At 44.0% G+C, this 144,179-nt stretch overlaps 2 protein-coding genes across 2 annotated transcripts; both read right to left on the reverse strand.

Moving 5' to 3' along the window:
- Positions 1-32,071: 32,071 nt before the first annotated feature.
- Positions 32,072-73,062, reverse strand: LOC138770457 (embryonic protein UVS.2-like; the record flags this gene model as incomplete). The annotated part of the gene is made up of 9 exons (XM_069949559.1): positions 72,978-73,062; positions 64,885-65,002; positions 51,004-51,182; positions 47,065-47,146; positions 44,502-44,629; positions 41,043-41,158; positions 38,525-38,750; positions 33,879-34,000; positions 32,072-32,131 (listed from the first exon to the last, which is right to left on the reverse strand). Coding segments are annotated over exons 1-9 (1,116 nt in total), but the record flags the coding sequence as incomplete, so codon positions are not given.
- Positions 73,063-106,337: 33,275 nt separating this feature from the next.
- LOC138770458 (embryonic protein UVS.2-like) lies at positions 106,338-131,626 on the reverse strand. Its single transcript, XM_069949560.1, has 12 exons — positions 131,473-131,626; positions 125,622-125,687; positions 123,824-123,958; positions 123,600-123,717; positions 122,558-122,736; positions 122,111-122,192; positions 121,886-122,013; positions 119,156-119,271; positions 116,209-116,434; positions 108,634-108,749; positions 106,596-106,806; positions 106,338-106,423 (listed from the first exon to the last, which is right to left on the reverse strand). The coding sequence occupies exons 1-12, from the start codon at positions 131,624-131,626 to the stop codon at positions 106,338-106,340; spliced, it is 1,617 nt and encodes a 538-aa protein (XP_069805661.1).
- Between the last annotated feature and the right edge of the window lie 12,553 nt (positions 131,627-144,179).

Consider the following 144,179-nt stretch of genomic DNA (forward strand, 5'->3'; position numbering starts at 1 on the left):
TTTTTCTTACTTCCCCTGTAACATCCTGTCGTCTGGCTTTAGGGATTCTATAAGGGCGTACATTCACTCTAACATGGGGATCTGTCCGAATCTCATGTTTTATCACATCTGTCCTTCCTGGTATTTCTGTAAAGAAATCCCTGTTTCTCTGGAGGAACTCTTTTACCTCTTGTTGTTGGGGTGGGGACAGAGTTTCAGACACCTTTACTTTATTTATCTCACTAGGACCTTCTTTTCTAGTGACTACCTCTGCAGGCAATGACTCCCTCTCTTTCCAAGGTTTGATGAGATTTACATGGTAAATCTGGTATTGTTTTCGTTTACTTGGCTGAAACACTTTATAGTTTACTGGACCCACTTTCTCCACAACTTCAAAGGGTCCCTGCCATTTAGCCAATAACTTGCTCTCTACCGTTGGTATGAGCACCAGGCCCCTTTTACCAGGGTTAAACTCTCTGACCTTGGCTGGTTGGTTGTATACCCTACACTGGGCTTCCTGTGCCTGCAGCAGGTGTTGTTTGACCACTGGCATTATAGCCTGCATTCTTTCCTGCATCTGGCTCACATGTTCCACCACACTTTTGTAAGGACTAACCTCTTGTTCCCAAGCTTCCTTGACTATATCAAGCAGTCCACGGGGATGACGACCGTAAACCAATTCAAACGGTGAAAGGCTGTGGGACTTCACGAATGGCAAAACGTAAATAAGGTAACAGCATATCCCAATCACAGCCATCCTTACAACCTTTTTCAGCATGTTTTTAGGGTCTTGTTAAACCTTTCAACAAGGCCATCTGACATATAGGGCAGGAGTTACAAAATTCTCTTACTTCCTTATATACACCGGCCCAATAAAATCGCTGCAATATGCGCTCCAGTGTTTTTTCAACCCCTAAGTGACCTCCTAACAGATGCGTGTGAGCCAGTTCAAGGACCTTGCGCCTATATTGTTGAGGCACGACTAACTGCTCAATAACCTCATCATTTGACTCACTCTATACAGTAGGTCATTAATCAACACAAAATATGGGTAACACAAATTTGCCTCAGGATCCTGGGGCACATGATTAAAAAAAATTATATTTTCAAATACCTTTTTTAGGCTAGGGTCTCTCAACTGAGCAGTCCCAAAATTAGTCCTTGGAATTCCCAAGTCATGAACATCCTGCTCAGATAAAGAGTCTTCAGGCTCATCACCCGCTAGGACACAAAATGGAAAAGGAATATTTTTACCATCATCAGATTTATCATCATTACTGTGAACAGATAAATCTTCCTTACATGAAGCCTGGACTGTGTCTACAGACCTCAATGTTTTTTCCCAGAGTTGCCAGAACAGGGGAAAGTCCCAGAATCAGGTCATGTACAAGCCCAGAAACAACCCCCACTTGGCAGGTCACAGTTCCCATGGACGTTTCCACTGTAACCTGAGCACAAGGGTATTCCTTGGTGTCCCCCTGCACACACTGCACTGACATTTTACTCTCAGCGTGCACCAATGTATATGGGAACTTGGCCTGTAGTAGAGTGACCATGCTGCCTGTGTCCAAGAGGGCTAGTACTGGCTGGCCACCTATCCAGACGTCACAACTGTGCCGAGAGTCTTTCAACACGGCACTGGCAGAGTTTACAGTGTGCACTAACATAGACTGGCGCCTGATGACATTGCAGTCCATGGGCTCCTCAGGCTGTGGGCACTGAGCCACAATGTGACTAATCTCCAGCAATGAACTTTAGGGGGCTGGTTAGGTGATATGACCCTGGGCAGAGGATCAACAATGGATGGAAAAACCTGTGGAGCAGTAAACCTTGGACTTTTGCAGCTCTCCACAGCATCCCTTGGTCCCCAGTGTATCCGGGAATTTTTCTGAGGTGGTGGAACCCCAGAATTTTTTATAGTACGGTTTTCTGTTACAGAATGTCTTTCCAGAGCGCACATCATTTGCTCAGTATTCTGGGAATCACCTTGCATTACCCAGTGTTGCAAGTCTCTGGAGAGGGCACAAAACAGGCGTTCTGTGACCACGCGGTCAACCACATCCCGTGCAGAGAGTCTTTCTGGTTCAAGCCATTTATGAATCAAATTCATCAGGTCATGCACTTGAGACCTCGGGGGTTTTCTGACATCATACCGCCACTGATGTACTCGTTGAGCACGGACAGCCAAGGTGACCCCCAGCCGTGTAAGTATCTCCCTTTTAAGCAGAGCATAACTTTTTGCAGATTCTGTTGACAAATCACAATAAGCTTTTAGTGGTTCACCTGTTAAGAATGGAGCCAGAACCTCAGCCCATTGTGACTCAGGCAGACGTTCCCTTTCTGCAGTTCGCTCAAACAAAGCAAGGTAAGCCTCAACATCCTCTCCTTCCACCATCCGTTGCATTGCCCTTTGCACCAACTTTTTGGCGTTGTCCTTGGCAACAGTTAGAGGAGAGGTCTGAGGGACAGGTCCAGTCACTTTCAATGCTGCCAGTTGTTTCATGAGTAGGTTATTGGTTTGTTGCTGAGCCTGCATGGCCTCAGCATGAGCCTGCTGCTGCTGTAGGTTAGCTTGCACAAACTGCTGGACTAGCTGCACCATGTTTGTGGATTTCTCTGCCACCAGATTAACAGCTTACACCCAGGACAGACACTGCTTGCTGGACAGACACTGCTTGCTGGACAGACACTGCTTGCTGGACAGACACTGCTTGCTGGCTTTTAAAGCTGTGGTTCCTCTTAGCAGCTGAGAAGTAGCACAGATAATGCCCACAGCATACCTCCACCATATGTAACAGTTTGGGGTGTGAGCTCAGGTAAAGAGACACTCTAAACGCAGGTTTCTTGTCACCCAGACGTGTCAGACGCTTTATTTCCAAAGCATAGAAGCTCCACAAACAAAATACAGCTTTCTCCAGCAGAAATAAGTCTTTCAAACGGCATAAATGAAAGTTCACAGAAAATCATACAGTCCTGTACAGTATCCTGGAGCACAGTCACAGCAGATACAGGGTTATCTCTCACCCATCTGTAACTCAGCAGTTTCTCCTGGTATACAGCGCAAGTATTAGCAGCAGAACAGTATCCACACCATGCTGCTTTTAAGTCCAACTCCCCATCATACTAGCTAGGGTTTTAATCCACCTGCACCTGTGTGGAGATCAGCCTCTAGGTTAACCTCTTAGTAGCCGGTGAGGAATATACCTGCCTTGCCAAATTAACCCATTCAACCTGCTACACCAGTTTTACATTATCAGTGCTTGCACTCCACTCTAAGGTTATGTTCACACTACGTAAAAGTACGTATGGCCGTACTTAATGCAATGTGGAACATTACCTACATTTCTATGGGATCCCGTGCTGCGGCGCAACGGCCGGCCGGTCACGGAACGTCCGGTCTCTTACCCTGTGTGAACATAGCCTTACTGTGTTAGGCTATGTTCACACTACGTAAAAAACTTTATGTAATGTGGAACATTGCCTACATTTCTATGGGATCCCAGCCGGAGTGTATAGACATCGTATACGCTCCGGCCGGGATCCCGTGTGGCGCCGCAAATAACTGACAGGTCAGTTTTCTGTGGCCGCGATTCATTGAATTGCGGCTGTAGTAAACCCTGTCAGTTCACACAATGAAGCAAGCTGCTCCGGCCGCTTGCTTCATTGTGTGCTGTAGGAGGTTCTGATGTGGGAGCGCGCTGATGAGCCCGCATCAGAACACTGCGGCCGGAAAGATCACCCGGCCGGTACTTAAGTATCGGCCGGGATGATCCGGGCAGAGACTAGCCATTCTCTGACCCGGCCGGGGGCACGGAATGGCCGGTCTCTTACCCTGTGTGAACATAGCCTTACTGTTCACACACGCCGTAGTTGCGCAAGTTTGCGAAGCTCCCAAAACAAATTTCCACCTACTTCGCTCATTTCTAGCTCTGAGATTTTGACATAGAATATTCATGGTTTGCAAAATCAACTAAAGAGAGTTGCCATATTTGATTTTTGTAAGCTTAAATTCCCTGTTATATTATGTTTGCTGAAAATGCACCTTACACAACAAACAGTTAGTAGGTTACACAAAAAAGTATGAAAATATTGCTCTCATGCTACACAAACAGCATTTTCTTGGGGGGATTACTGCTTTAATTAGAGATGTGTGAACTGAACCCAAAGAACCTGGGTTCGTTTAGAACATCGCCAAAAGTTTGGTGCGTTAAAGGGGTTATCCAACGCTACAAAAACATGGCCACTTTTCCCCCTACTGTTGTCTCCAGTTCAGGTGCGGTTTGCAATTAAGCTCTATTTACTTCAATGGAACTGAGTTTCAAAACCCCACCCAAACTGGAGACAATAGTAGGGGGAAAGTAGCCATGTTTTTGTAGCGCTGGATAACCCCTTTAATGCATTGAACTTTTGGCAGAGTTCGATCAAACCTTTAACAAAATGGTGGTGTTAAACATTTTTTAGGTGTTTTAGGACAATGGCTTGAGTATGGGTTTATCCCTAATCCCTTTTGAAAGTTTACTTTATGCTCAAAGTCTCCCCCTATTGATGGCCACTCCCCTTCTATATAGTGTAGAAGGAAAAAAGAATTCATCATTTAGTTCCAACAGAAAAGCATCTGTGTAGAGTAGTGAGGGACAGAGAGAGAAAGGGACATTATAACTTCAGGCAGGGCAATTTGGAGTTTGTTTCTATGAGGCAGGACGGCATTAGATTAGGAGCTGTCAATCAGTGTGTCAGTTAACCCATTAAAGCATTTGCAGGTTACATCAGTTCCCTGTGTTTAGTGTGTGGCACTGTGCTAATTGTGTCACTGTTCTCAAAAAACATTTTGCTGGCCCGGCACCATCATAAGTGTCTTATTACCAATAAACTGCTTTCTGGCTATTTTGCGAAAAGTTAACAAACTGAAGCATCTGGCATATTATGTTTGTGTTCTGTCTAGGATATCACCCATAACAACATCATGTCCAAGCCAGTGGGCAGTGGCAGTCGAGGTGGGAGAAGTGGCAGAACAAGTGCTCGCGGTGGTGCTAATTGCAACAGGCGTGGCAACAGGACGCAGCTACCTATACAAGCCAGTGGTCAAGTTGTGACCAGCCATCTTGCAGTCATGAATTGGCTCCTCCAGTTCGAGCACCACACGAGGCAGTAGCCATACTTGGAGCCAACTATCGTCAGGATCATCAGACACCACTGTTACATGGCAAAGGCAGTCACTCTCCTCGGCCCTCTCTCCTGTTGTGACTATGCAAAAAACCTTTGCAGCACCATCAGCCCGCAAACTTCTGTCAAGCTTAGCATTACTCATGGAGTCTAAACCACTGTTTTCAGACGAGAAAGAGGAATGTCCAGATAGTCAGCGTTTGAAAGGCAATATTAAGATTTCAGCCATTGCAAGCCCTCAAGACAGTCAAGAGAGCCTGGGAGGGTTACCTTCAGGATCATACCATCAGACACTGGAGAATGACAGTATTGGAAAAGAAACATTTATCCCCGATTAAGAAGATGATGATGTTGGGCATCCGGGTCCACAGCAAGAATTCTTGTCATCTTTAGGGGACAACGGTATGGTTGTGCCAGCAAGCTAGCGACGAGGAAGAGGTGGTCCTCCATGAGGCAAAAGGGATAGGTGTACACCCTCAGCTAGTCAGGCCTCAGCCAGGCAACAGGTACCCCATGTAGTGGTATCAGTGAACAGCCAGTAGATGTTCAATCAAAATACTCATTTTCTATTGAGCATCCGATCGAAAAGGAATAAAAAATTGATGCTCCTCCCACCCTCCCTGGTGCCTTTTTGGACCAATAATTATACAGGGGGGGGGGGTATGAGAGGCCCTAGTAGCACGCTGGCATCGCGAGACCAGCGTCCACATTTTTGGCTGGCTTACTCGTGTGACCTCCAGAGTATAAAAACGTGGGACTTCCTGCTCATCGCCTTGCAGTAGCAAGGAGAGATAGGTTTTAACAGATTTCAGGCGGAAAAGACCACAAAAGCCCTTGTTAGGGCTACTAAAAGACACAGCCATACGTCCACTTTTCTATCTTTACTGCACACAGGCCAGTGTTTCTTTAGCTGCAGTTATTTAATTGTCGCAGTGCAGTTCATAGCGCTCTGTGAAAACAGAGGACTCACTGACATATCTGCATCCGTTCTACTTCCACTTTTCTACCTATACTTTATACAGGCCAGCGTTTCTTTAGCTGCTGTTAGCTTAAAATTGTCGCAGTGTAGTATAAAGCGCTCGGCGCAACTTAAAAAAAAAAAAACAGAGGACTGTTTGATGTATCTTCATCTGTTCTCTGTTTTTCTATTTTGAATCTACGCAGAATGCTATGTCCTGCACTGCGACAATTTTTAGCTAACAGATTAAAAAAAGAAAATAGAGGACTCAGTAACGTCATATGTCCACTTTTCTACCTGTATTGTATACGACAGTTCATAGCGCCCTGCGCAGATTAGAAAAGGAGTGCAGAGGACTCAGTGACCTATCTGTATCTATTATACAACCACTTTTCTACCTATACAGTATATGCCACTGCTTGTTTAGCTGCTGTTAGATGACAGTTTCACGCAGGACAGATATCCCTGTTCTTTAAAATACAAACTTTTGAAATGCGGAAGGCTAGCGCAGAGGAACGAGGGCGGGGAAATGATGGTGCAGGCACAAGTGGCGGTCAAGCGTGTGGAATAAGAATGCCTGGTGCTCGGGGCAGCCAGGATTGCACTCATGCAGCCTCCCTGGCTTCATTGGCCAGTTAAGAGGGGGTCGGGGTAGCAGGAGCAGGTTGTCCAATGGATAGCAGACCACGCTTTCAGTCATCTGTCCACCACCCAGTCATCCTCATAGTCCACTCTCATCTATGCAGATGTCGTAACCAGCTGGTTACCGGACCAAAGTAGAAGCCTTGTGCAACTTGGGTCAGCGCAGGAGTATTGTGGCATATATGTGGTGGTATAAGTCGGCTCCGTATACTTACTAACGGTATATACCAACCAAACTGGATATAATAGAACAATTACTTTTATTGCAACGCGTTTCGGCCTTCACAAATAAAATAAAGGTAGACAACATAAAAAGTAGACAACATGGGTACATTATATAGGCAGACCTTAATGGGATGGTTGGGAGGAACTACCACGTCAATGACCCGGGAGGGTTCGGTCATTAATCATCAGCAGATGTGTGTGGACAGCACATGGCTGGTATCACAACAATAACAGATGAATGAGAGTATAAATATAAAGTAAATGTGAGATAAATAGGTAGTTCCAAAGGAATCACAGATAGTCATAAAAAGGGTAATAGTGATAAAGAAAACACAAATTTTTTGAACAAATAAATAAATAAATAGATAATAGAATGTAGATAAAAATATATAGATATATAAATGCATAAGAGTATATACCCAGTATAAAAAAAAATATATATATAATTATAATTAATGAGAATAATAAATGAATAAATAAATACATGCGTAAAAAGTCTTTAGTAGCGCAAGTATGATGCAGAACTTCAGTAAATTAGTGAATGAAAACAAATAAATGCAAGAAAAAATGATTTAAAATAGGTCCGGAATTGTTTGGTTTAGTTTCACATAGATTATTAGCATAGATAGTTTCATCTTATTTAAAAAATAAAAGATAAAGGACTAGGGGTATATATTAGTATTCTAGTGCCATCTAGTGGTCATGACTTGAAAGTATTCCATATTGGTGTTTATTTAGACATTATCTAGTAATGAGGAGAAAAAAATTAGACGTGTTCTATACATTGGTTTAGTCCTTCTGGAATTAATGTATGAAGTTTATAGATCCAGAAGGATTCTTGACTACATAGATTGGACCATCGATCAGGACTTTCCAATGGAATTTGTTCGATTGGGAAAATAGTTATCACTTCAAAAGAGCAGTTATGGGTCTCTGTGAGGTGTTTAGATACACTTTGTTTAAGGAAGCCCCTTTTTGTGTTTGATCTGTGACCATTAATTCTTTTATGAAGTGCTTGTTTTGTCCTGCCAACATATTGTAGGCCACAAATGCATGTTAGTAAATAGATGACATATGTTGAGGAGCAGTCCATGTGTTGTTTGATTGGAAACATCAGTCCTGTACTATTGGATCTAAAAGTTTTTTCGCTGTGTGCAATGTTTTTGCAGCATAAGCAAGAGGATATCTTACATTTAAATATACCTCTCTTTTGTGATGGTCCGATCTCGATTATTGTTTTATTTTGGATTTTGCTTGGTGCGATGATTCCTCTAATGGTCTTTCCTCTTCAGTATGTCAATTTTGGTTTGTTTGGTATTAGTTTTCTTAAAAAAATCTGATTGTAAAATCGGCCAATGTTTTTCTATTTTTTTTTTTATTAATTGATTACTATCATTGAACCCAGTAATAAAATTAAACCTCATATCATATGTGTTGTCCGCGTTTTTCTTTTTTGGTATTAAAAAATCTTGTTGTTTTCGATGAGTATTTTTCTTTATTGCTTCTCTAATTAATCTTCCCGGGTACCCTTTTTCTAAAAATCTCTCTTCTAAGATTTTTGTTTGGTATATAAAATCCTCATCTCTTGTGCAGTTCTTCCTTATACGATAAAATTGACTAAAAGTGATATTTTGTACCCATTTTCTGTGATGTCTACTTAAATTTAAAAAACTATTAGAGTCCACCGATTTAAAATTAGTCTTAGTTAAATGTTAGTGGGTTCAATTGAGGCTGTAAAAACTAAACCCCAGTTGTTAAAATTCTAATGTGAGATAAAATTTTGGACAGATATGGTCACCCTTCCATATAAAACAATAAATCATCTATATATCTTCTATAGAGGATGATATGGTCCTTTGCCCAGGGGGACTCCTCGATGTAGAGGGACTCGAAGGACTAGAGGGACCTTCCTCCCACCTCGGTGGTGATGTCCCGGAACAGATGCGGAGTATAACCATTCATGCCTTCAATAGAGTTGTGCCTAACTTTGCACAAGGTGAGTGGCCCCTTGCAGTCATCTACCACTATACACCTGGCCTCCACCTACTACACAAGGAAGTGCCCCCCCTTTTTTCCTTTTTTTCACTCTCATCTATGACAGAGTCAGGACAACAGCAACCTCGATGTGCCCCTCCTTCCTCCCAACCTGCCCGATGTTACCAACAGAGTGATCCCACCCTTGCCCACTCCCAGGAACTATTCTCAGATCCACTTCCTGACATTGAGTGCTCTCAAGTACTGCTAGAATGGCAGGAGTTATAAGAGGATTTTTGTATACTGATGCCCAAACACTGGAGCATCCACCATCTCCTTGTGATGTAGGTGCCATGGGGTGGCAACTTTCATCTGAAATCATGAAGAATGATGACAAGACACAGTTGCCAGAAAGTGAGGCTGTTGGTATATTCAGTGGACAGGAGGAGGGGCAGAGTGACGAAGTGGAAGAGGAGGTGGCAGATGAAGAAGTGAGTGACCCAACCTGGCCAGGTGTCATGTCTAGCGGGGAAAGTGGTGCAGAGGTAGAACCATGTGCAGCTCCGCAAAAGCAGGAAGAGGCAGTGGGGTGGCCAGAGGCAGAGGAAGGTCCATTCAGCCAAGGCAAGCCAGAGCCAGAAGGGCCACAGCTCTTTCCCGTAGCAGACCCCCCCCCCCTAAGCTCCCCCATCAAGGGCTTGTTCCTCCTTGATGTGGAGATATTTTAACATCTGTGTGGATAATAAATTGAGTGCTGTCGGCCCACTGTGTCATTGTAAGCTAAGTAGGGGCTCTGAAAACAGCAACTTGACCACCAGCGGCATGCTGCGGTGCTTGGAAGCCAAGCATTGGTCCATTTCCCAGGCATTCTATTGCCTCCATAAGTACGCCTCAATTTACCCACATGTGCAATCTTTAAACTGCCACATCTCCAAACTGCTGGCTCTGGAGGTGTTGCCATTTAGTCCACAATGGCGCTTTTCCGTCCCTAGCCATCCCTACCTTTGCTGGTGTGCTGTCCCCGATGATTTGCACCGATGATTATGGTATTGCTTTGATCAGTACGTTGCTTGTGCACTGGGTTGGATGTCATTGGAGAATTGGCTCTAGTACAGGTCTAATGGGCACTGGCTTTGATTAGACTACTCTTACTTGACATTGGGACATATGCATGTGCCCCAGAAAGAAAAACTGTATTACACACACACATCAAGATAGATATTTAAATTATTTTTGATTGAAAACATTTTTTCCTCATTGGTTCAGTATCACAGTACACCAGGAAACTATTACTGGATGTTATTTTGTCTGTCTGTCTAGTTAACTTGCCATGATATTTATAAATGTAATATAGCAGGTTAATGTAGAACCTGATGTATATGCAAAATAGGGTAAAATGTTCTTTGCATTTGTTCATTTCTTGCAAATTCAAGCTGACAAGTTTATAAAAAATATTTCACATTAAAAAGATTTTTTTGTTAAATTAAGCAATCTCATTTGTGTAACAATAAATGATAGAGTTTATAAAACATCCAATCTTAAAAAATAGGAAACTTTGTAGTATACTGAAATTATTTTTCTTCTCAAAAACGGTGGTTGCTTCAATCAATATCGATGCCCAGGTTAACCAAAGCACACTGTTTGAAGACAAGAAAGCGGTACATATATAGGGGGACAGTTACTAGTATGAAGATCTTAACCCCATAACGACTGCGGGTATTTATTTTGCGGCCGCCTCGGGGAGTTCAGAGCGGGGCCGCGCGGCGACCCCGCTCTGAACCGCCGCGGTCCCGGGTGTGGCATGTAGCCCGGGGCCGCGGCTATTAGCGGGCACGGTCCGATCGCCTTGCCCTCTAATAGAGTAAATAGATGCAGCTGTCAAAGGTGACAGCTGCATCTAATTACTTACTTCTGCCCATCCATGGTGGTCTAGTGGCGGAGATCGCCCCCCCAGGACGTTGTCACGGAGGAGCGATCCCCGTGTCTTCACCCGGCTTGGGTCTGCGCCGTAATGGCGCTGATCCCGGCTTGGCACTCGAATGCTTTCGGCTGCAGCAGCCGAAAGCAATCGAGTGCCTATCTCATTGATCTATGGGGGGGCTTCAAGTATAACTGTAAAAAATTATTATTAATAAAAAGCCCCCTCCCCTAATAAAAGTTTGAATCACCCCCCTTTTCCCATGTTATAAATAAAAATAAACAAATAAACTTGTATGGTATCGCCGCGTGCGTAATCCCCCAAAATATTAATTTATCATATTCCTGTAAATGGCATAAGCGCAAAAAAATTCTAAAGTGCAAAATTGGGCATTTTTGGTCGCATCAAATCCAGAAAAATTGTAATTAAAAGCGATCAAAAGTTGCATATGTGCAATCAAGGTATCGATAGAAAGAACACATCATGGCACAAAAAAATGACACCTCACAGCCCCATAGACCAAAGGATAAAAGCGCTATAAGCCTGGGAATGGAGCCATTATAAGGAACATATATTTGTTAACAATGGTTTGAATTTTTACAAGCCATCACATAATATAAAAATGATACATGTTATATATCGTTTTAATCAAAACGACTTGAGGAACATATATAACAAGTCAGTTTTACCCCATGGCAAGAGGCGTAAAAACAAATCAAAACATTGTGTTTGTTTTTCTTTTTTTACTTTCAATTTCACCACACATTGAATTTTTTCCTGGTTTTGCAGTGTACTTTATGCAAAAATTCAGCCTGTCATTGCAAAGTACAATTAGTGGAGCAAAAAATAAGGGCTCATGTGGGTTTCTAGGTGAAAAAATGCAACTGCTATGGCCTTTTAAGCACAAGGAGGAAAAGAATTGAAATGCAAAAATCGAAAATCTGACCCCCCCTCCCTCCCCCCAAAACCACTTGTACCTTCGGATAGCTGCTTTTAATCCAAGATCTGTCCTGCGGTCCGTTTGGTAGGTGATGCAGGTATTGTCCAAAAAACAACTTTTAAACTTACAACCCCGTGCCCTACGGGAGTATCTGTGCCCTAACTTTGCACCACCCCTCCGTCCCTCCTCCCCACCCTCTTTATCATTAGGAATGCCACTGGAACATTCTCTCCATGCTGAACATTGCACAAGTGTCTATACGATCCAGCCCATGTGCTGGGCTGCCACAAGTGGGGAATAGGAGGCAATCTGCCTGGAGCATTCCTAATGATGAGGAGGGTGGGGAGGAGGGACAGAGAGGTTGTGCCAGCCTAATGCATACACAATCCAGGCCACTCCTGTAGGGCACGGGGCTGCCAGTTTAAAAGTAAATTTTTAGCACAATAACTGCATCACCTGCCAAACGGACTGCAGGACAGATCTTGGATTAAAAGCAGCTATCCGAAGGTACAAGTGGTTTGGGGGGGGGTCAGATTGTGGGTACAGAGTTGCTTTAAGGGGTTAAATAAAGTCACTGTTAAACACAATACGTGTTTTACAATGAACAATATCTTGGTATAATATAATATAAGTTATATATGCTACTGACCTCACCATAATAGCATAACACTATTTACTGTATAAAGAAATTGTAATACTGACATTATAATATCATATTCTATTCACTGTATACTAGGGAGACGTGTATAAGTTGGAAATAGATACTTAAGCAACACAGCAATATCTATATTGAGAAACATTACATAGAGAAGATGAGCTATATTTGTAGTGGTCTTAAAAGGGTATAAACAGACATGCACTTATACTAGACACACCCAAAGGGGGACGGTTACAGTGAGTCATGAACCCTATATAAAATGGTAGTCACCAAAATGGAGAGAGTTGGATCAGGGCTGTACAGAAGGTATGAGCCCTATGTCACAAGAAGGATCCAGGGCCTCCAAGGAGAAGGCTGTGTCGTATGATGGAATCCATGATGGAAGAGTGAAGGAAGGAATGTCATCCAGGATGCTTGAGTGAAGCAACAGCTGCTTTAAGCTCGTGACGATTTGTAAAACAGACCCTTCACTTCAGATGAACTGTCTACCACATGCACTAGGACTGTAAGACTTTTCTTTTTTATCAACTTTCTTTTTATTAAGTTTTTCAGTACAAACAAAAGTGCAGAAGACATATAATATGTGGCATACTGGTTCATGAACAATAGACAATGTTAAGATGGATGAACATTAGCCTGTAACATAAGAGGAGGTATAAGATCACAGTAAGTCTGCACATAAACAATATGGAAATGAACAATATAGAATATAGAATATAATATAGAAATATGTTTGGTCCTTGTATGAGAAGGAATTACATCTGAGCCAGCAGCGCTGTCAATGTTACAGCCATCGCTGGTTAAAAATAGGAGTATGGACCTATAGGAACAACATTATAAGGTCTTGAGAATAAACATTAACTTTTAACATGCCTGAGACTTTTCTTTCGGAAAGTTGAGAGAAGAGAATAGAGAGGGGAAAAGATGAGAGAAAGTAGGGGTGGGAGAATGGAGTCAAGGGGTGGGATAAGGTTGAGGGATGGGTGGGTGGGGGGGGGGGGTCGATCATCCCCTGAGAGAGGAGCTCAACCTGTCGAAGTGGAGGGATGAGAAAATAAAGGGCTTCTCGGAGGGGTGACGGGGGAGGCAGGTAACCATGCGGAAAAGTGCCGTGAGTCTATCCAGGGCTGCCAGACTTTGAGGAACATGTCATGTGTTCTATTCGCCCAGATGGATAGTTCTTCAAACCTGCAAATTTGCAAAAACTGTACCAAACCATTCCTCAATGGAAGGTGGTAGCGTTTGTTTCCACTTGAGTGGGATCAACGCTTTGGCAGCCGCCAACATGTGCGTCACCAAGTTCTTTTTGGACGGGAGATAATTAGGAGATGGTCTGACAAGAGCAATTTGGTCTAGTGACAGAGTCAAATCCACGTTAGTGAGATTGTGGATAATGGTTTCTACTTGTTTCCAAAAAGGAGATATAAGGGGGCAATCCCACCATATGTGGGAGTACGAACCTTTGTGTTGAAGACATCTCCAACAGCGATCAGAAGAGGAGAGTTTATATGCATACAACCATTCAGGCGTTTTGTACCACCTTGTCAGCAGTTTGTAGTGACTTTCTTGAAGCAGCACACAGCGGGAGTGTCCATGGGCATTTTGGAGGATCATGTCGACCTCTGCATTTGTAAGTTTGGTGTTTAATTCCTTCTCCCATGAGGAGATAAAAACTGGTCAGGAAGTATTCCCTCTATTAGAGAATTATATATGGTTGAAATAGATCTATGTTTAGGTTGTGTCTTGAGGCACAGCCTCTCAAACCACGTTAATTCCCTAGAGGCTTTGCCATCTTTAAGCAGGTTATTAAGTACCTGGCTGACGTGTTCTTTATGGAGGAAGGTCAGAGTGCATGGCTCCAGGAGTTCCCAGAGGCGTTTAGTATTGAGGTTGGAATTCCCCATTATCAGGTCTCTTAAAGGAACATCTCTGAGTCTTGCCCAAATGTTCCCGTAAGTGACCTGTGCTTCCCTGGAAAATTGTGGTGCTATAGACGCGGGTAGGATAGGTGAGGGGAAAGGGGCTAAATTAGGAGAGGATGATTTCCATACCGCACACATGCCTTCTAGGAGCGGGTGTCGGCGTGGAGTTCGTGTGGAGGATATCTGGGGAATCCAAAGAGTGACCAGCTCCATGGGTTCCAGAGATAAAGTATTGGGGTAGTGAGGGGAGGTTGAGTTAGAAGGGATAGGGAAGGTTAGGTTCATCCAGTTGTGTAGCTGCACAGCTTTGTAATACATGTGTACGTCAGGGAGCCCTAGACCACCCCTAGTTTTATGTTGTGATAATAGGGCATGGGCAATTCGCGGTCGTTTAGCTTTCCAGAGATACCTGGAGAATAGGTGACGGATGGTGTGAAATAAGGTGACTGGGAGCTTAATCGGTACCATTTGTATTATGTATAGCAGTTTGGGGAGTATATAAGTTTTAAGCAGGTTTTTCCTGCCCATCCAGGAAATCAAAGGGAGATCGTATTCCTTCAAGAGAGAGGAAATAGATGCAATTAGAGGAACATAGTTCAGTTGGTACAGGTCATCTAAAAGTGAGGAGACCTTGACCCCCAAGTATTTTATAGCATGCGAGGTCCATGTGAATGATGTGATTCCCTTTATGACTTCACCTTAAAATTAGAAACTGAGTGGAAATCAGTCAGCGTGCGTTCCACTTGGGGTAGGGAAGATAGTGGACTGGCTAGAAGAAAAAGGAGGTCATCTGCGAAAGCGAGGACTTTGATCTCAGAACTATGGATGCGGATCCCCGTAATGTGAGGGTTTTGCCTAATTTTCTGCAGGAGCATTTCTACTACCAACACAAATAGGGTAGCGGATAGGGGGCACCCTTATCTTGTGCCATTGGTGATGGCAAAGACAGGAGACAGTGTGCCATTTACTTTAAGTCTTGCGTGAGGTTGGTCATAAAGGCTGAAAATGGCACGAATAAAGACTGGGGGAAAACCAATTTTTTCTAGTGCAGCCCGCATGAAGGACCAATCTACTCTATCAAATGCCTTCTCGGCATCAATGCCGAGAAGGACTGATAGTTGTTTATGTGTGTGTGCTGAGTGTAGGGCGTGGAATAATTTGGCCGTATTGTGGCGGCCCTCCCTTCCAAACACAAAGCCCGCCTGGTCCTCTCTGACTAGGTTAGGAATAAAGGATTTCATGCGTTAGGAGAGAAGTTTGGCCCATATTTTTAGGTCCAGGTTGAGCAGTGATATTGGTCTGTAGCTCCCACGATTTGTTGGGTCCTTTCCCTCTTTCCAGATAAGGGTCACGTGGGCTTCCTGTGTTTGTTTTGGCCAGGGAGAGCCTTGGAGTAGGGCATTGCATGTAGCTGTTAGATGTGGTATTAGAGTATCTTGGAACTTCTTATAGTAAATAAGTGGTAGGCCATCAGGGCCGGGACTCTTACCTGGGGGGAAACTATTGATAACTTTCATGATTTCTGAGGCTGTGACCGGGGCTGTGAGCTGTTCTGTTTCTGAGGGAGCGAGTGTTGGGACATTTAAGTCCACCAGGAAGTTTTCAATGAGAGGCTTCCGGGTTTCTGGGGCTGAGTAGAAGCGTTGAAATGCTTCTGCAATTTTTGTTGTGGAGGTGTGTGATTGGCCTAAAGCATCTTTTATGGAATCAATGTGCATACTGTCCTTGGCTTTCTTTATCAGCGAGGTCATGAGGCGGCCTCCTTTGTTGCCATGAGCATACAAGAAGTGCTTAAAATGAAGAAATGCTTTAGCGGATTTGAGGTTGAGAAGATTTTTCAATTTTTCTCTTAGAGATCGCAATTCATCTAAAGCAGATCCAATCTTGGAGAGTTTATGAAGTCTCTCCAAGTTAGAGATCCGATGTAAGATTGCATCTGTCTCTTTTTGTCTGTCCTTGCTGATTTTGGAAGCCAAGGATATAAAGATCCCACGGATGTACGCTTTATGCGTCTCCCACAATGTGGGAGGTGGGATGTCTCCTGTATCATTGATCGCAAAGAACTCTCGTAGGTGTGTTGTCACTTTGTTTCTGAGATCAGGGGAGTCTAGTAGTGTTTCGTTTAGTCTCCATCTCAATTCTCTATCATGTAAAGAGGGGAAGGATAAGGAGAGTGTGACAGGGGTGTGGTCCGATATTGTGATTGTACCAATCATTGCTTTGGTGAGATGTGGGAGTAGGGAGTTGCTGGTGAAAATGTGGTCTAGTCTCTGGTATGAGTCGTGTACTCCTGAGTAAAATGAATAGTCTACAGTACTGGGATTAAATAGTCTCCAGGTATCTATTAGATCTAGTGACTGTAATTTAGAGTGGAGTTTTGCTAGTGCAGTGGATGAGATGGCTGAACGTTTAGAGGATGAGTCTAAGAAGGGGTTTAAAATGAGATTCAGATCAGTACCCAAAATGATTGGGCCTTGAGCAAATAGTTTCAGGTCATCTAGAGTTCTCAGAAGCCATGCAATCTGACCAACATTAGGGGAATAAATGTTTGCTAGTGTGTAGGTTTGAGATGCTATGCTCACCTTCAAGAAGAGAACCCTACCTTCCGCGTCTGTGTGCTGCTTCAAGACCTGATGTGGTAGGTCTTTATGGAGGGCAATTGATACTCCTTTAGATGCCGACAAGGGGTGACAGGAATGATACCAGCTGGAGAAATGTCTTTCTGGCAGCTTCGGGATTTTGCCTTGCTTAAAATGCGTTTCCTGGAGGAACAAAATAGAAGATTTAAGCTTACGTACTAAAGATATTATATGGTGACGTTTGTTGGGGCTGTTGAAGCCCTTAACATTGAAGGTGGTTACAACAATTTCCGGCATGGTGGGGGGGAGAAGGGTATGGGAAGTAGGGGGGGGGGGGGGGTTAGGAGCAAATAGACAAAAACACATGTATGTGAGTGAGCATGCCAGGTCCACATAGTGAAGGTGGCATGCTAAAATTAGTTTGTCAGAAACAGGGAGTATTACAGTAGGGATATTCAATGCAAGGTATACTATAGCGGATTACTGGGAACCTGTGGTCAATACAGTAATGTGTCTTTAAGTAAGTCAAATAAAGACAGAACAGTGTACAGTTTCTTGAGACCGCCGTACAATGTCCTCATAGTTTGGTCACCATCACGGGAGGAAGGCATCTGTGCTTGTCCCGGGACGAGGGAGGAAAATGTTCCTGGAGAAGACTACGATTAAGAGGAGTGCAATGCTGTCTTAGACGGCGTCTTCTTGGACTTATGTGGCTTCTGCCTGTTGGCGGTCTGCCAGGGCAAGACGGTTGGTAGCGTGGGTAGTTGTGTTTCATCATTAAATGGCAGCCACGAGGGTACAGTCACAGGAGGTATGCCCAGCGCTTCCCAAGCTGACTCTAGGTCACATGGAGTGTGTATGGCTATCCGTTTGCCATTCTTGAGAACCGCAAGACCAAAAGGATACAGCCACATATATTGCAGGTTATTAGCCTTTAAGGCTTCCAGTAAGGGTCTCATGGTGCGCCTCTTGGCCAGGGTGGATGGAGCTATATCCTGGTATATGGCTATATCAGAGTCCTCGTATAGCAGTGGGCGTTTGTCTCATGCTGCGGTTAAGATGGCCACCGTGTCGACAAATGAAAGGAGGCCGCATATGACATCGCGGGGGGGGGGGGGGGGGGGGGGGTTCTGTACGTCTCGGTTTAGGCCTGACCGCCCTGTGGATTCTCTCAAACACTATGCTGTTTGATCGTTCCTCCCCCAATAAATGTGTAAAAATGTCCCCTGCTACCTTTTGGAGTGTCTCTGGAGCGATACTTTCAGGGAGGCCTTTAATGCGCAGGTTCTTCCTCCTGCTTCTGTTTTCTTGATCTTCCAGGAGGGTAAATGCTTTGTTAAGCTGCTCGGAGTGAAGGTGGATGTTGTCCGCCATTGCTGCCGTGTGGGAGGTTATGTCCGAGACCACAGCTTCCAGGCCTTCCACCCTATTACCGATGGCTTGAACTTCCATCTTGATGTCCGTGAGTTCGGACAGTACTGGTTTAAGGGCCTGAGGGAGAGTTCTTTTAATAAAGGATTTCAGGAAAGAGGTGGTGAGGGGTTCACCCTGTTCACTGTCAGCGGTGCTTTCCCTATTCAAGTCCTCTGTAGGGTCTCGTTGTGAGGCAGTGTCAGGCGCCATCTTGAAGAGGGCCGCTGGTGAGAGCGAGCCTTTCTTCTTTAAGTAGCTCGTAAGGTTCTTCTGCTTGTTTTTAACCTTTCCGGGTGTGCAGTAGGGTTCCCTGAAGGAGTCCTTGCCATATCTGCTCATGCTGGAAGGTGAAAAGAGGTTCTAATCAGCAGTATTTGTTGGTGACAGACGGAGCTAAGCCAGCATGCGTCTGCTCTGGACCGCGGTCAGGCTCCGCCCCCCCGGACTGTAAGACTTTTCCAACTATTCATTTCTGTAACTTTTATTATTTTTAAAGAAGTAATAAATCTCCATTTTATAAAGAAACCCCTCTGATGTCATCCTACTGTGGCGAGCCATAAACTACAGGTTTACTCCCATTTTCTACAGTCACACCCCCTTTTTCTCGGCCAGAATTTCCAAGAGGCGCACGCTTCTTAGTAAACCCGGCGTCAGGCTTTGTGCAAAAAAATAACACCTGCTTCCAGTAGGTGTAGATTTGTCTCATGATTTACGCCTGCAAGTGTAAATCATGATTAGAGTCGATCAAATTTACAATAGAAACAAAAAGAAGTGCTTTGTTCCTATCTGCTTTCAAGTCTATTCTGCTTGGTGCTGCTCCTTCCGGTTCCAGGTGCTGGGAAAAGGTGGATCCAGTCCTGAGAAACTGGATGAAGTTTCCCAGGAGTGGATTCAGCTTTTCCCAGCACACAGGGAGGAGCATCACTGAGCAGAACAGACTTCAAAGCCCGCAGCCTGTTGAGCAGAATACAGATAGGAACGAAGCACTTCGCTTTGTCCCTACTGTAAATCTGTTCATCTCTTATCATGAAAAATGTGTGGGAGGAAAACACGCCTCCTTCACACCTTGCAGTACCCGCCCTTCCCCCCTTAGTGATAAAGGTATCCCATGTTAGGAAAGACCCAGTAGATTGGTCAAGTAAACCTGTGAAAGAGATAACATTACAATCGCTCCATTCCTTGAAAAAGGAATTTGACGAACCATGGAGAAATGTCGGTGAGCACCACAAAGGGCTATATTTGGAGACACAATATGGGAACCCATATAACTATAACATCCTACTGTGTCCATTACTATAAGATAATCTTTTCAAGGGGTAATCCCGCACTACATAAACATGGCCACTTTCTTCAAGAGACAACACCACTCTTGTCTCCAGTTCAGGTGTGGTTTCCAATTAAGCTCCATTCACTGCACTGAGTTACAAATCCCCAACCAAACTGGAAACAAGAGGGGTGCTGTCTCTGGAAGAAAGTGGCCATGTTTTTGTAGTGCTGGATAACCCCTTTAAGCCTTGTGGTAAGTCTTTGAATTTGGTGTGAAGAAGAGCAGGTAGCGCCTATGGTGGGACTAGCTATGATTCCAGGGCAAGATGAGAGGAGTGATTAGTGCCTAGAATCCAGTCTCTCACGTGTCGTAACATTGCTGCCCAATTGTAAGATCTAATACTGAAGAGTTGGGTCCCACCGTCATTTTTGGGAATACATATGGTCTCATATGCAATACATGACCGCTTGCCTTGCCATAGTTTGGTATAATCAGAGTGACGAATGAGGAGCGGTTTGGTCTTCATGGGAGATAATAATTTAGGAATAAAAATCAAGTTCATCTTGTTTAATAAGTGGGGGGTAGGTTAAATTATAAAGAGATAACGGTGATCTGCCAACTTTGATGCCTAGATATGGAATATGAGAGGAATTTGATAATACAGGCCAGGTAATCCCTTGAGTGTGAAAACTATGTGAACAGGGGAATAGTAGACAACAAAGCGGAAAGATGTTTATGTGGAGAGTCCAGAAAAATAGGCGTATTGTTCACAAAAGATGCTAACTTCCCTGGAGCCCACCCGGATGGCCCTATATACCTCAGAATGTATAAGATGAAATGCTAGAGGCTCAATGGCCAGGTTGAAAAGCCGGACTGAAAGGGGACATCCCTGTCTCGTGCCTTTTTGGCGCAGGAAAGCATATAGATTAATAAGCAGACTACACAGGGAGGCATATAATATTGGTAGACTACACAGAGAGCAATATATTAACTAGGGACTACACGGGAAGCCATATATTAATTAGGGATTACATTGGGGGCCATATATTAACTAGGGATTATACAGGGAACCATATATTAATTAGAGAAACAGATCGCTGATGTCAGGGAGACCACCCAAACGATAACACTGCCGGCTGCTAGTGAAAGCGCAAACATGAATATGCAAAAGAAGAGCCTGTGGAGCCTCATTGAAGAGTCTTTGAACACAGGACTAGCCAGATACAGGTGTCTCCTGTAAGGAAACCACCAAAACCACCATATTAAGTGGCCCTATAAGTCAGTGTAATGACAAGGGAAAAACCAAGGCCAGGTATCCATCCACAGACAGCCATTTCAGGGTGTTGCCCCTCATCAATGTGGAGCAGGATTCTGGCTAGGTGGGTCCTTCCCGCAGGGATATCTGGCTAGTCCTGTATTCCAAGATACTTCAATAAGGCTCCAAGGGCTCTTCTTTTGCATATATTAATTAGGGATTACACTGGGGGCCATATATTAATGGGGGACAACACAGGGGGCCATATATTAATGAGGAGACTACATGGGGCATATATTAACAGGGGACTACATAGGAAGCCATATATTAATGGAATACTACACAGGGGGGGAGGGCATATATTAATGGAGGACTACACTGGGGGGCCATATATTAACGATGGACTACACTGGGAGCCATATATTAATGAAGGACTACACAGGGACATATATTAATGGGGGATACATTGGGGGCCATATATTAATGAGTGACTACACTGGGAATCATATAATTATAAGAAAACTTCACTACAGTGGGGGCACTGAGCTTTTGCCTACACCGGGGGCATTATCTGAGCTATGGACTACAGTGGGGGCACTATCTAAACTGTTAGCTACTCTGGGGGTCATTGTCTAAACTAGTAAATATACAGGAAAAATATTGAGCTTGATATGTTCGTCTAGCAAGTGCTGTCGACAAAGGTCATGGCCAGGTGAGGTAATCAAAAAAGTCTGGGCCAAATGAAAAGAAAAGAAAAATTTCTACAATCAAATAAGACATCACCTGTCAGTCACTGGATGTAACAGCATTGTAATCACTTATATGTTTTGCAAAGCTTGTGTACAGCTAGTATCCACTAGTGTATGGTCACTATATAGGGTTAATTTTGGTCTATGTGCATTGTGTTCTCTTTAGAAACAGTGTGGTATTATAATTTAGTTACTATAAGGTAGAAAGGCGGTATTATTTATCAGATAGATAGATAGATAGATAGATAGATAGACAGACAGACAGACAGACAGACAGACAGACAGACAGACAGATAGATAGATAGATCGATAGATAGATAGGAGATAGATAGATAGATAGATAGATAGATAGATAGATAGATAGATAGATAGATATTATGGGTATTGCTGGTATGATATTCTAGTTTTCTTTAGTAACAGTATGATATTTGGTTACTGTGTGGTCGTGATGTGGTGACAGTATTATTTGTCACATGTATACTGGTATTATTGGTAATGTTGGTCTGAGTATATTGGATTTGATGAGTAATCTTATAATGGTAATATTGAGGTTATTAATATCTGTCCCTAATAATCTTGCTACTGTAAAGTGAGCTTGGTGTAAACTGGGTCTGTTTTTACTTTTTGTTTGACACACCTGCTTGCCTTTCAGCCTCCTGGCATTGCAGCAGTTAGGGTGGTATTACACGTGCCGATGGATTTAGCGCTCGTTCACTGGGCCTATTACACAGGCCGATAATCGTTTAACAAGGGCTGCAGGGACATTGTTATTGATGTCCTTGCAGCCTTTGTTTAAACTGTATACATACCTATCCAGGTTGCAGGGCTCCTCTTCCTCTGAGCTTCTCACCACATCCCGCACGCTCTGGCTTCACAGCGGCCTGTCAGCTGACAGGCCACTCAGCCAATTACTGGCCGCGGCGGTCCCGGCATGTGATTGGCCGAGCGGCCTGTCAGCTGAGACAGGCCGCTGTGAAGCTGGAGCGCGCGGGACCTGGTGAGAAGCTCAGAGAAGAGGAGCCATGCAACCTGGATAGGTATGTATTCCTCCTTGCATATCGTCAGCGTCCGCCGCACACCGCTATTACACGGAGCGATGCGCGGTTGGCGCCCAACGAATATAGGTCAGAACCTTTATCAACGATCAGCCGATGACAACGATCAGCTGATCGTTGTCTTTATTACACGGAAAGATAATTGGCCAGGAAGTGCCAATTCGGCCGATTATCATTCCATGTAATACTGTAGTACCATTACACTGCTCCCTGCTAGCCTTGATCGCTGCAGCTGAGCAGTGTTTTTTGATTGACATTGCCCGTTTGGTTCCGACTTGGCTTGTTGACTCTCCTTTGTTGTGTTTGTCTGTCTTTCTTATTCTGTGTTACACTTATACATTATACACTACGTCACAACTTCGTGCTTGTCCGCGGCTGCTTAGGGCCGAATAAGGCAAGTCGGTAGGGACAGTGGGTGAGTTCAGACTTAGGGCCCAATTTTTTTTTTTTATATTCAAGGAGGTTTAGCCAAAGGGAAATAGTTTAGTTACCAGCTAGAGTGTTTAGCAAGAACAGAAAGTCCATTAAATACCCCTTTATGGAGCCCCTCCCCCACTCATAGAGACTGCAATGTTTTTGTCAACTAATGCCATCTCGTACACGTTTTAAGAATCTAAATGATAAATCCTTTTTTTTTTTTTTTTTTTTTTGAGACTTTAATTGTAAGACAAAAAAAAAGTAGTGTATGTTCCTGTTTTTCCTTTCCTAGAGTGTAGTTTTGTCATACAACACAAGAACGGAGACAACTTGTAAAAGCCATCTCTCTACCATAAGTAGATAACTTTGTTTGAAGGACAAAGCCTTACATAACATTTCTTAAAGCATGAATATAGTAAGCATGGTAAGGTTTGAGGTATTTAGGGTTGTTGAAGAATCGTTAAATATACAAAGGGGTAATCCCCTCAACCCACTAACATGCCTTGAATTTTGTTGAGTATTACAACAGAATGTAGTTGCTCTATGAGAAGCTAATGTGCTATGTCACAAAAAAAGGAAAGAGTAGATAAAAGAGGAATAAGAGTGTGATGTCATGAAATTTGTTTTGAATTGTTTTGAGTTGTTTTGAGTTGCGTTGAGTTGTTTTGAGTTTTGACTTTGAGTTTGTTTTGAGTTGAGTTGGTTTTTGGTACACATTTTCCTTCTTGTCTTCGCCTTCTCTCCATTGGTTTGTATTACTTTTGCCCTAATTTATAAACACTGTTTGCGGAGAACATTTTATTAACTCATGTGGGTTGCTATGAAATGTGACCTATACTATTTCTTGATTGATTGAAAATCTTAAATATACTGTAATTGGTCTATTTCCACCACAGAACAATGTACGATCTTTGGGATCATAATGAAGTGTAAGTGTAAGCATTTGATAAGCAATATACAACATTTTATGTGGTTTCCATATTACTTATTTTCTTAACATTTTTTGAACGATGAGGAATGTTTTTTTTGGCCTGAGAAGCTTTGACCTCCTTCTTGGGGTTGTCTTTCATCATATTGTGAATCGCCTTTCATCCTATTGTGTCTTGATAATATTTTTTAGAGATGAGCGAATCACTCGGAAATTCAGTTCTTGAAGTTCACAAATATTTGCGTGAATTTGCGAATATTTGCGAATCACATACAAGCAAATTTTCATTAAAACAGGCAAACTATAATAGCTACAATAGTGGGACTATTACAGAGAAGCGTTTTTTTTTTTTTTTTTTTTCCGACATTTTTTTTTTAAATGTCAGTCAGCCCGTCTGTCATTCAATTTCCACCATGGACAGCAGTGGACATTGGTGGATCAGTGGCATAATATCAGTGGACATTGGTAAATGAGCACCCAGTGAGGTACTAACCAACACAATCCAAAGTTGCTTAACGGCACTGTGCGGCTCAATGGCTCAATTTAGGGTGCTCAGCCTCACGGTCCCAGACCCAGGTCCCAGCGGTGCTAGATAAATAGGAACAAGGCGGCACTTCAGAAGTCAGTGAATAAAAATGGTTTAGCTTATACACCCAACATGCAGCATGTTGGCTGAATAAACTAAACCACTTAACCCCTTTTATTCACTGTCTTCTTGAGTGCTGCCTTGTTCTTATTTTTCCAGTGAGGTATTAAGATGGACACTGTGTTCACTTTGACTTCCTATAATGCACACCCAGTACTCAGTGACTTCCTATAATGCACACCCAGTACTCAGTGACTTCCTATAATGCACACCCAGTACTCAGTGACTTCCTATAATGCACACCCAACGACTTGGTATATGTATGGACAATGGCTTCACTACTCTCACAGAAAACCACCCACAATCCACCCTCTTCTCCTCTCTGTACCTATCTCTCTGGTTTCTCTTCCTGCTCTAACTGCCTGCTGCAACCTACTCTCCTCTATACACAGCCGACTGGCCGCTTCCAGGAAGCCAATCACCTTTAATAGAGAGTGAGGGGGATTGCTGACATCACAGTGGGATTTGCAGCTGATTGAACAGATGCAAGGGATTATGAAAAATCCTTTGCTCCAGCCAAAAGACAGTTCAGTAAGCTAACATGTGCGGCCCCATGTTTTGCGAATTTGCATGAATCGCTACAAAGCAAATTTAATGCCTGATTCGCTGTGAATCGGAATTCGTCAGATTTGCTTTTCTCATCTCTAATATTTTTTTATCCTCTATGAAGAAGCCAAATTTTGTGGATTTATATCTTAACTCACAACACATAGACTCTTTTTGATTTATGCTTTTTTTTATTTATTTCAAGGTTCATTATAGATATATATATTGTTCATTATCATCATAATCATCATCTTCTAATATAATGATCACCTGGCAAGACTTTTTGGCATATGCATTCTTCTTCCTCCCTCTATTTGAGTCTCACTGTTTCTTCATTTACATTATGCCTCTGCAGATTATTGTACTACACCTATTTTATTATATTTGATTTATATATGGCTAGGCCACCAACTTCTATTACATATATCACTTTTATGTCCTATCATAAATCCACTAACCATCAATTCCTTGCTTTCCACATTTGGTAAGAACTGCTTGTAAGAATATTCCCTGATAGGAAGGGCTTTATTTTATTTTGGAGAATGCAAAGTTTTATTATTATTTTTTAAATAAAACCTTGTTCTATGACTGTGGGTTGGTATCAGAGTATATCTTACTGACAAGTAACACTGCAATATGGGGTCTACTAATACCACTATACAGTATCATCACAGAACATGCTTTTTCCTTGGATTAGGTGGTGGTTAAATTAAATTCATTACAATGTTATGTATTGTGGTTGGCTTTAACATAACTGTTATTCTTATAGCTTTTTATTTACCATACTCTAGTTTTATTACACATAGCATGCATGCCTTATTGGCAATGTTATACTGTATATAGGTGCATAGATCTCTTTTGTCAGTTCAAGGGATAATTCAAACTTGTGATCATATGCTTATATTCATATTTGGATTTTAGATGCTTCAACACCAAATCTATTATGTTGCATATTAGTCATTTATTTGCTGTTAAACGATGTCGAGAAATCAGGCCAGCTCTTTTTCTCATTTTCTTTGTCTAATATATATGTATCGATCATGTATGGTATGAACGTAATTTTCCTTTTTTTTTTGCTTATTGCAATTTTGCAATATCATTATAATTATCAGTTATATCTCTTATACTCTGTCATATCTAACCCTGTCCCAAGCATAAAATCAAAGAAAATTATGAGAAAATCATTCCACCCTGCAGAATTTTCTAAAAAGACGAGTCTTCTTCAATTATAAGTAACTGGAAGGTCTTTAAAGACTGTAAATAAAAAAAAAATTATAATAATAATCAGACTTTAATTCATAGCAGAATACAGTTACACTGCACTCTATTCTACCTGAGGAACAGTAGGTAAAGACTAAAGTGAATGCATAGGAAATAATGGATGTTTTATGGTCTGAAAATGGAGAAAAGAAATAAAGTTTAAAAAAAAATGTATGTTTTGAATGGTCAGAGCTTTAGGCTATGTTCCCACTAGGTATGTAAAGATGAGCGCAAACAACAGGTATTGCTGTAAAACCACGTCTGGAATATGATCATTAATTCTGACCGTAGTTTTACAACAACGGCCGTGGCTTAGCCTGAAAGAGAAGTAGACACCTCCTATGTAAAAATTAATAAATAAGTATTTTTCTTTAAACAGCTTTTGAAAAAATTACTATAATGGCCTCTCCAAAAGGTATTGTATAAGTGTAATGCTACGTTTACACGGAGCGATTATCGGGTGAATTTTCGCGATAACGATCGAATTCGAACGATAATCGTACGTGTAAACGCGGCGAACGATCGAAAAATCGTTCATTTTGATCTTTTAACATGTTCATAAATCGTCGTTCACCGATCGCAAAAAAAATTGCCGATCGTTCCGTGTAAACAGTCGTTCACTGATTTTACCTATGTGTGAGATAGGCTTAACCGATCGCAAAACAAATTTTCTGTACGATATATCGTACCATCTAAACGCTGATCCTTTTAAAAAAAAAATCGTTACTTCGAAATCGTTAATCGCACGATCGGGCGAATTATCGCTCCGTGTAAACTTAGCATTAGGGTCCTTTTACATGTAAAGATTATCTGACAGATTATCTGCCAAAGATTTGAAGCCAAAGCCAGGAATGGACTATAAACAGAGATCAGGCCATACAGGAAAGCCTGAGATTTCTCCTCTTTTCAAATCCAGTCCTGGTTTTGGCTTCAAATCTTTGGCAGATTATCTGTCAGATAATCTTTCTGTGTAAAAAGGCCCTTAGGGTCCATTTACACAGAAAGATTATCTGACAGATTATCTGTCAAAGATTTGAAGCCACAGCCAGGAATTGAGAAGAGGGGAAATCTCAGGCTTTCCTTTATGACCTGATCTCTGTTTATAGCCTGTTTCTGACTTTGGCTTCAAATCTTTGGCAGATAATCGGTCAGATAATCTTTCTGTTTAAATGGACCCTTATGGAGCGTTTACACAGACAGATTTATCTGACAGATCTTTGAAGCCCAAACCAGGAACAGACTATGAGGGATGAGGTCATAAAGGAAAGACTGGGATCGATCCTCTTTTCAAATCCATTCCTGGCTTTGGCTTCCAAAATCTGTCAGATAAATCTGTCTGTGTAAATGCAGCACTTAGGGTGCGTTTACACAGACAGATTTATCTGACAGATTTTGGAAGCCAAAGCCAGGAATGGATTTGAAAAGAGGATAGATCCCAGTCTGTGCATAATGACCTGATCCCCGTTTATAGTATGTTCCTGGTTTGGGCTTCAAAGATCTGTCAGATAGATCTGTCTGTGTAAACGCACCATTAGGTCCTGCAATTAAAGGGAAACTATCAGCTGCAATCCATGTTCCAAACTGCTGACACTGTTTGATAGCTAGTAGGTCAAGGAGACGCATGGTACTGTATCTTAACCCCTAGGCGACTATAGGGATGTTCAGAGCGGTGCTGCGCAGCGGCCCTGCTCTGAACCGCCACGGTCCTGGGTGCTGCTCGTAGCTCGGGACTGCGGCTATTAAAGGGCACGGTCCAATCGCCATATCTGCTAATTAAGTAATCGGATGCAGCTGTCAAAGTTGACAGCTGCATCCGATTACTTACTGCACCCCATCATAGGTGTCTAGTGGGGTGGATCACCCCCCCCCCCGGACGTTGTCCCGGAGGAGCGATCCACACATCAGGCTCGGACCGGGGTCTACGCTGTAATGGCGCTGATCCCGACTCGGCACTCGATTGCTTCCAGCTCCAGCAGCCGGAAGCAATCCAGTACCTATCTCATTGATCTATGCTGTATCATGCTATATGAGATCAGAGTGCTTATACTAGAAGTCCCCCAGGGGGAATAACCCTAACCCCAAGGGGGCTTCTAGTATAAGTGTAAAAGTAAAAAAAAAAAAAAAAAAAAAAAAAAAACTCCCCTAATAAAAGTTTGAATCACCCCCCTTTCCCCATGTTATAAATAAAAATAAATAATCATGTTTGTTATGGCCGCTTGCGTAATCGCCCGAACTATTAATTTATCTCATTCCTGATCTCGTCCGGTAAATGGTGTAAATGGCGCAAAAAAATCCCAAAGTGCAAAATTGTGCATTTTTGGTCGCATCAAATCCAGAAATAATGTATTAAAATGCGATCAAAAAGTTGCATATGCGCAAGGAAGGTACTGATAGAAAGTACATGTCATGGCGCAAAAAATGACACCTCACACAGCCCCATAGACCAAAGGATAAAAGCGCTATAAACCTGGGAATGGAGCGATTTTAAGGAACATATATTTGTTAACAATGGTTTATATTTTTTACCAGTCAGTTTTATGCCAGGGCGAGCGGCGTAAAAATGAAATCCCTCTAAATAAAAGATTTTTTTTTTTTCCAATTTCACCACACATTTATATTTTTTTTCTGGTTTTGCAGTGTAATTTATGAAAAAATTCAGCCCATCATTGCAAAGTACAATTAGTTGGGCAAAAAATAAGGGCTCATGTGGGTTTCTAGGTGAAAAAAAGGAAACTGCTATGGCCTTTTAAGCACAAGGAGGAAAAACGAAAATGCAAAAATTTAAATGGGCTTGGTCCTCTAAGGTTTAAGAGCGACTATCTTAAGAGTTGGGGTGAAGGGGCCTCCCAGCAAAAAAATCATAAGGGGTGTCTCTGCGACCACAACCAGGTGGTTCTTAGCAGGTTAGGCTATTGCTGTATCCCAGTTTTCCATGCGGTCCTCAAGGTTGTATCCACCCTCTCCACAGAGCAGACAGACAGCGGGAATCAGAAGCCAAGAGTTCAGGTTCATACAAACTCGAACCTCGGCCGGTTCGCTCATCTCTAGTATAAGGTGACCAGAGGGGACGGGGCTTATAGGTAAAAAAGGGGATAGGTAAGCCTGGTCAGACACAAAATGTTTCCAGTATACTGCGTATATCTGCCTTCATAATATACAATAATGATTTTATTCTCTGGTACAAACAGTCGAGGCTTTCCCAAGCACCTAAATTGCAGCAAGCTGGAATTCCTTCTCACTCCCCCTCCCATCCCTATTCATGCTTAGTTGACAGCTTGAGGCTGAATCCTAAGCCGGGATAGGAATGGGAGGGGAAGTGAGAGGGTGTTACAGTCCTCAGCAGTTTAGATACTTGGGAAAGGCTCTTTGACTAATTTCACTGAAGAATAAAAGGTTTCTTCTATGTTTTAGAAACACAGATGGATATTTCAACGGCACCTTTACTTAACAGCCATGTCACAATGTCAGCAGTTTGGAATCTGAACTGCAGCTGACAGATTCCCTTTAAAGAGCCACTGCTCCTTTGTTCTACCGAAATGGGACCATCAATCTTATTTAAATAAGAGATGTCTAAATTATTTTTCCTTTGGATCTAATGCACATCATCCCTCTCATCACTATTCCTGCAGTGTCATCTGTTTCATCCTAGCTCTGCAGCATCTATATATTTCATTATTGAATTTGGGTCATGTGACCTCTGATCAGCCACCATCTTGACTCTCAGATTCCAAAATGCATCCAGTTCCTTTCAAATCTTTTGAATTGATCCCATGATGCATCAGCTCAGCATCACATGGGACGCTAGAGCCATTACTATCTGTGCCTGCAGGGAAGACAGTGTAATAATCTCCATCATATAGGAAGTTCTGCTGGCTGAGATGGTGACCCCATGGAGAGGAAAAAAACACATGTAATCTCCAGGGGGCAATCATGAGGTCACATGATCCAACTGAAAGGATTAGCAAAGGTGTTAAACCTTTAACTCTCCAGCTGTTGTAAAATTACAATTCTTAAAGGGGTACTCCAGCGGTGGGGGGGGCACTTTTTCGCTGGGATCGGGGACGAGGTGGCGGAGGGAAAAGGCGTCCATCCACCTCACTGATTCCAGCGGCGGGTCCCACATCGGCCAGGCACCGGAGCCTCGTCCCTGATCCCAACTAAAAAGTGCCCCCCCCCCCCCCGCTGGAGTACCCCTTTAACAAGCCTGTGCAATCAAAAAGCAAAAGCATTTAGGCTCTATGGGGCAGATTTATCAAACTGGTATAAAATAGATTTGGCCCAGTTGCCCCTAACAACCAATCAGCTTCCACCTTTAATTTTCCGAGGAATCTGTGATGACTGAGAAGTGGAATCTGATTGGTTGCTAGGGGCAACTGAGCCAGCTCTGCTTTACACCATGTTGGATAAATCTCTCCCTTTGTCTAGACATAATGGGACTGGAAGTTTTGCAGCAGCAAGAAGGCCTCAGATTACTGTGTATTTGATTCTAAAAGAAAGAGGCAACTAAATAAGATTATAGTAGCAGAATTATATACAGTGGTACCTCAGTTCTCAAACTTAATTGGTTCCGAAAGGTAGTCTGAGAAGCAAGCAGTGTCTTCCCATAGGAAATAATGTAAATGTTGGTAATTGGTTAAAGCACCAACCAATAATGACCTACAATACTACAATACAATTACGTTGAAAAGTGCCCAGTTTATTCACTATAGTACACTACAGAACAGCACTATACTGTACAGTACATTATACACAAGAAACATTCAACAAAACCAGCAATTATAGTACAGTAGTCACCGAATCCTCACCACTTATTTACTGTATAGTCCTCCCCCGCCCCCACAAGCACTGTAAAGTATGGGAGATGGCGGTGCACTGACTGAACTACTACTGTACTGCATATGCACTCCAGCAGTCTTATACTGTACTGTACTGTATGTGAAGTCTCACCAGTGCTAAACTCATCAGGTACAACCCACCATCTACGCTCGCAAAAATGTTCAGATAACGAGAAAAATTTGAATTCTGAACGCTACTTCCAGGTAAATTCAAGACTGGGGGCCCGAAAAGTGTTTGAGAACCGAGCAAGAGTTTAACCAAATCAAACTTTCCTTTAAAATAAAGTTTGAGTTCCGAGCAATTTGAGAACCGAGGTACCACTGTTTATATATTGGCTGACAAAAAAAATAAAAAAATAAAACATTGGGGAATGCTTCTTTAGGCTATGTTCACACTATGTAAAAAGAACAGCGGTATTTCATAACAACGGCAGTTGTTGTGCAAGCAACAATCATTATTTTTTAAAACAATAGCAGTTGTTATGAAATACGGACGTTGTTTTAACATAGTTTGAACATAGCCTAATAAAGAGGCGTTAAATAATGACATTGTTTTTTCAAGTCACGTCTGAAAAGAAATAAATAAATTACTCGAGTATTCCAGCTTGAATCCACGTTTTTCGTTGCCTTTGTTGCTTTTGAAAATCAACTTCATTTCATTATTAACTGAAATGATGTTTAATGTGTCGGCGCCACAAGAAATCCACGTGGCTGTGTTGCTATCCACACCAGAAGTAGTAGTCAGACTATCAAAGACGCAGTTTATAGAGAAGTCTATATCATATTCACCGGTCAGTAAGATCTATGTAAACGAAAGGAAGAAAATGGTATAATATTAGAGATATTATAATAAAGAAAGGCAGGATTAGGCTGGCGTCACACACAGCAGTTTTTTGGAAAACGGCCACTGCAGTTTTGAGCCAAAGCAGGAAGTGGATCCAGCAGGAAGGAGAATAGGTCACCCCTTTATTTTTTCCATTCTATTTATAACTACTCCTGGCATTCACTAGATTTACCACTTTAGGGTATATCCACACTATGGAATCCTGACAGATCACCCGCCGCGGATTCCGCAGATCGCCCATGTTTGAGGCTGCGTACATCTCCGCTTGTTCTTATAGGCTTCATTCTATGGTTTGTCAGATTCCGCTGTCTATCCGAAGAATGAGTGGGTTCATTCTTGGGGCAGACGGCAGAATCTGCCATGGACAGTATAATCTCCCTTTTCTCCCAGGACAGCAGTGGGCATTGGTGGACCAGTGGTATTAAATCAGAGACTCTGCGGGAAGTGCTAGGGTCACCATGACCTCTCTTGCTGACGGCCCTGGCAAGCAGAATTGGGTCTGAGATGCCTCAGGAGACGGGGCAGAGAAACCATCCTGACCTTGCCATGAAATGGTGGTGACACTACTCCGGGATGACCCTTCTGATGACTGCTGTCTCTGGGATTGGCTACTGCCTGTCATGAAGCTTGAACCTTAAAGGATCCAGTCAACAATCCCGGCCTGGCTGGTGTTTACCTTCCCACTAAGTGTAACTGGGAGCTGAAATCTTCCTTCAGTACAGTTAGGATCACCATACCCTGAGAAGGGCCTGATTTAGTTTTTTTGTTTTTTACACGCTTGATTGTATTGCTTGTTTTCAGAATTTTAGAAGGAGCAAAATAAATTTTATTGGATGGTGGATAGTGCCACTGATTTTTAGAGAACCCACTCACTGACAATAAGAACTGTTTTCACAGCGCCCAGTAAGTTAAGGCGGACGCTGTCTTCACTGATCCCAGTGAATTGGTATAACACTGTGAGTTTACAGAGCTCACTAATACAGTGTCAATATTAGGACATAGTCAGAAGTCAAAGTCAAGAATCATTTTGACACAACTGTGACACTTGACTCTGATACTTTTACTTCTGAGAACTGACTTCTGATAACTTACTTCTGATTACTGACTTTTGCTTCTGATATCTTACTTCTGATAATTGACTTTGATTTCTAACTTCTAACTACTGACTTCTGACCATTGACACCTGACGCTCTTCTCTATCTGTGTTATTTAGATATATGAAATTAAAGCAACTCTGTACCCACAATCTGACCCCCCCCCCCCCCCCCCAAACCACTTGTACCTTCGGATAGCTGCTTTTAATCCAAGATCTGTCCTGCGCTCCGTTTGGCAGGTGATGCAGTTATTGTGCTAAAAAACAACTTTTAAACTGACAGCCCCATGCCCTACGGGATTGTGGCCTAGATTGTGTATGCATTAGGTTGGCACAACCTCTCTGTCCCTCCTCATTATTAGGAATGCTCGAGGCAGATTGTTTCCTTTTCCCCACCTGTGTCAGCCCGGCACATGGGCTGGATCGTTAAGACACCTGTGCAAAAGTTCAGCATGGAGAAAATGTTCCAGTGGCATTCCTAATGATGAAGAGGGTGGGGAGGAGGGACGGAGGGGTGGTGCAAAGATAGTTCACAGATACTCCCGTAGGGCATGGGTCTGCCAGTTGGGGGGGGGTCAGATTGTGGGTACAGAGTCACTTTAAGTAACTCACCTTGTATCCTGCGGGTGCATAAATATAAAATTCACAGTCTATGTTGGGTGGGTAAGAGCCAGAATAATAGCCTGGAGATATGATTACGTCTGCTGAATTAAAGAAAGTTCCTCCACATGGCACTAAAATGATACAATATAAACATACAAGGTATAATAATGTACGTACAATATTCAGTGTGAGATTTCTCTATTTGCAGTATATACTGCTCTGTTCACTGTACATGCAGTCATGGCCGCAAGTCTTGCCACCCCAGAAGTTTTTCCCGGAAATGATTTATTTCTTCCGGAAAATTATTGCACTTTGGCACCAATCATTACATATGTTTGGTTATACACTTTTTTGTATAAATACTTTTTGTGTAAACACTTTATTGTTTATTTCTTTTGTGTGTGTGTCTGAACACCAAAAGATAAAAATTTCGAGGTACTTCTTGAGGTATTTTGGGGGTCTCTGTCCTGCTGGAAGATCCATGACCTAAGACGCAAACCCAGATTTTTGGCACTGGACCCAACTTTGCGACCCATCTTGATATTTCATGATGCCTTGCACACAGTCAAGACACCCAGTGCCAGAGGCAGCAAAACATCCTCAAAACATCTAATAAATAAATAAAAATATTTGCTATCGCCGTATGTGAAATTGCTCGAACCATTAAAGTGTCACTGTCGTTATTTTTGTTGTCATTTTTTTGCAGAAATCAGTAGTACAGGCAATTTTAAGAAACTTTGTAATTGGGTTTATTAGGCAAATATAACATTATCTGCATTCAAAAAGCCTTTCCCCAGCCCCCCCCCCTCCCTCCTGTCTCTCATTCACTGCTCATTATCAGGAAATCTCAACTGGTCTACATCAGATGTGCCCTGTGTAACCTATGAAGAGGGGAGGGGGGAAGGGAGGGAGGGAGGAGGGAGATTACTTGGCAGAGGAGGGCCGAGAAAAAAAGGATTACACAGCAGGACCTGTGTGAAAGCCGTTATTCAGAGGTCAGAGAGGTCAGTGCTAACTTCAGAGGAGATAGCCCGTTGATGTAGCTGTAAAAACTCTTTTTTGTCCTGTTTTGGTGCCTCATCTCCCTCCACCCCTCCCCTCTCCATAAGAGAACCATGAAGACAGGGGGAGAGCTTCAAACTGCTTTTTCATGATAAAAATGAATTGTTCACCTAATAAACCCAATTACAATATTTCTTAAAATTGCCTGTACTATTGATTTCTGCAAAAAAAAAATTAAATGACAGTGACACTTTAAATTATCACATCCCTAATCTCACAGGTAAATGGAGTAAGCACAAAACCCACCAAAGTGGTCACATAAAATCTGGAAATATTAGAGAAAAAGACCATGGGGCAAAAAAGTCCACCTCAAATAGCCTTAGAGACCAAAAGTAAATGTGTTATAAAGATAAAAAAAGAGGAAAATTTAAAAACATTTAGTTCAGTCAAATAAAATGAAAGATATATACATTGCCTATAGTTGGAATCGTATTACATGGTCCGATAAAGGCCTGTGTAAGCGCCAATGAGCGCTGCTATATCGGTGCTCGTTTACTGGGCCTATTACACAGCCCAATAATCGTTTAGTCAGGGCTGCATAGACATTGTTAGTGATGTCCTTGAAGCCCTTGCCCAAACAGTTAATACATTACCCGTACACCCTTCTGGTCTTCTCCTGTGCTCTGAATGCCCCTTTGGCACTGCACATTGTTGCTTCAGAGCAGCCTGTCTGAGCTGCTCAACCAATCACTGTCTGGGACGCATGCAGAGTGCACGAGAAGGGCTATGGCCTTTTACACAAAAGTGCAAAATATGAAGATTAGGGAGTTTATTCCACAGGGAGGGGAGGCTGAGCTGCGAGCTTAAATCTGTATCTACTAGGGTAACCTTTCACTGTAACGCTGTTCATCATATTAGATGAGCCTCCTACATATTACCACAGACAGAACAGGGCTAGTTCAGGACTATTTTATACTATAGTAGCACATTAGAAAATTAGAAAAAACATCATCCAAAATTCTTAAAGATATGTTTAACAAAAACTTTGATTTAACCCCTTGCCTCTGGAGCCTATTTTGGCCTTAATGCCCAGGGCCTATTTTTCAAATCTGGCCTGTCTCTCTCTATGTAGTGATAACTCTGCGGTGCTTTTAACTATCATGGTTATTCTGAGATAACTATAACATGTCTGCTTTATGGTGACGTCATTTGGTGAACGTCCTTTTACTTTTTAGGATGTTAGAGAGCGTTGAAATTTTGTAGCAATTTTTTAAAATTTTCATAAAAATTTCAATTCTGATTTTATTAGGGACCAGTTCAGTTCTGAAGAAGTTTTGTGGGGCCTGTATGTTAGTTATCCCCATAAATCTCTCTGCTGTAAAAACTGCACACCTCAAAGTATTCAAAGTAACATTTCATAAGTTTATTAATCCTTTAGATGTTTCGCAGAAATTTAAGCAAGTTGGAGGGGAAATTTTAAATTTTAAGTTTTTTGGCAGATATTCTATTTTCATATTTTTTTTTCCCCCTCTAACACAGCAATTACTAACTGAGAAATACCACTCACTATTGATTCCCTTCCCCCATATGTGGCCGCAGTGCTTCACCTGACTCAACCACAGGCCGCAGACATGACAGAGACCTGGTGAATTTTGGAGCCTTTTTTAATTTCATTTTTTTTAGCCGTCATACCACGTCACAGAGGCTTTGCGGTACCAAAATATTTGTGTAAGACAAGTTGACGTTTCCATTGGTACCATTCTGAGGGACATGTGACACCCTGATAATTTTTTTATGAGGTGGTATGAATAAAAAACACAATTTTTTCAGCAGTTTTTCACCATTTTTTTGTACGCCATTTACTATACATCACATCTGACATGTTATCTTTATTCATCAGGTCGGTGCGATTACACTCAGGGGGGACAGGGACAGCATGACATTTGGGAAACGTCATTATACAGGAACTACCTGCTTAGCATGACGTTTCCAAAACGTCATTTTGCGGCAAGGGGTTAAACACTATAGTGTGTGTGTGTGTGTGTGTGTGTGGGGGGGGTTAAGCTAAAAAGTTATATTTTTTTGGCATAAAATGGGCAGATACATGGAGTGAAACCTACACTAGCTCAGATCTGGCATAGGTTTCCTTGTCATTTTTTTGGCACAAAAAATGATAAATTTAACAGACCCAGAGTCCATGCCCCAAGTTCCGCCCCATTCCCTCACCTCCTCTCTAGCACAACTGGCATAGAGGGGCCAGATGGAGGAGTTTGTGAATAAATTTATTTGCATCTGTCCCAACTATGCCAAAAATACAACTTTTTGTAATGATAAATCCCCCTAAGGTCATTTTCTGATGACACATTCCCTTTAAAGGGTTAAAGGATAACTCTGTCTAACAACTCTGTTCAACATTATTGAGCACCACAACTGCGTATCAGTAGAAAATATACTCAGCTGTGTGTGCCCAAGTATAAAATGTTTGTATTTTTGTTTGTTCATTGGATTGGAGGAAGCAATCTATATGCCCTTGTTTTGTTTAAGGGTACTATATAACACCATATATATACCGTGTCAGTTACACATTGGTATCAGATGGAGTCACAGGACTCTATGGAAGAAACTGTTAATAAACAACATTAGACTGGGTTCACATTGCGTTTTTGCAGTCCTTTTAAAGCAACTCTGTACCCACAATCTGACCCCCCCCCCCAAAAAAAAAAAAAAAACACATACCTTCGGACAGCTACTTTTATTCCAAGATCTGTCCTGCAGTCCGTTCAGCAACTTGCAGCCCTGTGTCAAACGGGAGTATCTGTGCCCTAACTTTGTCCCTCCTCCCCACCCTCTTCATCATTAGGAATGCCACTGGAACATTTTCTCCATGCTGAACATTGCACAGGTGTCTTAACGATCCAGCCCATGTGCCGGGCTGACACAGGTGGGGAATAGGAGGCAATCTGCCTGGAGCATTCCTAATGATGAGGAGGGTGGGGAGGAGGGGTGCAAAGTTAGGGCACAGATACTCCCCTTTGGCACGGGGCTGTCAGTTTAAAAGTTGTTTTTTAGGACAATAACTGCATCACCTGCTGAACGGACCGCAGGACAGATTTTGGATTAAAAGCAGCTATCCGAAGGTACAAGTGGATTGGGGGGGGGGAATCAGATTGTGGGTACAGAGTCGCTTTAACATATCCATTTAAAGGGGTAGTTCAGGAAAAAAAAAAAATCTTTCAAATCAACTTGTGCCAGAAAGTGTCAGAGATTTTTAATTTATTTCTATTAAAAATTCTCAAGTCTTCTAGTGCTTATCAGCTGCTGTATGTCCTGAGGGAAGTAATATATTCTCTCCAGTCATACACAGTGCTCTCTGCTGCCACCTCTGTCCATGTCAGGAACTGTCCGGAGCATTAGCAACTCCCTATAGAAAATCTCTCATGCTCCGCGGACTGGAAAGAATACACCACTTCTTGTAGAATGTACAGCAGCTGATAGTTACTGGAGGACAAGATTTTTTTTTTAAATAGAAGTAAATTACAAATCTCTGGCAGACTTATGACAGCTTAACTGGAAACTGTAATCATATACTTCATATAATAATAACTCACATAAATCATATACTTCATATACTACCATCATTGCCTGATACTCACCCGACTTATATGATGCACTAAATCCCACTGACGTAGTATAATCATCGCTGACAAATTCTATCAACATTATGCTACTGTTGACAATTATTGTAGGTAGCGTCAGATTGCCACATATTCTGTTTAAAAGCCGAGGAGAGTCCCTACTTGGTCCTTCATAGATCGTAATGTAGTCTGAGATGCAGGCAAAAGACTTGTCAAGGCAGAAGTCATTGAATGTTAAAGAAACCTAAAACAAAAGCCACAAACAGCTTTTTAAAGTATGGATGGGTAACATTTATATAGTTTAACATTTGTTTTTAAAGTTAAAGGGGTTGTATAAAATGAGAAAATATGGTGTGCTGTTTATCTTCTAGGAACAGTTCCTCTCCATGTTATCTGCTGTTCCAGGTTGTTGCATGGTAGTGCAGTGAACCGGCTGGAGGCCTGCAACCAGGGTAACTCTAGCGATGTTGTGGCAGCTATGTGGGAGAGGGTCACTTGGACACTTGTCACAGTAGCCGGAAGTGGCGTTGTTACCCGCCTCGGTCGGTGGGCCTTTGGTCTTGCAAGTTTAGGTAGCCCGAGTATAGACTGGTGTGTTGGTAAAAAGAAAACAACAGAGTCCAATGACATAACCAGGATAGCTTCCGTTTACTTAAAACTTCAGTGCAATGCACAAGAGTAAGTTTCTGCTTTAACAATAGTAGTTGGAGACAGGAGAGTAAAGAAGAGTTAAGCTGCAAACTGAAAAAAGCGGAGTAGTGGAGCGTCTTGAGGGCTCTGCCCAAAGTAGGAATGTACTCTGCCTGGGATAGCATAAGAAGAGAAGAAGATCATCATACTCATTTACTGAGAGCCCTAATGCCCTACAGTGTCAAGGTACCCGTCCTATGAGGGTAGTACGAGGCCCTAGGTCCCTGCGCTGGGTTGAGAAGACTTCCCGAACCTTTCCAGGATTTCTGTGTGTTACGCAGTGGAATATGTAGGCTAACTGCAGCTTTGTTCCACTGGGGTCAGTGCCTAACTGGATCCAGGTCACTGCCCTGTACTGTGTGGCTAGTATCCACTGACTCAGACTAGACTGACCTGGAGAACTCCTCCCACCAGGAACTAGACTCTTTTTCTAGGGGCTACTAAGTTTCCCTATAATTGGTGGGGGCTGTGTGTGTAAGAGAAAAGAGATAGGAGACAACAGAAACCGGAGGGAACAACAGTCTGCACCTATAACTGGACAAGGGAATAGCACATGACAAAAACAGTTAACCCTATAGCTTCCTGTGCACAGAATAAGTTATATAGAAAACACAGTAGTGACATCTAGTGGAAAAAAATATAGAAGACCTTTTAGACCAACTCCCACTCTGTGAATCTGAGAGAGAACTTTACCCAGGTGAATAGGAAACTTAATGCAGCAACTTGTGCTGGGGCAATACAATAGTACAGTATGACTTGAGCACCAACACCAGTCACTGCCTATGCACAAAAATGGTGCATGCCAAAAAAAAAAGACTTAAATAAAATTATAATATAAAAAAATAAAACAATAATAATAATAATAATAATAATAATAATAATAATAATAATAATAACAACAATAATATATACAGTATATATATATATATATATATATACACACAGTATGCCACCCCTTTAATTCAGTTTAGTATATACAGTACAGTGCAAATCAAAATAGCTTGCACAGAACATAGTATCAATGTGTTTGGTAGTCTTGCATTTTTAACTATGGCTTCTTTTTTACCTAGTCACTTCATGTCAGAGACACCAAGAAAAAGTTTGTCTCTGAGGCATTAGATCATGAGATTCTGGAAAGAGCTTAATAAGCACTCTTCCAGCTTACTTGGCTTTTTCCAGCAACTCTATTCATTCCCATGGAACCGCCAGAGAGAGAAGAGTACTCTTCCGGGTTAGTCGGCTCTTTCTGGCACCAACACAGGAATGAATAGAGCCACAGGTCATGTGCTGTACCCGCGTCTCTATTTATTACACAGAAACCTGGGGCTCGGACTTACTTTTCACTTACTTTTACCCTAGTTGTTTTTCCTGGAAAACCTCTCTAAAGATCCTGGGCTCCTCAAATGCCTTATGTAATGTTTAATACTGGTGATCTTGTATGCGTTCACCCTCAGACACCAGGATTCGGTGTGATTGCTGTCTCTGCCCCCCCTATATGCACTACATAACAATGTACCTGTAGGAGGTAGAGAGATAACAGTCACACCTGAGTCCTTATGCCGGAGGTGCAAAACATGCAAAAATATGGCGGATTTCACGCTCTGTCCGTGTATTTTTTGCAGAAAATGCATCAAAAAAGCTACAAAACGGATTAGGCCCAGAACATGGAACTCATCCACAACCTACACAACAAGAAAATAGGAGGTAAAAAAGAGGAATCCAAGACTTCTTTGACTTTCTGATGTCACTGCTTATTTTTCCAAAATAGAAAAAAAAAATTGGTAGGTGGATCTAAGCCAAGAAAAAATGTTCCAGCTTTTGCACAGGAATCAGTGATAGAACTCACCTGTCCATATTGCAGTCTGATCAACCAGACACAGGTGAGGTTGTTAGAGTAATTGTCGGGATAGTTAGGAGAGGAGAGCTCTCCACTCAGAGTATTCAGTAAGGTGCTGCATACATCTGACAGGGAGAAGAAAAAAAACACAGAAATTAGCAGAAATTGCATCTACTGCTTAAATCAAATGAAAATGTTTAGCATATTAATATTCAATGTACTTTCAAACAGGATAGAAAGATAAATGAGATGTAAATAAAAAAAAAACGATATATATTTTTTTCTTTAAAGGGGAACTCCAGCATTTTTTTTCCAAATCAACTTCTATCAGAACGTTATATAGATCTGTAATTTACTTCTATTTCAAACGCTCTAGTCTCCCAGTACTTATCAGCTGCTGTATGTCTTGCAGGAAGTTGTGTATTCTCTCCAGTCTAACACAGTGCTCTCTGCTGTCCCCTCTGTCCATGTCAGGAACTGCCCAGAGCAGGGGAGGTTTTCTATGTGCATCTGCTGCTGCTCTGGACAGTTCCTGACATGGAAAGAGATGGCTGCAGAGAGCACTGTGTCAGACTGGAGAGAATACACCACTTCCTGCAGGACATACAGCAGCTGATAAGTACTGGAAAAGTGGAGATTTTTTTAAAGGAGTAAATTACAAATCTGTATAACTTTCTGAAACAGTTTTTTTTTTTTTATATATATATTTTTTTACTAATATCGCTTTCATGTCCTATATGTAAAGTTGTCATGAACTGAGTGTTCCCCTTACACTGTACCTGTTGCTTCAAAAGATATTTAAAATCCAGCATGATTTTGTTAGAGTAACCCTTCAAAGTGGTTATCAAGTAATTTCTGGGCTCTCACCACCTTAACTGGGCCCATGAGAGTGCCCCCCAGTGCTATCTCTTATTCTCTTTCTCAGTGGATAAGACCAGAGTTTGCTGTTGACCTGTAGTTCTTGTCTGTACAATCACTGGACTGAAGGGACTGAAGGTGCTGGCACTGTGCTGGGGGACGATTTGCAGTACACTACTATAGATGGCACATGGAGGGAGAAAGGCTTACGGCTTATGGCTGCATCCATTTTTTTCCAGACTCCCTAGGGCTACATGCAACTTTTTCAGCCACCGATATTCAAATGCCGAATGATCGGACTCAAGCATGCTCGAGTTGTGTTTATCTCTAATGTTTAACCCCTAGATGACCTAGGACGTACCTATACGCCCTGGCCGCCTGTCAACAGGCGACTCTGGACGCACTTAAGCCCTCACCGTTAATGACAAGCTGCAGCGATTGCAGCTCCTGTCACTTACAACTGCAGGGGTCCCGATCTCTGTATCGTATTGCCGGAGGTCTCTTACCTTCCTCCATGCAGTCCGATCGGCAATCTGCTCATTGAGTCTGCCACAGGCCTATGGCAAAACAATGATCAGTGTATTTAATGTAATGACTGCATGTAAAAGTCTCCCAAGGGGACTTAAAATGTGTAAAAAAAAAAAAAGTCAAAATGTAGCTTGTTATCCGATCTATTAAAACATAACAATCACCATCCCGTACGGTCAACGGCGTAAATGAAAAAAGGGGGGAAAGGCGCCAGGATTACTGATTACTGTGTAAACCTGCATATGGTTGTGTTCGGACTGACCTATAGAGTAATGGTATCATGTCGCTTTTACCATATAGTGCATTACGTAGACACAGAAACCCCCCAACAGTTACCATATTACATTATTTTTTCCAATTTCACCAATTTATATTTTGATAAATAACAATTTGCGGTTCCATCATACATGTTATGGTAGAATGAAAGACGCCATTACAAAGTACAACTATTCCTGTAAAAAAACAAGCACTTACATGGCTTGTAGATAGAAAACAGAGTGCTAGAGCTCTTAGAAGGGGAGGAGGAAAAAACGAAAACACAAAAATGAAAATTGGAGCGGTCCACTGGGTCATTTTGGGCCTGGCCCTCAAAGGGTTAAAGGGGTACTTCATCCAAAAACAAAATTCTATGAAATCAACTGAAATGCTAGAAAACCTGGGATTTTTTAATAGAAATAAATGACAGATCTCTGGCACTTTCTGACACCAGTTGATCTGAAACAAAACATTTTTTGCTGAACTATCACTTTAAGGATCAAGGTCCATTTAGTGAATGTAACATATGTCTTTTTCTATTCATAACACACTGTGCTTCATGTTACTGGTATATCGATACATTTGACGAAAGCGATTTGTACCGATTAACGATTACGATCGCAAACAAGATTGTTTACCGTTAACCTGAAATCATTCACCATATTAAACAGAACGATAGTCGTTAGTTACGATCGTTATTACGATTGTTACTACGATTGTTTACACCATTTAAACCCAGCAAAAGAATGAACGGTGTGCAAATACACTGAACGATTAGTAAATGAGTGCGGAATTAGAGCGAACAAATGTGGAGTTACAGCGAGCGATTAGTGAATGATTGCCGAACGATTAACTATGATTTTAAGGTCAGATCAGATCAACGACGCACCAACGATTTTTCGATCATTGCCTGCAATTACGCAGAAAGATTTGAATTTGAATGAAATAACGATTTTCTGCTCGATAATCGCCCCGTGTAATAGGGCCCTAAGTGTAATCTCTATTGACCAACTCCAGTCTTCACTGGGAAAGTCTGACTTTTAACACTACTGGGCCTTCGTAGTGATCGCCTAGGTTCATGTCCATTTCCGTGACATAACAGTATGCCAAATTACACTGGTTACTTCCGCACCATGACGAACCAATGGGTTGCGTGAAAGGCATTGCTATGTTATGTGGCATTTCCCTTGTGGTAGTGCTAAAGAATTCCCCCCTTATTACTGCTGGAGCAAAAGAAGGGAGTAGTGATGAGCGAATAGTGAATTATTCGAATATTCGATATTCGAACGAATATTCGATCCCATTAAAGTCTATGAGAACAAGTATTCGATTATTGAAAAACATCTACTTGACCACTTGGAGGAAAAAAATGGAAGCTGGGGGATTTGAACGCTTATCGAATATTTTTTGAATATTCGGCGTACTATTCGATAATATTCGATAGACCGAATACCTTACTATTCGTTTGAATATATATTCGATCGAACAGTATTCGCTCATCACTAGAAGGGAGTAGAAGTGGAAGGACGGCACTCCAAGGGTTCGGTGGTGCTTGTGGTGGATATTTCCAGCAATGAGTCGAGAAGGATACCCAGCACTCACCGATAGGTTCTTGTTCATTTATTTATAAAATTTACAGCAGAACATGCTTCGACCAAGCATGGCCTTCATCAGCTTGCTCAACAATGGTAGAACAATGGGACCCACTACTTTTTCCTATTCCAAAGAACAAAAGACGTGGCTTGACAAATACTCTTGGACACCATTAGATCATGCTATGTATACAGTACTGGTATTACGATAAGTTTAGTGGCTCGGTATACTTACTGCAGTCGTACACTTTGTTGATTGCTGCCACATCCAGGACGCTAAGTCCACATCTTTGTCCAATGGGCACATTTGGATCAGGAATGGGTACGATGGTGAATAGATTAGGATCTTTACTGTATGCATAACTAATGAAAAAGATATCATTTGTAAATTTGTTTTCTATACAATATTTAATTGTCTAGATCCTAGGTACAGAAGCGGCAATACAGCAGCAAAAATAGTTCTTCTTCAGGACCTTGGAAAAGCTTCTTTGACGCCTCACACTGAAGAACAAACCCATTTTTCTACTTTTTAGAAGCACAGACGGATATATAAAAAGTATCATGTGTCTCCTAGATATGTAACAGCTGCAGCCCCCAGCCATTTGCAGCAGAGTCCCTAAATGGGTTATACAGCGCTACAAAAACCTGGTGTGTGTGTGTGTGTGTTTTCGTTTTCTCCTTCTTTCCATCGCAACAGTAGAAAACAGGTAATTGTTATACTATTTGCATTAACTGTGTATATTTATATAGCCTTTAGAATCTATCTATCTATCTATCTATCTATCTATCTATCTATCTATCTATCTATCTATCTATCTATCTAACACACCTAACACTGAATCTTCTTAACCCTTAGAGGATATGCACACTGAGCAATTGCAGAATTTTTTTTTTTTTTTTTTTCAAAAATCAATAGTACAGGCGATTTTAAGAAGCTTTGTAATTGGGTTTATTAGCCGAAAAAAATGCATTTTTATCATGAAAAAAACAGTTTGAAGCTCTCCCCCCGTCTTAATGGCTTGATTATGGAGAGGGGAGGGGTGGAGAGAGACGAGGCACCAAAACAGGACAACAAAGAGTTAATCTATAGTTTATCACCCGGCTATCTCCTCTGACAGTCAGCACTGACCTCTCAGACCTCTGAATACCGCTGTCACCTACCTCCATGTTGTGTAATCCTTTGCTCTCTGCTGCAGACTAACTCCCTCCTCCCCCCTCTCTCTCTATAGAACAGACAGGGTTATGTCTGATGCAACAAGTCACAATTTCCTGATATTTTGCAGTGAATGGAAAAGAGGAGGAGGCTGGGAAAAGGCTTTTTGAATGCAGATAATGGCATATTTGCCTAATAAACCCAATTACAAAGTTTCTTAAAATCACCTGGACTATTGATTTCTGCTAAAAAAAAAAAAATAATAATAATAATAAAAAAAATATATAATATATATATATATATATATATATATATATATATATATGACAGTGGCTCTTTAAATATGAACATTTGTGTTTTCTATTGTGAATAATGAGCTTTCCACTCATTCGTGCACACATCACAATACCCCCCAACCCTAACATCCCCCCCCCCCTACACACACAAACACACACACAGATACATGTGCTCCCGTAAAAAATCGTCCCATCCCATAGGCTCCATTCTATTCAGGCAGATTCCACCGTCTGCCCAAAAATAAATTGACATGTCAATTATTTAGGCGGACAGCGGAATCTGCCTGACCATAGAATGGAGCCAAAGGGATGGAGAAATGTTCAAGCGGGACTGCGCACGGAATCCGACGGAGCTTATCCACGTGGATTCCGTAGTGTGACCGGGCCCTTTGGGCAGATTCCTCTAGAGGAACCCTATAGAGGTCAATGTGGCTTGAATTCTGCTTGAAATTCTGTTTGAATTCCGCTTGCATTAGAGCCATTTCATACAAAGCAAAATCGCCTCCTTCCTCTGTCGCTCTCCGTTCAGATAATTAACTTGTCAATTCTTTGATTAGAGAGTGATGGAAGCGGAGGCTCGCGAGCCTTCCCATAGAGAAACAGTGTCACACTGAATCAGGCATGATTCTGCAACCTTTGCTTCGTGTGAACAGGCCCATACGCTCGAATTCCAATCCAATTCTGCTCCTAATATGCCAGAGCTGAAGAAAGGAATTTCAAGCAGAAAACTTTCCTCTTCAATTCTTTGCCTATTCCTCAGTGAGCACATAGCCTTAGAGGGAGACTTTATGAGCGGATTCCACCCGTAATTCTGACTGTCCTATTTCTTCAATTGGATTTCTCTTGCGCCTCTCCCCTCCGCTCAAAGAATGAACATGTAGTAATAGGAAGAAATTGAAGAAATAAGACAGGCAGAATTATAGGCGGATTTCGCTCATAAGGGGCATGGGCAAGGGCCCTTATAGTTACAGTATATAGTTACTAAGGGGCCACACCCCTGCCTGCCCAACTTTTTTCTCATGACAGCCGTGTCCCTGCTCTAAAGTGTTTTTATTGTGCAGAAACCACATTTAATTGGTATCCCCATAGCCGGACTGTCTCTGCCAATAACTATATTGGGTTTTTTTTGTTTTTTTTACTGCACAGTAAACACTATAAAGAGTAAAACAGAAAGTAAAGTAATAATAGTTGATCAATTAGTATTATATTTCCCAAAATGATGCAAACAAAGTTATTATTGGCTATATCAACAGAAAAATAAAAATGCTGCGACTCCTAGAGTGAGAGTAAAAAAAAACTTAGTTAGTAAGGCCAAAATAGGCTGGCCATTAAAAGGCTAATGTACTTACCTTGCAAAATGCATGACTGACTCATAATCATATGGGAGGCCATTATTATCACTTTCCGACACATAAAAATAGGACTCAGATCCTGAAAGAAACCAAGCAGAAGTCATTAGTAGAGATAAGCGAACCGTCAGACTTTTGGTGCAACGGCATCTTTGCTCAATTACAATGCCTGGGATGCCTGCAATCCCGCTTTTCCAGGGAATGTATCTTGAATTCCCTGGAAGATGCTGCTCGCACGCTTCCGGGATCGCAGGCATCGCACTGGAGTAAGCGGCTTTCGGACTAAAAGTCTGAAAGTTCTGCTCATCTCTAGTTATACGCTGTGTACACTGGGAGGAGAATATACGGTAAGCCCTTGCACCTGTCGGTTGCTGTTGCACCTTCTGTTTGTTGTCTGTACTTAAGCCACAAGCAGCGTGCAACCTGCAGTGTGAACAGAGTCATAGATGTGCGGCTAATATTTCCTTTTTTTCTGTTGAATGTGGTGGGTGTGGCTACCTCCTGTTGGCCTGCACTCCACCCATGTCCCAAGGCTGCTATAAAATAGATCATTTGTCTCCTATCTGCCCAGTTGTAGGCTTATTCAGCCCAGGAGAGGCCATTGCTAGTGTGAATATGCTAGAATAGGTAGGGACCGTGTCTCTGAGGATGCTTTAACGTTGGCGACATGGTACACTCTGTTTGATCAAATAGTTTGCTAAGATCCTCACTTTAAAAAAAAAAAAAAAATTATATTTTAATATCTACAGAGCGGGTGTTTACCGTGTGTACGCTGGGAGGAGTATGTACGGTAAGCCTATGCACCTGTCGGTTGCTGTTGCACCTTTTTTTTGTTTGTACTTAAGCCACAAGCAGCGTGCAACCTGCAGTGTGGACAGAGTCATAGATGTGCTGCCAAATTTCCCTTTTTTATCTCTAGTTATTAGCCTGAAGTGTCAAAGTAAATTTGGTTCATTGCAATAATTGTAATATAGGAATTTCCATTAAAATTATAGTTTTTATTTACAAGGGGATTTCCGGGAAAGCAATATTTAAAAAATGAAGTTGTGTCACTTTTAACATTTAAAAAAAAAAAAAAAAGCGTACTTACCTGTGCTGATCCCCCCCCCCCCCCCCCACTCCACTCTGCTCTTCCTCCCATAAGTCAACACTGCAGGAAATGGGCATACAATGGACACTTTGGCCGGTTTTAAACAAAAAGTGGCCCTAGGCAAAATGGCACATGGGGCTCCAAAAACTCCCAGCTTTATTGCATTCAGAAGGCATTGTACAAGGGTTGTTACCAGGGACTGAAATGACCACCCCCAAGGCATACGTCTTAAGTACACGCACAAATATATAATGTACATAATAATCAAATACAGCTATAAACTTCTACAGTGGCTGTGTCAGTACAGTAGCACAAACTTTTAAACAGTTTCGGAGCACCAAAGTCGGCAGAATATTGTCCGTGCACAGACGTGTAAATGTACAGGCAGGATGAACAGACAAGAGGACAAAGGGGAGAGATAATGGTGCAAAGGCAATCATATCTATAGGTCACAGGAACACTAATTCCCTCAGTGACCGTGCCCCCTATATTCTGAATGTTGTAGTGCAGCCGAATATTTGCATTACAGCAACAGTAAGATCTGTCCCAGACACAGTCACTAGGGTAGCAAGGATTGAGTCGGGGTAGAGATGAGTGCAACTCAAGCATGCTCTAGTCCAATGCTTCTCAAACGTTTTCTACTGAGGCCTCACCCAACAGACAAAATTATGCCTGGGCCTCACCAGACTGACCAAGAGGATGCCTGGGCCTCACCAGACTGACCAAGAGGATGCCTGGGCCTCACCAGACTTACCAAGAGGATGCCTGGGCCTCACCAGACTGACCAGGAGGATGCCTGGGCCTCACCAGACTGACCAAGAGGGTGGCTGTGCCTCACCAGACTGACCAAGAGGGTGCCTGGGCCTCACCAGACTGACCAAGAGGATGCTGGGGCCTCACCAGACTGACCAAGAGGGTGCCTGGGCCTCACCAGACTGACCAAGAGGGTGCCTGGGCCTCACCAGACTGACCAAGAGGGTGCCTGGGCCTCCCCAGACTGACCAAGAGGGTGCCTGAGCCTCACTAGACTGACCAAGAGGGTGCCTGGGCCTCACCAGACTGACCAAGAGGGTGCCTGGGCCTCACCAGACTGACCAAGAGGGTGCCTGGGCCTCACCAGACTGACCAAGAGTCCATGATAGAAGTCCATGCAAATATAAAAACTATTGCACAGTCTACCCTTCATTTGTCTCCTAATCTCTGTATAGCATAAAATAAGTACAAAATGAGTCAATAATGTTCCTAAAGCAGAAATTGTTACAGTCAGGGAAAGGACTGTGCAGCTTATGGTCACTTTTGGGGGAACTACCTACCCAGCTGTGCCTCAACAGCAGCTAGGGGGCACCTCACAGTTTGAGAAGCACTGTTTTAGTCTGATCATTCAGCATTTTAACACCAGTGGCTGCAGGGCCGGATTAAGGTTGGTGGAGGCCCCGGGCGACAATCCCCCCCCCCCCCCCCAAAAAAAAAAGTATCTACACCGCGATCTATACAGATGGCTGCTGACTGTAGGTGACTTAGCACAGACCCCTCCTCGCTCCTGGCTGTATGGGTCAGCATCCTCTTCTGTTATGCACATGGTCACTAGAGGCTGCAGTATAGGGGAAGATGCCAGGCCCTAGAGACAGGAGCCGGGGGGGGTACTAAGTATCAGAGCGTATTCCCACATTGTGTTTGTGTTAATAACGCAATGTGAGAACACAGCACTTTCTGCGCGCTGTTGCCCACTGTGTTTGGGGCCCTATTACATGGCCTGATATCCTGGGTAAGCAGCACCTTTCTGCTAGGGTTCGAGCTGGTGGGGGCCCCTAAGTGGTGGAGGCCCCGGGGCACGTGCCGCTGGTGCCCTCCCTTTAATCCGGCCCTGAGTGGCTGATGAAGAAAACAGCCCTAGGGATTCCTGGAAAACATGGACAGACATATGGGAATCATGGATTCAGCCACCAGTAATCAAATCCTGAACGATTGGACTCAATGTTTGGACTCATGCTCATGTTTACTCAGGGGATCACCCTGCCTGTCCTCCTGAGCCCAAGCAGATCAATTATTATATACTGCAGGCTTTTATTGGTGCACTTGTATCCATGACCTACTCCACTATAGATGCTGCAGGGGACTCCTTTGGTTATGCCAACACCAGCCCTGTAGCTGTTCCACTGGTTCCAGGACTAGTTTGGCTACTGCACATTATCCCATCCCAAGAGTAGGAGGAGTGTGATGTATCGGGAGATATTGAATCTTTTGTTTCCATTCTTGCATATCATTAAAGGGGTTGTCCAGCGAAAATCTTTCTCTTTCAAATCAACTGGTGTCAGAAAATTATATAGATTTGTAATTTACTTCTATTAAAAAATCTCAAGTCTTACCATACTTATTAGCTGCTGTATGTCATGCAGGAAATGTTGTTTTATTTTCAGTCTGACACAGTGCTCTCTGCTGACATCTCTGGCCGAGACAGGAACTCTCCAGAGCAGAAGCGGTTTTCTATGGGGATTAAATGAAAACCGAGACAGAGTTCCTGTCTCGGCCAGAGATGTCAGCAGAGAGCACTGTGCCAGACTGAAAATAAAACAACATTTCCTGCAGGACAACAGCAGCTAATAAGTATGGGAAGACTTGAGATTTTTTAATAGAAGTAAATTACAAATCTATATAACTTTCTGACATCAGTTGATTTAAAAGAAAAAGATATTTTCTGGACAACCCCTTTAATATGTCTGTCAATCCCGTGATTTCCATAACTGCGCAAAATTTCCTTCTTAGAGTTGCAATTTCAATGTTAAAGGGTGAAAGTATGCATTATATGTGGGGTATACTTGGGCTGCATGTTAAATTCCTGTACACAGTACCTGGTTCAATGTTCTCATAATTTATTTTGATATATTTATCGCGATCAGGTCGGCTATTTTCATGTTCAAATCCCAAAGCGTGGTTTAGCTCATGTTGTATAATCCCTTTGTACATGCATCCAGGTGCTAATAATTGTACAGATTGACCTCCTCCAACTCGGCCAAGATTTGCTTGACAACTGGAATAACAGAAACAGAAAGAAACAAAATTCACTTTGAGCTATAAATTTTAGCCAGACTTTCTGAAAGTTCCTAAATGAGATTGTCAGACAAAAAGTCAAAGGTAAGCATCTGTTTTAGAATCTGTCCGAGGTTACTTGAATCTTTCGCTTAACCCTTTGAGGACCTGGCCAATTAAAATTTTTGCATTTTCGTTTTTTTCCTCCTTCTGTATAAAAGGCCATAGCAGTTGCATTTTTTCCACCTAGAAACCCACATGAGCCCTTATTTTTTGTGTCACTAATTGTACTTTGCAATGACAGGCTGAATTTTTTCATAAAGTACACTGCAAAACCAGCAAAAAATTCAATGTGTTGTGAAATTGAACAAAAAAAAAAAAGCATTTGGAGGGTTTTTTTTGTTTGTTTTTTTAACGCCGTTCACCCTGGGGTAAAACTGACTTATTATATATGTTCCTCAAGTCATTACAATCACAACGATATGTAACATGTATAGCTTTTATATTATCTGATGGCCTGTAAAAAATTCAAACCATTAACAAATATATGTTCCTTAAAATCGCTCCATTACCAGGCTTATAACACTTTTATCCTTTGGTCTATGGGGCTGTGTGAGGTGTCATGTTTTGCGCCATGATGTCTTCTTTCTATCGGTACCTTGATTGCGCAAATGCGACTTTTTGATCGCTTTTTATTACATTTTTTCTGGATTTGATGCAACCAAAAATGTGCAATTTTGCACTTTGGGATTTTTTTGCGCTTACGCTGTTTGCCGTACGAGATCAGGAATGTGATAAATTAATAGTTCGGGCCATTACACATGCGGCGATACCAAACATGTTTATTTTTTTATTTTTATTTTTAACATGATAAATGGGGGGTGATTAACACTTTTATTAGGGGAGGGGGCTTTTTTTTTTATTAATGACCCTTTTTTTTTCTTTTATACTTATACTAGAAGCCCCCCTGGGGTCAGGGTTATTTCCCCTGGGGTTAGGCCTATTCTCCCTGGGGGACTTCTGGTATAAGCACACTGATCTCTCATTTTGATCTATGCTGAATAGTAATACAGCATAGATCAATGAGATAGGCACTCGATTGCTTCTGACTGCCGCATCCGGAAGCAATCGAGTGCCGAGCCGGGATCAGCGCCATTACGGCGCAGACCCCGGCCCGAGCCGAATGTGTGGATCGCTCTGGTCTCCGCCACTAGACACCAGGGAACAGCTGCATCAGGTAATCGGATTCAGCTGTCATCTTTGACAGCTGCATCCGATTACCTAATTAGAGGGCACGGCGAACAATAGCCGCGCTAATAGCCGCGACCCAAGGCTACATGTGGTTCTGGGCGCCGCGCGGCCCCGGTCTGAACACCTGTAGGCGGCCCTGGTACGTCCAGGGTCGCCTAGGGGTTAAAGGGGTTATCCAGTGAGAATCTTTTTCTTTCACATCAACTGGTTTCAGAAAGTTATATAGATTCTATGTAAAAATCTTAAGGGGCAATACAACATGGCTTATATACTGTATACAGAGAGGGGCAACAACATGGCTCCTACATACCAACAGTCAGAGTGGCAACAACATGGCTCCTGCATACCAACAGTCACAGGGGTAACAACATGGCTGATATATATAGAGAAGGGCAACAACATAGCTCCTACATACCTACAGTCACAGGGGCAACAACATGGCTCATACATACCTACAGTCAATAGGATAACAACATGGCTCATATATACAGAGAGGGGCAACAACATGGCTCCTACATACCTACAGTCAGAGCGGCTACAACATGGCTTATACATACCTTCAGTTACAGGGGTAACAACATGGCTTTATATATATATATATATAGAGAGAGAGAGAGAGAGAGAGAGAAAGAGAGAGAGAGAGAGAGAGAGAGAAGGGCAACAACATGGATCATAAATACCTACAGTTACAGGGGTAACAACATGGCTCATATATACAGAGAGGGGCAACAACATGGCTCCTACATACCTACAGTCAGAGTGGCATCAATATGGCTCTTACATAGCTACAGTCACAGGGGCAACAACATGGCTCATATATACAGTCTATGGCTATGTTCATACAGTGTAAGAGACCGGCCATTCTGTGACCCGGCTGGGTCACGGAACGGCCGGTCTCTGAAAAGATTATCCCGGCCAGTACTGCAGTACTGGCTGGATGATCTTTTAAGTCGCAGAATTCTGATACGGGCACATCTGTGCGCACCCGCACCAGAACTCCCCACAGCACACTATAGAGCGAGTGGCTCCGGCCATAGTGTGCACTGACACTGACATGGTTTTCTGCGGCCACTAATAAATAGCGGCGGCAGAAAACTGACATGTCAGTTGTTTGCGGCGCTGCTAGGGATCCCGGCCGGAGCGTATACTATGTACTATGTTGTTGCCCCTCTGTAGCTATGTATGAGCCATGTTGTTGCCCCTCTGTAGCTATGTATGAGCCATGTTGTTGCCCCTCTGTAGCTATGTATGAGCCATGTTGTTGCCCCTCTGTAGCTATGTATGAGCCATGTTGTTGCCCCTCTGTAGCTATGTATGAGCCATGTTGTTGCTCCTCTGTAGCTATGTATGAACCATGTTGTTGCCCCTCTGTAGCTATGTATGAGCCATGTTGTTGCCCCTCTGTAGCTATGTATGAACCATGTTGTTGCCCCTCTGTAGCTATGTATGAGCCATGTTGTTGCCCCTCTGTAGCTATGTATGAGCCATGTTGTTGCCCCTCTGTAGCTATGTATGAGCCATGTTGTTGTTCCTCTGTTGCTATGTATGAGCCATGTTGTTCCTCTGTTGCTATGTATGAGCCATGTTGTTCCTCTGTTGCTATGTATGAGCCATGTTGTTGCCTGTGGTTAAGGGGGGGGGGGGGGGGCAGTTCACAGTTAAGTTAAGGGGGGGGGGCAGATCATAGCTCTGCCCAGGGGCCAATAATGCTGTTAAGATGGCTCTGATATCCCCCCATTTTGCACTTCAGTAATATTTATGAGGTGATTGACAGATCTGCTTCCAAATAGATTCTACAAATGCTGCTATTCATGCTAGGTTCATCATCTACCACATGACTCTCTATACAGTCATGGCCAAAAGTTTTGAGAATGATACAAATATTAATTTTTACAAAGTCTACTGCTTCAGTTTTTAAAATGGCAATTTGCATATACTCCAGAATGTTATAAAGAGCGATCAGCTTAACAGCAATTACCTGCAAAGTCAATATTTGCCCATCCCATTGAGAACTTGTGGTCAATCATCAAAAGAAGGGTGGACAAACAAAAAACAACTAATTCTGACAAAATGCAAGCATTGATTGTGCAAGAATGGACTGCTATCAGTCAGGATTTGGTCCAGAAGGTGATTGAGAGCAGCCAGGGAGAATTGCAGAGGTCCTGAAGAAGAAGGGTCAACACTGCAAATATTGACTTGCTGCATTAACTCGTTCTAACTGTCAGTATAAGCTTTTGTTACTTATAATATGATTGCAATTATATTTCTGTATGTGATAAAAACATCTGACAAACACACATAAAAACCAGAGGGCAGCAGATCATGTGAAAATATAATATTTGTGTCATTCTCAAAACTTTTGGCCATGACTGTACTAGAAGATGTCTTCCCTCTATCCTGTCCCCTCATGCTCGTCTTCTGCTATATAATTCCACACAAAGCCAACTCCCAAAGATGTTCTGCAGCAGCTGCTATTGTTGCTGCATTTATTAATCACAAGGGTAACCAACTACACATTGAAGGCACCATAAATATTGTCCCTTCCTGTTACACTTCAGCTTATTTCAGCAATCAGGTGATCGTCAGTTTTGCTTCTAAAGATGTTCTGCAGCAGCTGCTATTGATGCTAGGCTTTAATCTTTAATAAAAATAATTTGATAGTATAGTATAGTATAAAATGTATTTAACACCTTCCCTCCACAGGACGTACCAGTATGTCCTGCGGCAGGTAGGGGGGTTTAGAGAGAGGATGAGCTGCAACCCTGCTCTGAACCGCTGCAATCCTGGCTGCTTTCTGCCGATTGCCGCACCCACTAATTGGGACAGTTAAATGAAGCTGTCAAACATGACAGCTTCATTTGAAAGTCCTTTCCAGACCCTCTCCCTGGTGTCTAGTGGCCGGATCCCTCCCACGATGTGATCGCAGAGGTGGGATCTGTTATACTGGCCGACCCAGGACTCATGGTCGGAATGATGCTTATCCCGGCTCGGCAATCCATATATCTGGCCTGCAGCAGACCAGACTAACAGAACACTGATCTAATGGATCAATGCTCTTTAGTATACACAGTATTGATCTCAATAGGAGATCAGTGCTGTGTATATAGAAGTCACCCAGGGGGACTTATTTTAATAAAAAATCCCCTCCCCTAATAAAAGTCTGAATGACCCCCCTTTTCCCATCTTATAAATAAAAATAAAAAATAAACATATTTGATATTGCCGCGTGTGTAATCGTCCGAACTATTAAATTATCACATTCCTGATCTCGCAGGGTGAATGGTGTAAGCGCAAAAAAAATCCCAAAGTGTAAATTGTGCATTTTGGTTGCATCAAATCCAGAAAAATTGTGATAAAAAGCGATCAAAAAGTTGCATATATGCAAACAAGGTACTGACAGGAAGTACAGATCATGGCGCAAAAAATGACACCTCACACAGACCCATAGACCAAAGGATAAAAGCGTTATAAGGATGGGAATAGAGCAAATTTAAGAAACATTTCGTTTTTTTAAAAGGTTTTAATTTTTTAAAATAAAAGTTATACAAGTTGCATATCAATGTAATCGTATCGACTTGAGCAACAAGATAACATGTCAGTTTTACCATAGGGCAAATTATGTAAACACAAAACCACCATCCCCCCAGAAAAAAAATGAATAAAATAAAAATATTGCATTTTATTCTCAATTTTAGTGCACATATAATTTGTTTCTGGTTTTGCAGCATATTTTAAAAATTAAGTCTGTTATTGCTAAGTACAATTAGTGGTGCAAAAAATAAGGGTTCATGTGGGTCATGAGGGTCTGTAGGTGAAAAAATGCCAGTGCTATGGCCTTTTAAACCAAGGAGGAAAAATACGAAAATTGGCCTTGGAGGGAAGGAGTTAAATATAAATCCCAAGTGTGAATATAATGACCAATGTAAACGATTGAGTATGCAGAGAAAGACGGATGACCTCTCAAACAGTAATATATACCAGTATGCCCTGGATCAACATGTCCCAGCACGCGTTTCATCATCTTACCTTGTCAAGGGGTTGACAAAGGCAGATTTCAAAATGTGCTACAGGGCCGGAGTGAGTGGCAATTGCACCGATCATCCTACTGCTTAGCCGGGGGGGGGGGGGGGGGGGGGGAGCATGGCTGCATCTTTTTCTGCCTCTCATTAAAATCCCGCGTGTTAACTTCATTAGGGTATGTTCACACTGAGTAATTCAGGTGGAATTCCACTGCGGAATCCCACCTATCTCAGTGTGCCATAGCATCTCTATGGGTGAGCGCGCGCTCCTCCACTGCCGCCGATCCCTGCGCGAAAAAGTGACACATCACTTCTTTATTTGGAGAACAGCAGCCACAGAGAAGCGCACGCTGTCCCATAGACGGGCTATAACACACTGAGGCAGGCGGGATTACGCCTGAATTACTCAGTGTGAACCAGGCCCGCTTCTGCCATGAGGCGGAATGAGCCTTCCGCCTCAGGCGGCAGAATTTGCGGTCCGGCAGGGGGCGGCATTATGTCCCCCCTGCTGTCATTTTTGTTAAGTATCACTTAACAAAAATGACAGCGGCCGCTCACCTGTCCCGTCGCCCGCGCTCTCCACATCCCGTCAGGTCCCGCGATGTCACCCTGCAGCTGTCACGGACCTCCAGGCTGTGGTGAGTGCCCGGGGTCGGTGGGGGACGCGCTGAGGTGATCGGGTCGCGCGGGACCGCCCCGCGCGACCCGATCACCCCACTCACTCACCACAGCCTGGAGGTCCGTGACAGCTGCAGGGTGACATCGCGGGACCTGACGGGATGTGGAGACAGCAGAGATCGCGGGCCGGCTGCGGTGTGGGACAGGTGAGTAGATGGCTGCTGCTGCGGCGGCGGCGGCGCCGAGGGGGGGGGGTGGCGGGGGGTTTGGGGGGGGGTTGGTGGACCAGGGGGATGCCGGCTATCACTCGGGGCGGCCGCCTGAGGTTTGCCTCAGGCGGCAGAAACCCTTGAATCGGCCCTGGTGTGAACATACCCTTAGGGGGAGATTTATGATAGGGTGTAAATATACACCTGGTGCAAACTGCCCACAGCAACCAATCACAGCTTTTTTTTTTTCTACCAGAGCTGTAAGCTGAGCTGTGATTGGTTGTTGTGGGCAATTTGCACACGGTGTATATTTACACCCTTTCATAAATCTCCCCCCTATGAGTATGTTCACACAGGCGTAATCCCTTAGAGAGACATCTATCAAGACTGATGTACAAGTATGCCAGTCATAAATAAATCCAAGGGCCCTACGCAGCAAATCTACACCTGTTTAAGAGCAGGTGGAGATTTTTGTCATGGTTTATGTCATGCCTTACCGCCCATCAGGCGAGCCGGAAATATGTCTGGCTTATACCACAGGCCTGTATTGGTAATGTGGCACACCGGGCAAATGCCTGCTGGGCTGCCAAGATTACCAGTCCTTGGGCTTGTCCAGTCTCGCTGAATTCTTGCACCAGCGGTGGCCCTTTACAGCAGTCGAGAACAGACGCTCTGCCTGGGGAATATGCTGCCCACACCAACCCTAGCAGAATGGCTGAGTGGATAGTGCGGCGGCCGGCTGCACTGTTCTCAACCTCTGCACAAGGCCGCCGGTCTCCCTGCATATTTGCACCAGCGGCGGCCCTATTCACCTTCCCACCACGTGTGCGCGCTCACTCTCAGCGTTAAACCCCGCACTTCTCCCGTGCCTAATGAATTTAGGGGATACTCTGCCCCTTTAAAATCCCCTTTTGTAGCAGACGTGCCGTGCGCAGGCACATCTGCTACAACCTGCCCATGACGGTTGACGTCACTTCCTGGACGTGCCGCAGAGGATCCAGGAGGACAGAGGGAAAGAAAAGGCATAGAAAAGTTGCTCATGACAGGAGCCGAAAGAATACTGCTGGGTAGCATGTGATAGGTGAGTAGGCTACTTGATTTCTCTCACAGGGCAGCAGCACAATAGGGGGTGCATATTCTTAATGGGATATTACAAACAAAAGGGATGCTGAATCTTTATGGGGATGTTACAAAGGGGGGGCTATTCAATATGGGGATGTTACAAAGGAAGGGCCTATTATTTGTGGGGATGTAACAAAGAGGAGGAGGTATTCTATATGGGGATGGTATAAAGGAGGGGCCTATTCTTATGGGGATGTTACAAAGGAGGGACCTATTCTTATGGGAATGTTACAAAGGAATGGCCTATTCTTTGTGGGGATGTTACAAAGGGGGGGGGGGGCTATTCTTTGTGGGGAAGTTACAAAGGTTAAAAACTATTTGGAGGCACAAACTGGGCCTAACTGCTTATATGGGGGAACAAAAGGAGCATGATTACTGTGTGAAGCAGTACAAGTTGTATATAGATGTGGATGATGCTTGGCAAGGAGCCTAAAATGTTTGCCCGGTAGATCCTGCAGAAAGGAGTCTTCTTAGAGTCTCGAGTCTTCAAAAACATCACTTGCAATTGATGCAGAGAAGAAGAGAAGACGCCTCCTGTGAGTCACTGGATATACAGTAACTGCACTATAATCACTCCATTTATAATCCTCCGTTTCATTACCAGATGAAGTGTCACAGCGACAGCCGCAGCACCTCACCGGCAGGAGGTGCTGCTGTGGCTTGGCTCTGCTTCTGTGACACTTCAGCTGGTAATGAAAAGGATGATTATGAAAGTTTACACTGAACTAAAGGTCCTGTCACTTATACTGTATCTACACAAACACACACACACACACACACACACACACACACACACACACACCTTTCTACAGCTCTCTACCTGGTATAGACCTCACAGTTTCTCTTTAAGGGCATTTTCAAACATAATCCATTGTGGATTTGATGCTGCTGAAATACATAAATATGCAACATCAAATCCATGACAGATTATGTTGTATCTTTTTTTTTTTTTTTTTTAGAAATGAGCAAATAGTAAAATACTCACCCTTCGAGAATTTGAATTGAATAGGCACCGAGATTCGACTATTCAAACAAATATTCGATCCCATTATAGGATATGGGAAAAAAATTTGCAGCACTTGGAAATCAAAATTTGACCACTTGGAGGTCACCAAGTCCCCCATGAAACCTCCCTAAACGATGCCAACACCTCCGGAATGACACGGGGACATTAGGGGGAGCATGCCTGGGTGCACACAACAACCTAGAATCGCAGTATAATGCCACTCTCTGTAGTTGCGAAGAAGAAATATTTGCGAACGCTTTACAAACATTTATGGCAATGTTCACACATTTCGTTTGTATTTGTTGCGCAGCGTTACATACATGATTCCAATGTGCGTCTGTAGAGCGTCATGTTATTTGCGCGAATCACGCATCATGCTGTAAGAACATTACTGGAACAATATGTATATTGTGCCTTTTACTGGGCTACTGGAACAATATGTATCATGTGCCTTTTACTGGGCTACTGGAACAATATGTATCATGTGCCTTTTACTGGGCTACTGGAACAATATGTATCATGTGCCTTTTACTGGGCTACTGGAACAATATGTATCATGTGCCTTTTACTGGGCTACTTGCACAATAGGTATAACATTAACATGTCCTTAGTGGGCTAAACCAGGGACACTATAAGTCACTTGTACACACAGGGTACTGGAATGAATACAGCTGATGCTGCTGCTGTTATCATCTATTTCTTAGCACTGAGAAGTGCTTTAGATTCAGAGATGACTTTTTCGCTGGATATTAGCCCCGAAAAGGACTTTTGGGTTCTGTAGTAAGCCTGCCTAACCAAATTGCTACTAAAACCTATCTCTCCCTGCTGCAAGAACTTGGCTAGGTTGAAAGCGCATCTGCGGTCGAGAGGCGGAAACCAAGTATTTAAGATTGGAGGTCATGTGGTTCAGCCATCCAATGAGGGTAGACGCCATTTTCGCGCTGCGTGCGTATTCCTAGGGTCCCTCGCGGCCTCCCTGCATGGTGATTGGATTAAAAAAGCGCCAACTGCGATGGGAGGGCTTTCGAATGTTTCCCGCGTATTCGCCACACTACTCAATTGAATTAGAATCTTTTGAATACCGCAATATTCGATCGAATATCATCTTGATCGAAACATATTCGCTCATCTCTAATTTTTATGCATTGATGGTGGGGTTCACATATTTAAGGAAATAGTGAGGAACATAGCGAATTGAAGCTGAATTCACTACAGCATGTATAGTACACTGTTATCTATAATATATCGGGAAGGATATGGTATGTGGGCTGCTGGGGTTTGAGTGCAAGGGCTGACTTTAATTCTCAGTCTGGCCCTGCACCACGGAAAAGGGATGTATCTGCCTATATGGATACATTTCCCCAAAAAAGTTGGACATTCAGTGGGGGGGGGGGGGGGGGGGGAGGGGGGCTTCAAAAGTTTGCTATGGTGGTTGTCTGCTGCTTTGTAGTTTTAAATAAAATGTAGTCACCAAAGCAGGGCCGGAACGGCCATAGGGTACTTCTGGCAAATGCCAGAAGGGCCGGTGGCCTCCAGGTACCTGCCCCGTGCTCCTCCAGACCCGCCGACTCCTTTCCCCAATTGTAGGGAAAATGAGTCACTGGGCCACAAGGAGCACGGGACCGGCCCACAGCGCTCCGTCCGGCCCCCATCTAATGCACGGCTGCCGGGGGTGTCACGTCCTATCCCCGGCAGCACGCGTACCATAGAGTTTTCTGTAGGCGTGTGCTGTGGCTGCGACTTCCGGCACAGAGTCGCGGCCACAGGCACACAGAGAGCTCTATAATACGCGCGCTGCCGGGGATAGGACATGACACCCCCGGCAGCCGCGCATCAGACGGAGGCTGCAGAAGAAGAAAGTCTCGACGGGGGAGAGCGTTTTTAGGTGAGTTTTTTTTTTTTTTTTTTTTTTCTAAGCCTGCTTTGCACAGAGGGTAGGGGGAGAAGAGGAGAAGGGACCATCTATGATTGAGTAGGGGGGGAGAAGGAGAAGAGGCCAACTATAAGGAAGGGTAGGAGAAAAGGCCAACCATAAGGAAGGGGGGTGCATCTATATGGGGGATCGGGAGAAAAGGCCAACTATAAGGAAGGGGGCCATCTATAAGGGGGGGGAGGGGGCATCTATAAGAAAGGAGGGGAGAGGGGGCCATCTATAAGGGGGGGAGAAGAGGCCATCTATTAGGAAGGGAGGAGAGGGGGACATCTATAAAGGGGGGGGGGGGAGGGGGCATTTATAAGGGAAGGGGGGGAGAGGGGGCCATCTTTAAGGGAGGGTGGGACAACATAGGGGGAGAAGGGGCCATCTATAAGGAAGGGGGGAGAGGGGGACATCTATAAAGGAGGGGAGAAGGGGGCATCTATAAGGAAAGGGGGGACAGGGGGCCATCTATAAGGGAGGGTGGGACAACATAGGGGGAGAGGGGGACATCTATAAGGGGGCAACATAGGGGGAGAAAGGGACATCTATAAGGGGAAAATATAGGGGGAGAGGGGTCCATCTATAAGAGGACAACATAGGAGAGGCCATCTGTAAGGGGGGGCATCTATGGGGGGGCCTTCTATAAGGGGGGCAACATAAGGGGGCTATCTACAAGGAGGGGCTGCAGAGAGGAGGGCCAAATACTAAAATGGGATCACTTAGAGTCAGCCTACCCACTAAATGAGGGCGTACAGGGGCCAATACAGATGTAAAGTGTGTAGAGAGTTGAGGATGGTGTCGGAGTGAGGAGCCTAACATGTTTCTCTGTCAGATTCTGTGGATTCATGGCTCAGAGAAGTTCTAATGGCCCAGGGCAGATGGAGAAGAAAATGAAAAGGGAAGAACTCCGATCAGAGAAGACGTCCCCTGTGAGTCACCTGATATAACTGCAGTGTAATGTATATGGTGTACAGAACCTGTGTAGAGCTGTGTCCACCTCTATATGACTGTATGAGGTGATAGTGATCTGTGTACAGTGGATGTTATTCAGTAGCAGCGGTGGGGTTAGTCAGTATGCGGTGGTATTAGTCAGTATGCGGTGGTCATAGTCAGTATCTGGTGGTATTAGTCAGTATATGGTGGTATTAGTCAGTATGTGGTGACATTAATACCACCACATACTGACTAATGTCACCATACACTGACCAACGTCACCAAACACTGACTAACACCACCACACACTGATTAACACCACCACACACTGTTGACTAACACCACCACACACTGACTAACGTCACCACACATTGACTAATACCACCGCATACTGACTAATGTCACCACATACTGACTAATCATATTAATCAGTATGCAATGGTATTAGTCAGTGTGTGGTGGTATTAGTCAGTGTGTGGTGGTATTATTCAGTATGCGGTAGTATTAGTCAGTATTGCGTAGTATTAGTCAGTATGCTGTAGTATTAGTCAGTATGTGGTGGTATTAGTCAGTATGTGGTGGTATTAGTCAGTATGTGGTGGTATTAGTCAGTATGCGGTTGTATTAGTCATTATGCGGTTGTATTAGTCAGTATGCGGTTGTATTAGTCAGTATGTGGTTATATTAGTCAGTATGCGGTGGTATTAGTCAGTATGTGGTGGTGCAGGTGTTAATCTCAGCACGGTGACCGGGGCCGGAAGCAGTCTGTCTCTGTACACTGTGTAGTTGAAGTTGCTTTGGATGTATAGGGCCCTGAAATTCCTAATGGCGTCAGGGTCCACAGCATCCCTAGGGGCCCAGTTCCACCAGGGCTGCTTTCTGTCCTCACTGAGACTGGTTGAAGGTAGGGAACAATCTACTCCCTGCCAGGCCAACCAGCATCTCCTCTGTGCTGCAGATCAGCCTGATCAGCACTCCCTGCATCTTCCTGCCCTGGCCCAGACCTGATTAAAGGAGGACAGAGCAGCAGAGCAGCTCATTTTCCGGGCCAGGAGAAGGGTGAGTGTACAGTAAAAACTGATAAGTCACTTGTTGGGAAACAGTGATTTGTGGGGCTGTATATTTAGTGTTAGGCTGTCTATTTATATGTAGTGTTCCCTCACATTACCTTTCCAATTGCAGAAAAACTACAACCCCCTACCATGTACTGCTAGCAGTTCATGATGGAAGATGTAGTTTGACAACAACTTAAGAGTCAACTTAATAACTCAAGAGTTATTAGTGCAGTGTTCGCTAACATGTGACTTTCTAGTTGCTGAAAAACTACTACTCCCATCATCCACTGCTGGCAGGACATGATTGAAGTTGGAGTTTGGCAACAACTTTCGAGCCACTGGTTGGGAAACACTGATTTATGGGGACAATGGCACAATTTATTGGGGGGGGGGGGGAGTGCAGTGGCACAGATTATTGGGGGGCAGTGAGAGTTTATTGTGGAGAGGGGGGAGCAGTGGCACAGATTATTGGGGGGCAGCAATAGTTTATTGTGGGGAGCAGTGGCACAGATTATTGGGGGGCAGTGAGAGTTTATTGTGGGGGTGGAGTGGCACAGATTATTGGGGGGTAGTGAGAGTTTATTGTGGGGAGGGGGGAGCATTGGCACAGATTATTGGGGGGCAGTGGCACAGATTATTGTGGGGGAAGGGGGGGAGCAGTGGCACAGTTCATAAGGACAAAGTTCTTTTTGCACAAAGAGAGGCCTTACTACAGATTGAAGCCCAAAGGGGCTCACCTACAGATGAGGGGCAGAAAGGAGGCCTAACTACAGGTATGTGCACTAAGAGGGGGCACAGCTACAGATGAGGGGCAGAAAGGAGGCCTAACTACAGGTATGTGCACTAAGAGGGGGCACAGCTACAGATGAGGGGCAGAAAGGAAGCCAACTACAGATGTGTGCACTAAGAGGGGGCACAGCTACAGATGAGGGGCAGAAAGGAAGCCAACTACAGATATGTGCACTAAGAGGGGGCACAGCTACAGATGAGGGGCAGAAAGGAAGCCAACTACAGATATGTGCACTAAGAGGGGGCACAGCTACAGATGAGGGGCAGAAAGGAAGCCAACTACAGATATGTGCACTAAGAGGGGGCACAGCTACAGATGAGGGGCAGAAAGGAAGCCAACTACAGATATGTGCACTAAGAGGGGGCACAGCTACAGATGAGGGGCAGAAAGGAAGCCAACTACAGATATGTGCACTAAGAGGGGGCACAGCTACAAATGCGATCCTAACCACAGAATAAGGCATAAAGAAAGGAAATAACTTTAAAGGCACAAAGAGGGTCCTGTTACTGATGGGAGCTTGTATAGAGGAAGGTGCTGATGTGCCTAAGATGTTTGTGTGGCAGAGGGGGGCATCTATATGGGGGCTACACAGAGGGGGACCTACTGTTTTACTGTCGCCGCGTGAGTGGTCCACAAATGGGCCCACTGAGGCTCTGTCGCCCAAAGGCCCACAAATCCCTGGAGCCAGCCCTAGCGGCCTGGCTTCAGTAACTATTCTTCTGTTCACACATCATAGTAACAGACTGATATGTATTCCACAGGCTGTGAACATAAAAACTCACCCATTAGTAGAGGTAATGTTAATATAATCTATTTCTGTCGTCCTCGGTGTAAATTTCACGCAGGTCAGTGATTCAAATTCATACATTGAATCCTGAATGAGATCCTTGTGCTTATCACCTAGTGAAACAAAAATGATATTATTCCTGAATAGAGAGTCTAGATAGATAGATAGATAGATAGATAGATAGATAGATAGATAGGAGATAGATAGATAGATAGATAGATAGATAGATAGATAGATAGATAGATAGATAGATACAGTGGAGCTTTGGATTACGAGAATAATTCGTTACGGGGACATGCTTGTAATCCAAATCCACTCTTAAACTAAAACAAATTTTCCCATATAAAGTAATTAAAATGCAGACAATTGGTTCCACACCCCAAAAAATAATGATGTTTTATTCTGAATAACATTTAGAACAGATGAAACAAACAATGAGAAGCAGCTGAATCTGTCAGATTATAATTTACTGTACAGTATAGCAATCAGCATGTGGAATATAATGTATAGTAACTGCATAAACCTGAAAAACAGCAGTAGTTTGTAGATACAGAACGGAGCTGCAGATCCCCATAATGCAGTAGTGTAGTACAACAGGCTAGAATAGAGAAGCACGGCTGCTGTCAGAGGTCTGTGTGGTCACAGGACAGCAATGGGGAAAGAGTGTGTTCAGCATGGACCAATCAGGAAGTGAGAATCACAGAGCTGTGCAGGAGGACAGTGACAGAAACTTTATGTACAGCAGTTTGAATGGCTGAGTGTAAGTGCAGACATATAGCAGCAGTGTGTATAGCTGAGTGTAAGCGCAGGCACATATAGCAGGAATGGAGAGGATGGGAAACACAAGGAATGAGCAGGGCATATGTGGGTACATACATACAGCATTCTCTGTCCAGGGAGAGAGGGGTTACAGCTGTAAGCCGTGTACCGAGGTGGGCTCCCCAGAATACAGCGAAGTCAAGAGCGAGAGAGACGACTCCAACACCAAGTTAACCCAAATTGTAATTTTACTGAAATGCACCAATACTAGTACTACAGGTACCAATAACCCCCAAACCATCACAATAATACAATAATAACAATAATACAACAACTAGTGGAGACCCCTGTGCTACATAGCTTGTCGCCACACTTTATCTAATCCAGATGTTCTCACAACAGCTTTTACCTATTAGCAGTCTCAGATAGATTGGACGCTATTTACCTCTTAATACCCTCACAAGACAGGAACAATTGTGTATGGATGCGTTACTCAGGCGCACTCGCGGTGTAGCACAGCGGTTTACAATCTTAACAATAAATCTAAAACCACAATTTGACAATAAGACAACAATCGGCCGAAAATATTGTCAGACAGGCAATGCTGTGGTAAATGAGTCCCACACGTGTGTTCTGTGTGGCTTGTGGCCTAATACGAACAAGAAACCTAACTAACTAACTACTTGTAGGCAGTGACTCAGTCTCTCATACGTTGGCGTGCACGCTACTGTCTCACTGTGTCCAGATGAAAAGCTCCTCTGCCAACATCCAGTCCCACGATGGCGACCACTGTTCACAGCAGCACGATCCAACTCACAGAGGATCCAATCGCCAGCAACAACAGCTGATCTCCAACGCAACTAGAAGTCCCAGCAAACCGATTCCCAGCTTGGATGGATCAGGATTTTTACCAACAGCTCTCAGGGAAAAATGGCCGCTCTCTCCTTGACAACCAAAAGACCGTTAGTGATGTCACAGACATGTGACCAGTCACTTATACTTAATGTTAATTCTCAACAGTGGCATCTTGTGGCCAAAATAAAGAATTGTAGGTACAGTTACAATGACATCTCTTACATGCCACCCCACTAGAGGTTGGTGTCCTCGCCAACCCTCCCCATACAAACTCGTCTTGCGCATAGCGCTGTGGGGGCACACCAGCATTACACCTGGGAGTTCTACGTGGGGTTATAGACTCAGGGGTATCAGGAGTGTCAGGCAATCTCTCTGAGGGAGGGGCCGCTGACTGTGTAACCCTCTCCCTGGGTGGCAGACTTGCTACAGTTGGAACCTCTGTGGGGGTTGGGACAGGAGCTGTCCACCATTCCTCATCTATGGGGGGTTCTACCGCAGTCTGAACAGTGACAGGCAACTCCTCTACTATTACAGGCTCCTCAAAAGTACAGCACCTCAGCATATTACGGTGCAAGTTCCTTGAGGGTCCACCGGTCCCCACTGGCTCCACCTCATAGACCGGGATGGCGGGGTCTACCCTCCTCTTCACCACATATGGGACTGCCTCCCACCGCCCATCCAACTTCCCAGATGGTCTTTTGGCCCTAACCATCACTCGGTCGCCCGGGACAAATCCACCTCTTTGCACTGGTCTCGGGTTGGGGTGTACTACTTGTCTCAGGCGTTCCCCTACAACCTTGTGCACTGCTCTGAGTCGGCGGCGAAGCTCTTGCGCCCATGCAGTAGAACTTCTTGGAGGTGGACCCATCGGATCAGGCATGTGAAGGTCCTCGATCTCCTGACCCGCCCTCCCAAACATAAGCATATGTGGGGAGTAACCGGTGGTGCTGTGTACCCTGTTATTGTAAGCCCACATCAATTCAGGTAAGTACTCTGGCCAGCGGGCCTTCTGAGTATCCTCCAAGGTTCGCAGCATCTGAAGCAGGGTGCGGTTGAATCGCTCACACACTCCATTCCCCTGAGGGTGATATGGGGTGGTGCGTGAACGTTCAATCCCGTACAGCTGATACAGTTCACTGATCAATGTCCCCTGAAAACATGCCCCCTGATCTGAATGAATCCTTCGTGGACATCCAAACACATGTATAAAATGTTTACAGACTGCCTCGGCGGCAGACTCTGCCGTCTGGTCTCGAGTAGGCACCGCTACTGCATATTTTGTGAAATGATCTGTCATGACCAGGCAGTATGAATGACCTGAGGCGGAATACCCAATATGTACATAATCAATCATAAGGACCTCAAGTGGTGCAGATGTCTGGATGGTCTGAACAGGAGCCCGTTGCTCAACACTCTTATTTAACCCACAGGACCGACACTTAAGGCAGGCCACGGCCACCATATCTCCCAAACCGGGGCAATATACCAATCGCTGGAGCCACTTGTATGTTTTATCACTCCCAAAGTGAGCCCCCCGTTCGTGGGCTTCCCGGGCGGCCTCTGGTCCCAATGACATGGGAATGACAATCTGTTGCCGAAACTGCAGTTCAGACTGTAGGTATGTGGTCCGGCACAAGAGCCCCTGGATAATACTCAGCTTATCCCACTGTCTCAACAGCTTCTGACCCTCTGAAGTTAGTTGGGCCCGTTCTTCCGGTCGAGGCCAGACCCTGTCCCGGACCCACTCCTTTACTTTTCGCAGATCTGGGCTGTCACCTTGGACCCTCTCCCAGTCCGCCAATGTCTTTCCCAACACCATTGCCATTCCGGACACCACCCCACTTGAATGTGCCACATCCCGGAACATGGGCAATCGACCTAGGTTGGGAGTTTCGGTGTCCTCAAGCTCATCGTCAACACTCACAATGGGCAGTTCCACTGGAACCCGGGAGAGCGCATCAGCGTTGCCATTCTCCCTCCCTGAGCGGAACTTAATGCGATACTGATACTTAGAGAGGCGAGCCATCCATCTCTGTTCGAGGGCTCCAAGCTTGGCGTTCTCCAGCTGTGCCAACGGGTTGTTATCTGTCATCACAGTGACCTCTGCACCTGTCAGATACTCAGCAAACCTTTCAGTCATGGCCCACACCAGCGCCAACAGCTCCAGCTTAAAGGAGCTATAGTTGTCAGGGTTGCGCTCCGTCTCTCTCAAAGACCGACTGGCATAGGCAATTACTCGCTCACGTCCATCCTGGACTTGGGACAGCACGGCCCCTAGACCATGTAGGCTCCCATCAGTATACAGCAGGAATGGGGTATCAAACCGTGCATAAGCCAAAATGGGAGCACTGGTCAGCGCCTCCTTCACCGCTTCAAAGGCCTCCTGCTGCCGTGGTCCCCACTTGATGGGCCGATTCTTCGGGCCTCCCGCTGTGCCCCTTACCAGCTCGTTTAATGGACCTGTCAAATGAGCGAATCGCGGTATGAACCTCCGGTAGTAACCAGCCAGTCCCACGAATGCCTGCACCTCTCGTAGTGTTCGTGGCTGAGGCCACTTCTGAACAGCCTCCACCTTTACAGGGGCTGGCTGTACCCCTTCTGAAGTGATCACATGCCCCAAGTATTCTATCCGCTGCTGGAACAACTGACACTTCTTGGGCTTGATCTTGAGCCCGTGGTCCCGCAGCCGCCCCAGGACCTGCCGCAGTTTTTGGAGATGATCCTCAAAGGAGTTCCCAAACACCACCACATCGTCCAGATATATCAGCACTGATTCAAAATTGAGGTCCCCCAAACAGTGTTCCATCAGCCGCTGGAAGGTCCCTGGGGCATTGGTTAAACCAAATGGCATCCGATTGAACTCGTAAAGTCCCATAGGTAGGATGAAGGCCGTCTTTGCCTTGTCTTTTTCGGCCACCGGTACCTGCCAATAGCCACTGGCCAGGTCAAGGGTCGAGAAGAACTTTGCATGACTCAGGGCAGACAGCGACTCTTCAATCCGCGGCAGAGGGTAGGCATCTCGTATAGTCTGAGCATTCAGTTTACGGTAATCCACGCAAAACCTAAGGCTTCCATCTTTTTTCCGCACTAATACTACAGGTGCAGCCCAGGGACTCTGGCTCTCTTGAACCACCCGATTGTCCAACATGCTGGCCACCATTTCTTTCACCTCCTGGTACATCTTTGGCGGGATCTGCCGGTACCGTTCCCGGATAGGCGCAGCATCGCCAGTAGGGATTTCGTGCTCAATGCCGGAAGCACAACCAAAGTCTTCGTCATGCCTTGAGAACGCCTCCTGAAATTCCCAAAGGGTATCATCCAACAACTGTTGTTGTCCCGGAGTCAGAGTCTTGCAGTCTACTCCCATAAGGGCCATGATCACTCGGCCGTTCCACTCCGCAGTTGGGGACTCCCTTTGTTGAACCTCCACAGCATAGGTCCAGGCCAACCCCTCATCCGTCTGTAGCGTAAAACTCTTGCGTCGGATGATATCACCCTGGGGTACATAGACATCGGCCAGTAGGGTAGTCCCAGGAACGGTCAACTGACTGTCCATGACATTGAGACATCGTACAGGTACGCATCCATTCTTCACAGTGGCGAGAGCCCGGGCTATCAATGGGCGGGTTGAAGACTCTCCCTGAGTGGCGGGTTCAATCAGGACCTCCAACCCGTTCAGTTGTTGACCAGATCTCACCGGGAGCATCAGTATTTGTTCTTGTTGAGGCGGGATTTTTATCGGAGACTTCAGTGGCACCTTCACGTGACCTACAGGCCATCTGGACATGAGGCTCTTTTGCAAACTGCAGCTCCTCACCACTTGTTGTAGGACTTTCTGGGTTGGTCGATGTGTGGTGGCCCGTTGCCAATACCTTGGTCCCTCCTTAGCATAGAGGTGGTGATCCAAGTCTCTCAACACATTCATGCCCAGCGTCACGTCCATTCCTTTCCGGGATGAATGGTCCACAAGCACAACCCCCTTCGTTCCAATATCTTGCCCAAACAATCGGACCCGCATCCAGACGATTCCACGCACATCCAGTTCACTGTTGTTAGCAGCTGTGAGTCGGATGACACTTCCATCCTCTGGCTCCATCATGTGCCCAAAATGCCTTTCAAAGAATTCCAGTGGCATAAGGGTGCACTCCGACCCAGTGTCAACCAAACATCGTACTCTCTGGCCTTCCAACTCAGCTTCCATAACAGGGCTACTGGCATATAAATTGTGTTCTTCATGCCTGGGGCTTAGAGTCTGACAAACCGCTGCGGGATGCCCCATTACTGCAGCCGTTTGGGAGTTTAAACCTGGCTCTGTTCCTATCCGTACAGGGCACTCTCTAGCAATATGGCCATACTGTCGACAGGCCCAACAGAGGGGTTCTCTAGATTGCCGCACGCCAGATGGGCCCCTCCCTGAGGGACCACGCACTTGAGTTATCTGGGATGGAGTGACACGGGACACCTGTGTTGTGTCCAGAGGCCGGTGCGGGTCCGCCTTCATCTGAGCCACCTCCAACCGAAGTTCTCTCAACTCTGCCCGCATAGCCTGGACCACCTCCTTTAAAGACTCAGAGTCTTCAGGCCCTAAGCGATTCTCAGTTGCTTGGGTACCATTTACGGCTTTCACAGTCACCACTGTGGATTCTTCTTCCCTCTCCACAGCAGCTAAGTAAACACAATAAAATGTCACATCAGCTGTAGTCTGAGTCATTTCCTGTAACTTGTCCTGTAAGAACCTGTTGGACAGTCCCGCTATGAACTGGTCTCGTAATAGCCTGTCCACCTCTCTGAAGGCCCCCATAGCTCCTGGGTCTCGTCTCTGGATCTCATTCAACATCTCTTGCAGGGCATTAGAATACTGCATCAAGGTCTCGCCCTCTCGCTGCGGTCGGTTGAAGAAGCGGCTTCGCAACTGTACTACCTTAGCCCGGCCCCCTTGGGTCCCCTCCAGGAGGGAAAATATTTTTTTCAATGTGTCTCTCTCAGATTCGGGCCGTAACATCACTGCCCGCCTAACGTCACCCTCTAAGGCCCCCACCGCCACCTCTGCCTGCAGCTCTGGGACCAAGTTACACATTTTGACTACACTACGCACTCTCTCAGTCCAATGTTGCAACGTCATGTTGTTCCCATCAAACTTAGGCAGATGTTGCAATAGTGCCCCCAAAGGAACGTATCCTACTGGGGCACCCTGAAGTGCCGCGTCTCTGTCCATGACGGTCGCTGTATCTTGCCGACTACGCCAAGTTGTAAGCCGTGTACCGAGGTGGGCTCCCCAGAATACAGCGAAGTCAAGAGCGAGAGAGACGACTCCAACACCAAGTTAACCCAAATTGTAATTTTACTGAAATGCACCAATACTAGTACTACAGGTACCAATAACCCCCAAACCATCACAATAATACAATAATAACAATAATACAACAACTAGTGGAGACCCCTGTGCTACATAGCTTGTCGCCACACTTTATCTAATCCAGATGTTCTCACAACAGCTTTTACCTATTAGCAGTCTCAGATAGATTGGACGCTATTTACCTCTTAATACCCTCACAAGACAGGAACAATTGTGTATGGATGCGTTACTCAGGCGCACTCGCGGTGTAGCACAGCGGTTTACAATCTTAACAATAAATCTAAAACCACAATTTGACAATAAGACAACAATCGGCCGAAAATATTGTCAGACAGGCAATGCTGTGGTAAATGAGTCCCACACGTGTGTTCTGTGTGGCTTGTGGCCTAATACGAACAAGAAACCTAACTAACTAACTACTTGTAGGCAGTGACTCAGTCTCTCATACGTTGGCGTGCACGCTACTGTCTCACTGTGTCCAGATGAAAAGCTCCTCTGCCAACATCCAGTCCCACGATGGCGACCACTGTTCACAGCAGCACGATCCAACTCACAGAGGATCCAATCGCCAGCAACAACAGCTGATCTCCAACGCAACTAGAAGTCCCAGCAAACCGATTCCCAGCTTGGATGGATCAGGATTTTTACCAACAGCTCTCAGGGAAAAATGGCCGCTCTCTCCTTGACAACCAAAAGACCGTTAGTGATGTCACAGACATGTGACCAGTCACTTATACTTAATGTTAATTCTCAACAGTGGCATCTTGTGGCCAAAATAAAGAATTGTAGGTACAGTTACAATGACATCTCTTACACAGCTATGAAGAGATTACCTCCACAGTCCGCTCCCCTAATACAGGCCCCAGCCTGGAGTGGATCTGCTATAATTTGGAAGGAGAGTGAGACTTCCTGGGTCAGAGTACAGGGCTGTAGACCACTCTGTGTAGGCCATGCCCCTCCACCATTTCCTGTCCCACTCAGTACAGGGAGCTCTTTAACCAAAGCAATGCTCTTAATCCAAGTTACAATTTGCAAAACGCTCTTAATTTAAGTTACTCTTAAACCAAGGTAGCACTGTGTGTGTGTGTGTGTATATATAATCAAATGCTGCAGCTTACTGAAACTAGAAGAAATCACAACTGGCACCCAGACTGTTCCATCTTCAGATTTAGGCCATTTCCAGCCATCACCTCCTGGGCTCATGCTGGCAGTATACTTAGCCTTGCTTATCAGTATATCACCATAAACAGTTTTTCTCCGTTTAGGGGCTCCTTTAGAAGAGAAGGAAACATTTTTTAGCAGGATCGGTAGGTAAAATGGAAATTGACATCCATTTGGTAGAACAAACTAACAATTGCATTATTAACAGCTGCCTGTTATTGTTGCAGATTCTTATTAGGAGTCTATTGGCGAGGCTATGTTCACACACAGAGTTTCATTGTGTTAACATAATGAAAGAAGACTAGGCCGCAAAGAAATGATCAATTACTGCCATTACTGCCGTTACTGCTATGAACACAGGATCATTCAATCAAGTCTAATGCTCGGTTTACACATGGAGGGGGAGATTTATCAAACTGGTGTAAAGTAGAACTGGCTCAGTTGCCCCTAGCAACCAATCAGATTCCACCTTTCATTCCTCACAGTTTCTTTGAAAAATAAAAAGTGAGATCTGATTGGTTGCTAGGGGCAACTGAGCCAGTTCTACTTTATACAAGTTTGATAAACCTCCCCCGGAGTTCTAATATTTTAGGAAATAAAAGAATAGAAACAGCATCGGTCTGGTCCTTGAACAAGAGCCGAGATATTTATGAAACCAAGACAGATGGTTTTGTTTTAACTAGAGATGAGCAAACTTTTCAGAAGTCCGGTTTGGCAGGTTTGCCTTTGAGTTCCTCCAGATCGAACCTTAAATGTGCCGCAATAAAACAGCTACGAGAGTGACAGCCCGCTCAGCCAATCAATGGCCACAGCGCCGTGCCATCTCAGTCAGTCAGTGATTGGCTGAGCGGACTTTTACCCTCGGCTCAGGAGTGACAGCACGCTTAGCCAATCGCTGGCCACAGTGCAGTTAGTTGTCCCATCACAGTTAGTGATTGTGATAGTTTATTATATGACTATGAGTTGTGCCAAATATAAGTCTCAGCTCAGCTCTGCCACATCTGGCATACTGACACAATCGAGGTACGGTAGCCTGAGAAGGAACAGGGAAGGACACAGGCATTGAGGCCTAATCTGGTCCCACCGGCTGACCCTACTTACCATGGAGACGGTCCCTTCTTGCAATAAGGTGATACATGAAACAAAGACAATACAAACTTACATACAAGGTGTAGTTAACAGGCTGAGGTTAAACCAAATGGGCAGCAGGTACAAAAACACGATCCAAGCGAATAGTCAGGTAAAAGAGCCGAGGTCAGGGAAATCCAGGTAACAATACCAGAAAAGATAGGGGGACGCTTGCATGCTAAAACTAGTTTAAAAGGGTTATCCAGCACTACAAAAACATGGCCACTTTCCCCCCTACTGTTGTCTCCAGTTCAGGTGCAGATTGCAATTAAGCTCCATTTATTTCAATGGAACTGAGTTTCAAAACCCCACCCAAACTGGAGACAACAGTAGGGGGAAAGTGGCCATGTTTTTGTAGCGCTGGATAACCCCTTTAATAGCCAGCATGGATATCAGAGCACTGATACACTATATAGAAGGTCAGGTACCCAGTCCAGGATGTGCTTGGACCACACACACGCACAGAAACAGACAAAAAGCCCAGTCCCGGTTGTACCCAGAGCTGTCTTTCCCATTGGGCGGGGTAGGCTGCTGTCCTGATGTAGGCTGCTGCAGCTTGACTCATAGGAGGCCCTTCTGCACTCTGAACTGACTGTAAAACATTGAATTTGACAGACAAAGGAGCGATAAGCAATTCTCTCTTCTGTCTTTTCTCTCTTGTAAGAACAGGGTCACGGACGGCACTGCAGGGAGCTGTCTTCCCTAAGCCGCACTAACTAGACGCTGGACTGCGATTCACAAATCACTGCAGGATTACTTTATCATAATTATAGTGTGCAACAACGGCCGTACTGTTACGCTGTGTGAACATAGCCTTAGGGTGCATTCACATTAAGTGTGTTTTTTTGGCAACAACGGCCGTTGTGTTAATAAAATGTGTGTTGTGTGAACATAGCCTTAAAGTTGTTATATGATTCTCTGAGATAGAATTACACAAGGATGGGTTCTTGCTAGCATAACAGAGATACAGAGATTAGCATGAGAGGACCTGTGCCCCGGATATTTTAGGACCCCAGCAACGCCCCTGCCAAGGAGTTAAAAGACAACACTATAAATTCAACGTAGAGCTCATAAAGAAAGTGTTTAAAAAGCTGTCCATTGTAAGATTTTAAATATCCAGCAGGGATGGATCAATTACGGCCAGCTTCTTCTCAATGGCTGCTAAAGGGAACAATAGGAAATATTCAACTGCTGGGGGACAATCTGATGGTTATGGAGCCTTTAAACCCTAAGCCAAGGATGGGGTCAGGGCAAACACTGCTTATACAGGAAGATGGAACGGTGATAGTTTTACCTTTGTTGATATTCTTTTCAAAAATGTCAGAATTTTCACTTTTTCCGGTACCATTTACATTCTCTGTAAAAATAGTAAAAACAGTATCATTTTTTTTTTCTTTGCATTTAGAAGGGGGGAATAGAAGAAGAACTGCATGAATAAAGCTAGCGAAGCACAGATAAAGGTCATCCAATCTACTGATTTGGGTGGTACTGGTCCACCAGCTAAAGTGTACTTGGGTGTCCCAATATTTCCCTGGTAGCAGTTGGTAGGCCATGTTGAATCTGTACATGCATGTTTTTTTTTTTTAAACAACAACAGAGGTGTCTGGATGCAGCTTACTCCCACCCCCCTGTTTAGAAGAAATGCCAAGCTAAACAAGCAGATGCTTGGCTGATATCGATCTGAAGTGTTAAACCAACTTTAAGGGGTTGTGTCATAGAGCAAAGTTTATAAAATCAAATATGCTCCACATGCAAACATGTAAAGGAGTACAAATGTTACATTGCTGTACTATCTCTCGCATGGATTTGACCACTCCCTTGTATCACCTCTGAACCACACACCCCTTTGCTTGTAGGCTCAGTGGAGACCAAATGCTAGTACTCTCAAGAGATTGCAGTTGTACTGGGCATGCCTGGCCCACCCTTATGTGTCATACTCAAGGGCAACATGGTATTAACCAATGCAGACACATGGGGATTAGTAAAGGCCCTATTACACAAAGCGATTATCGACTTTATTTGCCTTATTACCGTCCATTACGATTACCACTTTGTGTAATAAAAGGCAAAGATCAGCCGATATGCACGATGTTGGCTCATCATTGTCTTCCGTTGTCTTTCAACATGTTGAAGGACAAACGACCTTGATAGCAACTATCTACTGCCATCTCTCCATGCAAGAGGAGCGGCAGCAGCAGATCGCTGCTATCTCCTATGGGCCCCCCACAGCTTCCTACACCCCCCTCCTACACAAACAAACACTTACCCGTTCGCTGTTGGCACATATAATAGTACCGGCAACAAGTGGGAAACGAGGAGCAAGCGAACGCTGACCTCACAGGTTGGTGCTCGTTTGCTCCTGGAGATCACCCCGTGTAATATGGGCTTAAGTCTTTAAAGCAACTCTGTACCCACAATCTGTCCCCTCCAAACCTTCGGATAGCTACTTTTAATCCAAGATCTGTCCTGGGGTCCGTTCGGCAGGTAATGCAGTTATTGTCCTAAAAAACGACTTTTAAACTGGCAGCCCTGTTCCAAACTGCTGTAGCCTAGAGTATCTGTACCCTAACCTAACATCACCCCTCCGTCCCTTCTCCCCACCATCTTCATCATTAGGAATGCCACTGGCAGGATTTTTCCTATTCCTCTGCAGTGAAAACAGCACAGGTGCCTTAACAATCCAGCTGTCCATGTGCCGTGCTCACACAGCTGATAAATAGGAAAATACCTGTCTGGAGCATTTCTAATGATAAAGAGGGTGGGAAGAAGGGACAGAGAGGTGGTGCCAGCCTAATGCACACACACTCTAGGCTACGCCAATATGACACAGGGCTGCCAGTTTAAAAGTTGTTTTTCAGGACAATAACTGCATCACCTGCCAAACCGACCCCAGGACAGACCTTGGATTAAAAGCATCTATCTGAAGTTACAAGTGGTTGGGGGGGGGAGGTGGAGGCAGGTTGTGGGTACAGAGTCAATTTAAGCTACAGAGGTTGTCAAATTTTATGTAGATAAAGTTTGTTGATGTGTTCTGAATGGAGGGGGGGGGAGGAAACCTCTATATGATTCCTTTGGCAATGGATTACCCCCCGACAACCAAAGGAAGAGGCAACTGAGAATCAACATACCTGACACCCCCCCCCCTCCCCCCCATTATCATGTAGGAGGCCTCCACATACAGTATATGGTCAGCTGACCCATCTGACTTTTCACGAATGTGTATGCAGGCCATTATTTCTAAGTGTAAAATATTTTTTTTTAGTCTCTGCATCTCTAACTATAACTACAGTACAAGACAGTCATGAAAAATAAAAAAAATAAAAAAAACTTACCAGTATTGTTTCCTGGCTTTGGGCAATCAGGACAATCCTAGGTGGGAAGAATGATTCCTATATTTAGTGCAACTTGAAATGTCCCTAATATTTCAAGAATTCTAACTGGGTATAATAATGCAGACTAAACAGGCATCCAGGGGCTGGTCAATAGCCAGCCTTCCTGCAAATCCACCCAGGGGTAAGTAACAAAACGTAATCCCCCACTTCAGGAAGGTGTATCAGGCGCAGGTCACACACCGGGGCATAGTGTAGCATAAAACTAATAAAATTTATTTTAAAACACTTAAAGTAGTACGCGTTTCTAAGCTAAACCCGTTTCTTCCTCAAGTGCACTGGATTGAAATCTCTACAAAATCAAGATGGAGGAAAACCTAATGAAAACTTAGCTGCAATTAAATAGACTGTTTACATGCAAATTAAATACAATTTAAAAGTTACGTTAGAAATTTTTTAATTTTCTCACCTGTACAGGAAAACCTGATGTAGAAATAACTAGGAAGGACAGAAATATGGTAAGAACGCTTAGATTCATCTTGATATGTTTCCGCATCTGTTGATGAGAAGATTTTTCCTTTCCCTCTCAATTTCTCTTTCTATTTTCTACCTCTTAGATACCCCCTTATATGTAAAACTAAAGCTGGTTCTTATCCAATCAGAACAATCGACCTTGAGTATTACAGCCTTTTGCATCATATAACACGTCCATTGTTTTGATCAAACAATAGACTGTAATAATTTAACAATCCTACGGATACCAAAATTTAACAAGATGAAATGGCAGCATTCAAAATACTAGCAGATTACACTATGAGAATCCATCTGGGGGGAAATATATGGGCCTGCAATATACCCCTTGGGCTTAAGCAAAAATATGATCTGGCGCACCATTGAGTGCCCCTATGTATCTCACAGCAAAACATTTAACATTGTGCACAACCCTAACCTGAACATTTACCTCTATCGTCGACTATCAGACATGCCCCAAAAATGCAGCTCAAATCATTGCAGACTTTGAGAGGTTGTGCGTCATAAGATTGATGAATTGTCCACCATTTCGGCTTTTTTGACTAAGCTGTTAGGAGGTGTTGGGAGCAGTGGTTATGTGAGGTTAAGCACACATTGTAGTGATGCGCCAGATGGCCTTAGAACCACCAGTAGAGAGGATCATTTGGTACTTTGAGAAACATGAGCAGCTTGCAAAGTTCAGCACCATCCAGACACAGGCTGCTAATTCATTACACATCCCTGTCTCAGTGTCATGGCTACTATTAAGTGTCCTTCCCGTGAAGCCAGCCACCATCACCTTACTTCGCAGTGGTGTTGTCATGAGAGGCTGGGGAAGATAAGACACAAGACAGTGGGCCCTAACTCTGACCCCACCCACTGTCACCTGCCTACTTGCCTCGGTCGACCCTAGGCGGTCGCGGACAACCACGAAGACAGTCCCTATGCTGTATACGTGCAGAACATAAAACGCAGACAGACAGACAAACACAATGCGGGAAGTCAACTAGCCGAGTCAGTAACCAAACGAGCAACGCAGTACAAAATCGGAACCAAACGGAGAGTCAGGGGACAGGCCAAAAGGTCAGAATCCGGGCAAGTCGAAATGAGAAAGGATAGGACAGAATACAAGGGACTGGGGAGCTGGGATCAGAAACAACTAATAGCCAGCGATAACCTGCTGGCTACACTGAAACTTTATACTGGACCAGGAGCCCGGACCAAAGGCTGATTGGTCCGGCCTCCTGAGTCCAGCCTCACTGCAGCTGGTGCACTGCAGGCTGAGCGGCCGGGCGACCTGTCACTCAGCCTGAGTGTAAAACACATCAGCTGCGTGCCGGCCGGCCAGCTGACGGTCACGTGACCCCACGGCTTCCCCGGTTGCTAGGGACGCCGTCGGGTCTCCGTGACGTCACTCGGCTCCGGCGGGCGGAGCAGCGGCGCGCTCCCGAGCCGACAGCCGGAGCCGAGCTGGAAGGAGACGCCGCTGGAGCCGGACAAGGTAAGTTCCTTACAGGTGTAGTGAACAAGAACCCTGCACTGTTCCGGACTTGAACTGTATCATCGGTTACAAACCCAAGTTCTGTTTAGGATCTGATGATGGTGCCATCGTATATGTCCGATATCCCCTAAGGGTATGTGCACACTAAGAAATCCGGGCAGATCACCAGCCCCGGATTTCATCGCTCTCCCACGATGAAATCCGAGCGAGCGATGGAATCCGCGGCGGGTGATCGGCCTGGATTCCTCAGTGTGAATGCACCCTTAGGCCGGGTTCACACAACTTAAGACACCAGCCGTTCTTGGACACAGCCGTGTCAAAAAACGTCTGGTGTCAGTGAAGTTCATCCTGCAATGTAATTTTAATTCACAAACCTGAAGAGACAGAAATGGCTGCACATCGCACCCATGGCTGATACAAAAGCTTGTTCAGCTACTTTAAAAAAAAAAAACATGAGAAGTTAGTATATAATTTGAACACACCATATTACCTCATGTACCATGTGCAGGTCTCTGATACACTCTGAGTCCCTAACCAAACAACACTGTGGCGGTCAGGGACCGCCAACCCCTCAAAGTGTGTGCAAGCAGGGAAGGTAGTCACGAAATTGGATCACATGGTTCTTACAAAGGAGGAGTGCTAGCCACAGCGGTACATGAGGCAATATGGTTTGATCAGATTATATACTAACTCCTGATGTTGTTTTTAATGTAGCTAAACAAGCTTTTGTGTCAACCATGGGTGAGATGTGCAGCCATTTCTGTCCTTCAGTCTTGTGCATATTTTATGTATTCTGTCCCTTTTTTCATTGTGGCGAGCACTCGTCCTTTGTAAGACCCATGGGATCTAAATTAGCAGGAAGCACCTGTGTGCATATGGTACATATCTTCTTTTTTTTCTCCCATTCTATTTGCAGGAGCAATGGTGAGAGGTAGCAGCTTGTTCACACTTGGGGTTTGGTCCTGTGACATTGGGGTTGCAGGGCCATTCCGTGCCCCCCCCCCTGCTTGCGCACGCTTTGCGGGGTTTGCGTTCCCTGACTGGCATAGTGTGTATCAGAGACCTGCACGTGGTACATGAGGCAATATGTTTTGATCAAATTACATACTAACTTCTGATGTTGGTTTTTAATGTAGCTGAACAGGCTTTCGTATCAACCACGGGTGCGATGTGCAGCCATTTCTGTCCTTAAGGCTTGTGTGTAATTTTAATTCAATGATGGCCGTTGCAACAACAGCCTTTATTAAATTAAAAAATACATTGTTTGAACTAAGCCTAATAGTGATCAGAGGGACGCTGGCAGCAAGACTATGGGGGACATGTATCATTTGGCGTATCTTTGATTTTTGGGGGAAAGTGCCGTTTTGCGAATATTTTATTCGCAAAACGACCATTTTGCGAATAAAATATTTGCAAAACTGCACTTTCCAGGTACGCCAGGGGACGGGGAGGGGGAGTGGAGGGGGCGGAACAGGGGCGCGGACTCGGGTTTTCAGCTGTGCGCATCGGCGCGCACAGGATTTATGTAGAGGCAGTCCGCCTCTACATAAATCTCCGTAGCACCGGAGCTGGGGGGGCATTTTTAAGTCCTGCGCAGAAAACGCCAGACTTAATAAATGTCCCCCACATGTACAGAACATGGCAGAGCTTCCAACTGGCATTATTTCAGAAGAATAATGCTCGCCCACATACAGAAAGAGTGACCCAATAATATCTCTGCCAAATAAATTCCTTGGGATAATAGAAAGACAAGCAAAGAACCTCCAACCCCCAACACCGATCTCCGGGCGCAGACCTGTGTTGGTGGTTGGAGGTTGTTTGCTTGTCTTTCTATTATACCTTGGTGGAGATCAGGAGTGGCTGCAGTCTGCTGTTTATGCTTTTACTGGAGTTGTGACTCCTGTGACAGCACAACTTGACCAGGTGAAGGTTACCATACCCAATGCCCTTACCTTTTGTTTAGTTGATCCCTGTCCATTTTTCTTCTTTTAAATCACTTACTTGGCCTTGAGTCCTTCCCAGCCTACAGTGATGAGCAGGGGGTCCCGATCGCTGTATTGGACCGCTGGAGGTAGTGCTTGAGTCTACCACAGGTAGGCTCAATCAGCAGAGCGCCTATTACACTGATCAATGCTATGCCTATGGCATAGCATTGTACAGTTCTTGCAATCTAATGATAGCATGTAAAAGTCCCCCAGGGGGACTTAAAGGACAACTCCCGCGGGACCCCCCCCCCAAAAAAAAAAAAAACACAGACACACACAGACACCATACTCACCATCCCTCTGGTGACGATCGCCACTCCATTCGCCCGCCGTCCGCCGTCCAGCGATGTCTCTGATTTCCGGGTCCTGGGGATGGAAAAGGCTGCCAGTGCGCTTGCGCACCGGCAGCCTTTTCATTGGCTGGAGCGCATCACATGGCTTCCAGCAACCTCAGCCAATCAGGGCTGACGAAGCTGGAAGCCATGTGATGCGCTCCAGCCAATGAAAAGGCTGCTGGTGCGCATGTGCACCAGCAGCCTTTTCCGTCCCATTCACTCTCTATGAAGACACCGAGGAGGAAGAAGACCCGGACCTCCCCCCGGCTCTGACGTCGTCGTCACCAGATGCCGCCCGGGAGAAGAGGACCGTGACGATCGTAATAGGTAATGTATATATTCTTTAACTTCCGGGCGGGGGGGTCGGGGGTCCGAAAGTGGGGGAAGGGGGCCAGACCGGGTATTTAACCACATTACAAAGTTATATAACTTTGTAATGTGTGTTAAATAAGCTAAAAAAATTTTTCGTGGGAGTTGTCCTTTAAAATGTGTGTAAAAAAAAAAAAAAAAAAAAAAAGTAAATTTTAAAAAAAAATACCCAAAGCCCTTCCCCCAATAAAAGTTAAAATCACCCCACTTTCTCATTATATAAATAAAACATATAAAAATAAATAAACAAACAAACATATTATATACCGCAGTGTGCGTAATTGTCCGATCTATTAAAATATAACAAGCGTCATCACTAACAGAGAACGGCGTAGACGAAAAGAGGGAAAAAAGTGCCAGGACTGCCGATATTTTTAGTTACAAAAACTTGTGAGCTAAACAAATATTCTATTATTAAAAACTAGAGATCATGGCGGAAAAAATTACACCTCACACAGCCCTGCAGGTGAAAAACTAAAACCGTTATAAGAGTCACAATAAAGCCACTTTATTAATAATTAATTGCACAAAAAATGGATTTCATAAAAAAAATATATATATATATATATATATATAACATTAGAGAATCTGTGTAAACCTGCATGTGGTTGTTTTCAGACTGACCTATAGAATAATGGTATTATGTCGCTTTTACCGTATAGTGCATTACGTAGACACAGGAACCCCCCAAACGTTACCAAATTGCATTCTTTTTTACAATTTCACCAATTTATATCTTCATAAATAATATATTTGTGGTGCCATCATACATGTTATGGTAGAATGAAAGATGCCATTATGTAGTACACCTATTCCTGAAAAAAACAAGCCCCTACATGGCCCTGTACATAGAAAAATGAAAGTGCTGGAGCTCTTAGAAGGGGAGGAGGAAAAAACGAAAATGCAAAAATGAAAATTTGTGCCGTCCACTGGGTCATTTTGGGCTTGGTCCTCAAAGGGTTAAAGAAGTGTGTTGAGATTGAAAATTTTCCAGCAGAGGCAGGGAGGAACATAATAAAGAAGAGCTACTTACCATCCCTGTGCCCCCGCAGAGCTGCCTTATCACTCTCAGACTCCTGCCAGGCTCCTGGATCTCATTCTCCAGTGATGTCACAACCCAGCTGATGGATTGCCCGCTCAGCCAGTTAGTGACTGGAGTGGAATACCGTTCCAGTCACTGATGATTGCTAAGCGGGCAATCCATCAGCTGGGTAGAGTATTTTCCCCTGAGTTGTGATAACATCAGAACTTGGGGGGAAATGAGTTCCAGTGGGGGGCTGATTGTCTTGTCAGTGGCATAGGTTACATCAACAAACTTGTCTGAATGACCAGGCAACCATCGCAACACACTCTGACACCTCCTCATCTCTTGTATGTATCAATTGTCAGCTATACTTACATTACATCCCGCACAGACCATTGCTCCTTGAGTGGAAAAAGAATGCCATTTATTTAGCCTGCCAATTTGTTCTAGCGGGGGTCTCAGCACCAAAAAGACAGTGGCTAAGATGTGATAGGAGAGTACATATTGAACATAGTATCTCCACTCAAGAGTTACTTAAAGGGGTTATCCAGTGCTACAAAAACATGGCCACTTTCCCCCTACTGTTGTCTCCAGTTTGGGTGGGGTTTTTACTCAGTTCCATTAAAGTAAATGGAGCTTAATTGCAAACCACACCTGAACTAGAGACAACAGTAAGGGGGAAAAGTGGCCATGTTTTTGTAGCGCTGGATAACCCCTTTAACTTACTTCTCTCGGCTAAGCTTTTTAAAGAAGGCAATAGAATGCCAGGAGAGGGATCCTTTAAACAACTTTGTTGCCATAGCACAAGGATGCCCTTGCTTTATAATAGTATCCACAATAACAACTTTACTGATTTGGTTATACAGGAATTAAACTCTGTTAAAAATAAAATGTATTTATTTCCTAAACGTCTTCCTTAATAAATAACAAACTCTTATCTTCTTAGAGAAGGATGATAGTATTATAATCAAGTCCTAATACTAATACTGCCATGCTTGATTGAGACATGTACCACTCTATTTGCTCTAAACTACTTGCTCTAAACTTGACTTCCTGACCCTTTTCTCCGACTTCTGATTTTGTACTGCTTTGACCAATAGCAACCCAGCTTTTTTTTACCTTAAATATAATGTGTTCATTTTTTCTTTATTTCTGTGTTTCACTCATCCAGGTTAGGGACTGTTGTCCAGTTACCCGCTGCTGCCTAGGGCAGATAGTGGTAAGTAGGCAGGGAGAGCAGTGCGGGTGCCATTGCGGGACTTCACCTGTCCTGTGTCTTAGAATCCCAACCTAATAAGTGGGCTTTGAATGGGAACCACTTCTCTGCTAACAATAATTTTATTTTACAATTAGTGGAATTTGTTCTTCCTCTTATTTATTTATTTTTTTTAACTCTGTTACTTCCACCTAATAAGCAGACCACAAAAGGGAGACCATGTGTCCCTACTTATGCAAATCTCCTCTTGGATAAATTGCTTTGGATAATGCTGCGTTTACACGTAACGATTATCGTGCAAATTTGTGCGATAACGATCGAATTCGAACGATAATTGTATGTGTAAACGCAGCGAACGATCAAACGACGAGCAAGAAATCATTCATTTTGATCTTTGAACATGTTCTCAAATCGTCGTTGATCTTTCGCAAAAAATTCGCAGATTGTTCCGTGTGAACAGTCGTTCGACGATTTAACCAATGTGTGAGATAGACTTAAGCGGTCACAAAACGATCGCAAAACTAATTTTCCGTACGATATATCGTACCGTCTAAACGCTAATCGTTATGAAAAAATAATCGTTACTACGACATCGCTAATCGTACGATCGGGCGAATTATCGCTCCGTGTAAACGCAGCATAAGTTCAAATAATTAGTTTAAAGACTTCATGTTAGCCATTAACATCAATTAAATAGGGTTGGCCTTTACATTAGAAATATGAGGACTGAATTATCTTACGGGTCCTTCATATCATAGGACAGTTACACTGCTCTTCATTATAAGCCCTTTGCCATCAGTAACCTACTTCATTGGAGCAGTTCTGATCCTCCAGCACATAGAGGCAAATCTAAGGTCCAAGAGATGAGTGAAGCAGCCAGAAATTTGTTTTGCAAGCTTCGTGGATTTTCGGTTAAACTCATTAAAGGGGTTATCTAGCGCTACAAAAACATGGCCACTTTCCCCCCTCTCTTGTCTCCAGTTCAGGTGCGGTTTGCAATTAAGCTCCATTTACTTCAATAGAACAGAGTTTCAAACCCCACCCAACCTGGAGACAAGAGCGGGGCAAAAGTGGGCATGTTTTTGTAGCGTTGGATAACCCTTTAAGAATTTTAACAAACTTCATTAAAACAACCAAAACTATAGTAGCTACAGTACTGGGACTATTACAGAAGGGCAAAATGGTTAAAGCATGTTGTTGTAAAAGTGTAAAAAATCGGAAAAACACAATTTAAAAAAATGTTAATCAGCCAGTCAGTCATCCAATTTCCGCCAATCCTCTCCTCTTATATCTCCCTATATTGCTCTGTTAGTCTCTTTCTGCCCTGCTGTAACTGCCTGCTACCATCCTGCTTTCTCCTCCACGCAAAGCCTACTGGCACCTCCATTCCCGAACCGCCTTATATAGAGGAATCACTATGAATGACTAAAGGCCCTATTCCATGGAACGATAATCGTCTCGTGGAATAGAGTGCAACGATCAGCCGACATCGTTGATCGTTGCAGTCGCTTATTTTTCAACATGTTGAAAAACAAGCGACTGATACAGCAACGATCTTCTGCTGTCACTCCATTGAATAGGAGCGTCGGCAGCAGACACTGCTGTATCCTATGGGATAGCCTCCCCGCAGCTTCCCTGCCACCCCTCCCGCACTCACCCGCTCGCTGCAGCCGTACTGAATAGCGGCGACAGCGAGCGGGGAACGAGGAGCAAACGAACGCTGAGAGCGCTCGTTTGCTCCTCTAGACGGCCCGTGGAATAGGGCCTTAAGTGAAAGCCCAGCACAACATTGGAGAGCTCTTCTCTTTCTGGAGGAATACTATTTTGGACATTGAGATTTGTTACATTAACCTATTAACACAGGTCAACATTATTGATGAGCCAACATGTTCGTAAATGTTTGTATGTTCGTGCAAACATGACGCCAATGTTCGTGTTCGCCGATCAAGAAAAAATTTGATTGACAATTGGGATGGTTATAATGGTCATTTTTGAACATATTCAAACTTGAGAGCGTACGCAACTGTGTCATTTACGCTTTGCACCTGATAATCTGTCACATGTGCGTAGACCGAAATGTACGCTTCTACTGTATGTTTGTTATTTGTTTGTGAATGTTCGGCGAACACGAAACGATCACAAAATTTATTTTTTATGTTCGTATTAGGCATCCGAATCAAACATCGGGATGTTCGCTAATCACTAGTCAACATAAGTAAAAATGAGAATTTAAATTGCATTGCATGGACTATTACATTGAATAAAGGTAGCAATAGATAGCATGGACCAGCTTTCATATAAAGCTAGCCTTCTACTCCAACAGCCCTAATTGCATGCTAGCTCTGTTCCATGCTGTTTATCCTACACTCAGTAGTAACTGTGACATGTAAGTGGTTGCAAGTGGGAGTGAACCCCTTCTGTTCCTCACCGTCAGTGGCGTAGCTACCATGAAGGCAGGGAAGGCGACTGCTATTGGGCCCTTGCAAAAAGGGGGCCCCCAGAAAGCCTTGCTCTGCCTTCATGTTAGGTATGCCACTGACAGCCAACTACCGCATCCCCCCTCCCGTAGAGGGAGAAGGACCCGCAACTGTACACTACAGCCCGAGAGACAGGAGAGGGACAGAGGTGCAGGACCTGCCAGGTCCTGTAGGCACAGAAGGAGAGGGATGAAGGACCTTATTACATGACCCAAAGGTCCTCAATACCTCTGTGTAAGGATGGGCATGACGTCATCAAAGGTCCTTTACACCTCCTTCTGGACACGACATTCTAGTTTCTACCCTGGGAGCTGTAAGTGCTGTGTATGTGTGTCAGTGTGTGTACATACGTGTCTGTCAGCAGCGAAATTTGGGGGGGTGCAGGGGGGGCAGTTGATCCCGGGCCCACTCAGGCAGGAGCCCACTGAGGTCTCAGACTGTTATTGCTGTCTGCAAAAGCTATTGCTTTTGCAGACAGCCTTAACACATGTCTGTAGTGACCGGGGCCCCCAAGAAGGCAACAGCACATGGCAATAGCGGACCTCCTGCTCCTGAGGGGCCCGCTCAGCTGTTGGATGCCGTGCCCGGCCAGGGCTGGATCTTCTCCCCTTCTCCCTGCTTCTTCCTCACACGCTGCTGCTGGAGGGATCCTGCGTCCATAGCTGCCAGGGAGAGACTGAAGACGTCCAGCAGCAGCTCTAACAGTGATATATATCCTGTTGGTCACTTGGTCACACACACATGGTCACACACATATATATATACAGCTCTGACTTGCAACAGCTGGAGGGCCTGAGTGTGACATCCTTTCTGTAGTCAGTGTGCAATGGAGGTCACCCAGCTTTCCCAGTATCCTGTAGTGAGCATAATGAAGGTCACCCAGCTTTCCCAGTATCCTGTAGTCAGCATAATGGAGGTCATCCAGCTTTCCCAGTATCCTCTAGTCAGCATAATGGAGGTCACCCAGCTTTCCCAGTATCCTGTAGTCAGCATAATGGAGGTCACCCAGCTTTCCCAATATTCTGTTGTCAGTGTCATGTAGGTCACCCAGCTTTCCCAGTATCTTGTATAGAGGTCAGCATAATGGAGGTCACCCAGCTATCCCAGTATCCTGTAGTCAGCATAATGGAGGTCACCCAGCTTTCCCAGTATCCTGTTGTCAGTGTCATGAAGGTCACCCAGCTTTCCCAGTATCTTGTATAGTAGTCAGCATATTGGAGGTCACCCAGCTTTCCCAGTGTCCAGTTGTCAGGGTCATGGAGGTCACCCAGCTTTCCCAGTATCCCGTAGTCAGTATAATGGAGGTCACCCAGATAGATAGATAGATAGATAGATAGATAGATAGATAGATAGATAGATAGATAGATAGATAGATAGATAGATATCCAATGTATATTCAGCAGCACATAAGACTAAGGCGGGGGGTGCCAGTTGTAGCTTCCAACCAAAAAGCTTCTGTATATATTGTAGTAAGTACAACGGCACTCCGATAGTAGTGAAGAAATTCAAGTATTTATTGTGATGCAAATCATCTTCAGTGCTGCTGTGCTGAAGATGATTTTCATCACAATAAACACTTGAATTTCTTCACTACTATCGGAGTGCCGTTGAACTTACTACAAGATAGATAGATAGATAGATAGATAGATAGATAGATAGATAGGTAGATAGATAGGTAGATAGATATCTAGCATCACATATCTTGGATTGTACATACAGGTATGATCACAACTAGCTCACCCCTTTTAATGTCTAAAAACGTATTACCTATACCACAGAGTGGTACTGTCTGTGGAAGAAGGCAGCTATATTTTTCTAATGTTAAGCCCTTTTACTTTTTTGTGGTTCTATATTTCAGATGTAGACGCCTCTTACACGGCTCTTTTCTCTTATTCACTATAAGAAATGTAGAAGAGTATGCCCTTTATTATTCACAAATCCTTGTCACCTGCTGGGGTTCCCTATGAGTAACAATGGTTGGGGGCCCACTCAGACTCACTCGCCCCCCCTATGCTGAACCCCTAGCTACGCCCCTGGTGTCTGCTATGTATGTGTCTGTGTGTGTACATATGTGTCTGTGTATATATGTATATGTCAGTGTGTGTATGTATGTATCTGTGTATATATGTATATGTCAGAGAGTGTATGTATTGTATGGATCTTCCCAGGGGATGGTGTGTTTAGACACAGTTCACAGCAGCATGGTAACAGCATCTCACTTAGGCGGGAATACGGAAAAAAGAGTTTTATTCCAGCATGGCAAACAGAGCGACGTTTCAACCTTATAGGTCTTTCTCAAGCATACAAAGTTAGGACAAACATGCAGTATATAAGGGATCATCAGCCAATGAACAGGGAACGTATAATTAACACATATTAACCCTTAATAACCCGTGTTTCAACAACAATTACAGATAACCTTTATTTAAACAAAATCAAGTGCTATATTTATTACTATAGGGTTAAAACTACTCACAGGGCGCTAGTCTCCCACAGGTGTATCCACTATCTGAGCTACAGCGGAGCGCGATAAGCACAGGCGCCGGCGTCTCACGGCGCTTACTGCGCTTGCGCTAGACAACACCAATCACAGCAAGGTGGGCGTCGACAGCCGCGATCATGTGATCGCAACCATAGCAACTCACCACGCTCAGCCTGACGTGAGTCAGCCGGCCAATGCCAACGGCAGGAACCTAACTCCTGCCAACCATTAATATAATACAAGGAAAGTCTCAGATGAGAGGTCCGGTAAAAAGTCCTGTACTCCAGCCGATCTTCAACCGCATCCAAAGCAGGTCACATACGGAGCGTTCAAGGATAAAGTCACACCATAGCCTCTCCAGAAGCACATACGGCATAAACAGCTCCTCCTCATGCAGACAGGTTGGTAATCACAGATCACTGTTATTGATGTAGTTCTCCACTCACCATTTCAGGTCATGAGCTGCAACCCATCACATATTGCTGTGTACTGTGGTTCCACCAATATCATGTGCTGCGGTCCCTCCATCCATAAGCGCAAAAGCACACACTTAGTCCGCGTGTGTCCGCTTCTCAGTGGTACCATCGGACCATATAGCAACACATGCAGCAAATAGACCTGGGCAAGGGGGCTTCCTGTACAGTAGCAAGCTGGCAACTCCGGACCGCATTCATCAAAATACCACTTCACGATTGTCAGTTCTTATGAGACAGCCTCCAGTATAAATCCCATAGGGAATCACAGAGGGCAGCTGGAACAAATATGGCAGAAGGCTCGGCTGAAATCACATCAGGATGTAGAAAATATAGACTCCTCTGTAGTCTGAACGCTCATCATTTAGTGGACCCATGGCAGACAAGCGGACATGTCTAAAAAAAGTGAAAAACAACAGATTAAAAGATGATAAAACCATCACTAAAAACAAAAATGGTTGAATCCTAACAAATATTATATTACAAGTACGGACTAGATGCATCACATATTCGGCAATACCTTATACTCCAAATTTAAGCCCCTAGGGCTCATAGTATTAAGTAAAAAAATCCATTTCAATTCCAATTTTTTAAGCCTCAGTGTTCTATCACCTCCCCTGACCAACGGGGGGACACCATCAATGACCCTAAAACGCAATTGGCTAAGTGTATGTCTCGCTTCTAGAAAGTGTTGTGGGACTGGCAATTCAACTTTCCCTGTACGTATAGTACTTTTATGTTTCTGTATCCTCACTCTTATTTCATTAGTTGTTTCACCCACATAACAAAGACCGCAAGGGCAAGTGATTAAATATACCACAAAACTCGATCTACAGTTGTATCTCTGTTTAATTTTAAATTCACGGCCTGTATGCGGGTGATGGAAAGTGTCTCCCTTGACTAAATTCCCACAACAGGAGCAATTCAGACAAGGGAAACATCCCGTTTTACAAGTGGATAGCAATGTTTGTACTGAACCTTTGGATACTCCTATGTCAGATTTTACAACTACATCCCGGATGTTCCGTGTCCGAGTTTTTTCTGCAGCGACGTGGGACCGCCATGGGGTCCAATGTGGCCCCCACTTATGCTAACATCTATATGGCGGTCCTGGAGGAGGAGTCTGTTTATTTGTCATCTTTTTGGGGGCATGTCCGTTGCTGGCTCCGCTATATCGATGATATTTTTTTGATATGGGAGGGGTCAGAGGAGGAGCTACTGCAGTTCCAGGTGTTCTTGAATAACCTCCACCATGATTTGCGTTTTACCCTTGTGTCTTCCAGGTTGGAAGTACAGTTTTTGGATACACGTATCTTTAAAGTTGGTAACAAACTGGAATCTGATTTATTTGTTAAGCCTACAGATAGAAACAACATCCTACACTTTCAGAGCAACCACCCACGTAGGATGTTGGAATCCCTACCGTGGAGTCAAATGCTCCGTGTTAGACGGGTAGTGGGACAAGAGGAAATTGTGGATGAGAGACTTAGCTCCATGTGCGACAAGTTCATCGCCAGGGGCTATCCCTCGCAATTGGTACAACAACACAAAAACCAAGCCCTGTCAGTACGGAGATCGGATTTATTCACACCTAAGACACGCACAAAAGAAAAACGTATTCCCTTTATCTCTACGTTCTGCCCATTAAGTGGAAAAATTGCTAATGTCCTGAGAAAAAATTGGGGTATCCTTACTAAAGGTTGCCCCAAGGTAGAAGAATTTAGTCTCCCTCCTTTAATGTCCTATAAACGGACACGGAACATCCGGGATGTAGTTGTAAAATCTGACATAGGAGTATCCAAAGGTTCAGTACAAACATTGCTATCCACTTGTAAAACGGGATGTTTCCCTTGTCTGAATTGCTCCTGTTGTGGGAATTTAGTCAAGGGAGACACTTTCCATCACCCGCATACAGGCCGTGAATTTAAAATTAAACAGAGATACAACTGTAGATCGAGTTTTGTGGTATATTTAATCACTTGCCCTTGCGGTCTTTGTTATGTGGGTGAAACAACTAATGAAATAAGAGTGAGGATACAGAAACATAAAAGTACTATACGTACAGGGAAAGTTGAATTGCCAGTCCCACAACACTTTCTAGAAGCGAGACATACACTTAGCCAATTGCGTTTTAGGGTCATTGATGGTGTCCCCCCGTTGGTCAGGGGAGGTGATAGAACACTGAGGCTTAAAAAATTGGAATTGAAATGGATTTTTTTACTTAATACTATGAGCCCTAGGGGCTTAAATTTGGAGTATAAGGTATTGCCGAATATGTGATGCATCTAGTCCGTACTTGTAATATAATATTTGTTAGGATTCAACCATTTTTGTTTTTAGTGATGGTTTTATCATCTTTTAATCTGTTGTTTTTCACTTTTTTTAGACATGTCCGCTTGTCTGCCATGGGTCCACTAAATGATGAGCGTTCAGACTACAGAGGAGTCTATATTTTCTACATCCTGATGTGATTTCAGCCGAGCCTTCTGCCATATTTGTTCCAGCTGCCCTCTGTGATTCCCTATGGGATTTATACTGGAGGCTGTCTCATAAGAACTGACAATCGTGAAGTGGTATTTTGATGAATGCGGTCCGGAGTTGCCAGCTTGCTACTGTACAGGAAGCCCCCTTGCCCAGGTCTATTTGCTGCATGTGTTGCTATATGGTCCGATGGTACCACTGAGAAGCGGACACACGCGGACTAAGTGTGTGCTTTTGCGCTTATGGATGGAGGGACCGCAGCACATGATATTGGTGGAACCACAGTACACAGCAATATGTGATGGGTTGCAGCTCATGACCTGAAATGGTGAGTGGAGAACTACATCAATAACAGTGATCTGTGATTACCAACCTGTCTGCATGAGGAGGAGCTGTTTATGCCGTATGTGCTTCTGGAGAGGCTATGGTGTGACTTTATCCTTGAACGCTCCGTATGTGACCTGCTTTGGATGCGGTTGAAGATCGGCTGGAGTACAGGACTTTTTACCGGACCTCTCATCTGAGACTTTCCTTGTATTATATTAATGGTTGGCAGGAGTTAGGTTCCTGCCGTTGGCATTGGCCGGCTGACTCACGTCAGGCTGAGCGTGGTGAGTTGCTATGGTTGCGATCACATGATCGCGGCTGTCGACGCCCACCTTGCTGTGATTGGTGTTGTCTAGCGCAAGCGCAGTAAGCGCCGTGAGACGCCGGCGCCTGTGCTTATCGCGCTCCGCTGTAGCTCAGATAGTGGATACACCTGTGGGAGACTAGCGCCCTGTGAGTAGTTTTAACCCTATAGTAATAAATATAGCACTTGATTTTGTTTAAATAAAGGTTATCTGTAATTGTTGTTGAAACACGGGTTATTAAGGGTTAATATGTGTTAATTATACGTTCCCTGTTCATTGGCTGATGATCCCTTATATACTGCATGTTTGTCCTAACTTTGTATGCTTGAGAAAGACCTATAAGGTTGAAACGTCGCTCTGTTTGCCATGCTGGAATAAAACTCTTTTTTCCGTATTCCCGCCTAAGTGAGATGCTGTTACCATGCTACTGGACTTGAATTATTTTGTCCCTACAGGACACAGGGACAGGTAACTTTTGCATCTATATACAATTTTTTTGTGTTTGATATTACACTTAGACCGGAGGGTCTGTGTGGGGAAGTGCTATAGTGTATATTGTTTACAGTTCACAGCAGACTTGGCTTTGTAAAATAACAGTTTGGCGTTTATTTGCATCATAAACAGTCCAGAAAACATAAATACAGCAACACCGTGCTTTTAAGAACAAAACAAAAAAAGGTCTTGCCCGTCTGGGCGCTTACTAACAGGCAGGTTACCTATCTGATGCTTCAATAGGCGGTATCGCAGAGTATGAATAGGCCCCAGCGGCGGCAGTATTCCTTGCTCCCAGGAGACCCAGCATGCAGGCTGTTCACCCCTGGCTGAGAGCAATTCCCTGCTCTCTGTGCAACCTTTTGCCTTCTCAGGCTGATTGCTCACCTGATGGCAATACCCGAACTGGATCGGGGGGAAGAGAATGGCATGTCCCACTACCAACCTACCCGCCATTCCAGTAAATCCAGGCCCGGTGAAAATAAATAACAATCTCAGCAGCATAACACTGCTGAGTAACAGGTTCCTCCTGGACTCACCATCTCACCGTGCGTATCAACCTCGGTGAGATGTACACCCCCTCGACCACTTCTCCTGTGACACGTCTACAGTAAGTATCTGTGTATATATGTATATGTCAGAGAGTGTATGTATGTATATGTGGGTATATGTAAGTGTGTGCATGTACCTGTGGCTATATACAGTATGTATATACTCAGTGGCGTAGCTACAGGGGTCGCAACGGTCGCAGTTGCGACCCGGCCCGCCAGCCAGGGGGGCCCGGCTGGGCCCCCCATGCCACCTTGCTGTGTCCTCGAAGCTGCTTGCATTCATGGATCACACATGGATCACACACCCATGGATGCAAGCAGTTACAGCCGGCGTCTATGCGTTCTTGGTCCGCACCCCACCCGTTCTCTGCCCACACACATATTTGCCATCAGTCCCGGGTAAGCCCCGCCCCCGGCGCCCACCGCGGGGCTAACTATCCAGCAGAGTACACAGGGCCAGAGGAGGAGAGACGCCATGGACAACAGGAAGTATGGTAAGTATAATGGGTCAGTCTCTTACCATATTTCCAGTTGTCCATGGTGTCTCTCCTCCTCTGGCCCTGTGTAGTTAGCGCTGCGGTGGGTGCAGGGGGCGGGGCTTACCGCAATGGGGGCGGGGCTTACCAGTGACTGATGGCAACTACTGGCCGGTCACCGGAGCCAAGTGAAGTCTGTGTCCTGCCCGTTCACGTCGTGCCACTCTGTCTCTGTGGTGCCGTTCTGTGAGTTCTGTGTGTATAGTGCTGTGTGTGGTAAGCCTGTGCTGTGTCCTGGGTGTGTGGTGGGCTTGTGTGTTGTCTCCTGGGTGTGTGGTGGGCTTGTGTGCTGTGTTCTGTGTGTGGTAAGCCTGTGCTGTGTCCTGTGTGTGTGGTGGGCTTGTGTGCTGTGTCCTGGGTGTGTGGTGGGCTTGTGTGCTGTGTCCTGTGTGTGTGGTGGGCTTGTGTGCTGTGTCCTGGGTGTGTGGTGGGCTTGTGTGCTGTGTCCTGGGTGTGTGGTGGGCTTGTGTGCTGTGTCCTGGGTGTGTGGTGGGCTTGTGTGCTGTGTCCTAAGTGTGTGGTGGGCTTGTTTGATGTGTCCTGGGTGTGTGGTGGGCTTGTGTGCTGTGTCCTGGGTGTGTGGTGGGCTTGTGTGCTGTGTCCTGGTTGTGTGGTGGGCTTGTGTGCTGTGTCCTGGGTGTGTGGTGGGCTTGTGTGATGTGTCCTGGGTGTGTGGTGGGCTTGTGTGATGTGTCCTGGGTGTGTGGTGGGCTTGTGTGCTGTGTCCTGGGTGTGTGGTGGGCTTGTGTGCTGTGTCCTGGGTGTGTGGTGGGCTTGTGTGATGTGTCCTGGGTGTGTGGTGGGCTTGTGTGCTGTGTCCTGGGTGTGTGGTGGGCTTGTGTGCTGTGTCCTGGGTGTGTGGTGGGCTTGTGTGATGTGTCCTGGGTGTGTGGTGGGCTTGTGTGATGTGTCCTGGGTGTGTGGTGGGCTTGTGTGATGTGTCCTGGGTGTGTGGTGGGCTTGTGTGATGTGTCCTGGGTGTGTGGTGGGCTTGTGTGCTGTGTTCTGTGTGTGGGGTGGGTCTGTGCTGTGTGCATATGTCTGTGGTGGGCTGTCTGTCTGTGTGCTAGTGCCATCCTCTGCCGGGCCCATACCCTTAGTTCGTGGTCATAGAGTGGATGCTCTGCCTACCGATGCCACGCGCGGCACACCTTCAGCTTACTAGGGAGGAAGAAGGAATACCTACATGAGGGGAAATATCCACCAGGTTAGCATGGTTGGGGTGAGGGGTCTTACAGCCAGGGGTCATGAGACATGGGGGCACGATTACCCCTTTAGGAGAGGAGGAACTGCCTACATGGAGCATACCAATTTACTGTGGGGGGGGGAGGCAACTACCAGGGGACTACTTACAGGGGGGATGCACAGAGGGGACCTAAAAACTATATGGGAGCACATAAGGGGCTTGTCTATTATTTGGAGGGACATATTAAAGGACAACTCCGGCGAAAAAATTTTTTGGCTTATTTAACACACATTACAAAGTTATATAACTATGTAATGTGGTTAAATACCCGGTCTGGCCCCCTTCCCCCACTTTCCGACCCCCGACCCCCCACCCCGGAAGTTAAAGAATGTATACATTACCTATTACGGTCGTCACGGTCCTCTTCTCTGGTGTCGGGTGACGTCAGAGCTGGGGGGCGGTCCGGGTCTTCTTCCTCTTCAGCGTCTTCATTGAGAGTGAATGGGAGAGAAAAGGCTGCTGGTGCACATGCGCACCAGCAGCCTTTTCATTGGCTGGAGCGCATCACATGGCTTCCAGCTTGCTCAGCCCTGATTGGCTAAGCTTGCTGGAAGCCATGTGATGCGCTCCAGCCAATGAAAAGGCTGCCGGTGCGCAAGCGCGCTGGCAGCCTTTTCTCTCTCATGGACCCGGAAGCAAGAGACATCGCTGGACGGCGGAGGCAGGTGACGGTGAGGCGGACGGAGGGCGAATGGAGTGGCGATCATCACCGGAGGGATGGTGAGTATGGTGTCTGTGTGTGTCTGTGTTTTTTTGGGGGGGTCCCGCCGGAGTTGTCCTTTAAGCATAATTACTTACATGAGGGCACAGAGGGGCACTGATACTGTGTGACGCAATACACATGGAGAGTTTTTGTAGAGATGAGGACAATGTTGTGGCGAGGAGCCTAAAATGTTTTTCTGCCAGATCTTGTGGAGACGAGTCATGGCTGAAGACGTTTTTATGATGGCCGGGCAAGAAGGAGAAGAAAAGGAAGAGTGAAGAACTCAGACTTGCAAAAAGGTCACGAGAAGAGACAACGCCCCCTGTGAGTTACTGAATGTATCAATTAAAAAATCTGCAGAATCCAGCTGTCACTGCTGAAGGAGAATGTTATATAGTAGATTTTATGCAGTAACAGTGCAGTAGTATTATGCAATGGCAGCGTGGAGTGAGGGTGTTAGGGGGATATGTAGGTTTGGAGTGGTATGGCGTCACCGGTCAAGGGGGGGCCCCAAATTGAAGTTTTGCACCAGGGCCCATGACATTTTAGCTACGCCCCTGTATATACTGTAGTGTCTGTAACACTGGTGTGTGTGTGTGTGTGTGTGTGTGTGTCAGCAGTGTCTCAAGCGATTGACAGGTTTGCTCCCAAAGATGTTCTGCAGCAATTTCTATTAATGCTGGGCTCTAATAAATGAACCCACCACTAAAAGAAAATGCTGAAGATATTATTTCTGGTTCTTTCCCTGTATATTGTCTATTCATGGTGTATATGTCATCACTAGTGTAATCACATTCCAGTGTAAATGTGTATATGTCAGTGGTGTATTTGTATATATGTAAATGGTGCCTCTGTGTGTGTATATATGTGCGTCATTGTGTGTGTTTGAGAGTGGGGGGATGGGGGATGGGGGACGTACAGGATTTAGGGAGCCCCATACAGTTTTTTTGCTAATGGACCCCATGAATCCTAGCTACGCTCCGGCTCACCGTCACTGCAGGAAGTCATTGTTTGGTCCCATTTGCTGCTATAGCAGCTGAAGAACTGAAAATGGTCAGTGGTCTGCTTTCTACAGAAACTTGTCAGGCCCTTTCTAAAGCAGTCTAGTGTGTCAGTATAAGACTGACAGGTATAATTTATTATAGTACAGTACGTACAGTACGTGTGATCAAGAGATTGCATTTTCTTGCATTTTTCTCTGTTGCTCTATGTTGTTCCTCTTTGATGCCCCCTAAAACATAAGCACAGACCAGTCAGCAGTGAGAACAATAGATTCTAAAGAAGTACATTGCCCTAGAACAGTTTGCCTCTTTAGGCATGCATAATGCACAAATTAATCCATGACCTTATGAGTATTTCGGCCTGTTGCATCATATTACATGTCCATTGTTTTAATTAGACATTATACTGCAAGAGTTGGGCAATCCTATGGGCACCAAACCTTGCCAACATGAAGTGGTGGCAGCGTACAACCTACTAGCATATTATACTATAAGAAGAAGTTGTGTGTGTGTGTGTGTGTGTGTGTGGGGGGGGGGGGGTTATAAAAAAAAAAACCTCCATTAAGCAAAACATGTTGGAGTAAGGTGCCTGAAATTTATTAAAGAGATTCATTCTTCTTAATGTTTGGTGCATTTTAGATAATTGAGAGTGGCACAAGCGCTATAAGGCCATGGTCCAAGACTCCTGTCATTCTGTAACCCGGCCAGGTCACAGAACGGCCAGTATCAGAGAAGATCATCCCGGCCAATACTACTACTGTAGTAACGGCCGGATGATCTTCATTTCTAAAGAATTGGCATGCGGACGCATCCGTGTGCGCCCATATGCCAGTTCAACGCTGCACACAATGGAGCGTGCGACTGGAGCCACACTCTCCATTGTGTGAACTGACATGTCTCTGCGGCCGCTATTCAATGAATAGCGGCTGCAGAAAACCGACATTTCAGTTTTTCGTGCGGCCAGAGGAATTCCTGGCCGAAGTATATACTATGTGTATACGCTCTGGCCGGGATTCCATTCAGTCAAATGCAATGTATGTTTTGCAAAAATCACAGCCGTTGTTGCAAATTGCAAATTGCAACAACGGCCGTGATTTATGTAAAACATACGTTGTGTGAACATGGCCTAAAACAGGATTTTTTTTTTTCACAAAAGTATGTGTCTTTTAGACATAATGCCAAAATATTAAAAGACTTTGTACCCGCAATCTGCCCCTCCCCCAAACTGCTTTTACCTTTGGATAGCTGTTATTAATCCAAGATCTGTCCTGGGGTTCGTTCAACAGGTGATGCTGTTAATGTCCTAAAAAATTACTTTTAAACTTGCAGCCCTGTGCAAATTAGCGTGGCCTAGAGTGTCTATGCCCTAAGCTTGCACCGCCCCTTCGTCCTTTGTCCCCACCCTCTTCAGCATTAGGAAAGCCCCTGGGCAGCATTTCTCCTATTATCACCTGTGTGAACACTGCACAGGTGCCTTAACAATCCAACACATGTGCAGTGTTCATACAGGTGAGAAATAAGAGAAATCCTGCCTGGGGCATTCCTTATAGTGAAGAGGGCAGGCAGGAGAGATGAACAGGCGGTGCAAGCCTATGGCATAGACATTCTAGGCCATGCCAATTTGACACAGGGCTGCAAGTTTAAAAGATGTTTTTTAGGACAATAACTGCATCACCTGCTAAACAGACCCCAGGACAGATCTTGGATTAAAAGCACTTATCCGAAGGTACAAGTGGTTTGGGGGGGCAGATTGTGGGTACAGAGTCGCTTTAAGGATCTGTTGTTTGAAATTTGTTTAAAATGGTGTCCAAGAGTTTATTGCTAGTTGTTGCTGTGTCAAAGTACAGTAGTAGGGTAGATGCTACTATACTTTTACATCTTGTACATAGCATTTATGGGAGGGGTCAACTACCATGGACACTACCTCCAAAAGGGGATACCTGCATGCAGGCAGGGGCTGTACCTACAGGGGGATTACCTACAATGGGGATATTACTTTCTAGGGGAGCAACTACTATAGGGACTGCCTACAGGGGCATATCTACATAGGGGGTGCTACCTATATGAGGATCTCCTTTATGGGGGACATGTATTACAGTAAGAGGACTAACTAAAAGGGGATACTATTTACTGGAGGGACTTAGTACAGTGGAGGGGGAAGTGGCTACATGGGGGATACTATCTACTGATGACCTACCGCCACAGAGGTACCTATCTACTGATGGCCTACCTTCACAAAGAGACCTAACTGCTATGTGGATGTGAACCTAACTACTATAAGGGGGCGCAGACGGGCAAAAAAGGGAGCAAAGAGGCTATATAAGAGCACACAGGGGCTTATCTACTAAGAGCACAGAGAAGACCTACTTACTTTATGCGCTGGAGAAAGGAACCTGAATTCTTTCTCAGATTTGACAAAGAAGAATGTTGGACTTGACAGGATGGAAAAGAAAAAAAAAAAGTAAACAACTCCAATCAAAAAAGACGTCAGCTGTTAGCTACTGGATATAACTCACTGTCATCATGTATACAATTTGCAGATAATGTGTAGCATAGTATAGTATAGGGTTTTAACTGCTTAAAATAAGAAAAAAAATATTTTTTATCTCATATTAAAAGTTTTTTTGTCATGAAGAACCCCGTAAAGAAGACTGCACATGAGCTGAAGTGTTGGTCTCTTCTGCTAGATCATGTGTTCGCTAGTGCTAAGGACAGGAGTGAAGCCAAGTGGGTAACACAAATCGTGATGAGAGAAAGCTCTTCTTCCAAAGTAAAAGAAAGTACGAGAGCGCTGACCTGACATGGTTACTAAGAAATGGGCTCACCACATTAGAAGAATATGTTAGCTAGGCAGCAACTTCGATTTAAAGAATTGTAACTTTATGAAACCATTAGGGATCTCTTTTCTTTTAGAAATGAATTACTTTTTGTAAGAGTTTTTGTGGCACCTTTTAAATTAAATCAAAGAACTGCCCAAAGGGTGTATACAACATGGGCTCTATTACTGACTCTAATTAGCTAGTTGCTTATGAAGGGCCAAGATCTCTGGTCTCTGACACATCTAAGCATCCCCTCATGCCTAATGGCACAGACAGTTGGGAGCCTGTTTATTTAAAAATTGCCGCCAATATAGTGGAAGATACACCCCCACCCCACCCCCGGCGGGACAACTACCACTAAAGGAAATGTGATATTGTTTCTGCTGACTTGGGTACTACCACTAAAGGAGAAGGTAAGATGGATTCCCTTGGAAGTAGAAGGGACTAACAAGATGGATGCTGACGCTGTAGGGATAGTTACTGCTCCTGGCAATAGTCTCAGACACAAATCCTCCGGCTTGTACTCCAGGGCCTGCGCAGGCTGTTGGGGAACTCCCTCCCCCACTTTAGGATCTTCAACTAGGAACACGGTTTCTGAGGCAACACACCTGGCCGGGTGATTGCAGCAGCCCACTATCCACGTGACCCATGCATGAGTGTGCACTCCACCTCCTCATTGGGCACAAGAGTGTGTTAATACTCCGGGAGGTAAACCCTCTTCATAGAGTGAAGAATATACGTCCCTGTTGGAGATCCCCCACAAAGCCATATCCTCTAACTTTCTCAAATTCCTTTGACACTGTTCTCCTGGATTTGCCTGTTCAACACAGCTTTGGACTCCCAATTTTTTTCTTTATTCTCCCTGAACCAGCGCCTATAGCTCTGAGGTGGACTGGAGGTATTGCTACAAGAGGGTGTTTCCAGTCTCCTGGACAGCGTTTGGGGCCAAAGAGTGGCCCTCTTTCAAACTCCTAGTCCACATCAGCAAGTGGGTGAGTAAATGAACTTCTGTTACTAAAGTGACTTGGAGGTGGCTCAAAAACACTTGACAGCCTCAGTGGGACTACTTAACTTCATTCATATTGGGTGTCCCTTACTTCAGCTTTCGTGCTCCGTGTTCCATCCAAGTATGATGGTGGTGGATCGTCTGTAACTTGCTCCACAGTCCAGCCGGACTAGATAGCTACTATGTAGCTTGGCAGTGGTGATGAGGGCGCCACTTGCCATGTCTCCATATTCTCCTCAGGTACTGCCAGAAGCATTGGTGGACAGCCTGACTTAGGTTAGCCAGCTCTCTCAGTACAGACCACATTGCAAACCACTCGCCATATTTTCCTTGAGTCTACTTTCATTTTCATACAGGGGCAGACATGAAGCTCCCTACGGACCTTAATACAGCAAAGGAGATGCAGATCCCCATCACTGCCCTTTTCGGGCACAGTTTTGGTGCGTTTTTTAGCCGCGAAAGCAGAAATGCTCCGCTTCTGCCATTGAATATATGGGACATTGAAAAGCATGTTTATTGCCATGAAAAAAGTTGTATTTTTGATGTGGTTTTTGCAAAAAAAAAAAGAGCATGAGCCCCTATAGTCCACTATAGTAGCTGTATCATTTTGCTGTTTAATGCGGTTCGTTTAAGGTCCTGTTTGGACGAACCCAAACTTTTCGATAATACTCTGAGAACCTGCCAAATCTAACTTTTAAAAAAGGTCCCCCATCTCTAATGTAGATTGATCAGAGTGGCTGTTGTTTAAAAGGTTTGATCTGGTCTCTCAAATATGGTGCACAGGGGTTTCAGGTTGCAGGGGGAGCGAAGACGGAACGCAATGGTGCTGAGCTCTCCATTGCTTTGTCTCTAACTGAGCTTATACTTTACGGACAGTCCAATCCCTGGAGACATTTGTAAGCTCAATGAGAGACAGTGGAGGGGGAATAAAATATACTTACCACTTCCTGAGGTCTCAGCCTAGTCACCATTCTTAGAGGTCACAGTGGTGGTCGGGAACTTAGACAACAAGCTGACAACTATACATGGAGACAAAGAGGCCAAGCTGCAAAAGAAAGCAATTCTGCTAATGCTACAGTAAGTACAGTATTTGCAAATTTGCTTTCTTTTTTATTTCCAATTGTCTAACAAAAGTTAAGGGGTTTGGAATATCCCCTTTACACTGTAATGACGGAGCCAATTTTCACTTTTGTATTTTCATTGTTTCCTTCTCAAGTTTAAAAGGTCACTGTTTATTACTATTTTTCTGGATTTGATGCGACCAAAAATGCGCAATTTTGCAATTTTGGTTTGTTTTTGCGCTTATGCTGTTTACCGTGCAACATCAGAAATTTGAGATAATTTAATAGTTTGGGCGATTATGCATGCAGCGATACCAAATATCTTTACTTATTATTATTATTTTTAAAATGGGAAAAGGGTGTTGATTCAGACTTTTTACGGGAGGTTTTTTTTTAATCAAAAACTTAAAAAAAAAAAAACTTAAAAAAAAAACTTAAAACTTATACAGTAATTAAAAGTGCCCCCGGGAGAATTCTAATACAACTACACAGATCTCCCATAGAGATCAGTGTAGTATGTTTATACAGCACCGATCAATGAGATTGTTGCTCTATTGGTCTGGTCTGCTGCAGACCAGATCAATAAAATATAGAGCCGGGATCAGCGTCAGTCCGACGCCTAGGCACGGACCAGTAAGCTGAAGGGAGGGGATCAACCCACTAGACCACCAATGATGCGCTATGGAGGACTTTTAAATGCAGCAGTCATGTTTGACAGCTGCCTTTAACAATCTTAATTAGCGGCAACATTGATCGGCTGTGCTAGCTAATAGCAGATAGCAGTCGGGATTGCGGCGGTTCAGTGCGGGGGCGCGGCCTTCCTCTTAACTCCCTTAGCAACAAGATGGCGCAAAGGTATGTCATCCGTTGTTAAGGGGTTAATATTGTACTTTTTTCACTCTATTACAAATCATTTAAAGAGAGCCGCAGTTGGACCGGCATTGGAAGCAGGACCAGCAGAAGGGGGTAGGTATTAAGGGCTCTATCGGTAGGTTGGGTGGGTTCCATCCTGGACGCAAGGATGACAGGCTCCCTTTAAGAGAAAGTATTGGAAGATCTGGTAGATGTCCAAAGGTGTATGCAAACATAAATGAAGTGGGCCCCCCATGCTCCAACGACAAATAAGAAGACAACAGTATCATTATGGTACATGATAGGTCTCGGAGGTCTGTTTTCGATTTTTGAATTAGGGACCAGGAGCTGAATTCAAGTTGGAACACTTAGGAAAATCCAGGGGGGGGGGGGGGGGGGTATTGAAGTATGAGTTGATTAAACAGACAGAAATTTGTATGGCACACATTATATCACACTTTCACGCTCATACATTCACATTCACATGAAAATAATTGAATACAGAACATAACATAATAGAAGATGCAATAAGAATAAAGTTTATTGGAATGTATCTTTTTCAATCATAATGTAAGGCTATAACGTGCTAGGCAAGAAATGGAAAAAATTCCGAGTGCACTCACCGGTGGGTATAGACAAAGTATCCTTTATTCGCGCATATGAGCGCAGTGTAGATTCACGGGGAGAGGGAGAGGGGGACGCCAACACCTTCCACCAGGGATTACAGCTGTTTCACGCCTACTGATCGGCGCTTCTTCAAAGAAGAAGAAGCGCCGATCAGTAGGCGTGAAACAGCTGTAATCCCTGGTGGAAGGTGTTGGCGTCCCCCTCTCCCTCTCCCCGTGAATCTACACTGCGCTCATATGCGCGAATAAAGGATACTTTGTCTATACCCACCGGTGAGTGCACTCGGAATTTTTTCCATTTCTTGCCTAGCACGTTATAAGTTACCACTGAACTTTATCCGATTGCTGCACCACATGAGAAGGTGGATGTATGAGTAAACATTTGCTATATACGTTGCTGGCATAGCTACCCATGCGATAGAAGCCGTAGTAGTGCCGACTTTTTTCTATCTATGAACTGATTTGGATAATGTAAGGCTATATTCCCACTATGGAAACATAATCTGGGGAACGCGCCCGTTTTGTTAAACAGATAGTGGCTGATACTGATAAGGATCTTTATAAGGGGACATCTACAAAACATTTGTATTTTCCCCATATGTTCCTGAACATAGCCTATAAGTGATTAGTAAGTAATTTGGAATCATTCTTAATCTCTATATTAATTTTAACTATGATTTTAAACTACAAGAAAGTTAAGAAATTACATGACTATATCTTCAGCACTAATCGTCTGTCATTTCCCAAATGGACTGTTAGAGATGACTAGTTTCCGCTGTGGAGTTCTTCAGATTTTCTCTAAATAAAGAAATAAGAATTTATTTAAAAAATCAATTACTGTACGTCTAATTCTATGTAACCATTATATGTGACTAAACGAGCCCATAGACCTTATACAGTTTTTGAAAGCACACAACAATTTTTTAGGTGAAAAAAAAGTCTGACAAATAAGACCTTGAAAAATTACCATGGTCATTATTTACTTCCGTAATTATCAAAATACGTCTGTAATAAAAAATAAAAAAAATTGCATTTTTTTTTTGCCTAAAAAGTTGTATGAACATAGCCTTTCAAAAGTGGGGGTTATGCAGAGATATATACAGTATCTCGCAACCACAGTAGGAAGATGATGGATCATATATTGGTGCTGAAACCCTTCTTGAAAACCCAGCTCCGAACTTCTCTGTTTGGAGAAATATGCTGTAGGGCTCTCTTGGCATCAAAAGCTTTATTGCATGAAAGTGATGCAATTTGGGGGTCCACAGCCCCCTTCATCAGATATATCAACCCTCATCAATTACATTCACTAATTGTTCCCTGGGAATTGTTTGTTGGGATCAGATGGAGTAAACAATCGTAGTAACAATCATTGTAACAATTGTAACTAACGACTATTGTAATGTGTAATATGGGGAACAATTTCAGGTTAACGATAAACAATCTAGTTTGCCATCATTTATGGTTAATTGTTAAAAATCGCTTTGTCTAAGAGGACCCTTACTGTAAGTTCTCAAATGTCTAAGATTCCGAATAATTCAGCAGGCAGAGGTCAGACTGGTAGTCTCACTTATGTTAAGAGTCCTATGGCAGCTATCAACCCCCAAACTTCCCAACTGAAGTTGAAGACCCTTTTGATCTGAGGGGAAGGAGGTTTTGGAGAAATTTTTTAAGGCGGCACTGAAGGGAGCCTCTTAAGGTGGCACTGACTAGCACTGGTAGCACAGGCTCTAACTGCCCAGTGCTGTGTAAAGTAATGCTCAATTACCTGCAGAGATGTGTACTTTTAGCTAGTGCAGGCTTCTGCTAGCAAGTCCCTGCAATGACCAAAGGGCAATACAGCTGCAGGGGGCCCCCGCGGGGATGGGGGCCCTTGACAATTTCCCTGTTTGCCCCCCTAATGCCGGCCATAATGCCTATACTGTGCATAGCTGTGATTGATTTGCAATGCCCAAACCAATTAAGTCTGGTCCGCAGCCTTTCAACAAACTTTATTGTTTTTAAGAATGCTGGACCTGAATATGGATTTCGTCACCGAAGAATCCACATGTTTGGGTACCCAGACCCTGACTTTACCGCTCAACATTAGTCAAAATGCAATGGGCTCATCTTCTGAGGTCTATGCTGGCCCAATGAGGGGGCTCTCTTTTATGAGTTGTCCTATTTAGAAAGCCCATTTTGATATATAAAAGAGAATTCTCATTTGATTAAAGGGGGTTGACTTATGTATTAATAGATAAAATGAATATGCAAAAAAAGAGCGAGCCCGTGGAGCCTCATTTAGGATTCTCGAAACACAGGACTAGCCAGATATCCCTTCGGGAAAGACCCAGCCAACCCAGATATGACGTATTATTCTATCTTGGCTGGGTCTTTCCTGTAGGGATATCTGGCTAGTCCTGTGTTTCGAGAATCCTAAATGAGGCTCCACGGGCTCTCTTTCTTTTTTTTTCCGCGTAATCTTGTTTCCCAGGGAGCAATGCACCTAGGATTGCACTGCATTGAGTGCTTTATCCAGCAGCCGACAGCGTGATCTTTGGCTGGTTTCTCCAAGACCAGTGATCTGTTTCTCTTAATAGATAAAATGGGATTTAACTCAATAGTGTTTGGATGTTACCATATCAAACTCTTAACATGATGGTACACTTATTAAAAACTTCTTCCATGCATTGAAACAGTCCACCTGTATGTATAGTGTGCCACATATGTAAAGACCATGTATCGATGGGGTTGTATTACTCACCCATTATATATGATGCCATGAACCCTTTCTTCTGAATAGAGCCATCACTAACAAAGTGCAGCTTCAGGATGTTGGTTGTAGATTTTATAACAATAACATTTTCATCTCCACACAGTGTGCGGTACTTGGTAGTTCCACTCTCCATTTCTAAATAGTCATACATGCAGAAAAGGCCATACTCCGTATGAAAATCAGGAATGGTCAGGACAATCTGTAACAATTAGAAGCATATGTGGTATTCAGCCATTTCAGCCATATAGAAGTTAATTTACATCCACATAACACATGCAACGTTTCAGCAAAAAAATGTCTTTTTCATTTGTAATACATGCCACTTACATTAAAAACTTCTTCAGAATCTTCCCTTTTTATTACCGTGAAAGAGCAAAAATTCTGATTTGTCCTATGATTCAATCTCATCTCGATTAAAGTAACTGTACCACTAGGCCCAGGCTGAAGCCCTGGGGGCTGGCCGACCCACCCTTAGTGGGAGGAAACCCTAGCCCCTCTATGATTGGGTTCCATTGATTCTAATGGAGTCACGTCATGGAGGGGCTGGGGTTTCTTCCCACTAAGGGTGGGTCAGCCCGCCTCCAGTGCTTCTGCCTGGGCCTAGTGGTACAGTCACTTTAATGTAACTCATTTGTTTTCCCTTCACTTAAAGGGGAACTATCAGCAATTTAGACGAATCCAACCTAATTATAGCTCCCTATTATCCACGGGTGCTGAGAATTATCTTCATCCTCCACATGGATCCTGTTCAGTTTTAAAGCGACTCTGTACCCACAATCTGACCCCCCAAACCGCTTGTACCTTCAGATAACTGCTTTTAATCCAAGATCTGTCCTGGGGTCTGTTCGGCAGGTGATGCAGTTATTGTGCTAAACATTTACTTTTAATCCTACAGTGCTGTGTCTAACGGCCGGGGCTTACATTTGTATATGCATTAGGCAGGCACAACCTCTCTATCCCTCCTCCCCACCCTCCTCATCATTAGGAATGCTCCAGGCAGATTGCTTCCTATTCCCCACCTGTGTGCATAATGAACATGGGCTGGATCGTTAAGACACCTGTGCAAAGCTCAAACAGCAGTAAATGTTCCTGGATCATTCCTAAGGATGAGGAGGGCGGGGAGGAAGGACGGAGAGGTGGTGCCAGCCTAATGTATATACAAATGTAAGCCCTGGCCGTTAGACACAGCGCTGTAGGATTAAAAGTTGTTTTTAGGAGAATAACTGCATCCCCTGCCGAACGGACCCCAGGACAGATCTTGGATTAAAAGCAGCTATCCAAAGAAACAAGTGGTTTCAGGGGGTCAGATTGTGGGTACAGAGTCGCTTTAATGTAATCCTGTGTCAGGTAAGGCCTTTCAGAAGAAAGAACTGCCCTGCCCCTGGCTGGCCCGTCCCACTGATAATTATCAGATTATAATCAATAGAAGGGGTGGGCCAGCTGAGGGTGGATCAGCGTTCTGAGGGCGGGGCTGTGCTCCAAACAGCCCACAGACCGTACACAAGATTACATTGCAACTGTGCGGTAATGGCGCAGAGGATTATGGTAAGAGACATACCTTCATCCTCAGCACCCGTGAACAATTCTGCGCCATCAGCCGGTTCGATTAATCTAACCTGCTGATATTTCACTTTTCACTTCTTCCCCAGTCTATCTTAAAAGTAGCAGTCAGTGTTGTGTCTATACCAAAGCTGTCCCCAGATCTCTACCACCCTACATCGCCTACCTCATGTCTGTCTGCCATCCTACCCACACTCTTTGCTTTGTAAATTATCCAAGACTACCCACCTTCATAATCCATACCTCACATTGCCATCTTCAAGACTTTCTCTCCATGGACAATCAGGTGTTTCCCAATATTCATGGTATAAACTGTACGAGGAAAACTTATCCCCCATCCCCCAATATGTTATTAGATAGATACTGTAGATCTAAATGGCAATGCTAAAGGGTATATATTCCTAGGCTATAATCTTGGATATAAACTAAAGTTGAAAACGGAAATACTTGAGTTTACTTTACTTACCCTGTATCCAACAGGAACGGTGATTGTGTAGTCACACTTCAAATTTGGGGCATAATTATTGGGATAACCAGGGGAAGTCACTGTTCCATTGGGTTTATAGTATGCTCCTCCACATACTGTGGGGTAAAAATTATGTTATAAAGAAAAAAAAAAAAACACTGTTTAAGGGTAGCTTTACACGTACTGGGTGCGCAGCGGATTTCACGCTGGGAGTTTGCGGATCCTTGTTTACATATCTGCAATGGAATGAAAATTCTGCGGATATGTAACCCCATAGACCTTCACACTACATGGATTCGCAGCGGATTTTGCTGCAAACTCGCAGTGTGGAATCCGCTGCGAATCCGGTACGTGTGAAGCTGCCCTAAAAGAAAATAATACGAAGCATAAAAACCTATTTTGCTCATTTAAGACTACGTTAACACACAGTAAAATAAAAATAAAATGCAACAGTAAAACACTACATTAAACACTACATTAAAGTCTATGGAAATGTCTAATATATATTTTACAGTGTGTGCACAGATGTAGATGTCTGCTTTTTCATAGATTTTAATGTAGCACAATTTTAGATTTGAAATAGAAGCATAGTAGATTATCGTCAGTTTCCATTGTTTGGACAACTTATGTACAGTAGTAAAGCTAAATCATTTCCCATATTACTGACACCTCCTGGAATATCAACCCTATTGCACACTTTTGTGTCATCAGCAAACAGACAAACCTTTTCTACCAAACCTTCTTCTATGTCACTAATCTTACCTACCAAACCTTCCCCTATGTCACTATACTTACCTACCAAACCTTCCCATATGTCAATAACCTTACCTACCAAACCTTCCCCTATGTCACTAACCTTACCTACCAAACCTTCTCCTATGTCACTATCCTTACCTACCAATCCTTCTACTATGTCACTATACTTACCTACCAAGCCTTCTCCTATGTCACTATCCTTACCTACCAAACCTTCTCCTATGTCACTATGCTTACCTACCAACCCTCCTCCTATGTCAATATCCTTACCTACCAATCCTTCTACTATGTCACTATCCTTACCTACCAAACCTTCTCCTATGTCACTATCCTTACCTACCAATCCTTTTACTATGTCACTATACTTACCTACCAAGCCTTCTCCTATGTCACTATCCTTACCTACCAACCATTCTACTATGTCACTATCCTTACCTACCAACCCTTCTCCTATGTCAATATCCTTATCTACCAATCCTTCTACTATGTCACTATCCTTACCTACCAAACCTTCTCCTATGTCACTATCCTTACCTACCAAACCTTCTCCTAAATGTCACTATCCTTACCTACTAAACCTTCTTCTATGTCACTATCCTTACCTACCAAACCTTCTCCTATGTCACTATGCTTACCTACCAACCCTCCTCCTATGTCACTATCCTTACCTACCAATCCTTCTACTATGTCACTAACCTTACCTACCAAACCTTCTCCTATGTCACTTACAAACATATTAAAAAGAATAGGACCCAGAACAGACCCTTGTGGTACATCACTTGTAACCAGTCTCTGCTGGGAATATACACCATTAACAACATCTATCCTTCAGCCAACCACAAATCCAAATCCCTGAATACTTGTGTTTAATTTTGGTATGTGTGCCTCTCCATCACTGGACCCCCACTACTGCCCTCAGCATCTCATTCATTGTTCCCTGAATACTTGTGTTTAATTTTGGTATGTGTGCCTCTCCATCACTGGACCCCCACTACTGCCCTCAGCATCTCATTCATTGTTCCCTGAATACTTGTGTTTAATTTTGGTATGTCTGTCTTTCATCCCATCTGTATTGGCATTTATTGCACCTCCTAAGCACTGAGCTGTAATAGTTTGTTTTCATTAGCCTTGTTTATCTGTTTCCCCTGTCTTCACTCAACTCCAGTCCCCACCCACCCCATGTATCACACCTGGTACTAGTGATTGCTAAATCCCTATATATTCTGGCCTGTGGGTCATATGTGAGTCCATCTAAGTGAGCCATTTTAAGTGTGAAAAATGAATTAATACCAGAATTGAAACCAGAATTAAACCAAAGGTAACACTCCGCCATATTCTCATCTCCTCTCCCTCTCTTTGCTCACAATGTTTATTTTGGCTTTCACCTTTGCTTCCGTTATCCTCAAACTCTGTGTTAACCCTCCACTCCCCACACCAAGTAACAATCTCTTTATTTCTCCAGCTCTTTTACCCGCTGATCTCACCCCTCCTTTTATCCTCTTTCCATACACTAAAACCTTTAACTACAAATGCTCTCAATGCCCGCACCCTCTTACCTACTCACACCTACTGTCTCTGTCTCTGCTACTTCTCACTGCTGGAGACATTTCACCAAACCCTGGCCCTCCCCACCTGAACTCATATACTCCACTGCCCTCCTTTCGTCCACATTCTTCTAGATTACGGCGGCGCCCCTCTAACACCATACGCATCCGTCCTGACCCCCCTTCCCCTGTCCCTTTCTCTGCTGCTCTCTGGAACGCACGCTCTGTCTGCAATAAACCTACATTCATACACGATCTCTTTCTTTACCACAACTTCTTCTTCCTAGGCATAACTGAAACATGGCTGTCCCCTACTGACACTGCTTCCCCTGCTGCACTTTCCTACGGTGGGCTCCAGTTTACTCACACCCCTCGCCCTGGCAATAAGCCGGGCGGCGGGGTTGGCCTGCTGCTAATGGACAACTGCTCCTTTACGCCAAGCCCTCCTCTCCCTGCTCTCACCCTCACCTCCTTTGAAGTACACTCTATCCGTATCTATTCCCCCTCTAACCTCCAAGTAGCCGTCATCTACCGACCACCAGGCTCCGCAACCACCTTCCTTGACCAGTTCAACACTTGGATGTTGCATTTCCTTTCAACAGATATTCCCACCATCATCATGGGCGACTTCAACATCCCCATCGACACAACCAAATCACCCGCCTCTAAACTCCTATCACTAGCCTCCTCCTTTGGCCTTACACAGTGGTCCTCCATGGCAACTCACAAAAAGGGCCACACACTGGACCTCATCTTCTCCCGCCTCTGCCCCATATTTGATCTCACCAGCACATCCCTCCACATCTCTGACCACAACCTCCTAACTTTCTCGTTTCTCCTCTCTTCATCTGCCCCCCCAGTCCAGAAACTTGCCCACCCTCGCAGGAACCTCAGAAACCTCAACACTCAAACACTCTCTGACTCCCTTCTGCCTCTCTCCACCATACACTCTCTGAACGACACTGACACAGCCGCAACCTTCTACAATTCCACAATAACCTCAGCCCTCGACTCTGTTGCCCCTCTCACGAAAAAGAAAACACGAAGCACGAACAGACAGCCCTGGCACACCGACCTAACCAAACAACTAAGGCGAGTGTCCAGAGCTGCTGAACGGCGCTGGAAGAAGACTGACTCTGAGGAACACTTCCAAACATACAGGAGAGCACTCCTTGAGTTCAAATCTGCCCTCACCTCTGCTAAACAGGACTACTTTTCTTCCCTCATATCTTCCTTATCTCATAACCCTAGGCAACTGTTTAACACCTTCAACTCTCTTCTCCGCCCCCCACTGCCACCCCCCACATCTCTCATCTCTGCTGAGGACTTCGCCACATTCTTCAAGCAGAAAATCACATCAGAGGAAGCTTCAACTCACAGTCCCCTCAGCCCCCCCTAATGCCTGTCTACTGCCCGTCCCCACTAACTCACCTCTCCACCATCACAGAAGAACATCTCTCCAAACTACTCTCCACATCGCACCTCACCACCTGCGCACTTGACCCTATTCCATCCCACCTTATCCCCAACCTCTCCTCAGCACTTGTCCCAGCACTTACCCATCTCTTCAATCTATCACTAACTTCTGGCATCTTCCCATCTCCATATCAACATGCAACCATCACACCCATCCTCAAAAAGCCATCCCTTGACCCTACCTCCTTATCCAGCTACCGCCCCATCTCGCTTCTCCCCTTTGCCTCAAAACTCCTGGAACAACATGTCTACCATGAACTTTCCTCACATTTTTCATCCAACTCGTTTTTTGACTCCCTGCAATCCGGTTTCTGCTCCCACCACTCCACAGAAACTGCCCTCACCAAAGTGGCTAATGACCTGCTGACTGCCAAAACCTCGCGCCACTACTCTGTGCTCCTTCTCCTTGACCTATCTTCTGCCTTCGACACAGTTGACCATTTTCTCCTCTTACAAATCCTCTCATCCCTTGGTGTCACTAGCCTAGCTCTCTCCTGGATCTCCTCTTACCTCTCCAACCGCACTTTTAGTGTCTCCCACTCCAACACCACCTCCTCTCCTTGTCCCCTTACTGTTGGTGTTCCCCAAGGCTCTGTACTCGGGCCTCTTCTCTTCTCCATCTACACCTCTGGCCTGGGACATATCATAGAATCCCATGGCTTCAGGTACCATCTTTATGCCGATGACACTCAGATCTACCTCTCTGGTCCGGATGTCACCTCTTTGCTATCCAGGATTCCAGAGTGTCTATCGGCCATATCCTCCTTCTTCTCCTCCCGCTTTCTAAAACTCAACATGGACAAAACAGAACTTATCATCTTTCCCCCATCTCGCTCCACCCCGCCTTCTAATCTGTCAATCACTATCAATGGCTGTACTCTGTCCCCTGTCCCCCAAGTCCGCTGCCTTGGCGTCACCTTTGACTCTGCCCTGTCCTTTAAACGACATATTCAGGCCCTGACCACCTCCTGCCGCCTTCACCTCAAAAACATTTCCAGAATCCGCTCTTTCCTCACCCCTGAATCCACCAAACTGCTGGTCCATGCTCTCATTATCTCCCGCTTGGACTACTGTAACATCCTCCTCTCTGGCCTTCCAGCTAACTCCCTTGATCCCCTCCAGTCTATCCTTAACTTTGCTGCCCGACTAATCCACCTTTCCCCTCGCTTTGCCTCAGCCTCTCCCCTCTGCCAATCCCTCCACTGGCTCCCCATTGCCCAACGTATTGACTTTAAATTGTTGACCATGACATACAAGGCAATCCACAACCTGTCCCCTCCTTACATCTCTGACCTGATATCCCGCTATCCTCCCTCACGCAACATTCGATCCTCCAGTGACCTCCATCTCCGCTCCCCCCTTGTTCGTACCTCGCACAACCGCCTCCAAGACTTTGCCCGAGCCTCCCCCATACTCTGGAACTCGCTACCCCGACACATCCGTCTCTCATCCACCATCAAGTCCTTCAAAAGTAACCTGAAAACACATCTCTTCAAACAAGGCTACAACCTACAATAACTCTGCATCATACTTGAATGGCTGCACTTTACCTCCTGTTTCTCTCCCTATACCCCATAGATTGTGAGCCCTCGTGGGCAGGGTCCTCTTCCCCCATGTACCAGTCTGTCTTTTGCCTTCATGTAATGTTTTCTGATCTTGTATTGTTCCTGCCTGTTGCCTATCTATTGTATAGCGCTCTGGAACTAAGGGCGCTTTATAAATAAATAATAATAATAATAATAATAATAATAATAAAAATCCACTAAACTATCCAGGGATGAAGTAAATTTTTCCTATCAGCTCTTTCTGATGAACAGTATCAAAGGCTTTGCTGAAGTCCAGATACCTAACATCCAGGACACCACCTTCATCCAGCAATTTTGTGACATAGTTAAAGAAATCAATGAGTTTAGAATGAAATAATCTGCCCATAGTAAAGCCATGCTTGTTTGGATCCATGAAATTGTAATTTTTAAGTAATGAATTATCTTCTTTCTTTCTATGTTATATCTATTTTATTGTCATATTTTGCTTTTATATTACTGTGTATAAAGATAGCCGAAAACTTAAAAGTATTTTATTCTTCTTATCCATTTATAGCTCAAATGTTTTTCTTGCAACTATAGGGCAGTACAAAGAAAACCAGATGATCTGGAGCTGTGAATCAGAGCAATAGCATGCTGAACCCAGTGGAGGCTTTCCAGTAATATTCAACAGAGGGAGAAGGTGCAGAAAGGTTGTAGACACCATGTGGCCTATTTATCATTTGCACAATAACTCTTCCACTAGCGTTCTCTTCATTTGCTGTGCAAAGATCTCTGGTCCTAATTATCATTAGGAGCATGGGCCGTTATAAATATTGCACATTTTTTTTACCTTCTTTTAGCTAAAAAGCGGCTAAGAAACTATTCCAAGGTTTTGAGTGAGTATTGCATGATTCTATATTTTACGCAAAATTAAAAAATTCACAGATGATAAATCTGGCTAAAAAAGGAGCTAATGTAAACCAGGCTCTTAATGTGCCCCCTCCGAGCGAAAAATTACAAAAAAAAAATTGTGGAGCTGGCGTAAACTGCTCAAAAATAGCACTATGGCCTGCACAAAAAGATGGCACCAGTAGTAAAGACGGTGAAAAAAAGGGGTTCAAGTAAAAATAATGTCTGTACTATAGTTTGCAAAATAACGACCGCGAATAATTGACATAAACATTATTTAGACCCACGTGACCGCAATCAGCAGGAGGCATCTGTGCACACATGACTAGTACCTCCTATCTTTCCCATTCTACCTGCAGGAGTTATGGTGAGCTTTACGATCATGTTCACACTTGTGTTCGCTTGGTGGCAGCTTTCTCCACCGGCAGTGCCTTCTAGGTTATGGGGGGCCCTTGGGGATTGGTCCTGTGACATTGGGGTTTCAGGGCCGTTCTATGGCCTCCCTTCTCTGTGCTCGCTTTGCTGGGTTAGCGGTCACTGACTGACACAGTGGTGAGTTAGCGTAGGGACTCATGTGAACCAGGGGACCTGCACGTGGTACATGGGGCAATATGGTTTGATGAAATTATATACCAACATCCTGGCGTTGGTTTCTAAATGTAGCCGAGAGGCATTAGTGTCAGTCATAAGTGTGAGGTGCAGCGCTCCTTTCTGTCCTTGTCTGTATTATTTTGACGGCCACATAAACAATGTCTGTTATTTAATACTTTAATCACAAGTCAATAATACAGGACGTTATTTTAAAAAGAAAAAGCGGTCCTTGTCCTGTCACTGGCTACCTTAAACGCCACGATTGCTGTGCATCACTGTGTTTAAGGGGGTTAATGAGAGGCAGCTGTGTAACCGAAGCTGCCTGTCATTATGCCCGAGTCTGGGGACAGTAATGTGTGCAGGGCTGATCGCATTGAAACGGCCCTGCACACATTAAAACCCATTCAAAGTCAGGAGCGTTTATATAACGGGGTATGTGCAGCAGGAACGTATATAGCCATATGGCTGATATGAAGAGGTTAATTGACAAGTCTATTGAATTTAATAATAGAGATGGTGAAAGGATGGTGAATAAAGAAAAACGGTGTGTGAAAAACTAAAAAATAACGCCCATTATTTGCAACAGATGTCCAAAAATAAATCAATCATTATTTTGATGTCCGAGCAGACAACTATCTGGGTATGATTATCACCCCATATATCATGGCAATAAAGATAGATCATCACTATATTATCTTGGGAACCTCTTTGTTTCTAAAAAGAAACAAAAATATACTAATATATACTACCAGAGCTAGAATGTAATACTGTACCTGTGCTGTATAAAGCTTTGAAGCCCTTCCCAGCAATACTGCGATCACTGGAAAACTCAACCAGTAGCTGGTTAGTAGATGCAATAATGGGAGGAATCAACCCAGTCCCACAGGTTCTGTCCGATATCAGAGGATAATCCTTAGTGGGACCATCATAAATCCTAATATAATCTGATTTACAATCAGGAGATGACTGGACATCAAAGTCAACAAAGTTCAATGCAACCTATCAAAGAAATATCAGCATTATAAAACAGCAATATAAAATGTCATATTATATTATTGTGATGGTTAATGTTGAAATGTAGTAACCTTCGATATATGTGAATAATAGTAAAGGGTTAATATATTTTTATTAGTTGTCAGATAATGTAAATTGTTTACTTGTTGGCCCTATCCTCTTACCTTTTCATTTTGGCCCTATCCTCTTACCTTAAAGGGGTTATCCAGTGCTACAAAAACATGGCCACTTTTCCCCCTACTGTTGTCTCCAGTTCAGGTGTGGTTTGCAATTAAGCGCCATTTACTTAAATGGAACCGAGTTTTAAAACCCCACCCAATCTGGAGACAACAGTAGGGGGAAAGTGGCCATGTTTTTGTAGCGCTGGATAACCCCTTTAAAGTTTACAGCTCATTGCCTGAGTTACTGGCCTCCGCTCTCTGCTCTGTGAGTGGTGGGCGAGCTACTGACATTCTCAGTGGTCAGGACCTTGGGAGCTGGTGAATACTTCTTACAGCTTCTATAAACTCTATTACAGGGAGCCATCTCCGGGAGAAAACGAGCATCAGCCTGTCAGGTAAGTGCTCCCTTGCTCCTCGTTCCCCACTCGCTACCGCCACTTACATGCAGCTGACAGTGAGCTGGTAAGTGGGGAGGGGGAGCTGCGGGGGGGGGGGGGGGGCTCATGTCGGCTGATTGTTGTCTTCTGTCACCATATACGGCGGTAAACGCTTCGTGTGATAGGGCCTTAAATCTTCCTTTCAAATCACAGACATCTCCAGGGCTTGTGAATTGCCCCTGGAGGCAGTTGTGATCTCAGTGGAAGACCCAGAAAGGTAGAGCTGATTCAGCTCAGCATTGTCGCATCCTTCCATCACCAAACCTAACCCCCCCCCAGCCTCCTCGGACCCCTCCACCAAACAAGGAAGTGCTGAGCTTAATCACAGCAGGTTAGAGTTTAGTTAAACCTAAAGAATCATTGGGAGTTCAAACTAGGGATGAGCGAACCGAACCGTAACAAAACAGATTTGTTACGAACTTTGCAAAAAGTTCAATTTTGTCACCGAGTAACTTCGTAACGAATCTGGAATATTCGATATTTGTATGCATATCTCCTGATATTCGAATATTTGATCGAATATTTGATCCCATTAAAGTCTATGGGAACAAGTATTCGTTTATTGAAAAACATCTATTCGACCACTTGGAGGTCACCAAGTCCACAATGACACCTCAGGAAATGATGCCAACACCACTGAAATACAACTGGGACAGCAAGGGAAGCATCTGACACCTCAAAATCGCCGGGAATGAAGTCAAAAGTTGATGTTATACAGGTGAATTACCTGGTTCTGAAAGGGTGTATGAATATTTTATAGGTACAGCTGGTCGGCTGTAATATGTAAACAGAGTGCCTTATAGTAGCACAGCAGCCTGCTTGTACCACCCAGTGTGTTTATGTATGACGTAGCAGCACGTAGCACTGGATGAACACACGTACTACTCTTCTTTTTAGATCGAGCAGTCTAGCATGTATCAGCAGCACAAAGCACTTGGTCAGCAGAGTGCTTGCACTACCCTGTGTAGATTTGCTACTATGCTATTACATATTTGAATGGAAACACCCAGTAACCTTGTTTGCTGTCAATGAATGGAAACACCCAGTAGCCTTGTTTGCTGTCAATGAATGGAAACACCCAGTAGCCTTACTTGCTGTCAATGAATAGAAACACCCAGTAGCCTTGTTTGCTGTCAATTAATTGAAACACCCAGTGTCCTTGTTTGTTGTCACTGAGTGGAAGCACCCAGCGACCTTGTTTGCTGTTACTGATTGAAAACACCCCGTAGCCTTTTTTGCTGTCACTGAATGGAAACACACAGTAACCTTGCTTGCTGTCACCAATTTTGGAATGGTTTATATGCTACCTATGTTTTAATGGTTCACTGTGTGATCACTGCCAGGCTGTTGCCCAGAATTTGGCATAATGGTGCGATTAGGCAGCCTCAGAGGCATGCATACATGCTTCCCCTCCTGTCCCATATGCATTCCACAGGCTTCATTGGGCACTTGGTAACCTCCAATTCGTCGAATATTGATTTCCAGGTCCGAAGGATTTTTCTCCCATAGACTATTATTGCATTCGATAGTGGTTCTAATAGTCGAATATTGAGAGCTATGTGAATCTAATCCAATCGAATATTTTACTATTCACTCATCTCTAATAACCAGGTAATTTACCTGTATAACATCGACTTGTGACTTTATTACCGGCGATTTTGGGGTATCAGATGCTTCCCCTGCTGTCCCAGTTGCATTCCAGTGGTGTTGGCATCATTTCCTGAGGTGTCATTGTGGACTTGGTGACCTCCAAGTGGTCGAATAGATGTTTTTCAATATTTGAATACTTTTTCCCATAGACTTTAATGGGATCAAATATTCGATCAAATATTTGAATATCAGGAGATGTGCGTACGCATATTGAATATTCAAATACCTCACTATTCGCTCATCACTATTAGCAAGGTTCTTTTTAGGTTCGGTCCGTACGAATCCAAACTTCACGAAAGTTCGCTCATCCCTAGTCCAAACATTAAGCACCCACCGATCCCAAAAATGGAAGCCATGTGTCCTCCGAATGAGTTCCAGCCCTCTGTGCATTCTATACAGAGCTTCCCAATATTGTTGTAAGACATTACATTTATACTTCGGCTTCTTCATCACTTTACCTGTCCTGATGGTACTCTTATAAGCCAAACACAGCTGACATTATGTGGGTAGGCTGATGGGTAGTTGGCTGAGGTCAGATTTCCATTTCTTTCATTAAGTAAATTTGAGCAGACATCTAAAAGGCAAAATAAATTGAATCAATAACCAAATTTTATAAGTGGAAAATTATTTTCTGATATGATTCTACTGTGTAGACGTGATCTTGGATGTAGGTTGTTAATCCCTTAGTAACCGCCAATACGCCTTTTTATGGTGGTAACTAATGGGCCTTATTCCGATCCATACGCCTTTTTTACAGTGGGATTGGAATAAGTAAATGTTTTGCTTGTGCATGGGCATCGTAGGAGATCAGTTGTCAGTATGACAGGAGGTCATGCTAGGGTTCTGGTGGGGTGATGTGGTTATACTTACTCATCGTAAGTCCAGTGACGAGGTCTGGCTTCTGATTGGTCTTCATGGCAGTCCAAGGGGCCTTCTGAAGGCCCCCAGGCCCTCCATGGACATGACTCTACGCAGCACTGTATAGATGTACATCACACTGCACTAGTAGCCACCGCTAGCAGTGGTAGTGCAGTGTATTGTAATGGTAATCAGCAGATCACTGGTTATTGTACATTAGTGTACAGTATTCCTCCCCCAAATACCATCCCCGCTCCCCCTAATTATATCATGACATTTTATTCCCTATCTAGAATGAATTGTAACATAAAACATAAACAAAAAAACTATACATGTTTGGTATCAACATATCTGTAAGGACCCCAGCTGTACAGTTATTCCATTATTTATCTAGCATGGTGCACACTGTAAAAATATAGTATATTGTGTAATTTATTTTGACAGTCTTCTTTAGAAAAAAAAAACATAAAAGAGATCAAAAAGTCATATGCAAGTAAAAAATGGCATCAATGGAAAACTATTAATCTACCCTCAAAAAATGAGTCCACACCTACTGTAGCTCCGTGAACAGAAAAATAAGAAAGTTCGTTTTAGTAAAGTAAGGTGGTTTCGGGCCCAGATGCTGCAAATGATCCAATGTAGGTTGGCTGTTGTTAGACCCCAACAAAATGGAGGGGGCTATATGGAAAAGAAGTTACTCTCTAAGCTGTTTGTAGGCATCAGACTATCGCTGGCTAGGAGATGGAAGGAGAAGAATGGGCCGTTAGAGGAAGATTTTAGTCAATTAATGTACAATGTTTTCAGTATGAGACCATGTTCACACAACATAAGTTTTGTACAAATTCAGCACAAATTAAGATCATCCGGCCGGTACTGGATAATCTTCACTGACAACAGCCATTCCGTGACCCGTCCCGTGTCATACAATGTGTGAACCCGGCCTGAAAGGATAAAGAATAGAGGGGTGTTTCATAAGATTTGGGACCCCTGGATTAATAAGCTGAATCTGAAGGAAAAATCTGCACTGGTTTTAGGAAGTAATTAGAAACCTAGGTGGGAGGTTTTTTTTTATTTTGTTTTCTCATCTCTCTAAAGGGGGATGGAAAGAGGTTTCAAAAGCTTAAATTGTATTAAGGAAGGAGGGGCCAGAACTCAAGCTCCCGATTAAAAGCATATCTAGTAAGCTAGGAAGAGAGAAATAATAATTGGGATGGAGGGGGTAGGATTCTAAAAGTGGAATAGGATAGTTAAATGTATGTGACGAAACTAAAGTTAACGTTTCTTTTTTCTTTTTATTCTCCTTTCATTCTTTTTCTCTTTGTTGTTGTATTGTCTGTGGTTTATTTTTATTTTTTTTATTTTTGTTTGTTTTGTTGTTCTTTTAATACTTTACATAGTTATTTATTGTTTTTTTTATTAAATTGAATAAAGGGTATACATGACTATATATTTATATTCAGAGTCCAGAGTGCTAACCATTACACAATGGAACCAGTTGACTATATATTTATATTCATGCATAGAATCCTCAATGTGGACCTGGCAGATAGTTGCATGATATACAGTATGCATCTCTGATTGCTGGGTGGTACAGCTTTTTTTTTTAAGGGGGGGGGGGGTCCCGGAGCAGGTTGCCCCAGTGGGGAAGTAGTGCGAGTGGAACCATTGTAGATTTTCATTAGTGATTTATGATTTATTTATTTATTTATCTCTGTATATACAGAGATATCTATATGTTTTTGTTAGTTTTTTTGTCTTTCTTTGTATGTTTAGTTACCCTTTTTCCTTGTTTTTTCCCCCTCTTGTCTCGTTCATTTTTCTTCTTTCTAGTGAATGTAATCTAGGTGGAGTAGGATATGGAGGGGATGGATGGGGAGGGTCGGGGTGTGAATATAAATTAATTAATACATTTTTCTTTAAAAAATAGTTTTTAAAGTTGTAATAGTTAAAAAAAAAAGAATAGAAAAAAAAATGTAAAGTTGGTATCGCTGTAAATGTAGTGACCCAGTATATAATTATATGTTATTATAGATAGATAATATTGAAGTATAGATTTATTATGTTATTGATACCGCACACTGAATAGTGTAGGTTTATTATGAAAAAAATAATATTAATAAAAAATTTTACATCGCCCCCCCCCCCCAAAAAAAAAAGGGGGGGATAATAAAAGTTAATCAAACACATACATGAATGAAAAAATGGGGCCAATAAAAAATAAAAAATTATTCCTCTCAGAAATCCAGCTACGTGAGCAAAAAGAAAATTACTTGGTCACTAAGGGTCAAATTAGGCTGGTCACTAAGGGGTTAAAACCTTCAGGAACTTACTGCATTGATACAAACGATTGATCTTAGCCATATCTAGAGGGCTTAGTCCATCCCTTTGTCCAATTGGGACATTTGGGTCAGGTTTGGGCACGATGGTGGGTTGTCCTGAAGTGTTAGTGAATGCATACCTGTCAGATACAAGAGATTTTTATATTAGCTTTAATCTTTCTAGTAAACAAATTTTATTACTTGCTTAAAAAAAAAAAAAAAAAAAAAAAAGCTTACCTGTCATAATGCATCACTGATCCGTAGTCATACTGCAGACCAAGATTATTAGTTTGCTCTTTTTTAAAATCTGCACGGTAACCTTAAAAAATTAGATGATTTTATTAGGCTAATATTGATAACATTAAGGCCATGTTCACATGCTGTAAGAGACCGGCCATTCCGTGACACGGCTGGGTCACGGAAAGGCTGGTCTCTGAAAAGATCATTTCGGCCGGTACTGCAGCACCTGCCGGATGATCTTTTCGCATCCGTGCACACCCGCATCAGAACTCCCCACTGCACACAATGGAGCGAGTGGCCATATGGCTAAGCACCATGAAGGTGATTCTCAGGGCTCAATTAAGAGACGGAGTACCCTTAAAACTGTGAGGGTTTAATATATATATATATCCCCATTTGAAACAATTGGTACACTATGTATGTATTCAACAATCAGGACATTACCTTCTGGGATATTCTGGTACATGATGGTGACATAATCATCCCGGTCACTTCTCATGTGTTCATGGTAGAAACCCAGGGCGTGGTTCAGCTCATGTTGTATAATTCCTCTATAAATACAACCATTTGGATTTAACCCAACCTGCTGACCTTTACCCATACGTCCCAAATATGATACACACCTAAATAGAGAGGAAAACAGACTTTATTATAATGTCCTATGAAGGGTGTATTCACACTAGTTGGAATTTCATTCAGCTGGAGTAATTACTAAAATGAAATCTTTAAAGGAGAAGTCCGGAGGGGGGTGGCAAAAAAAATCATCATGGGCAGAGGGTGGAAATTAAAAACAAGTTATAATAACCTGTCCTGGTGCACAGAAAGAGTCCCACTTCTGGACCCCACCAGCTGATTTCTAAGCTCCCCTCCTGTTACGTCACAACCCAGCTTATAGACGCCCTGCTCAGCCAGTAAGTAAATGGGGCGGGACACCGCTACAGTCACTGATTGACTGAGCGGGCTAAATCCCACCCATCTGTGTGATCGATTCCAGGTTGTGAAATACCCAAAACCCAGGAGAAGATTACAGCCAACAGGGTCCGGGAGCTCAGTGATGCAGCGCAGCGCAGCGCAGGCAATGGGAACCGTAAACATATTGTCTTATTTAAATTCCCCCACCCCCTGCCTGTAATTATTTTGTAACCCTCCCCCCATCCTAACAGATGCAGATATTCCCATTTTATATGATGGAGGGGACAGAGATACAGAATATTAAGGAACATTCATGCACATGTCTGCCGATCATTAGAGGGTAGCTGCCAAGGGTTAGCGTCCTTTTATATTACTCGATCTTTGACCGTCTATGGCCACAAACAATCACTAATTAGTATTTTTGCATATTTAATTTGCCAGGAGGCAATGTTCCTAGATTCACTGACTGTGTGAAACATATGATGGTGTCTTTGCAGTGTTTTGGTTGATCTCCCTGAGGTCAACCATCATTCCCTTGAACCAATCTTAAAGGAGCCTGAATTGTTAAACTTACCCCTGTGCAGCCGTAATGTTGAGGAAGTTGTCCTCTGTTGTCCGATTCACAAACCTTACACAGGTAAGTGATTGATATTCCTCCATGGAAGTCTTAAACAAGTTTTGCTGCGAATCACCTGGGGGGGGGGGGGGGTAGAGGAATATAAAAGAATATTATATGATAGAGTCATTGTTAAAGAGATAGCATGGCCACACTATGTATAGAAAGCAGAATATACTTACTGTAATTAAAAGCAAAAGCATAAGGCACATTGACTGTCCCACTGGCAGATTTAGGCCACAAGCATTGTGTACATTTTATAGCACTGCGATCAGGTGGTATCAGTATGTCACCTTCCCGTACGGCCAGAGTGATGTCTAAAGGAAGAGGATAGTGATTTAGATCTGTTATTTACATGATTGAGTCTTAGAGTCCCATACAGCTTCCATTTTAGCTTGTGGCAGGTTCGGCCAACAATATAAGGTGTATGCGGTTCTCCCAAAAGAACCCTGAGAGATAATGTCAGTCCGTAATAGGGTAAGAGAAATGGAAATTCACCTCCCGATCCTCTTTGTTCAGGGAAAGATAAGCCACAGAGCTCTCTGGCTGCAGCTTACTCCTCCCCATAGAGAACACAGGGATGCTCGGCCATACCAAACGTTTCCGTGTTTGGGGACGCCGGGGGGGGGGGGGGGGTAGAGGTAACTTATGGCTGAAAGATTGTTCAGAAGGTCTATTGAAGGTTATTGAAGGTTTATGGCCAACTTTACAGTCTCATGGACATAAAGGCAAATTAATGGTTGAAGGCAAACCAATGCTTAAAACTACCATGCTTCATGATACTGTTGTGCATTCTGTGCGTACCATTTTAACCCATTAAAGATATAGTCTGTTTGAGCCTTAAAGCCCATCTGTTCTCTGTTTTCAGATTAAGTTGTTTACATTACAGAGGAGCAAAGTGAAGATAGGTTTGCTGTGTCTATTATAACCTATGGGGGGGGGGGGGGTACAGAGGGGGAGTGAGTGAGTAGGAAGAGCAGACAAGTAGCCAGTGCAGTTTGGAGACTGTCTGGGCAAAATTGCTGGTCAGACTGCTCAGTGCTGGTCTGGGAACTTGGTGAAGTAAGACTGCAGGATGTTGTGCTGTGCTGTCTCCTATAAATGAACTGTTTCCTTCTTCTCCCTGCTCACTCACCCCCCTTCAACCCCTTCCCCCTCCATAGACCATAACGGACACAGAAAACCTGCTTCTTCTGAAATGAGGAGGGGAGGCTGGAAAACTGCTTTTTAAATACAGAAGGAAACTCTTTTGCCTAATAAAACCTATTACAGAGTTTTTTTTTTTTTTCAAATGGTTTGTAGGGTATAAACACAGGGCGGATCCGCAACGAATTTTTCACAGCGAAATCCGCTGCGGATCCCTGACCTGTAGTTTGTATGGTAAGCCATCCTTGCAACAAGATGGACATCCGCTGCGAGTATGTAAGGAGACCCGACACAGTACCCTGATTGACTTAGGGGAATTGTTTGTACCCATACTATTAAATGACAGTTGCACTTTAACTTATCGATGTGATTTTCAGATTTGTTACATTTGGCCCAGAATTATTAAGCTGCCCAAAACTCACACTGTCTGTTATTTTCCCACAGAAACCAATCACAGCTTGTGTTTTATATCCTAATAAGTTCTGGTAAAATGAAACCTAAACTGTAACTGGTTACTATGGTAAAGAAAAAAAAAAAAACATACAGCGTTCTTTCCCTTTCAAAGGGACAAAATATAGAAAAATTATAACAAAAAATGTGATAGGTTAACCAGGCACCCTTCTCCAATTGCATTTGGGTGCTTGCTTAAACTAGTGTTAAAGGATTAGCATTGGTCTCTCAATATGTACAGAAGCAGGGACACCTGTATTTGACAGGAGTCCTTGCTTCTGTGCTTGCTTCATCTTAAGTAAATCAAGCAATTAAAAAAAAAAACAAAAAAAACAAAAACAAAAAAACTAATCTGATTTATCAATTCACTCATCTCTTTGTTACCTTTATTCGCCTTAAGTATTTGGCTGAAGATTCCTTGAGGTTCTTCTACATCATCACCATCTACAACTAAAAGAATGAATCTAATAAGATAATAGTATGTAACATTTGTATCTTCAATCATTAAAGGGGTTTTCTAACTTAAAAATAACTTGTCCTCTATCCTCAGGATAGGGGACAGGCAAAAGATCACAGAGGGTAAAACCTTTGTATTCCCAGGATCTTAAAGGGGAACTCCGGGTAGAGGTTAAAAAAAATGAAACTTCTGCAGAAGCATATAACAATACTTACCTATCTATCCCAGTTTTGAAACTACCAAAAATCCATTTGTTTTGGGGGGTTTTGTTCTGTTTTGTGTTTCTTTATTTCCTGGTTGAGCAGTTGTACACAGTACTACAGGTTCCAGAATGCAATGCTTTCCCTCGGCTGTTCCATCACAGCCCCCCACCCTGCCTATTCCCCTCCCAAAGCTCTTGCAGAACATCTAGGCTGTGTTCACACATTGTAGTTTTATTGTGTTACTGAATTATTTGCAGTACTTTATCATTTCATTGTGGTCCCACCCGCACAGCACAATGTATTCTCAACCTGTAATGCTGATATTGGGATAAAGCAAAGGACTTTTTAAATTATTTTCTTTTCTTTTCTTTTCTTTTCTTTTCTTTTCCTTTCCACACACATATTATGATCAAGCATCTTTTATCTTTGAAGTTGATTCCAGCAAGGACTTTATCCGATACTATCTTACATGGGATATACTGTTTATGCCTTGTTTTTTGGGCAGGTGGGATTGGCAGTGCCGGCTCTTATCCTCTCTGCTCTTTAGCATTATCTATTTGTGTTACTGCATCGTTTTTTTGCCAATACTGCAGTACTGCAATGACACTCCGACATGTGTAAGCACAGCCCTAATTTCTCTGTAGACCTTTGAACAATCAATGGAAGCGTAGGAAGCAATGGAAGCGTAGGCATGCGAGCCCTTCCATAGAGACACTGTGTGACACTGAGGCAGGTGGCATTCCACAGTGGGGAGCTCCGCCGCAAAATTCCGCCTATATTACTGTGAACATACCCTTATAGGTAAAATATAGCGGCACCATTGTATAGAATAAATATTACTACAATCCATTCCTGTTGGTATGACAGATGTTACAGTCATCTCCCACTAGGCCTTGCTGTCTGTACAGATGGAGAAGTGCATTCTACAACTCAGGTTATAGAGCATCTAGTTGTAAATCCTTTGTAATACTTATTCTGTTATTAAGTATTCTTCGGTTCTTTTTACCTGGACCCGACTTCTCAACCTTCTTGATCGCATGTAATATATTTTCTGTTGAAAGAAATAAGAGGTATATAAACAATATTTTCTATATGGAAGATCACTCCATTCAACCTTTTTATATAATATTAGAATCAGTGTAATATTACTGAATAAGTGGCTGCTCTAGATGATATAGTGTAGATGTAGTGTTTCTGCTGCTTCACACAGTAGTAGACAATTACTAGATTTATATACCAATGGTTGTCATAATAAGGGGCCTGGGTGATGGCGTGGTCTGTCATCATGGTATGCCACTCTCAGAGCACCCCCCCCCCATTACAGCAGCACCAGTGCATCACCTATCACCCCAGGAGGTACACACATGCACAAGGTATATATTTGTGCCTCAGGAAAACACCTATGTCATATACACTTTTCCAAGGGTCCAACTATAGTACTTGTATATCTGTAGAGCATGTTTTTGTTCTGTGCACCCTTTGCTCTCCTATGCCTAATCTACAGTAGCTACCTATCTATATTTCGCCCTCTCTATTTTTCTCTCTCAATCACTACAGATGTAGCCTGTGTTAACTTGATCACAATTACGCATTTAACTCGACACTCTAAATTGACTTAACACAGCTCCCTGACACAATTGTTGCGTCAGGGATCATGTTAACCCTGGCTACATCTGTATATGTTTCTCCTCTCCACTTTCCTAATAATCTTTTTGTCTTTGCTTTTGTACAATATCTTCTCAGTGCAGCAGCAGCAGCAGCAGCAGCAGCAGTGTTTTGTCACTGACGACCTCTGTGCACTGCATGAGGTCATGCGGTCATGTGACTGCTCCTCTTAAAGCAAAACCGACGTCACACAGGGGGTGGGCTAGTGCAACATCCCTACTGATTGGATGTGTTCCGAGCATCATGGGAAAGCGCTTTTCCCACCCAGAACACTTTCTGTTTTCTAAAATAGCGTCTGCCATTTTAGAAATCAAGAAAAAAAAAATTCAGAGCGGACTTCCAAAAATCCGAATCCGTCCGGACTCGAACTTTTGGAAAAATCCGAACCGGATCCCATACTGGCCAAACCGGTTTTGCTCATCTCTATTCTCATCCAGTGGATTGGTGTCACATATAGATATTTGGGTCCTTACTTATGCTTCTCTATATTTTTATTTAATTTTATTAAATTGAAACCTTTTTATGGGCAGTTAGCACCGTGATAATAACACTATTAATTGGTCTTATCTTTCAGATGTCACTTAATCCATGTGCTTTACAGTAGCTTCGAAGCTGTAATAGTTTGTAGTCTACTGGACAAGAACATCACTTTTTTTTTTTTAATTAAAGGGAAAAAATCATTATAACATCACCCCTGCAGCTATTAATATGTTACTAACCGGCCCCAAGATAAGGCTGGGTTCACACACAGTATATTTCAGGCAGTGTTTAGTCCTCATGTCAGGTCCTCATAACAACCAAAACCAGGAGTGGATTGAAAGCACAGAAAGGCTTTGTTCACATAATGTTGTAATTAAATGGATGGCCGTCATTTAATGGCAAATATTTGCTGTTATCTTAAAACAACGGCCGTTGTATTGAAATAATGGCAGTTATTTACCGTTATATGACGGCCATACACTCAATTTCAACATTGTGTGAACAGAGCCTTTCTGTGTTTTTAATCCACTCCTGGTTTTGGTTGCCATGAGGACCTGACATGAGGACCAAATACTGCCTGAAATATACTGTGTGTGAACCCAGCCTAAATCCTACCTATGTTGGCATGTGGACAGTCCTTAGCCGCTAACTAGTCATCGCTGCCAAGTATCGGCATATAAGAGCTTGCAACGTCACAGAGGGGCCGTTCCTGAGCGCTGATGCTCCCAAGGAGGCGTGTATGTCAATGAGGTTTCCCGCTAGCAGTGACTGGTTAGCACTTAGCAGTGGTGGAAGCCTACATGCCTACATAAGTAGGATTTACAAAGTACATTTTCAGCCCATATAAGTAACGCTCATAGCAATTATTTATAGCCTTGGAAACAGTGCTCAGGACATACAGGTTTTACATCTGTAGAGGTGATTTTATAATGATTGGTTCCCTTTAAGTAGAATTAAAATATATATATTTTTATTATAAAGTCCATGTTTGGAGTTTGGCAAAGTATTTTATGTTCTATGCTTCTTTTATGTCTTAAAGTTTTCTTGACATTTTTCTGTATTTTATAAAAATCACAAGAATTAACTAAGGATGAGCGAACCGAACTGTAAGGAACCAGATTCGTTACGAACTTTGCAAAAAGTTCGGTTCGTCACCGAACCGAACTTTGAGAAAGTGCGTGCCAAATCTGGTTAAAATAACAATAAATAAAGTCTTAAAAAAGTGATGCGAAGACCTTTGGAATGCATCTGGGAAAGCAGGGAAACAGCATTACAGGAATCGTCATTACCGGGAATAGTGATCCCCGAAAATAATGCTGAGCCCTCTAATGGTTAATATTTAATTAATAAAACAAATTTTCGTTCTAAAAAAAACCATTTTCGTTGTTCAATAGCATAATTAAAAGGAGTCAATGCTTTTGCAATTAAATATACTGTTAATAAAAAAATAAATATATAAAAAAGTGTGTGTGTGTGTATATATATATATTTGTTAATTTATTTACAGTATATTTAATTGAAAAAGCATTGATTTGTTTTAATTATGTTATTGTACAACGATAATAGCTTTATTAGAAAGAATATCTGCTTTATTAATTAAATAGTTACTGTTTAACGGAGCTGTATTAATGCATGGGTCGGGTGCAGTGCACCCGCTCCATGGAGTTTAAAGGGTTAAGTAGTGATGCAGTAGCATCACTACTAACCCTCTGTGGCTGTACAGTAAGGAGGGGTGCATAGCGCACCCCTCCTTACAGTACAGGAGCAGGGAATCCCTTAATTAAGTGGGGATTCCCTGCCCTATGGGGTTTCCCACCGAGAAGCAGAAAGCGGTCTGCTTCTCAGCCGGAAATTTAAAATCCCCTGCATAGAAGTTACAGTCTGGCTCCCAGGGGCTTAAGTCCTTGGGAGCCAGACTCTAACTCCCATGCCTATGCTGGAGGTCACCCAGCTTTCCCACTATCCTAACAGGATCCTGGGAGAGCTGGGTGACCTCCAGCATAGGCATGAGAGTTACATTCTGGCTCCCAGGGACTTAACCCCCTGGTAACCAGACTGTTCTGGCACTGCACCTGCACAAGTAATGAAGGGGGTTAAGTGTCCCCTCCCTTCCTGGGGCAGATGCAGTGCGATCTGCATGGGGTGGGGGTGAGGGGGGTGATGGCTGGGGCTTACCTGCTGCTTTGTCCATAGTTGGTAGCAGTCCCGGAATGTCCTGATAAGCCCCGCCCCCCGCGGCCACGGCCAATACAGGGGCGGGGCTTATCGTCACGGGGGCAGGGCTTACCGGACATAATCGGGACTGCTACCAACTATGGACAAAGCAGCAGGTAAGCCCCAGCCATCACCCCCCTCACCCCCTTCCTTGCTGGTGTAGGTGCAGTGCCAGAACAGTCTGGTTCCCAGGGGGTTAAGTCCCTGGGAGCCAGACTGTAACTCCCATGCCTATGCTGGAGGTCACCCAGCTCTCCCAGGATCCTGTTAGGATAGTGGGAAAGCTGGGGGACTTCCAGCATAGGCATGGGAGTTAGAGTCTGGCTTCCAAGGACTTAAGCCCCTGGGAGCCAGACTGTAACTTCTATGCAGGGGATTTTAAATTTCCCCCTGAGAAGCAGACCGCTTTCTGCTTCTCGGCGGGAAACCCCGTAGGGCAGGGAATCCCCACTTAATTAAGGGATTCCCTGCTCCTCTACTGTAAGGAGGGGTGCGCTATGCACCCCTCTTTACTGTACAGCCACAGAGGGTTAGTAGTGATGCTAATGCATCACTACTTAACCCTTTAAACTCCATGAACCGGGTGCACTGCACCCGACCCATGCATTAATACAGCTCCGTTAAATAGTAAATATTTAATTAATAAAGCAGATGGTTCTTATAAAGCTATTATCGTTGTACAATAACATAATTAAAACAAATCAATGTTTTTTTAATTAACCCCTTAACGACATCGGGCGTATGTGTATGCCCCCGCAGCGTGGTACTTAACGCAAACAGCGTACACATACGCCCAATGTTTACCGGATCGCTGTGTGTAAACACACGGCGATCCGGTAACGATGGCTGCTGTAATACACAGCAGACCATCATAGCTTGTCAGCACGGGGGGTGGATTACACCCCCTGTGCAGATGATCGCTGTAATTGGCTGATTTATTCAAATCAGCCAACTACAGCATTTTTCCGGTTCCCGGGTCATCGGTGACCCGGGGCCCTAGAATTTAATGGTGATTGGTGCTGTACGAGACAGCACCAATCACCATTACTGTGTATACTGGAGGGGGCCATGGTGCCACCCCCCAGATCGCCGCTATTGGCTGGCCAATAGCGGCGATCAAAGTAAAAATAAATATTATTACTTTTCTCTACACCCCTCAGCTAGTTAGCCAAGAGGTGCAGAGAAGGTGTGTGTGGTGTGTGAGGACCATACTCACCGGATCCCGGCGTCCGGATGTAAGATCTGTGGTCCCGCGGCGTCCACGTGATTCTCCGTCGTCTCCGCTCGGCTCCCGTCGGTTTTGCTCGCCTCTCGTCGTCTTTCGTCGTTTTTCTTCGTAGATCTTCGTCCAGGTACTTGTACTGCCCCATAGCGGCTGACTAGTGTATATAATACACTAATCAGTGGCTTTGGGGTAAAGAGGTAGTTTTTTTTTTTGCGCCCTTCCGCCGCTGAGTGCTGATCAGCATCGCACGTAAGCCACTGTCTGCTGATAAGTACCGCACATACTGTAAGTGCGGCATTTATCAGCAACTCCTTTTTTGGCGTAGGTTTTTTCCCCCCCTTACTGTGAAAAACACGTATAAAACACTACACTACATTACACTACACTACCCCACATTACACATTACACTACTTGAAATAAAGTTTTACACTACACCACTACACTACATCACATTTACATACCCCCAATACACCAATCCCCGAATAATGTCCCAGAGAGTGTTTTCGGTGGAGGAGGCATACGCGCTTATTGCCTCCGACACCGAAACAGCCATTGAGGATGAATGGGGGGATCCTTCTTTCCTCCATTCTTCCTCATCATCATTATCATCATCATCATCCAGTGATGATGACTTTCCACCTAGGCGTCCAAGGAGGACGCCTCGGGCTGCCCGCCAGACACGTCATCCCATCCCGCCCCATGCTCCCCAGACAGGTGACCCCATCCCGTCCCCTGCTCCCCAGACACGTCATCCCAACCCACCCCCCGCCCCCCAGACACGTCATCCCATCCCGCCCCCTACCTTCCAGACAGGTGACCCCATCCTGCCCCCCAGATAGGTGACCCCATCTGGACCCCAGACCCCCAAAATTATCAGCCCTGGATTCCTGGCTTTATGGCAACGGCGGGAATCCAAATTAACCCCACAGGTCTCAGAGAAATAGACTTTTTCAAGCTTTATTTCTTTATTTCAAACTTGTACGCGCACCAATTCCTGGCCCAGAACCCCTCCTCTTCTTTTGCTAGGCCCATGGCATGGACCCCTACTGATGCAGCCAAAATGACAAAATTTTGGCGGCTCCTGCTGCACATGGGCCTAGTAAAAAAAAACGACAATTCGGCAATACTGGAGTGGGGATATTATGTATAGTACCTCACTTTACAGTATGGCCATGGGACGGTTTCAATTCGAAGCCCTCCTAAAATTCTTGCATTACAATGACAATGCAAGGTTCCCCCCACGAGATGATCCCTCGTATGACCGACTGTAAAAAGTACGGCCGGTCATAGAGCACTTCTCAGCCAAATTTACTGAGATGTATATCCCAGAGAAATACATCTCAGTAGATGAGTCCCTCCTGAGCTTCAAAGGAAGACTTCATTTCCGACAGTACCTTCCTAACAAAAGATTGCGGTATGGCGTGAAACTATACAAACTCTGTGAGAGTACCTCAGGGTACACTTACAGATTTAGAGTATATGAGGGTAGAGACACCCAAATCCAGCCCCCAGAATGCCCCCCTATCCTTGGAGTTAGAGGGAAGATCGTTTGGGAACTGATCTTCCCACTGCTGGATAAAGGTTATCACCTGTACGTTGATAACTTTTATACCAGCATCCCCCTGTTTCGGTCACTTGCTGCCCGAGCTACTGACGCAATGTCCTTATTTTGACCACAATTCACAGGAATAGCGTCACCCTTGTCACTGTACGTGGTACCACAAACGTGGTGAAAAAACCTGATTGTGTTCTAGAGTACAATCAGTATATGGGAGGAGTTGATCTCTCAGATCAAGTCCTCAAGCCATATAACGCCACGCGAAAAACCAGACGGTCGTATAAAAAGGTGGCCGTATATCTGGTACAGACAGCGATGTACAACGCTTTTGTGCTGTACCGATATGCCGGCCACGCGGGGAAAATCCTTGAATTCCAGGAAGCAGTAATCAAAGCCCTGATATTCGGCAGACACGGATCGGGCCCCAGCGCTTCTGGATATGAAGGACCCCGTATCGTACAGGGACAACATTTTCCAGGTGAAGTCCCCCACACTGGAAAAAAGGGGAGATCCCAAAAGAAATGCAGAGTGTGCCGTAAAAGGGGGATCAGGAAGGACACCAATTACCAGTGTGACACCTGTCCTGATCACCCCGGCCTCTGCATAAAGGATTGCTTTAAGGCGTACCACACGTCATTGGAGTTCTAAATTTTCTAAATTCTGTCCCTTATTACTATTTCAGGGGTAACGTTGATCCAGGGATTAGTCTCATTGCCAATATGGAGTCGGGAAGGAATTTTTCCCCTGTGATGAGGCTACTGTCGTCTGCCTCACGAGGGTTTTTTGGCTTCCTCTGGATCAACACAGGTTGAATTTGATGGACACCTGTCATTTTCAACCTTATAAACTAATAATTGGCCTAATACCCCTCAAATAAATTAGAATTGTCCCTTTTCCCCAGCTAAATAGGTATGGCTGCCATTCCCATTAGAGGCTTGCCATGATGCAATTACAAAGCCTCTGTGCGGTCAGGACAGTGGAACCCCCCCACAAGTGACCCCATTCTGGAAACTACACCCCTTATGGAATCTAACAAGGGGGGCAGCCGGGATATGGCCCCCTGGTGACGGCCACATTTGGGACGTGAAAATGAAAAAAATATTATTTTTCATCTTCACAGCACATGTTCTACATAAGTGCCCGTCACCAGTGGGGTCCATATGCTCACTGCACCCCTTGTTAGATTCCATATGGGGTGTAGTTTTCAAAATGGGGTCACTTGTGGGGGGTTTCTACTGTCCTGGCAGCACAGGAGCTTTGTAAATGTGACATGGCCTCCATTATCCATTCCAGCCTCTAAATGGCGCTCTCTCCCTCTGGTGGCTTGCCCTGTGCCCATATGGCAAATTATGTCCACATGTGGGGTATTTCCGTACTCAGGGGAAATTACCCTACATGATTTGCATTTATTTTCTCTTTTAACCCCTTGTGGAAATGAAAAAAAATTAAGGCTAGACCAACATTTAGTGTAAAAAAATAAATAATTTTTTACACTAAATCATTGATCTAGTCTTTATTTTTTCCTTTTCACAAGGGGTTAAAAGATAAAAAAAAAAGCTAAATGTGTATCGCAACTTCCCCCAAGTATGAAAATACCCCACATGTGGACATAAAGCGCCAGGCGGGTGCAGGGTAAGCCTCCAAAGGGAAGGAGCGCCATTTGGCTAGAATGGATGGTGAATGCCATGTCGCATTTACAAAGGCCCTGTGTTGCCAAGAGAGTGGAGGCCCCCCAAAAGTGACCCCATTATGTAAACTGCACCCCTCAAGGAATCTAAAAAGGGGTGCAGTGAGCATATGGACCGCTTGATGAAAGGGCACATTTGTGCTGTGAAAATGAAAAAAGGAAATTTTTCACTTTCACGTCACATTGTTCCCTATTTGTGCCCGTCACCAGTGGGGTCCATATGCTCACTGCACCCCTTGTTAGATTCCTTGAGGGGTCTTGTTTCCAAAATGGGGTCACTTGTGGCGGTTTACTACTGTCCTGGTAGCATAGGGTCTCTGTAAATGCAACATGGCCCTTGAAATCCATTTCAGCCAAATCCAGCCTCCAAAAGCCAATAGTGCACCTTCCCATTGGAGGCTCGGCTTGCGGCCGCATGGCGCTTTATGTGCACATGTGGGGTATTTCCGTACTCGGGACAAACTGCTCTACACGTTTTGTGTTTTTTTTTCTCTTTTAAACCCTTGTGAAAATGAAACATTCACGGCTAGGCCAATGTTTTAGTGTTAAAAATTTTATTTTTACACAACATCATTGATCTAGTCTTGACATTTCTCATTTGCACAAGGGGTTAAAAGAGAAGAAACAGAACAAAACATGTAGAGAAATTTCCCCCGAGTACGGAAATACCCCACATGTTGACCTAAGGCGCTATGCGGCCGCAAGACAAGCATCCAATGGGAAGGAGCGCCATTAAGCTTTTTGGGGCTGGATTTGAGTAGAATGGATTTCGAGGGCCATGTTGCATTTAAAAACTCCCTGTGTTGCCAAGGCAGTAAAAGCCCCCGAAAGTGGCCCCATTATGGAAACTAAACCCCTCAGGGAATGTAACAATGGGTGTAGTGAGCATATGGACCCCACTGGTGACGGGCACAAATGTGGAACAATGTGGCGTGAAAATGAAATATTACATTTTTTTACACTATAATGTTGGTTTAGCCTTGAATTTTTCATTTTCACAAGGGGTTAAAAGAGAAAAAAACACACATTGTGTAGAGCAATTTCCCCCGAGTCTGTAAATGCCCCACATGTGGACATAAAGCGCCATGTGGGTGCAGGGCAAGCCTCCGAAGGGAAGGAGCGCCATTTGGATTTTGGAAGCTGGATTTCACTGGAATGGATTTCAAGGGCCATGTCGCATTTACAGAGCCCTCGTGCTGCCAAGACACTGGAAACCCCCCACAAGTGACCCCATTCTGGAAACTACACCCCTCAAGGAATCTAACAAGGGGTGCAGTGAGGATATGGACCCCTTGATGACGGCCACATTTGTGCCGTGAAAGTGAAAAAATGAATATTTTTACTTTTACGTCACATTGTTCCACATTTGTGCCCGTCACCAGTGGGGTCCATATGCTCACTGCACCCCTTGTTAGATTCCTTGAGGGGTGTAGTTTCCAGAATGGGGTCCCTTGTGGGGGGTTTCAAGTGTTTTGGCAGCACGAGGGCTCTGTAAATGCGACATGGCTCATGAAATCCATTCCAGTGAAATCCAGCTTCCAAAAGCCAATTGGCGCTCCTTCCCTTTGGAGGCTCGTCCTGCGCCCGCTTAGCAATTTATGTCCACATGTGGGGTATTTACGTACTCGGGAGAAACTGCGCTACACGTTTTTTGTAATTTTTTTTCCTTGTATCCCTTTGTGAAAATGAAAAAATTGAAGGCTAGAACAACGTTTCATTGTAAAAAATTTTTTTTCATTTTTCACGCTACATTTTTCTAAAAATCTGTGAAACACCTGTGGGGTCCAAATGCTCACCGCACCCCTTGTTACATTCCTTGAGGGGTGTAGTTTCCAGAATGGGGTCACTTGTGGGGGGTTTCCAGTATTTTGGCACCCCTGAGCCTCTGCCAACCTGAAGTGGTACAGTCAAAAATGACCAAATATAACGGAGGCATTGAAATTCACTAGGCACTCCTTTGTATCTGAGGCTTGTGGTTGTGTCAAACAATGCAATAGGGCCACATATGGGGTATTTCTATAAACTGCAGCAACGGGGCAATGATTATTGGGGTGCATTTCTCTGCTAATAGGTTTATAATTATGAAAAATATTGGATTACAATAAAATCTCTGCACAGAAAATTTCAAATTTCAAATTTCTTACACACTTAGCTTTTATTTCTGTGACTCCCCTAAAGGGTTAAAACACTTTCTGGATGTGCTTTTGCAGAGTTTGGGGTGTGCAGTTTCTGAAATGGAGTTCTTTGTGAGGCTTTCTAACACACAGTCCCCTCAAATACACTTTAAACCCAAACAGGTCCCTAAAAATATCTGATTTTAAAATTTTTGCTGAAAATTTGGAAAATTGCTGCTAATGTTTTAAGCTTTCTATTGTAAAAAATAAAATAAAGATAGTTTAATAAATGCCGCCAACATAAAGTAGACATGTTGCTAATGCTATTTAATATATAATTTATGTGGCATAACCATTTTCTGTATAAGCAAAAGAGTTTCAAAGTTGGAAAAATGCATTTTTTAACAATTTTTCACGTTATTTTGTTTTTTTCATAAAGATTCGTTATAAGTATCGACTCCAATTTACCAGAAATGTGAAGTACAATATGTCCCGAGAAAACATTCTCAGAATCAGCCAGATAGGTAAAAGCACTCCCAAGTTATTAATGAATAAAGTGACACAGGTCATATTCATAAAATTTGTCTCTGTCCTTAAGGCCATTTCAGGTTCTGTCCTTAAGGGGTTAAATATACTGTAAATAAATCAATAAATATATAAATATATATATATATACACACATTTTATTTATATATTTATTTTTTTAATAAGAGTATATTTAATTGCAAAAGCATGGATTCCTTTTAATTATGCTATTGAACAACAAAAATTGTTTTTTTTAGAACGAAAATTTGTTTTATTAATTAAATATTAACTATTAAAGGATGCGGCAAATGCCGGCAATTTTTTTTTTTTCACTATTTTTGCACTTTGTTTTTTTTTTCCACTTTTTTCATTGTAATAGCAACTGCAACTAAACGAAACTATACCCTATCACACTCCCACTATTGTAGCTGCAATTATTCAGCCGTTATTGCAAGGTTCGTTTTAGGTTCGGTTCGGACGAAGTCGAACTTCAGGAAAGTTCGCCGGATCGAAACGAACCGAACTTTTCAAAAGTTCGCTCATTCCTAGAATTAACCTTAATAGTAATGTGTAAATATAAATGTGCCAAACTATAGGAATTATGGTTTACTATTACAGTACATGTAAAAAGTTTACTAGTGCAGCAAATTCAAAACCAGCACTTATATCAGACACTTTAAAAGAACAATGGAAATTTTAGTGCATGTTCACACATGGCAGATACTGCACGGCGCACTTGTCAGATATATACATGCCAGTAACTACAATCGGAAAATGTGTAAACCTTACACTAAGTGGAAGATTTATGAAAGGGTGTAAATGTACACCTGGTGTAAACTGCCCGCAGCGGCCAATCGCAGCTCAGATTTTATTTTACCAGAGCTGAAAGCTGAGCTGTAATTGGATGCTGTGGGCATTTTACACCAGGGGGGAGATTTATCAAACTGGTATAAAGTAGAGCTGGCTCAGTTGCCCCTAGCGACCAATCAGATTCCTCTTTATATTTCTAACAGATTCTTTGGAAAATTAAAGGTGGAATCTGATTGGTTGCCAAGGGCAACTGAGCCAGCTCTACTTTACACCAGTTTGATAAATCTCCCCCTAGGTGTATATTTTCATCCTTTCAAAAATCTCCCCCTAAATCCTTTAAGTGTAACTGTCATTTAAATTTTTGCAAAAATCAAACTCTGAAATAGATTTTTATAAATCTTATGTACTCAAAAAGCTGTTTTACAGCCTCCCCTCTCACTTATCTGCATCCATTATGGTCTATTGAGAGGGGAGGGGTTGATGGGGTTGAGGGAGTAGGAAGAGGAAACAAGCAGCTCCTGTATAGCAGAGAGCACAACACAACATCCTGCAATCTTTTCTCACCAAGTTCCCATACCAGCACTGATCAGTCTGACCCATGAATCCAGCATTTTTTGTGTCTAGGCACACAGGGGGACATTTATCAAGACTGACGTATCAGTACACCAGTCGTAAATAAAGCCCCACCCTTTTCCCTAGGCAAAGTCAAGAACACAATCAGACACTTGATAAAGAGACCAGACCAGTCTCAAATCGCATTGTATCTTTTAACTAGATTTGCATTTCCATGGAAATACATAGTGCTTGAAAAGAGCGCCCCTTTACCAGTGACTTCCCTTTAAGGAAAACTTTAACCGTGGGTGCCTTCCCTTTAAGAGCGACTTGGGTCCCGTCCCTTTAAGAGCAACTTGGGTCCCATCCTTTTAATAGCGACATGGCTCCCGTCCCTTTAAGAGCAAACTGGGTCACGTCCCTTTAAGAGCAACCTGGGTTTCTTAAAGGGACTCAGGTCGCTCTTAAAGAGACCAAGGTCGCTCTTAATGGGACCAAGGTCGCTCTTAAAGGGACCCATTTGGCTCTTAAAGGGACCCAGGTCGCTCTTAAAGAGACCCAGGTCGCTCTTAAAGGGAATCAAGTCGCTCTTAAAGGGACACACGTCGCTCTTAAAGGGACCCAGGTCGCTCTTAAAGGTACCCAGGTCGCTCTGAAAGGGACTCAGGTCGCACTTAAAGGGACCCATGTCGCTCTTAAAGGGACCCATTTCGCTCTTAAAGGGACCCAAATTGTTCTTAAAGGGATACAAGTTGCTGTTAAAGGGACCCAGGTCGCTCTTAAAGGGACCCATTTCGCTCTTAAAGGGAATCGAGTCGCTCTTAAAGGGACACAGGTTAATCTTAAAGGGACACAGGTTGCTCTTAAAGGGACCCAGGTTGCTCTTAAAGGGACCCAGGTCGCTCTTAAAGGGACTCAAGTCGAACTTAAAGGGACGCAGGTCGCTCTTAAAGGGACCCAAGTCGCTCTTAAAGGGACACAGGTCACACTTAATGGGACCCAGGTCACACTTAAAGGGACACAGGTGGCTCTTAAAGGGACACAGGTGGCTCTTAAAGGGACCCAGGTGGCTCTCAAAGGGACCCAGGTCGCTCTTAAAGGGACCCAGGTCGCTCTTAAAGGGACCCAGGTCGCTCTTAAAGGGACCCAGGTCGCTCTTAAAGGGACCCAAGTCGATCTTAAAGGGACCCAGGTGGCTCTTAAAGTGACTCATGTCGCTCTTTAAGGGACACAAGTGGCTCTTAACCTCTTAAGGACATATGACGTACCGGTACGTCATATGTCCGCACTTGCACTTCAAAGCGGGGCCGCGATCCCGGGTGCCGCGAGTAGCCCGGGACCGCTGCTATTAGCGGGCACGGTCTGATCGCCGTGCCCGCTAATAAGCTAATCGGAGGCAGCTGTCAAAGTTGACAGCTGCCTCCGATTACCGGAGGCAACGTTTCTCTGGGGTCTAGTGGGGGAGATCGCTCCTCCGGGACCTTGTCCCGGAGGAGCGATCTCCGTTACTGATGCCGGCCGGGGACGCGTCCAAGATGGCGCCGTCCTCGGCTCGGCACTCGTTCGTTTTCGGCTGGAGCAGCCGAAAGCAAACGAGTGCCGATCTCATGGATCTCTGCAGCATATCTATGCTGCAGAGATCTCAATGAGAGATCCAAGTGTATATACTAGAAGTCCCCCAGGGGGGCTTCTAGTATATGTGTAAAAAAAAAAATAAAGTGTTGTTAATAGTAAAAAGCCCCCTCCCCTAATAAAAGTCTGAATCACCCCCCTTTTCCCAGGTTTTAAATAAAAGTAAACAAATAAATAAATAAATAAACATGTTTGGTATCGCCGCGTGCGTAATCACCCGAACTATTAATTAATCACATTCCTGATCTCGTACGGTAAACAGCGTCAAAAAATCCCAAAGTGCAAAATTGCGCATTTTTGGTCGCATCAAATCCAGAAAAAATGTAATAAAAAGCGATCAAAAAGACGTATATGGGCAATCAAGGTACCGATAGAAAGATCACATCATGGCGCAAAAAATGACACCTCGCACAGCCCCATAGACCAAAGGATAAAAGCGCTATTAGCCTGGGAATGGAGATTTTAAGGAACGTATATTGGTTAACAACGGTTTGAATTTTTTACAGGCCATCAGATACAATATAAGTTATACATGTTATATATCGTTTTAATCATAACAACTTGAGGAACATGCATAACAAGTCCGTTTTACCCCAGGGCGAATGGCGTAAAAACACATTTCCCCCAAATAAAAGAAAAGCGTTTTTTTTTTTCAATTTCACCACACTTTGAATTTTTTTCTGGTTTCGCAGTGCACTTTATGCAAAAATTCAGCCTGTAATTGCAAAGTACAATTAGTGACGCAAAAAATAAGGGGTCATGTGGGTTTCTAGGTGGAAAAATGCAAGTGCTATGGCCTTTTAAACACAAGGAGGAAAAACCGAAAACGTAAAAACGAAAATGGGCCACGTCCTTAAAGGGTTAAAGGGACCCAGGTGGCTCTTAAAGGGACCCATTACGCTCTTAAAGGGACACAAGTAGCTCTTAAAGGGACCTAGGTCGCTCTGAAAGGGACTCAGGTCGCACTTAAAGGGACCCATGTCGCTCTTAAAGGGACCCAGATCGCACTTAAAGGGACCCAGGTGGCTCTTAAAGTGACTCATGTCGCTCTTTAAGGGACACAAGTGGCTCTTAAAGGGACCAAAGTCGCTCTTAAAAGGACACAGGTCGCAGTTAAAGGGACCAAGGTCGCTCTTAAAGGGACCCAGGTCACACTTAAAGGGACCCATTTCGCTCTTAAAGGGACCCAAGTCGCTCTTAAAGAAACCCAAGTCGCTCTTAAAGGCACCCAGGTGGCTCTTAAAGGGACCCAGGTGGCTCTTAAAGGGACCCAGGTAGCAGTTAAAGTGACCAAGGTCGCTCTTAAAGGGACCCAGGTTGCTCTTAAAGGGACCCAGGTCGCTCTAGCGACATGGGTCTCTTTAAGAGCGACATGGGTCCCATACCTTTTTGCAGCGACTTGGGTCCCTTTAAGAGCAACATGCGTCCTGTCCCTTTAAGAGCGACTTGGGTCTCGTCCCTTTAAGAGCGACTTGGATCCCTTTACGAGCGACATGGGACCCTTTAAAAGTGACTTGAGTCCCGTCCCTCTAAGAGGGACTTGGGTCTTTTTAAGAGCGACTTGCGTCCCTTTAAGGGCGACATGGGACCCTTTAAGAGCGACTTGGGTCCCGTCCCTTTAGGAGCGACTTGAGTCCTGTCCCTTTAAGAGTGACTTGGGTCCCTTTAAGAGCGACATGGCTCACATCCCTTTAAGAGCGACTTGGGTCCCATCCCTTTAAGAGCGACTTAGGTCCCATCCCTTTAAGAGCGACTTGGGTCCCTTTTAAGAGCGAATTGCATCCCTTTAATGGCGACATGCATCCCTTTAAGAGCGACCTGGGTCCCTTTAATGGCGACATGCATCCCTTTAAGAGCGACCTGGGTCCCTTCAAGAGCGGCTTGGGTACCGTCCCTTTAAGACCGGCTTGGGTCCCGTCCCTGCTACATGGCTTCCTCAGCTCTGCTATTTTACTGACTGACCTCTGCTACTTATAATGGTAAGGATCAATGCTCGGTTACCATGACAATCTTACTCATGTCAGTGAAACAAAATCGTTAAGGACCTTCCATATATTACATCTTCTATTGGCCAATAATGGACATGTGACTGTGGATGGTGTGATACATTGCCTGACAGGACCTTAGAGTTCCTATTGGCTGCTATATTTCAGGTATTTTCATATGTGCTGTGATTGGCTGTTAGCGGTTAGAGTGTGGCTATTATTTTCTATGGGAAATTCGGGGTCTTTAACCCCTTGCTGCAAAATGACGTTCCTGGAACGTCATGTAAATTAGGTAGTTCCCGCAACATGACGTTCCAGTAATGTCATGCTCTCCCTGCCTCCCCCCGCTGACCCTAAGTGAGATCGGGCAGCGGGAGGAGGCAGTATCACATCGCATCCTCCCGCTGCCTCTGCCCGGAGGGGAGCCGCGCTCCCCCCCAAGCAGTTAACCCCATAAACGGCACGGTCGATGCGACCGCAGCGTCTATGGGGGTGATGTACTGTTTGCCGACGATCAGGCGGCGGGGGGAGGCTGCAGAACGTTGCTTCCCCCCACCGCCACCGTCCCCCGGCCCCCCTCCCCTCGTCCCCAGATACCAGAGATCACCGCTATTACCGTTATAGCGGTGATCTCCTGTACCGGGAATTACCGGCGCCGCCGACAGCTTTCATCTCCCCCCACCGTGAATCCACGGTGGGGGGAGATGAAAAATATCCGTTACCACCCCACGTTGCCCGTTACCACCGCAGGTTGCCCATAACCACCGCAGGTTGCCCATAACCACCCCACATTACCTGTAATCTCATTTTTTTATTGTATTTTAGTAACTGCGCTATTCTAATAACCATTACTAGCTGCGGTTTTGCTCTAGCAAATTGGCGTTCCCTTCCTTCTGAGCCCTGCTGTGTGCCCATACAGTGGTTTATGCCCACATATGGGGTACCGTTCTACTCAGAAGAAGCTGAGCTTTTCATTTTTACTGTCTTATTTTGAATACTTTCCTCTAATACCTGTGGGGTCAAACAGCTCACTGCACCCCAAGATGAATTCTTTGAGGGGTGTACTTTCTAAATGGGGTGACTTTTGGGGGGGTTCTCTTCTGCGGACACTACAGGGGCACTGCAAACGCACCTGGTGCTCAGAAACTTCTTCGTAAAAATCTGCACTGAAAATGCTAATTGGCGCTCCTTCCCTTCTGAGCCCTCCTGTGTGCTCACACAGTGGTTTATGCCCACATATGGGGTACCGTTCTACTCAGGAGAACCTGTGTTATATGTATTGGGGTGAGTTTTCTCCCCTGTTCCTTGTGAAATTGAGAAATTTCAAACTAAACGAACATATTATTGGAAAAAATCTAGTTTTTCAATTTTACTGTCTTATTTTCAATACTTTCCTCTAATACCTGTGGGGTCAAACCGCTCACTGCACCCCAAGATGAATTCTTTGAGGGGTGTACTGTTAGAGGTCAGTCTGTGTGTGTGAACTCGGCTGGAAGAATCAGCCGATGCCCGATTTCTCTCTGACCTGTTCACACTTCTTGCTCTGCTGCCAGGGAGCCGACACCCAGTCTCATGCCTTCTCCTGACTCCTCTCTGGTGCTCGTGGGGTTAAGCCTTCAAGTGTTGCATTCTCCTGAGGCTTGCTCCTGTCTGAGTACAGGGGAGGGCTCCCTGGCTGCTATTGGTGTCTCATGCTGCTGTCAGACTCCTTGCTCCTATCAGAGGCCGGGGCGGGAGCTCTGGTAGCATTTAAGCTGGTGAATTACACCTTGTAGTTGACAGTGTATGTTTGGTCTCAAGCTACACCAGCGTATCTTTTTGTTCTGCTAGATATT

The sequence above is a fragment of the Dendropsophus ebraccatus genome, chromosome 13, assembly GCF_027789765.1.
Source record: "Dendropsophus ebraccatus isolate aDenEbr1 chromosome 13, aDenEbr1.pat, whole genome shotgun sequence".
Lineage (NCBI taxonomy): Eukaryota > Metazoa > Chordata > Amphibia > Anura > Hylidae > Dendropsophus > Dendropsophus ebraccatus.

Coding starts and splice junctions, on each gene's coding strand:
- LOC138770458 (XM_069949560.1), bottom strand. CDS start 131,626: ATGGGGCAGTACAAGTACCTGGACGAAGATCTACGAAGAAAAACGACG. Junction 123,718..123,823: donor TGCTTTTGCTTTTAATTACA/GTAAGTATATTC, acceptor CCCCCCCCCCAG/GTGATTCGCAGCAAAACTTG. Junction 122,193..122,557: donor GTACCAGAATATCCCAGAAG/GTAATGTCCTGA, acceptor TAATTTTTTAAG/GTTACCGTGCAGATTTTAAA.